Source organism: Tinamus guttatus, unplaced genomic scaffold, assembly GCF_059628265.1.
Source record: "Tinamus guttatus ecotype Peru unplaced genomic scaffold, ASM5962826v1 Tinamus_guttatus_pri_ptg000287l, whole genome shotgun sequence".
Taxonomy (NCBI): domain Eukaryota; kingdom Metazoa; phylum Chordata; class Aves; order Tinamiformes; family Tinamidae; genus Tinamus; species Tinamus guttatus.
The window spans coordinates 12,142,069-12,286,247 of NW_028288821.1; the positions used below are offsets into that span (position 1 = coordinate 12,142,069).

At 36.8% G+C, this 144,179-nt stretch overlaps 1 protein-coding gene across 1 annotated transcript; it reads right to left on the reverse strand.

The window, feature by feature from the left end:
• Positions 1 to 45,623: 45,623 nt before the first annotated feature.
• KLHL4 (kelch like family member 4) lies at positions 45,624 to 86,121 on the reverse strand. The gene is made up of 11 exons (XM_010225424.2): positions 85,323 to 86,121; positions 64,163 to 64,336; positions 63,588 to 63,724; positions 60,774 to 60,970; positions 56,450 to 56,662; positions 55,464 to 55,650; positions 52,375 to 52,599; positions 50,505 to 50,667; positions 47,881 to 48,093; positions 46,699 to 46,870; positions 45,624 to 45,732 (listed from the first exon to the last, which is right to left on the reverse strand). Exons 1-11 carry the CDS (start codon positions 85,739 to 85,741, stop codon positions 45,673 to 45,675), a joined length of 2,160 nt encoding a protein of 719 aa, XP_010223726.2. The 5' UTR covers positions 85,742 to 86,121; the 3' UTR covers positions 45,624 to 45,672.
• Positions 86,122 to 144,179: the final 58,058 nt, after the last annotated feature.

Here is a 144,179-nt window from a genome sequence, read left to right on the forward strand (position 1 = left end):
GGATTCTTCTCGTAACTGTGTTCCATATTTCATGACGTGAAAATCTCATCGTGTGAGATTTTCAACCTTTACTTCTGCACTATGAAATAAGAATAGTAAAGATGAGAGAAGATCCATCATTTTCTTCACTCTCTTGCTTAGCAGACTGACTACATGGAGCTTGCATGAGGGGAAGCTTCTCTGCTTTCAGAGAGCTTTATTCATTTGCAGCATATGCTATACTATACTCGTGTTATATAATTCCACTCTGCTTTCTGTTTGGTCTTGCTTCATTTCTAAATGAATTTAACAATGGAGGAATCTTAATATTTTTTTCCTCTTCTCCAAAGCACAAATAAGATATTTCTGAGCAAAGCACTCATTAAAGAGCAGTGACTGAGTACACTATACCACTTGTGATAAGAAATCAGAATGGTGATTCTTGCATGTTACAGGAGCCTTAATATATTGAGCTAATAAAAAAAATTCAACACATGCACAGAAGTATTTGTGAGATGATCTTCTAACACAGTTTGTTTCTGGGAGACTGATTTAATACAGCTAGAAAATCCATGTCTCCTAATGGGACATGATCAATCTTCATTGCTAAGTTATTTTTTTTTCTGTTTAATAGTATTATTTGAACTGCAGTTCTTGGTTGACAAATGGTGAAATGTGCAAGTGTTATGAAGACCAGTTTAAGAAAACCTGCATCCCCCAGCATAGGACTTCAAATTTCTGTACTCCTTACCTGATCAGTAGCTGATAATACTGAATAACCCTTGTGAAAAATGACAATGAAACTGTTCACAGAGGAAAAGGTAATGACCCAAAAGCTCTGCTGCATTTCTGCAACAAAAAGATCTTTTGCATGAGAGAAGTTGTCTGTCCCTGCAAATAGTTTTGTTGTTGGAAGCCATAACACTTGATAGTCACAGCAGAAGCAGAAAGTACAACCTTTGTGTTGCAGGGTGGTTTTGTGTTGTGTGAGTGCTTGTGTATCATTTACACATAGCTACTGTGAAGCAGGAATAGTTGATTTGGCTGTGACTTGACGATATTAACAGAAATGTTGAATATTAACACTGAAGTAATTAAAATCAGGTTTATTGATTAAGTCCTGTTGTCTGTTTAACCCTAGCTCATGTGGTTTGCATTGAGCCATGTTCAGCTCCTCGGTGTTTCCTATCGTGTGGTAAATAAGAGTTGCTTGTGCTGGGGTCTGAACCACGCGTGCTGTTAATCCAGTGTTCCTTTTGTGAAGGAATAGAACATGACCGTCTCCTTTGAAGTTTGTGCTAGCACTGGGCAAGAAACTTGTCATGAATAATTCATTTGACAGATTTTACCCCGATAACTGTTCAATTATTGATCACAGAATGAGAAACCTCCCATGTATTAATTAAATGATTTGTGAATTACTGTGAGTTTATTTTGCCTAAAGATTATGGGGATTGCTATGAATATTCAAAATGAGAAGTATGAGTTCCATAAATCATGTGGGATTGATTCATTTTCTTAATTGGAATTTTCACAATGTGGTGAAAAACAGAGTATGGCCTAAATGGCGCAATTCATGTCACCGTGTAGCTACACCATATGAATGTGTTTAATAAATGTAACTATTTGGCTTAAATGTCACTTTATACAAGTGCTCCCACTAATAACTCTCAATTTCTATGGTGCATGTAGGTAAAAATTAAAGCACAGCTGAAATAAAGATATTTTCAAATTTTCTGCAGGAAAATTACTATAAGAAATTAAATGCAAGATGTATAGAAGAGGAAGGTGATCTTATTACGCAAAATCCTTAAGCAAGTTGATCCTGTCCTCTTTTATAGCCTGTTGGGGTCATCAGCCTTTGCCTCTTATTCGGCTTCATGAATCTCGGGCAGGCGGCTGCCCCGGTGGCCTTGTCCCTTGCTGGGATGTGGCTCTGTGACACGTCTGTAGTTTCCTGTTGAGCGGCCTTGTAGAAGGCTCATAGAAACCAAGTCCTTTGTTATTGGTACAGTGTTTGATTCCGCTTTTTATTCATTTGTAGCAACCCTGGTACTGGTTACAACTACAGCTGTAGATCAACAAGCTCTGAAACGTCTGTAGTATTTGTCTCTATTAGCGTGTTCGTATGGTGGTGTTGACCTCTTCAGTACATGTTCATATCAACATATATTAGCCAGGTGTCTTCTTTTGGATAATTTTGTCTTACACGTTACAGCTGTATTTCTGCTTGTGTTTTTGGTTTTATTTTGGCTTCTTGTGGGTTGTTTTTTGTTGTTGTTTTTTTTTTAGCTCAATATTTGCCAATATATTAAAATATATATATATCTTTAGTAGTCGTGGAGCGGTGTGAATGCTGAAAAATAGGACAGAAAATCATTTTATTGAAGAGGAATGAAGCATTAACGAATCTATCTTGTCAAATGATTTTTCTTTCAGATGTCTGAGTGACTCTTTCCTCTGTTTTTCCCCATTTGTGATTTCTGTGTCTGACATAGGTGGGGTTTTTTTTGTTTTTTTGTTTGTTTGCTTTTGTTTTTGTTTCCCCCACCCCCCAATACAAATGCTTTTCAGTCTTAAGCTAGGAGCTTATCTCAAGTGTAGTGTTCAAGGGGAAGAAGGAGATAAAGACATGAACATGGAAGGAGGTGGAAGGGGGAGTCAAATGTGAGAAAGTAGTAGGTCCCTCGTGCTTACAGTAGGATTTAAACATGGACGCTCTGAACTGTGACCTGGAGCAGCCACCTCTGCACTTACAGCTCAGCAGGGTTAGGAGACTCCGGTCTGCTACTTGTTTTGGGCCTCATGAGCTGTTTCCTGGACACGTTCTGCATCCTCCTACGCTTTTGCAGACATGCTACATTTCATTAAATGTTTCGGCATAAGCAGGAACATGCATCCGAATCAATTATATAGCTGCTGTTCATTACTGAGTTTTAGTGGTCGGCTGTTCATTGCTGAATTTTAGTGATCTCTAGGTTAAAAATACAAACAAATAGGATGAAGGCCTGAGAAGTTTAAACTGGTGAAAATGCTCTTTCAGATTAGATTCTCTGTGTGCTTTCCAAGATTTTAATCAAAATTTGAAATTTCTGAATCAAAATATAAAATTCCAAATTGAATTTTAATCCCTGCACCTGAAAAAAATAGAGCCCTTTTTCAGGGCCTGCATCTGACTTTTTCCTGTTCTGAGACCAGGAAATGCATTATCCCTTCTGCACCAGCCCTGTCCTAACAGCAGAAGCCTTCTTTACTCTCTGTGCTTCTAAACATAATTGTTTTTAGGTAAGAGAATATTGTGATCGAATAAATAAAAGACCTTAGCAAAGAGGTAAACTTCAGTGAACTCAGTAAAGTCTCAGTAAACTTCAGTTGGAGATAACAAAACTCACCCGACACAACAGCTTTGAAGCGTGAATCAAAGCACTTGCAATTGGGGGGAAACTCGTTATACTCAATTAAATACTATCTATGGCAAAACACATCTCCATCAAGGTGAAACACTTCAATTCCTTATTACATGCACATTGAGTTTCCCTGTAGGCTCTGCTGTGTTTGTTGTATTGCATGATGCAGAAAAAAGGCTTTCAGAGTTGCATTTAAAAATTCAGTTCAAGGAAAAAAAATCACAAATGTCCTTGAAAAACCTGGTAATTATCCGATGTGAATGTTGTCATTGTACCAATTTGCATGGCTGTCAGACACCAGCACCATGTTTCTTCACCTTCTGATATGTGCTGAATGTTACAGCTTAGTGTAAGCATTTACATGTCCTTTTTGCCATGTTTCCCATCAAATATTTACAGCTTAAGGAAAGCAAATTGACTATAAACAAACACACATAAATAAGGCTGGTTTAAAGAATAACCTTCAGCAAATAATCCCAGAAAATGTGGCCCAGAATCTGGCAATCAATCTTAAGCAATGCTTACTGTGACAGCAGATTTAACGTGTCAAAGTACAAACACCTTTGGAAAACTAATTAGGTACCTATTAGGTACTTAGGTAGATTACTAGACCACAAGAGAATTTTGCATCTTCTTTCCTTTCTTGACCTCAGAAGATGCATGACCCGCGAAACTTTTAAAAACCTTTGGAAAAGGCAAACATGGTCAGAGAACTCTTGAGGGATAGGGGGTTCCAGATGTTGCTACTACGCACTCTCAAACGTATGCTCTACACAGTCAAGTTTTGTCTTTTCCATGTAGGATTAATTATTTAATGGCAAATAGAGTTAGCAGAAAGGTTGCAGTGCCTCTGCATGGCTTTCTCTGTCTGGTGGCATCCCAGCTCAGCTCATGAAAAAGTCAAGAACTTGTTCCTATTTTTTTTAAAAAAAAAAAAACCTTATCTGTTTCTCATCATATTTCTAAAAAAAAAATGTTTATTAGGGTTCTTATTAACAGTAGCACTGCTAACTTTTAAACTGAGATTCTCCAAGTTGCTTAATGCACAGGGTCTATAGAGGTGCTTTTCTGTTTTAAGAACCTTGATGCATTGCTGGAGATAAGTAATACACAAACTATTAATTGCTTTTGACACAAAGTGGCACAAGCACCTTTGATATATAATTGGGGAGCAATGCAGTTTAACAAGTTTTAATTTCTGGTGCAGCTGGAAGACAATAAAAAGAAAGCATGAGAACAAATTAAACGGTATATAGGTCAATCATTCTATTAGGAGTCTTCAGGGAACACATATCTAATTTACATAATTGTATTTCTGCTGCAACCAGACATACTGCTGTGCTAATACGTGTTCTTGGTGGGTCTACAAAAACACTGAAGATGGCCTTTCCTACATTAAAATATGAAAAACTAGGATTATGGGAGCAAATACATTATTAATTTCATCTAATCAAGATTTCAAGGTTAGGTTGACCCAATCTACAAAGGGCTCCCAGCAGCTCCACAGGTAGTCGCTTGTTGAATTTCTTCCCTTAAAGCAAAGATTAAGTTCTTAAATCTCCCACATATACATGCAAATAAACCAAATTGCCAACTTCCTTTTTTATTTTCATGAAGAGAGAATATTTCTCTTTGTGTGCTGCTTCTGCTGAATTTATCCATTCCTCATTTGAAAAGCTGTTATGAACTTGACCTGTTTCTTTAGGTCTCTGTAGCTGAAGTTTGTGTCATTCTACACTTTCAATTTTTACAGAGAGAGCTCCAAGACAAAGATTCTTACAAGCAAAATAGTATGTTTATATTGTAACATAAGGCTGCATCCAGACTTGATGTGGAAAACAAGTACTTCATGATGAAATACTTGTCTTGTGCTATGACCTCAGTGACAATTTAGCAAGAGGGGGAAAAAGTAGAATGCATTTCAACTTCACATTAAAAAATGGCCAAAGAAATAATATAACGACATATGCACAACGAATGAAGGTATGATCCAGCCATCTTTGCTGATTTGGGGTGGGTGGGAAGACTGCAACAAAATGAAAAACATTGCAATAATTCTAGGACTAACAAGGGAAAAAAATCATCTATTAATTTAGACACAGCAATTATTCAAAAGACAACATAAAGCATAAAAGCTAGACAGTTAATGCATTTTTGGAGGTTCATTTGAAATCATTGCCAAGACTCTGCGTTCTATGTGTTTATATTCATAAATAAGAGAAACACGTGGTGCAAATGCATTAAATAGAATATTGGTGAATGAAAATTTACTGAATCTTTTATAATCGGTACAGAAGATAATCAATGCATGATAAATCAATATTGTGGCTATCATATTCAAGAATTATGTTAGCTGTGTGTCTTTCCAATTAGAATTCTATTCTCAGATTTCCAATAACTTAAGGGTTGGGGTAATGATCAGTATTGTAGGGAACAGATCTAATATGAAATGTGATGAAAATTATTTCTTATTTGATACACTAGCAGAACTTCAGATATATTTCAGGGCGAGGCTAAGTACATTTTGTAGTGTGTTTCAAACTGATCATTTCTCTCTCTGAAAGCTAAGAGGTTTGGATGTTATTTTTCCGTATGTTGGCTAATTTCTTCACATGAAGTTGCATGGGAACATGCTGTATATCACTTGAGGGTGGGCAGGACCCTACAGAGTTCACATATTCTAGGTTAAACTGGGGGAAATGTGGATGCATGCTAGAGGAATGTGCTTCTGTTTGAATTTATAAATAGTAATCAAAACTACTTTGACTATGTTACTGAGAGTTGTTCCACTGGCCAGGCTGGTAGTGAGAGTAATGATGTTATCTTTGCTTTCTCTTCAGTAAAATTTTCTGTGTGAAAATAAAGCTAGTGTGCTGTGCTAGGGTATTGAGCAAAGTCAAATTCCACTGACTTGCAAAATAGGCTGGAATAGAAATTAGGAAACTATAGGCATGCTATTAGTGTTGCTGTGGAAAAAAAAGCATGCATGGTTAAGCAAGAAAACTAAAGTTTCAAAGTGAAAACCAAATGGTATTTCTGTACGTATCCAGAACAGCATACAATACGTACGATTTCTGCAGGACCAGAAAAACTTTCTTGAATCTTTGTGAGGGATTGAGAAAGGTATCATATAAAGAAGGTTTAGAGTCAAATCCATGGGTACTTGGGGTTATTTCTTTCTGCACATTCAGCTCTTCTGCACTGTGCTGCTTGCTAATGGAGAAACAGTCACCAGGAATGGAGAAACATCTACGCTGGCGCTTGGCTCTGGCTGTGCAGGGTGCAGTGGCAGGACATCTCTCAGTTCAGCCCCGAGTGCATGCAACGGGTTTCCTTGGGATGAAACTGAACTAGCAGCCGTGGTCCCAGGGCTTACTTTAATGCATTTTAGTATGTAGTTCACAGGGCAAGAATAGACATATTGCAGAGCAAAACCCCCCAAACTGCTCCCAGCATGGGCTTCAAGTCCTCTGCTCCAATAATTTTGCTGTTCACCAGGCAAAACCAAAGCACAAAATCTGTGGGAACTTTGTAGAATACCTTCTCAGCAGCCCAGTGCATTTCCATTACATATTTTAAAGCTGAATCTGTCCTTTTATTTTTTCACATTTCTACACAAAGTATCTTCACATCTGGTGTTTAAGCAAATGAGGTTATATGGCAAGAGCATTTTGTTTTAAGACCTCTTTGTGCTAGACAGTACATGGACAATATCCTAGAGATATTTATTATTTATTACAAGCAAAACCCTGAAGAGCTGCTTCTCTCCTTTCTTCATCCTTCCTGCTTTGTGAAGTTTTGTTACATAGTTGAAAATGTAACTCTTTTTTTCCTTTTGTGTTTATCGCTGAAGTATGGGGTGAACCATAGCAGGAGCCACCAGGCACATACTACTATTCACTTCCCTTACATCTTCTGGGCCTGTTTATAGTGTGTTCTCAAGATCTGTGTCTGCATCATTTCTGGTTCCCGCCTACCAAGCTGTGGAATTTGAATATTCAAAGTGTATGCAACATTAATTATCAATTCTACTGTTATTTTGTCCATTTCTTCTTTCACTTCTAATTAGACCATGAATTAATCTTTTTCATTTTTAATAAAACACTGAAATGCATACTGCTTCACTAACAGCTAAAATGTAAATTAAGCCTCTTCACTGCCAGCAAACTTAGGTTATTTATTGAAGTTGCATACCTGATTAGCAGTTAAAATCAAAGTAGATTCTTAATTCTAGTAAGAGGTGATACAGGGCTCCATGTATTTCTAGACCCTGAACCATTTATTTAGTTTTAACACAAAGAAAATACTCTTTAGGAGCAACCATCTGTTAACAGAATGATCAATATGGAAAGAGTTAAATAAGCAGGAGTAAATTTGTAGCAGGACAGATCAAAGTTGCTCAGCAGTAGATTTCCTGAAACAATCTATAGTGTTGCCGTAAATACCATATGCTTGATCTGCTTGACTTATGCCAACCCCCTTTCTTCCTTGTACTTTCTTTGCTTGTACAGGTGCCTTAATAGTTATGACATTTTGTCCACTAATGATTTTTTCATAACTTTTACCAATATGCAGATATCTTAAAATCTAAAATTTTGGAATTATTTTTTCATAAAGTTTTTTTTTTCAAAGAGCTTGTTTGATTTTATGGAAAAGACATTGTGTTTGAAGATAGCTATTTAATAAGGGAAGTGCCAGTTGTCACAGCTAATGTCACTGATATTTCATGTAGAAATGAATGCTATATAATTTGTGTTCTTTCCTTTGTTTCAGTTGTCTTATTTATGGAGGGTATCCACTACCTCCCAAGAATCCTTCCTTTTTTATTATATTTTTTTTAACTGGATAAAGATTCTAAGATTCTAGATCAATTCTTTCATATTTCTCCTAGTTCATTTTATTCAGTTAGCAAAAGTATATGGTCTTAATGTAACTAAGTAATAAAATCTCTAAATCTCATAAACTCTGGGCTAAACAGATTATGTAATTAGAGCCAACATCCAAAATATCTACAGTATTTTCTAAGCTCTGTCTGCCTGAAGCAAACGCTGGACAGCCTGGCCTACAAGGGGAGAGAAGGAATGCTTTCCCAGAGGCAAAGAGCATCTAATTCAGATTTAACTCTCCAAGAGTCTCCGCGGGCAGACGCGGTTGTGCCAAGCAGGTGTAACCCTGTGCTTCTTGCTCTGCTTCAGGGCTCTGTAGCCAAGGGCTAGAGGTGAAGAACTGCAGAAACACTTCACAAGGCTCCTAGGGAATGAGCAAAGCAGGGGCTGAATATTCCATACATTAATGCAAAAAAAAAAAAAAAAAAAAAAAGTGTGTGGGAAGATAGGGCCTAACCTCTTATTTAAACAGCAGTCTTCAGTTTATGAAAGCATCAGATGGCAGAGTGGAAATACTCCAAGGTGCAGAGGAGCCTCTGGATCCTGGAGGAGCTGGGCCAGGGCTGGAAAGGCCATGAGCATCACGCAGGCCAAGGGCCCTGGGGAGAGAGGGTGGGAGAGACGGCTCGGAGGGAGGCATCTCCTTCACTCCCTCTTCGTTCCTGAAGGAGCTCCATGTAGGGAGTCCAAAGCAAGAGGATATCAGTTCTTAGTTCCAGTCTTCTGTTAAATGGATAGGAATCAGCGCTCCAGGATGGCATGATTGCCATTAATCTGGGTGGACTCAAGGGTTAACTGGACAAGATGATGAAAGAAAAAACTTCTGCAGGCCACTAAGTCTGTGGGAACTGTATCCGTCCCAGTGTCTAAGCTACAAACAGCAGGGACCTGTGTTCAAATTATGTGAATGGCAAAGGTAACTAAATCCATGGCACTAAAGCTGTGTTTAATATTCCCTACACAGTGCAGTATTTTAGTGTCCACATGTGAATTCTGTCTGCGAAGTTTGTAGACTTTGAGCCACATTCCTTCTCAATAAAATCCAAATAAATCAGGAGTAGTTACGTTCAGTGCACATAAGGCAGATATGTTAGAAAACTTCACAGGGGATCTCAGATAATTTTCTCATTTTCATTTCTAAGTTGATCCTTTTCTATTATGTTCCCACACAAAAACATGACAGAAAAAGAGAAGCAGAAAGGAAACACAAGGAATGTTGCAATGTCTGAAAAAATCAGCCATTTAGCTTATGAATATCAACTGTATTCAGCTCTATTGTTTTAGGATGATCTATTTTAAGATAAATGAAAATCTGCAATTCCTTTTTTCTGGCTTCCCTAAAACATTCTGTTTTCTCCTTTTTTGTGTGTGAAATCGGATGTGGAGACGGAAAGAGGAATAGCACAGATAATATGTCACAATTCTTTGATTTATCACTGATTATTTTAAATCAATTAAAACCAATTACAGAACTTTTAGTTTTAAAGGAAGCAAGCAGGGTTAAAATTGCACTTAAAAAAAATGCTCCAGTGTTTACTTAATTATCATGATTAGTGAGATGCTTAGTAGTTCTCCCCTTTATAACTGCAACTAGTGGTAACTGTAATAAATGGTTTCCAATTAAGGACTAGCAGAACTCATGACAAGAGAAATCTCTGTCAATTTATTAAAACTAAGGCACTCTACCCTGGGTAGGACAATGTAGAACATTAAAATATTGTGTCAGGAGTACATGCTTAATTAAACCTGCACTAGTTTGGTAATTCTTCCTTTTTTTTTTCTGAATTTTGATATTTCTCGTTACTGCAAGGATAGACTTACAGTGAAATTTGAGTGTTTGAAATCTGATTCATTTTAAGACTTCAGTGATATAATTTGGTCTAAAGCAGATATTGTTTAGCTATTCTGTTTCCAGTAACATGACATCATGTAACATGGCAATAGAATCACTGCATTTAACTTTATTGCTTTGTCTTTATTATGTTTTTAATATGCACAATATGCTTTTTGTGGCTTAGGAGTAACACTAAATGTCTGGATTTGAAATCCAATACCTTGTATTTATGTGGTCAAAGCAATAATAAATTTTGTACAGATCATTATCATTATTTGAAATATTCTGCAGAGTAAAAGATTATTACTGGAATCTGTCTCTGGGAAATAATGACTATATTCTAAAACAAGGAGAGATGGATAGATGGCTGTGTTGAGTCATGGTGCTTTAAAAGGCAGTATTTTCATTAGATTAAAAATAACTGAATTTAAATTTAGATTTCTGGCTTACTGCTGATGTTGGAAAGGTTTTTGTTAATAAAAATAGACTGCAGCGATAACATGCACTAATTATGATTTATCTCTTCACTTAATCAAATTCAGAAAGATGTCTGGTGTAATTTCAGTGGTATAATCTGGGAATCTTGCTTGTGGTAGTCTTGCAGGTCCAGCTTTTCTTGATAAAATGATTTTAAATACTGTGTCTGATAGTTTGAACTGATTTATGCACCTACGTATGTTCCTTCAAAAGAACATTTAATTAAAGAAAGTTGATTATATATAACTTGCTTAGCATACACATACCTGTATTTTAAAGGAGTTTTTCTCAAGAAGTATTTCTGTTTTAAAAGCCATCACCTAGATTTCAAAATCTGAGGACTGTATTCTTGAATGTTTTAGTGAATATGAAAACTGCTGTATAACTGACTGGCTGGAGGCATGACTTTTATTTTTACTTTTTGAACTACCTATTCTACTAGTGCTGCACACGTCGTCTGTGACTTCCTAAACCCTGGCAGAGGTGGAAAGATCAGAAGGAAAGCAATTTTACCTCAGTTTCTCACAGCTAAAAACAGTAAGAAAAGCAGGACTGGAGCATCCATATTCAGAATATGTACAGATGACAACCCCATTTGTAAAGGAGAAAGTAACCCTTCTTTTTGAAGTCCGTAGTTCTGAACATGTACATATCAGGCACATATCAGGTTTCCTCCTTGGTCTCTATAAGATTGCTTTTTAAAGAATTGTGGAACAGTGCAAAATTCTGAAAAAAGATCATATAGTCCTACAAGTTCTCTAGTTTCTCTTACTTTGGTATATGGAACAGCAGCAACGGTTCAGTTAGAGTAGAATTATTTTTAAATGTTGTGCATGGGCATATACATTAGGAAAAAACAACTGTATTTGACTTTGCAATTTACTGTGAGCTGAAGTATTTCTATTGAGGAGGGGCTGTACTCCTTCTGTAGTAGCATGTGTGCTCTTGCTGCCATTTTAAGACACATATTTCCAACAACTCTTTTATTGAAATGTACTTAATTTTTTAAGTACTTGAAAATTTTTGAAGCATTTTGAAGCTATTGGTAAAAGCGCAGTCTACTCTCAGTCTCCGTTTTCCTCCCTTCTGTGATAGTTCCTGGTATTCACATTGTTCTCCAAGCTATTTGAATTGGTTGTTGCAGTGACAGGACTCTTGAGCTTTTTGTTTACATACGATTTCTACTTTTTTCTGTTGGAAAAAAGTGAGAACAGAAACATATTGGAGTACAAAATGTGTTTGAGATATACCACAGGTCAGAGTTGTTGCTTTGCATTCTTTTTCATCATTGGTAGCTGTCCTGGAGTCAGTTGTGTAGCAAGATTTAATATGTTAGGAAAATCAGTCACTGAAGATAAATATTTTCCCAGCACATTCATTCTTATACTTTTTTTCCGGAACCAGCCTGAAGCTTTTGTTTCCACGCGCAGGAGCAACAACCTCTGTTGCTTGGATAAGCTTCTCTTGACCCTTTACTCTTAAATTCTAGCCAGCTAAAAGCGTGTTCAAATACAGAGCTTCTGAGCTAAGCATTACCTTTCTGACCTAATGCCATTGCCTATGATGATTTTTTCAGTGCAGCGTGCATGCTCCTCCGTTTTTAAGGGGATTGTGGATATGCATTTGAGAGGAAATAACCGGATTAATGCCTAGTGAAATGTTCTGTAGAGAATAATCATTAAGATTGGAAAAAGCAGTGAGCAACAAGGGAAGTAGAGAGATCAAACACCATGGACAGAAGGGGAACCTAATGAAATGAAAGAAAAATACTCAGTCATCAACCTATCCTATGAGCTCTAAATTGCTAGAGAAAAACACGGATAATCACAGAAATGATAGCAGTGGGACCTTTCTGACTCACAAAGAGTCTGCCTCCAGCTTTAGCACATCATTAGCATGGCTTTTTCTCAAAGCTTCTGATTTTTCTTCCTCACTGTTGCCTTGTTTGTCAGACCCCCCACCAGCATGTGATGCGACTTCCAAACTTCAGTTTCTCTATCTTAAACCTAGAAGCGTGAACTCATCATTACAGCAAAATATAAATGAAATGCTAAGGACCTGTTACCCATGTATTTGGAGAGCGGTTTTCCCAGCTCTGAACATTTTTGGGAAGTAAATTACCTCTTCCATTCCTTACAGCTGTCACTGACCCTAAATGAGGCAACAAGCTTCTGTTCTCTTTCTCTGGACTATTTATATATGTATCACTGCATATGGGCTCTGTTTATTCTTCCTCAGCTATGCAAAGCTAATACCGCTAAAAGTTAATGAGGCCCATGCAATTATCTAGAGAAAAGACCTCTCAATAATTTCATGATCCTTCCTTAACATATCAATGTACTTCCTGGTTTTAAACATAGGTAAAGACATTTAAGTTAATCACTAATGACCAAACTCTTTGTAATAAGCAAGTAATTAATTTAAATTTGCTGAGTTTCTGTTTGGAACTTTTATCAAGAATTGCCTATGAATAGCAGAGGCAAGAGCTCCTCCAAGTGCTCAGAGAATTTCCAATCCAAAAAGCTCCTTTTGCATCTGCTATCTGAGTCTGCCTGAGCTCCAGATCCCTCTTCCTTTTACCCAGCACGCTAAGAAATCCTGCACTAGCTGCCACTACTGCCGTGATCCACCTCTCCTGCAGGGTGTCCACGGTTCAGAAAGGCACCAGGACAAATTACTTCCCTATCTACAATCTTTGTGAACTTCGAAATCTTTATTCATTAAGATTCACACAAGGATTTGTGACTTTCTCATCTCAAGCGTTTTGATTCAATAGGATCTTCTGCCTTTCCCATGCAATGAGCTTTTTATTAGTGGTTACAAAAAGAGCCCCTTTGAGGAGACTATCCCATCTTCACCCACTGTTGTTCAGCAGCAACTGGCTTCTTATGAAAGTACAAATAGGGTTAAAGCAGAATGTTACCAGAAAAATGTCAGCCTCTTTACTGAATTGAAATCATTGTGTCCTAATTCTAAGATGAATGAGTACAGCAGTAGAAACAACAGCTCTGCTGTGTCTAGGAGTAGGCATGGTGAAAAAATAGTATTCCTAGGACACAGTACAAAGTGTTAGACATATGGAACAAAAAACAAAAGCAGAAGAAGCATTTTGGCAAAGAATTCGCTCCCAACATATATCGTACTGCAACAAAGCTCATTAGTAGAAATGGGAAAAAGGGAGATGTAAGTAGAAGAATAATGTCAGATCAAGAACATTGTCTGAAAAAATGACTGTTTATAAATTTAATCGATCTTAATCCACTTTTACAATGGTCTTTTAGTTGAAATAGAGGCCTAGAAAGCCAGTTTATGCTATAGTAGAGCTTCATGAAAGGGGTTGTGCAGCATCTTTCACAAAGATTGGGTTGTTTGTCTACATGAGCAACAGCACAGCCTAACAGGAGCAGATCTGTGGAGAAACACGGTTGCTGCTAATGTCCTTAGAAGTGTTCTGGGGGTCTTTGGTCTGTGTCTCACTTGCGCTTGTTGGCTGAATACTGTAGTTAGTGGTAGAAGTGCAGCTCCCAGTTCAGGTTCCTCCGAGAAGATTTGTGATGTCGGACACGTGCAAGTGCGTCCAGTTTTGTGACTAGGAAGTTCTTTGAGGGATGATTCTGGTTAATCAGTAATTCTCTTACCTGTAGACTTTCATACATATTGCCAGTATCACAAACCTGGAAAGAATATGGTTACAATCAAAAAAATAAACATATTGAAGTATTTTAGACAAATCTATTAGAATCACTTTTATTGAAGGGAATATGAAGAAGAAATGAAAAATCATGAAGTTACAAATCCAGTCACATAATGACCCTCTTAAATTGATGTTTCTGTCTGTGATTAATTGTTGATCAAGATATTGCCATGTTTTAATTAGAAGATAAGTTAGTAAGACAATATGTCAGTAAGAATTGATTTAATAACAGAATTCTTATCTTAAATGCAGTCTTTCAAACTTTCAACTTTTCTTGTTCTAATTTGAGGATTCAAAATAACTGGAAAATGAATTATTTAGGCTAATATAGTATTTTTAGTATAATTTTTTGTATAATATAGTATAATTTTTCTCTCTTTCATTTTTTAAATGGAAAGGTGCTATCTCTATGGCGCTTCCTTTAAGCAAGGATTTGATCTTCCATGTCATCTTTTTACTTATATTTTTAATTATGTCTTTTGATAATAAATAGATATTAGGAGAAATAGACGCATTTCAGGGAATGAAAGGCAGAATCTAGTAAGGCAGTTCTGTCACAAGACATGTCCTTTCTGGAAGGGAATGCACAAGCAAAACCTTTCTTTGAGCTTATACAATATTAAGAAATCCCTGTTCTTTTCCTAAGAAAGGTAACGATTATTATGAGATTGTTCACAGACTTATAAAATTACAGTTTTCATTCTGAACAGGAATGAGAAAAGTGCATTGGGTATCTTTTAAATTCAGACCTGGCAAGAAAAATGTGCATGTTACCATGGAAAGGTGATAATTATAATGTACAACTTTTAACAATGGCTTCATAGTTTTTATAGTGTTTGTGTTCTTTTATATTTCTTTCAGATCATATTTTAACATACACTTTTCACATACAGTATCATATTATATATGTTATAGTACCAGAGTTAACACAAACGTAGTCAGTGAAATCTGTAGGTAAGAGTGTACGTGTGTGTGCAATGAACCTCCATATCCTTGTTCATTTTTTTCTTGTTAGGAGGCAACTCTTATTCAAACAGAGTTAATATAAAAATAAGAGACAATGATTGCTAGGATGTGCCAATTTGTACCTAATTTCTTCTTGATGTTGACACTACAGAATAAGCATCTGTCACTTTACAGGATACATAAAATATATTTTGATTTGAATTTTTTTTCCTTTCCCCTTTTTTTTTTTCCTTCCTGTGCCAGGTAATACCAGAAGTTTTAAGAAGCTGCCTAAGGATCTGCATAGTTTTTGAAAGAGCAACAAAGCACCTGCATTACCTTTAATAACTAATGAGTTTATTTATGGTTGACTTTAAAATAGAAAGCTTTTCTCAAGTCACTTTATGACTTCAAGCAAGCTTCTTCTCTGCCAGAAAATATCCCAACATGGGCTCTAATACTTAGGACCTCTAGCAATTAGAATCAACAGTTGCAGAAAGTTAATATCTCTTAGGTACAATAATATAATCCCTTTGCTCACTCTCAAAATCTTCATCTTTTGTGTTTGTTCTTGTTTCTTCTAAGGTTTGGTTTTCTTCCATGCCTCTGATGACTGTAATTTTCACAGAGATTAAAACTGTGATTTCAGTGGAAAGAAATAAACTATATGTGTAGCCATGTTTCTTGGACTGTTAGAAGGTGCTTTGAAGATCATAAATCAGTGTACAGAGCACACTGAAGACAGTTGGAATGATTAGTCCTGCAGCTCTCTGAATAAACAAAATCTGCGTCTTCATGACATGAATATCTTTACTTTGGTGTGAAAAAAATGTGATAGTAAGATATTAAGACTGATGCCACTGCATGTAATGTTTCGTGATGGCCACGTTCTTGACCTAATTGTTGCATGATGCTCCATGAATTTTAATGTGTTTTATTGAAAAACACAATACGTGGGGCAGTATTGTTTAGTATATTTATAAAGAGAGAGCAATGCTACAAAGTTCTTTCCACATCAGCATCCCAAGCTATAGGGCTGATGAGATCATACAGGTACTGTAATGAAGTGATAAAATTGCAATTACTTGTACTTAGCAGAAAAATTTAAGACCTGACCCTTGCTATGATGTCATCTGAACCAGCAAACATTTACAGTGGTTTGGGCAGGCAGCAAGCAGAAACACATTGCAAATTTTAATATGTTAAGGATCATTAAGTTGATTGTGTCAATTTGTTAAAGTGCCAAGTAATGATTTTACAGGTAATTAGACTTTAACAGGCAGAAACAAATTCATGTCCTTCTTGTTTTTATGATGCATGTAATGATAGATGTACTATTGCACAAGCTGTTGTTTTTAGGTAGACAACATCTCTTAATGTTCTAAAGCAAATGAAATATTACATGTCAGGAACTGATCAGTGACTGTATAAAGCACATTAGAAGCTTTTCTTCTTTTAGCTACTTTTAATCGAAGCTCATTCATCATGTCATAGAAAGATGGAAAGTCTCAGGTTATTCTTGCTGCGCGGAAAAATGGCAGTGAACCTTTAAGGTCAGGAGGACAAGACAACAGTTGCAGGTTATTACAATTGCTTTGCCATAGTCGATGCTCATGCTGCCGTAACAGATTCTGCTTGGTTTTCTTCCCAGTGTGTGAATCAGTAGTGAATATGGAGAAACACATTTCACAAGTCGGTGTGAAAGGGAGTTTGCAGTTTAACTTAGCTGCATTTTCATTGCAGCTTGTCTGCTTGCTGTTTCCTGATCTTTGTGTATCAAAAACACAACACAACACAGGTATTTTTGAAGAAGGAGCCCATGTGATTGTGGTAACAAACAGTACCTGTTTCTGCCACAATTAACACAGCTGTACAACCGAGGTGATGATTACAGTTAGCTTCTTTAATCAAACTAATAGTACATACTTGCTGGTATTAAATGAGTAAGAAGTCTACCATTTGGAGGTTCATCTGCAGCTTTTACTGGGCTCAGGAGTGTTAGCTTATAAAAATAAGTTTTCTTTACTTTTATATAATAGAGATATTTTAAAAAAAAAAAAAAGGAACCAGTAAAATTCCAATGGTCTACATGCATCCTGGTTATTATTCATACCACCTTGGGCACCTTAAAATATGATCCCAATGTAAGGTGCTTAAGAGAGGATCAGACATTTCTGCTGCTGATCCTTAAAGATTTCTTCAGTAAGCTTCAACTCAAAATAAAATAAATCCTTTAAAAGCAGACAGGGGATAGTAGTAAGTCTTATTTGTGCAACAGTTCAAACTGGGAGGTTAATTAAGATGATGCAATGAGCCTGCTTGAGCTTTTCAGCTGCATTACTATTTTTTCCTGCAGGAAAACAATATGAGGAGGGAGCGTGGACATTTTTCAGTGCTCAGAGCAAATCTGTTTTGTGTTATACTTGGCTTTTAATAGCACAGAGCTTCCTGTCAATCAGCTCTATTGTTAGTCGAATTGATTACCACTAAAACGTTGAGCTGTAGCCTGCATGGTGCTGCCTGTTGTCTGACACTTCAGAAAATAGATGTTTACTTCAGTGAATTCTTGCATGTAATTACAGTGTTGCTATTTGTGATGACAGAGTTAAAAAAGTGTCACCATTTCCATTAGAAGAGCTATTTTCAGTGATGAATAACTGAATAATAATTTATTTGTGGCCCAAAGTAAGTAGAAGTATAGTCTTGGTTGGTGCCCTTGGTTGAAGCAGCAGCTGCTCCTCCCCTCTCTTTGGGCTATGCAAAAAGTCCTAAGAGTGGCTGTTTACCTGACCCCCCAAAAAATGCTGTCCAACAGCCTTACCTGCCTGCAAAAGGAAAACTGTGAAATAGTTCTTGTGTTTTACGTCTGAAAGGATGAGCCGCTTTGATGGAACACTTCGCCTCTCGTCTCTTTGCAGGGGCCTAATGTCCTAGTGCTCTGCCCTTGAACTAGAATGAAGTGATAAGTGCTCCTTGCACCTCTTAGCCAATGCAGTCACTTTTAGAAAAGGTTCCCTCCGTGCCTATTTTAAAGTAGAATCATTATTAACATGTTTTAATGCAAACAGTGAAAAGTACTATGACTTACATAAGATAACTTGCGCATATGTGGTTATGTGAGCTGAACAGAGAGTTGTTTCCAGTCAAAGATCTAGGAATAAGGCCATGAAATAACTATTCTGTGCTGAATGTGTACTAAAAGTGAATATGTGCTAAGTAAATAAATACTTGAATAGGAATCATTAACTGCTTTGCAGCATAGAGGAATTTAGCTATTTTTTCTAGGTAAGCCAACTTTCCTTTAAAGCAACAGTTTTGTGGGCGAATAAGTACTGAATTCATAGCTTCAATTCCTTTTAACAAGGATGGATATTGAAAGTGATAGAAATAACTGAAGTTTTGATTAAAATTTTATTATAACAAATGACAGAAGTGCCCTGACTGTTCATAATTCTAAAATAGAAGCAAGTATATTACAATTTGGTTGTAAATAGAAGTTGAGAAACTGGCTGTCCTTATTACTTCAAATCTGGACTCTGTTTCTGGTCCATAAGAAAGAAATTAGATTCTCCAGATTAGATTAGATTCTAGAAAACAAATGCGTAACTTTTGCTACATGAGCTTAATTGGACTAATTCATCCACACTGTATGTTATATTTTAAAAAAGTCTAAAGAGAAGAGATCTATACTTAATTTTTATTAGGATTCCAGTATAAATAATTATCTTTAAGACTATAGCCTACAACTATGTGTTTGCAACCAAATATCAGTTAAGTGTTTTAAAATATGGGGTGTTTTACTGTTTCGAGGATATCTTTGTGTTTGTCTCCCAATTAAATTACCATTAATTCCATTTTGATCATTTTCTGCCTGGATGTCACCTGATAAAACATGAAAGTGAAGTCAATGGCATGATTAGTTATGATCATAGCAAAAGATTAAAAGTCTTTATGTAGTTTGAAGACTGTAAATGCAGTAGTTTGATCCCTGCATGGCTTCATAAATAACCAATGGGACTGCCTATAGCCATGCTCTTCATGTAGCTGTCAAGCAATATTATTTGAAGTTTACAAATATCACTAGTTTGGCGTAAGATAAAATGATTCTGCTACATTCATTGCATTGCATTGTGCCTAGTCCTGTGTTGTCATAAAATAAAATGTAATAGGTTAAGCAACGTCAGAAAGCTCCCTTGCTGAAGACGTGGGGGAGTCCTCTGAGATATTCTAAACTCAGCTGGGTATTAGTCTTTGAATTTGGATCTAACTTTAAAATTTCACCTGCTTAGAGTGAGTAGGTGGAATGCGTGACCCCTTCCAATCTATCTAATTTATTCCGTCCTGTTAAATAAAAACAAAACAATTCCCATTAAATTAGCAAACAGGTGCTAACATCCATGGGAAAGTGAATCTGTGCTCTCAATAATAAAAAGCAGGCATTTTTAGGCAAAATATTTATCATTGTGACAAAGTGGTGTGTTTTTTAAAAAGACATAAAGCAATATTAGCTTAAACGCAAGGTTATTTGTCACTGTTACGTTCCACACTGCCCAGGCACTAGAGATTTGATTTTGTGTGTATATATCTATATGTCCTATCCTCTACCCACATTAAAATTATTCATAGTTAATTCATGTTATTCAACTGTCAAATGTTTGTCTCCTTAAAACTACTGCTTTAAGTGGTTCAATTGAGTTTGTTTTTTTATCATAATCCATTCTTACTTTTAAATAAATAAATGTTTGACCATTGCTTTTGCAACTTGCCATTTCCTATACTCACAACCACCAAATGTTGATATAGGCTGTTGTGTGTTTTAACTCCTTTCTGAACACTATGAACGTGTTCAGTACAGGACTAAACACTATCCCCTGCTTGTGGTGGCCGCAGCGTCCTCTACCAGACAGCTGGAATTGGGTCAAAATCCTTCCACTCACCATCGGTAGAGTTGGGTTTACAGTAAAATAACAGAAAATACATGTTCTAATAAATTAGTGGAGTCATATGCCAGGATATGGTTTGCCTGTATGGTTAATGGCATGATTGCATGAGCCTCAATGAAAAGATGTATTAATTACTTGGTTCTTATCTCAAGGTAAATGCTTCTGCAAATTTCAACCTGAGGACAAAACCCGTAACCTTTCATAATTCAAATATAATTTCAAAATTATAGAGGAGAGAAAATAATAAAAAGAAAATTAAGTTATTCATGGGGGCAAGGGGAGCAAGGGGAAGGAGGGAAAGATCTGGTAAGTTCATGCAGAAGTCAAGATGGAGAAGGCATGGGCACAAGGATTCAGTGTGATTTGCATTACCTAGTTTAGCTGGCAGGGGAAAAGCTTCGTGCCTTTTGCAGCAGCACAGGCAGGCAACAACGTGCAAGGTGCCTGTGGTAGCATTTTGTTATCTGGGGATTTTTATTATTAATATTTTATTATTAGGTTTAGTGGTTTCGTGAATGTGTATGCAACATTTTGCTAGAATATCAAACATTCCAATATCTTCTCTTGCATATTTGACCTTTGGACTAACAATGAACCATGGCTGAATCACGAACACGCTGACTGTGCCTGGCAGGGCTGACTGACTTTCTCCTTCCATAATTTTTCCTGCTAGTTGTTACAAATCGTTGCCTGTCCTGGGAATGGCCGGGTTCCCAGCTTTCAGATCCTAATCAGTCCCTTCTCCCTGCCTCTGACAGCACCATTAAGGCAAGACATTCTTCTCGCTCAGTGTTAATGCTACCCTTTATAGGTGTTCTTTGTTTACTGAATGGAAAATATGATCTGTATTTTTATTTGACATGACACTTCAGTATGCGGTACTATTTACACTCATAACTTCAGAATTGCGTTTTTTGCACTGTCACCAACAGACCGACGCTCTTGTTGGGCATGACATTTAATTTGTAAGCAGCTGTAGGCAAGGACTCACCGTTTCCCTCTGATTTCAGAAGATAATAAAAGAGATAGAGTATATTTTGATTTTTCGTAACGTTTTTGTGGCATTATTTCTTGAATTGTTTTGACAAATTTTGACTGCTAACGATTCATCTTACTCTTTATCACATCCATGGAATAAGGTTCCTTTTTTAAAGCAAAATCCAGTCAAAGGCCAAAGGGTAGATGATTTAAGTTAAAATGAAACCTTTTATATTCTAGGGATATCAGTTAATTTATTTAAAATTTTTAATTTAAGAGATCTGCAGTTCATAGAAATCTGAAATCTGAAAAAAAAACAAATTTTTCTTCCTCCAATTTCTTCCAATTCTACTCAAGTTCAGCCTTTCCTTGTTATTTTGACAGCAAAAATGTTTGGTGAAATACATAGTATGCAAGTGGCTGATGGTGCATAGTCCCTGAGCTTTGCTTCAAGGATTTATCACTAGTGCTGAGTAAAGAGAAGAAAAGAATACACAAGGAAATCATCTGAGGAGGAGTTATGGTTGTGTATTTCAGTGCTGGAAAAGAAACGGGGGGACTGCTTCAGCGTGTTAGAACTGAACAGGAATAATGGACAGAATTCTTTGTGAAGAATTTTACCTATTGATTTTAATCTGACTATCCTTTTAGATTTTTTATGCCTTTTTTTTTCTATTTCTATGCAGATTTTTTATGCTAATAGTGGACGTCCTTTAAAAATTCAACCATTTCAAATTGTCTTCAGTTTTCACTGCCTATACAGAGAATCCCTGACTGTTCAGAAAGAAACTGTAGCTGCTCTGAAAGCACTATAATGATTTTTTCATTGTACTTCCCAAAGATAACTAGTTTCAGACTTAACAAAATTAGAAATTATCTTCTGAGTTGCCTACTGAATGTGAAATGGGCTGATGTTAAGCATTTCAGTTCACTAAAATCACCATGATTATGACTCTTATTAGCTCTCTGTCATTTTATTTAAATTAGTTGTTTGTAAAATTTAACTGAAAGAACCTCAAACTCTGTGCTCAGTAAAGAACCAAAGACCATTCTCATGAAAACGCTTGCATGCTAACAGTTTGTCTGAGACAAATTCTGTACACAAAGAATATTCTAGGGTTTGATCCTTTCTTCAGTGCAACTACAACAATCCATATTCACTGAGGAACTGACCCTAGTTCATTGGGAGTAGATTTGAATGGCCTGGTTCTCCGCTGTCTGAGACGTTTATCACCCCTTGGTTCACTCAACTCTCTTTCTAGTCCAGTGGCTTTGTAGTGAAACCACACAGAGCTTTCATGCCTGCCATGCAATGAATAGCACTAATGCTACAGCAACGGCTACACGTTTGTGTGAAATGGGTCATCTTAGGATACCTTGAAGAATTTTGACCTGGACTTTCTGCCCTGGAATACTACAAGAGAAAGCAGGTTTTCATCCTGTCCTCTACAAAACGCTGCAAGATGGATAGCTATAATAAAGTGAAATGGAGGGAGAGGGATAGACGAGAAGAAACTGAAAGGAGGTGACTGCTTAAAATCAGAGAAATGAACCAGACCAGTAACTCTGAGTACCGGTACTCAGAGCCTGAGTAGGCTTTTGAGATTGTGACTATTCAAAACTATTGAAAAGGTTTATATAAATTTCCTGCCATTTAGGTAGCTGGGAATTCCTGCCGCACAGTATTTGAGTAGAAATTTTCTGGAGTAAGCCATTCTCTGCCCATCACTTGCTAATAAAATGCACATTTGCAAATTTAAAGAATTTTCTCTAAATGTCTAAACTCTGTCCCAGGGAAAAATCTAACTAAGCATCAGATGGCAATCAAGATTGGGGAAAGTAGAGGGGTGATATTTTAAGAGACTATTTTTAATATTTAACATAATAGCTGTTCATATTGCTGGCATTGCTAAAAAAAAAAAAAAAAAGTTTTTTTGTCAGAAAAAGATGCAGAATTGTGGAGCTCTATCTATATGTTAAATGAGTAGGTCAGGGAAATTATGAAACACGAATGAAGCTTTATTCTAGTGTTTAATTGTCGCTTGAAACAACGTGTGAGTCTGCCCAGAAAGCAAGGATGTACTGACCACGAAATAATGTGCCTATTCTTTCCAAGTGAGTGAGAGCTATGGTGTAGGGGATATTAACTAACGGAATGAAGTTCCTGTGTAAGCCCAAGCACTGGAAGTCCTCCCTGGAGTCAGGGTGAGCAGTAACCCCAGAGGAAACACCGCCGCTGAGTAGCTCTCTCACTCACATAAAACCTGAGTGTCGTTTCTAACAAACATGACAAGACAGCAAAATGGCATTTCTCTGTGTAACTATTTTAATGTATTTTAAAACAGTCATCTCCTAACAAGTCACACATTCAGGGTAATTAAGCGGCAACCTTACTTAGCATCTAATATTGTAGGTCTACTGGATTAAATCCAGTTTATGGCATGTCCTTTTTTCAACAATAAGTGGAAATGTATGTGTCATATAACCATAGAAATGCAGGGCTCAGGAGAATCTGAGGAGTCTTTTAGCCTTACATTCACAGAAAATCGTCTAGATCTTGATACTTGTTTAGCCTCTTTTCCAAACATCCTGCAAATAATGCCACAGCAGACTTGCACACAGATCCTTTAAAAAAGATAAAACTGCGTCTGAAAAGCATCTTTTTCATCATCAGCTCTGGATGAACACGTTTCTGGAGGAGAATTTTGTTGCATTGTTTGAAAACAATTGCTCTTTTTCATCTCAATAATATATTAACCAAGCCATGTTAAAACTATTAAGTCAAGCATTTACTAAAAAGCCCCTAGAATTAGTTTAAAAATTGAGTAATTAGACCCATGCTGCGATGACATTACTTTTTTGATATTACTTCCGACTGATGCCCAGTCTCACTGCAGTACTTTCATTAGTTGCTCTATGTAAATTAACTGTGAAAGAATGCCGTATGCTTTCAATTATATTTTAATGAGAAAGAACAAGTTATTTTCCTTTAGTCTGTGAGAGTTAGTGGTAGATATGTAGGGCACATAAAATGGGCTTCCCAATAATTTTCATTTGTAAAAGGTTGCTTTGCAGTAATTTATGTATAAAAATGGACTGTATAAAATTTTAGGTCATTCCTTGTGAAGCTTTTCATGCGTTATACGTTATCTGTGAAAATGCAACTTTGTGGGCAGCTTGTGTAGACCTCCATGAAAACATACAGTAAATATTGTTTAATTCAGATGCAAGAAATTAGCACTAAAACACCTTAATATGAAATAAAATGTGGGTGGCATTGCACACTGGTACGAGTTTCCATCTTGCTCCATGGGGTTGTTTAAGCAGATGCAAACGGTTCTCTGGCACTCTGGCCAGAGGGGTCAAAAATGCACCAAAACTCTTGCTAGGCTCTTCCAGGCTTCCTCACTGTCACTTCCAGCCCCAGCCTCATTTCTGTTCTAACACGAGGCTTCATGAGGGCATGCAACTGCCAGCACGAGGCCCAGAAACAAAATGCTTACAGAAAAATTGTGCTATTCAGGAAACAGGGTTTAATTATTCTGGTTTTTTATACCATCCTGATTCTGATCAAGACTATTGTAATACAAGCAGAAACAGATGTAGTTTTGGTGATGATCCAGACTGCGGATGCAGTAAATGACATCTCTGTCTTGCATCAGGGAGGTATTTAGCCTAACTAGATTGGGTGAATTATTTTGCCCTAAATGCTGTTGTTTGATTCTATGTCAGATGATTATGGTCCCCTTCTATACCAAGAATTGTCTGTCTAGTCCCAAGGATTAGTCATCTCTGCACCCTCCCAGTTTGCTCTGATGAGTCAAAAAGCCACAAAGGTTGAAACCTTCTTTTCCTTTCTGATAACATCCACCAGTTACCTCCTCGGTCTTAATTGAAGATAATTCTTACCTACTCTGCAGGCTTTGGTGTCAAGGATACAGGAAAAAGTATAATTATGCCCTAAATAAAGTATTTAATGAATAATGAAAGACACTCAAGATTGAAAGGAAAACACAAAAGGTTGAGTAGCATTTTAACTAAGTCATCATTGTTAAAAAACAGAAAATAAAAATACTATTGATGAATTTTACTCTGATTAAGAAAAGGAAATGTAATGAAGAAAAAGAAAATGTAATGAATATTTATTCTGCTCAGAGTGACCAGATCTCTTAGTTGCTATTCTAAGTTGCCTTAGTTGCCTGTCTCATTTGTGAAACGCAAGAAAATGAAATCCAGAGGCACATACACCCCCTTGCAACGATCTGTATATTTATATATATATGTATATATTTAGCATTTCTGTAATGCATTGATGATGCTATTGGAAAAATCCTTGCATTGATCTTCTCATTACAGAGACTTTTGTTTTGAAAAGGTACATTTCTCATTCCCTAAAGTTATATAGAGCTAAAGCCTGCAGTTTTATTAGAATCAAAAAGTATGTGGTCAAACTTCAGGGATATGTTTACTGCCAATAGCCCCATCTAATTCCCTGTCAACACTCAGATATTTCATCAAGAAGTTTAGAGTTTTGCTTGCTCTAGCTTTAAATTACTCAAGGGATAATTTTCCTCATGGACTTTTGAGGAAAAACTCCACAGCTTAGAAAGTTTAACATATCCTTTTCATCTAACATCACTGAATACAAATCTGCAGGCTATAAACATTTCCCTGCTTGAAAAGACTTCAAAATACTTCCACTGTTTTTATTTCACTCTTTACTCATTGCTAACTTAGCAGTTTAAATCAGGTGAGTATTTTCTTTTGTGATGATCTTTCCCCCTGCCCCACAACATTTCTTGCAGTTCTTCCCAGTGGTTTTATTTTCTCGATGTGGAACTTAGTTGTTAAACACATCAGATAAATAATCATATCTATGGTTAAAGAAAAGTGACAGAGTGGCAATTCTTTGAGGGATTTGAGAGGAAATTTTCTTGATTGTTAATGAGAATATCAATGCAGACATGTTTGTTTACATTTATTCACCTAGGCAGCAGCTATTTAAATCAAGAGCCAGTTTTGGGCTTAATATTAAGAAAAACTTGCTCTTTCCATGAAAAACAATGGCTGCTGTTCTTGTTTCCTGTCACCTACTTCCTGTCCACTGACAGTCTGCAAAAAAGAATTATTTTTGTTTTCTCACCATTTCTTTGTATGTCGATCTTAGTAGATAGACCTATCAGTCTCTTGACCTGCACTACATTCTTCAAATAAGTAACAAATAGGATGATCAATGATGGTAAAAGTGAAGACCTTTTGATTCAATAGAATTACAAAGCAAATTGTGATATCAAAGAATATGAAAATTAAGTTTTAATGGAACACAATAAAGCATATCTCTCCAATCTTAGTATACCAAATGGAGATATATGGAATAAGGGGGAAAATGTAGAAAGAATCTCATACTCAGTACCAGGTAAGTAAAAAGAAAAAAAAAAAAAGAGTTATTTTATTACTGTTGTGATAAAAGGCGGTGTTGTGTATTTTACCAAATAGCTTAGTGCATTAGCTTCTGCCACCATCTAGTGGGCACTGGGTGATAGGGTTAGTCTCAGTTCAGTGTTCCACAAATTGATTCTAGAACTTCAGATTTTTTTTTAGAAATGCTGCACTACCTGCATTGTTTTGCATAGTTGAGTCTACTTTAGATGTCTACCTCTGCTTTTGCAAAATATTTATAAACTATCATTTTCCACAGGCTTAAAAGTGAAAATTTGGAGAATTGGATGAGTAAAATTTATTTCCAAATCAAGCAGATGCTATTTCAGTGGGCTCTTTGGAATCCAGCTATCAGTAGAAACTTTGGTGGAGATGTTAAAGGTTTTAATTATTGTCCTGATTTTATGCTACTGTTTTGCTGAGGCACCTGCTAACTCTGTAAAACTGGTACTGGTTCCTAAAACTGGGTACCTTGGCACGGGATCAGCATTGCCTGTCCCCATCTCAAGGTGGGTGTCGTGGTGCCAATGGGCTGTTTTATCCCACCTTCCATTTTTTTTTCAACAAATTGAAGTGGGAGAGTGCCAATATCTGTGAAAAAAATTTCAATGTCAAGTCTTTAGACAAATTTCTGTGGAATTTATAGGCACTTACTATGAAATGGCAGTTTTGGCAAGCGTTTTCCCTCACTGCCTAGGATAAATTGAATGATGCAGTGCTGAGTTCTGCAAGAGTGGACAGTGAATTAGGCAATTCACTTGCTGCTCAGTTGTGTTTCCTGAGAATTCTGAAGCCCTGGCACACACGCATGCCCTCCCCCTTAGAAGTGCTTGTGGTGTCACTTGACACCTTGTCCCTTTCCCTCAAGATGCTTCTCCAGTTGCAGATTCCCCCCACACAGAGACGGGCCTTCATCACTAGAAGGTGAAGTAGAGTGAAAGCTCTACCCAGCCTTCTGGAGAATCTCCACCAGCACGCCAGTGTGTCGCTTTAAAATGTTGGCTGGGGTAGAATAGGAACTGCTGGAGAAAATAAATAAACAAGGGTAGGCCGGGAAGCCTTTTTTACATTGATCCGGCACGAGTAGAGGATGTTCTTTCTCCGGCTGCCAGGCCTGGGGACTGATTGTCACTGCGCGAGGTATTTGTTAGGCCCTGGTAGTTACGAAGGCTCAAAGCGTTCAGCTTGAGTTTGAAACAAGTTTCCTTTTGCCTGGAAGGAGGCAACCCACTCTGCAGCACTTCTTTTAAGTTCAAGAGTAGGTTACGTTGTCACCAGAGATGTAGCTGCTCTGTCTTCAGAGGCACCCCCCCCTGCCCACCTTGAACTTAAATCAATAATTTATTAAAGGAAATGGATAGTCTTTAGTTTTCATATTGCTAAAACCAAAAACGTGTATGGGAGTCCATTTGCCAGCTTGCCTGAGTAGCTCATCCCGCTCTCAGTTCCCTCCTTTGCCCTCTGCCATGTCGATTTATACAGCGAGGGCCAAGCCCTAGCCAGTTATCATCACTGCAGCAGGCTCCCCAGAACTGTGTCTGTAGTGATAACTTCAGGTCTCCATCATTATGGACACAGCCAATTAATTCGCTGTCTATCCTTTCTCCTTGCATAACTTTACTAATGCCAAAACTAAATGTCAAGTAGGAAAATCTCCTGTTTTGTCCCTCTAGCCTAGAAACAGTTGATAAGCATAAAATCAAAGCCAAACGTTAAATCTCTGGAGATTTCACATGTGACTAATTATAATTTGGAAGCACATATGCTTTTAATTAAGCATTGTTTTTTAGTAGACAGGAAAGGCTAAGGGCTGCAGTAGTTCAGTGCCCTTAGGATATCAGGATTTCTGCTGCAGGAGTTGATCTGATGAGATATATATTTTTTAAAATTTCTTCCATGCTGTCTTTTGCAAGCTTTAGTGAGGAAGAAAGTAATGTGGTGCCAGGTGTGTGAAGGGCTGGAGGGTACTCCTGCGGTCACACACCTCACTAGCAATTTGTCCTGTGGCGAATTGTGAAGATTTGGCATGGTAATGTCCAATCCCATAGCGATTTTGAGATTTTGCAGTGTGAAATCAAACCGGTCTGATGCTGAAGCAGATTTGTAGCTGAATTGTTATTCCTTGCGCTAACCGCTGTTGCTTCGCATTTGTCACGGCATGGGGCTTGCGCATGCATCACTCTGACAGGTGCTCTTTATGGTCACGCTTCTGCAACTGGGTCGAGGAGGCTGATGGCTAATTTGTGCTCGGAAGACCAGAAAGCAGGATAATGGCAGGGAGGTGATTTTGAGGGGTTCTGTCCAACAGTTCATTGATCTAGTGGTGTGGATTATGATACGGCATTTTCACAGGCACAAAGCTGCCAGCCATGTATGGTACTTCTTGTAAGAATAGCTGCTGATTCAAGGAGTGAAAATAATGTCCTTTTTTTTTTTAATGTTCTCTCTGAGAAAATGAAACAGACTTTGTTTGCTTTTGTTTGAGGAGGGGAGGAATCACTAGGTTGAGTCTAAGCATATTTTCTGAAAAAGTCCTTAAGGTATACTGAAAAAAAAAGGCTTCATTACTATAAACTTAAGCATTCATTATAGTTGCAGCAGAATTAGGAATGTTATAGAATGTTTTGATAGAGTGCTAATGAACCTTGACAAAAAAATGCAATTAAAAGTTGATCTAGATGGGTGGGTGATCTGCATATGATTGACAGTTAGTAATAAGATAACAGTTTACTAGCAAATTTGGAATTAGATCAGCAAAAATCAATAGTACTAAAAGTTTTAAGTATGAAATTGATTAAGTAGGATCAGCCTGTGAAGGATCCTTTGGTTTAGAGGGATCAAATTAGAAGAATTAAGTCTTTCATCAAAAGATAGTTGGATCATCGGGGAGGGCAACTCTGTTGGCTCAATCTTGCAAAATTATAAGAAACAACAAAAATTTGCTTTTTACATTGCAAAAAAATGAAAGCATCTCAAAATGAGAGTTTGCAAAGGTGACGGCAATTCTGCAAACATGTACTGGTACACATACTGCCTGGTGAAGAGTCATCCTGCATTTGCTTATGTAATATCTTGGTTTGCTGTCATTTTGTCCTAATCCCAGTGGAGCCTCAGGTAATTATATCAGGCTTTCCTAAAACCTCTGCCCTCAGGTAACACAGTTATGGCATCCTGCATGAAAATTGCATGTGCCTAAAAATAGCCATTATTTATATCCTGAGCAGGAGCTTCAGCTGATCATCCTTTATGAGCATCTGGGATCTAAATGGGAGAGTCAATCAAGCCAAAATCCATGGCCTTGCTGCTTCTCACAGGCCTTGGAATTCACATAGGCTGAGAGTTAAAATGTTTGCGATAGAAGTCCCTCCTTCTCTCTTTTCAGATCATTTTACAGGCTATGAATTAAAAATGGTACAGATCAGAAGACAATCTTACATGTAGACCGATATTTTGTACAAAGTGATTAAAGCTTAAAGTGATTCTTGGAGATGGAGTTAGTAAACACTAATATTGTGGTGTTGAAAGCTCGCTGTTTTGTTATGCTTTATTGGCCTTTACTAATATTATTTTTTTTTTTCAGACTAGTTACTCCATGAGCTCTGGAGTGCCACATAATGAATTTCTAAATACATAGAGTGTGGTCAATACAGTGCTAGAAACATAGAAGAGTGTTCCATTAAGATTTTTTTTTCTTGGCTTTTATTTTGCTTCCTTTTTTCCCCTCCTGAGGAAACTATAGACAGAAGAAGTCTTCAGAGAGGCACACAGATGTAGAAGCAGATTGTTTATTGGAGTATAACTAGCATTTGTTCAGTTATTTTCATGTGCCTTCCCTCTGTTGGGACCCTCACAGTTCAAGCTTGCTCCCCAGCTCCCTTGCAACGTGTCGAAAAGTGACAGGGTGGCATTACTTAAGATGCGTGTTCCTCTGCGTCCCTTTGATACCTGTTGTCCAACTGGCCTTTGAAAATCTCCTGGAAGTGTTTTGTTTTGCTCGGTACATACTTTAAAAAAGTTGTAACCTTAGAAACCTACAAGGCACCCCTTCTACCCAGGCTTTGTGAAATTCCCCCACTGTAAGAACCACCTTGTTGCAATGCCTTGTTGTGTTTTAGAATAACTCATGCTCATCTTTATCACTTGCCAAGGTTGCAGGATAAAAATATAGATTTGTTTAAAATAGAGGTCTGCAATAATGAAACAACCCTACAAAAGATATAAAAGTCATTAATATAGTATACTTAGTACTGTTTACTTTCACATCTCATTTGGTTGGCAGTCTGCTTCCTTTAGATTAAACTTGGATTTTCTCTCATCTTTCTAATATTTAAAGTATTTGGTGCTTCCTTCTTCCTGGGAAGAGCCAAGAGGAGTCTGGAGCAAATGTTATGATTCTTCTTTTAAACCACCTTGACCTTGGATGTACCAGCCTCTCACAAAATAAGAACATTGGTCATATTGGTTAAGAAACTTGTTTTCTTTTAAGCTATATCAAGGTTAACTTAAGGATTATCTCATATTCTGTTTACAAGAAGGGGAACTAACACATCCTTTTTGAAATTCCGCAATTTTATTCATTATTTGCTCGGGGAAGCCTTAAATATTTTTGTGAAAGAGAAATGGAAAGCTTCTAAATGCCAGAAGTATCCTTCTCTGCCACCTTTGATGGCTTAAACAATTGGCCAATAAACATTAAAGAAAGTGCTGTACTGTGATCTATCTGGGACTAGAGTAACCAATCATTTTAAGTGCAAAGGAGGACTAAAAAAGAATCACTCAACATATGTCTGTATGTACTTGATGAGCCCACAGTAGTATTATGAGACTCTAAAAATACAGAGAGTATTGAGTAAATGCAAATGACTCAGAGGTACTGCATACACTTTGTACACTGAACTACCTTGGAAAGATGAAGCAAAATAGTCGAAATTCTTGTAGGTCGATAATACTCTACTTTAAATAACTGTAATTTTTTAAAAAGAACTTGTACTTACAGCACAAGATATCTGAAAGAATTCCCATGTCCTCTTGATGACATACACTTGGCTGAAGAACTAGCCAGCCACTTCCTTACTTCTTTCTTATTTCTTTCATATTTGCACAGCATGCTGGCTTAATTCAAAATCTAGCCCTGCTTTATCACCAGAATTCAACTTATGCATTTTAACGCCTTTCTTTTAAAACAATTAAGTACTACGCAGACATTACCTGTATTTTACTTCAATCCTTTCCTCAGGAAAACACATTACACTTGTTTCTTCAAAATTTTTGAAAAATTTGGATATCCCGAAATCTGAAAGTCATATGAAAAGACTCCTCCATGATTTAGTTGTGCGCATTACTGCCTGAGGTATCAGTGCTGTTACATTTAGAAGTATGGAGTATTTAGGTTTCAGTATCTATATAAACTTTTTTGTTTAATCCCTTAGAGGTCAAGTTTCATGGTTGTCATACTACTAGAAGAACTGCCTGCCTAAAGAGAAGCTTTAACCATGATTATGAAGGAAACGACGGACATTCTTGGAGGGAGGTAAGCAGAAAGAATGAGTCTCTAACAAACTCTGATCAGAAACCATCTTATTACATCTAAGATATAGAGCGTAATACATGTCAGAATAGAATAAAAATTCCTTTGACATAAAATTATACTGTCTAATGAAAACCAGCTGCAGATGGATGGAAACTTCTGAATGCTCTGTCAACCCTTTACCGTTCTGACAATAGCTGACAACAATAAATACGGAGAAAAAGTAAAGATCATTCTACCCAATTTTACACATCATTTACTGTACTTGCACTGATTCCCTTTTAAAATGGACATCTTCCAAAGTCACATGTTCTTATAAGTTACTGGAGCTGTTCAAAGAAAGCAACTTGATCAATACTGGGTCAATATTTAAATCCGTAGGGTATCTTTTTCAATATATTTTTTTTTCTTTGTGAGAATTGTTATTATTTAGTTTCACCTGTATGAGGATTTGTTACTGTTTCATAAAGGAACTTAATAAACAGGCTTTGATTTCTGTTACATAAAAAAAGATTTATTTTAGAAGAGAGCTCATGACAAGCACAGCTTACATTGTGAATGAGTGAATGAGCAAGGCAAAATAATTATTTATCATATACTAAACTGTCGTGCAGGTTTTGATTTATCTGCTAGTTCTGAGAATACTTAAGGCGTTTTCCTAAATATAACTCCAGATTTATAGTTTAGCTGATTTAATACTATTAGATGGGAAGGAAAGACAGAAGTCTGGCTTTCATAGGTCTGCCTGTTTCATGGGTGTGTGTGCAGACGATAAAGCCTTTTCTCCAGGCTGGGTAGCTGAGCTGTTATACCAACGAAGGACTCAAAGACCCTGTGTTCTATGGCATCTGCATGCATTTCATTGCTGCTAATAGACATTTTTACAAGGATAATATTGGAATCTTCTTACTTTGTCAGCTGTGTTTATTTCAGAAAAATCAAAATTGCTCAGTGGGTTGATTCACAATTTCAGGGAAAAATGGAAGTATCTTGGAACTCTGCCGGTGAATATATTTGTTTAATGTCACAAATGCCGCACCACATGTGTGATTATGGGTTCGAACATTTTAGTTATCACAGAATTGCTTGAAATTTCATGAAATTGTGTTTGAACCTCAGCTCATTTAAGGTATAATTGTATTTGGTTGAACACTGTAGCCATGCCAATTTTTTTAAGCATGCCAATATATATTTTTATGAGACTGTTGAACAGCCTTGTGATTCTGACCTGCGGATAGCTCTTCTGCCATATTTGTTTTCAAAGCCCGTGTGTCAAGTAGTTCTGTTTAGTTGTCATTATTTGTTGACGCACATAACTCCATGCAAGGAAAATCTCCGAGATATGTATGAAGTTAGAGATATCTCTCAAGTGATAGAATATTTGCTAGTGTCAAGAGACATTGGCCTGAAGCCCTACAGAATTTCTTACATTAGCAAAATTCTGCAGCCACATTTTTAGACTTCCTGAGGAATATTTTAGAAAAAAAAGTATTGATTTATCGATTACCTTCAGATTTTCATTGCGGGAGTAATCCAATGGCAGTATTCATGTGTGATAATATATCATATTCTAGTTTTTAAGTCACTTCTATACTTGGATCATAGAAGAACTTTTAGACTTGGTGAGAGAATAGAGTTTGGGTCTTCTGTCTGTCCAGATCTTCCCTCTAGAACCAATCCACCAGCTATTGACATAGACCTCCTAATGAAGCTTCTGGCAGCTCAGCCACCAACATATTTCACCACTCAGCCTTCCTTAATGCCTTGCCCAGCCCCTGTTTGTTTGTTAGTGCTTTTTTTTCCCATCCTTTTCCTCCTTTGTAGGATTTTGCAAATGAGTGCAGGCTTGTATGCTTGTTATTTTTCTTGCTTCATAAGGTTAATTCATGGTGGCTGTGTTTTTCTTTTTGAAAAACAAGGACATTTTTCATATGAAGATCTCTTCACACAAATGTGTTAATCTTAAAAAGAGAAAATATTACAAGATAACACCCTTCCAATTTTGTTCATTCTGCATTTGTAATGTCAGTTGGAATTCTGCAGCTGATTTACATTTTTAGGAAAGGAACAGCATAGCTGAATCATAGTTTTACCTTTCCTATAGAATTTAGAGAAGCTGCTTATTCAGTTTCATTAAAAGCAGAATTTTCAATGTGCTGTTCAACAGATGGACTGAAATAGAAATTTTGGAGCATAGTCATTTCTATGACTTTACAAAAATCTACCGTGAACTAGGAAAGCATTAGATAAGCAGTCAAATTTTGACTGCATTGTAATTTATGCCAATGGAAGGTCTGCATTAGCATGAGTGAGCTACTGCTAAGTGCTAAGGTCAGTTGTGCATTTCATACTTGAGCTGCAAAGGAAGAATTTTATTGCTTTCCATAGTCACGGTGCAGTGAAAAGGGTTCTTTATGATGCCACAGACAATTAATTGAGGTACATTACCTAGAAACTAAAAAGGTCACACGTGGAACCTAATTGACACCTCATAACCCCTATTACTGTTTACAAAAATGCAAATTTGTACTTTTCAGTTTCCTCTGAGTACCATAAATCTTCTCCAGCTTTGAATTATGCTTCCATTTGCTTACAATATTTACTCTTTAAAATGTTTAATTTACCTTTTTTAAAAGTGACATCATCTACACTAAAAATTATACATTATACAAATTATTCATAAAAGCTCTGTAATTATATTTCTGTGTAATATTACAGAGTAAGAAAAAATGAGCGCAGTATACAAATAGCGCAACGCTTCAGGGCCTTTAGAGCCACATGTACGAACACTCTGTTTCATGTGATTTCAGATAAAGGCAAATTTGGAAGTCCATGAGAACTTCATATGCTGAAAGATAAGCTGTAGTTTTTTTGCTCACACTGTTTAAAAGCCAAGCTGCTCTCTAGTGCATTCTGCGTTGCCGTGTAGGAGCACGTTTGATTCTTCGGAGAGGTGCGCGGCCAGGCCGGCACACAGCGCGGCCTCTGCGGCCTGCAGAGAGGCCCGCGAGGCCTCGGCTTCCTCGAGCTTGACCAAGCAACGGTGCTGAGAAACTCCCTAATCACAACTGCAAAATTCACCTTAATTTTTCTCATGTATTTTCTTCGGTGTTTTTACATATCTTAGCTTATCAAGCTTTTAATATTTGTTACCTATATTAACTAAATCTATTTCTTCCTTAGTGTTTTACACTAAATTAAAAGTTCACTGTAAAGCCACCATACACAGACAATATCTTTCCTTTTGTGAAAGGAAAAATTCCTTTTCCATTTGCCTCATCATCAATTTTTTTAGCATTAATATTGTTTCCTGCTGTTTAATCTGTTACTACTGAGACACATTACAAGCTTTTAAACTTTTAGAAAGCATCTAGTAATGGATATGCATCAGGGATATGGCATGTCTTTGTTTCCCTCATTTAGAATGCTGCTTTGAACTTATTTTGAAGCGGTCATTATTTTTTATATAATCTAAACCTCAGTTTTCCTTGTAGTCAAATGCTGCAGCTTTTTTCTTCCTTTCTGCCATCAGCCCAGCCAAGCAGTCTGTTGTTTGCGGGGTTTTCTTTTTTTCCTTTTTGAGTTCAAATTAAATTACTCATATTGTAATTCAATACCAGATTTTAAAATGGATTTTCTCTGTAAAAATAACTCTGAGCACCATTACAGATGCACTGACTAGTCTGTGGGACTTGCTGAGATATGACCTGCAGGAAGCTAAAAACAAATTTGTCTGTACTGAATACCAGGAGTGTTGTGCCTGCCACTAGACAGAGAGGGAATGCAAGGAGCTTAAATTGCAAGGAGTTTAGAAGACATCAAGTTAAATACAATATGAATTTTTCTGGGTCTGAAATTAATAGAAATGCAAACGAGTTGTTAATAATGAAAAAGAGAAACCGTTTCAATGCAGGGCATGCAACATATATTAATTTGCAAGTTTTTTAAAATAGTTTAGATAGATAGTTTTTTAGATCCTTACAGTGACCCCCTAAATAGGATTCTAGTGATATGTAAGACATAAAAAAATTACTTGTATCTGTTGTTTTTAAAAAGTTATTTTCTATTACCCTTAGGAGATTATACATCCAACACATCACGCTGTAGCTAATTCATTGTGTTCAAATGCAGTGTCTGATTTAACTGATATTGATCCCCTGAACATGCACCTGGGAAATAATAGAGGAAGATTTAAAATGGATTTTTAAGTTCTGGCTTACCCGACAGATTCCTGAAAACTTTTACCTCTACCATTTTAAAAGCAAGAGTGACTAAGTTTGTTATTTGTAATTATCAACAGATTTCTGGACACAATTGTACAAAATTCTGCATTTATATCCTCTGAGATGTTTTTCCTCAGCCAAGGGTTTGTATTGAGACTTTTCTAACAGCCCTTGTAAATCTGCCGAAGTGAAATGTTGTGCTTTGTACCATATGTTTGCAAATAAATACGCAGTATCGTGATTCTTGGTCAACTTTTTATCTTTCTTTAAAACCTCCTTCAGTGGTCAAGGTGAGATGTGCAATACTGTTGAGTTCATAGAGATTCTTGCTTGTCTATCTATTACTTGAGTGCCATATTTTGTTTGCTATTCTGAGATGATGAGTACATGCAGTAGGTGGCAAAAAAAATAGACTGCACCAGGAGGGAGAAAAAGGAAAGGATGAAGCTACATAATCCCTAAAGACATTTAAAGGTTTTTGCCTTGGGAAGAGTTCTTCTTCAAGGCTAAATAAGCCAATTACAGGACTATAAATCCTTCAAGATGGTGACAATTATCGACTCAGTTTCCAAACAGTAATCCTGAAGTAACTGTAGCCAAACTTACTTACTTTAGTCTGTAGCCCCCATAGGTCAACGCCAGTGGAACAGGCGTTGCAGCATCCTGGTGAGGGCGGCTCCGACGGGGCCGTCCCTGGAGAACCGCAAGAGCTCGGTGGTGACAGCCCAGTGAAGAAACACAGCACAAAACACAGCAGATACAAGGCAGCTAACAGGAAAAGTGTATGGAAAGCTGGATGTCAGAGAGGCTGAGATGGATGTATAAAATAAAAGAAAAATCTACCTCTTTTTTTGTCTTTTTTTTTTGACTGAGGATTGTAAAGGCCCTTGAAAATCCTCTGTTGCTGAATGAATTACAAACCTGTCAGTGTTTTATGACTATGAACTTTAATTCTACTTCTGTGTCTGTAACCAGGTGATTGAAATATGGACAAACACGTAATTTTCATGTTTAAGATATAAAATACAATGAGAAGCAACTTCCTTTTTTTTTTTTTTTTTTGTTTTCTGGGGTGAAAGAATCATTTACTTGGCAGGAAGAACACAGGAAAAAAATCTATAATGAATGCTTTGAATTCTGTCGTATCTTTGTCGCTTCTGCTTTGCCTCGCAGTCCTTTTACTTTAGTGGAACAAATCATCAAATAATATTGTATTTTATTTTATTTAAAAGATGAAACAGAGTTTGAGAGGCCCTGCAAAGTCCTTCTAATCTATTCCCTGTTTTCCTTTTTGTCCTTTTGGATTTTTGGTGGATTTTTTGTGTTTTTTTTTTTTTTCTATTGTTTAGAGTCTGTTTTGGCTTCTGACCTATTCTCCTCCATCTTTCTCATTTTTATAGAATGTTGTTAATGAAGTGTGTACAATTTAGCTTGGGAAAAACATGTCACAGTGATTTTTCTTTATTTTTAAAGTGTGTTTGATTCCATCTAGCAGCTGCAGGCCCCCTTTTTCACAAAAGAATCTGATTACTGACTATGATTTAAATGAATTTTTCTTTATATGTGAAACCGTTTTTCCCAACTGTGAATCTGACAAGCACTTGTTTTTTCTGAGTATCAGTGTAATACTTAACTCGTCTAATGATTGTGTCTTTATAACTTTTTTATTTACTATTGTTAAATATGAACAGCACAGAGTAAAAGAAACTAATGAGGTCTTTGGTAACCAATTCTTATCAGAAATGTCTTGGGCAGAATGTGGTTTTCCAATTATCATCTGTTGTTCAGTAGCTGTATACATATGCTTTTTCATCCAGAAGTACTGATTTTATCTTTATTTTAAGAAAGATGAACTTACATTTGAATGCCTGAAACTTAAGCTATTCCTGCTTGGACTGCTTACATGACAACTGGCATTTTATCTTGAACATTTTTACACGTAAGTACCGTCACAGAAATATCAAGCTAGAATTTTAAAAGGAGAAACTCAAAGGTAGGAAAGGCAAGCGATTGGCATGCAGAGCTTTGGGCAATCTGGGAGCAGGATATTTGTTTTTTAAAAGCCTCTGGGAACAGGAGAGGGGGTAGAATAGACCAGCTTCTCTTTCAGGAAATGATGGTTCCAAATTTGGAAGAAACTGGAGAAAATACTGCTTTGCAGTTGTTCAGCAGGAGACTTCTAGTGCGAGAGGGAGAAAAGATGAAACATAAGGACTTTACATCAAGCTTATGTATGTTTGTGTTTTCAAATAGGCTGTTTTCTTTAAATACACCTGTTCTACTGTAGCTATTATACTGAAAGCTATATCAGCATCATATTTTCTAGCACCTAGACACCCAAGTTTTATATTTTTGTTTCTTAATTTACATAAATATATGCCATTTATCTTGCCATGTTTTTAATGTAAGCAGATTGTATAAATATTAGTTCTGCCTTTTAAAAAGGAGCAGCTGAGGAGTTAGCAGATTGGGAAACTGCAGCACTGAGTCCTTTGAGACTTTTGAGCTAAGCAGTAAATATTTTGCTACCGTCACTCAGATTTCCTCCTATGCCCTCCTGTCTCTCCTGTTTGCATGCCAGAAATCAAGATCCTTTGGGACTTCTTTAGCTCAACAGTGATTGTGATTGAGGTTGTGTCTTGGAGGGTTTTCCCTAAAATACAGTAGTGAATGTGGCTGTGTAATAGTGGTGATCCCTAGAACAGTATTTCTGTGTTTATGGTGTGCTGCCATGCCTAGATGGAGCACAGTCAGGGATCTCTGAGCTTGGAACTATCCTGAGTTGTCAGGAAAAGGAGGACAACAATAATAGACTTGATTTAAGACTTAATGTACGTCAGACAGATTAAATGATATTATTTGTAAGTGATATTGTATTAAGGTGTATCCTCATCTTAAAAACAGTATATTATTCTTATCATCATTGAACATTTTAGATGTATTTACAGCTATCTAAAGTACATCAATATAAAGCTGATTGTAAACTGATATCTGTTTTTTGAAAACAATAACTCAAAAGCCCTCTATTTTTAGTGTTGTACTCTTAGTACCGTTTCCAGGAGTAACATCATGGAGTTCCTCAGTAGTTCAAGGTAATAGGGAGAAATAATCTGTACATTGAAAGCAAGTGTCAGCTGATTAGTTTTATAGAGAGGTGAGATGAGGCTGTTTTGAAACCCTGGAAAGTTGCATCCACTGTCTGAGATCTGTCATTCTGCCAGTTTCTTGGTTTGGAAAACTTCTCTTGGAAAAGAGAGGAATGTAGCCTGTACTCCATGTGAGGGACTGGGTTGTGTCTGGGTTAAATCAGCCTTAACCCAGGCTAATTGGCTAATTGCTATACAGTAATGGGCTGTTTGGAAATTATCAAGACAATTAGAAAATAGTGTCTTTTCGTCATCAGTCTGCCTATATCCTCTGCTTTTCTGAGGAGTCTTTGCAACTCAATAAATGACCTTTGGAATTTGTGCTCAGCAAAAGTAAAGCCAAGCAGCAGTTTCCACGTGCCAGACTCGCAGGGCGTGCACAGAGTGAGCAATACCCACCATCGCCCTGGGGATATTTATAAAAGGAAAATGCTTTGCTCTAACTTTGTAACTTGCATTCCAAAATTACTCTTAAGAGGTCAGCGGGGTGTGTGTGCGTGTGGTGCAAATGTGGAAATGGAAGACTAATAAATGCAGTGGGCTCTTGAGATTATAAAATGCGCTTGAATTTGTTCATATTTAAGGGATAAATATTGCTATAATGTAGCTTTGTATTTACTCAGTAAGAGCCAAGCTCCTCCAAAAGTTATCACATAGCACCATCTCCTGAGCAAAGCATATACTGGCAACTGTAAGTATAATTTGGATTCCTGAGCTTTAATTAATGGTCTAACTTTCACACTGACATCATAAAAAGTTAATATTTAATATGTGGCTTTTTCAGTCCTGGAATAAGAGCAAACCTCTGTCAGACTTTTTCATGAAGCAAAGGACCCGGATGGTTGGGAAAGGGTCTATATAGAATGGGTTCATGTCTTCTCTGACTGAAAAATTCATTTAAAGTGCATAATCTAAGTAAATGTACAGTGGCAAAATCTTATGTAGGAAATGAGGTTTATGGTCTTGCTCTTGACAGCAAGATCAATATGCAAGTAAATACCTCATGCGGCTGCAAACACATAATACATCTGGAAACAATATGCACAGGAAATTATAAAGTTCAGAAGACAGGTATATTTGCAGAAGAGAAAAGACATCGTTGATTTTCAAGACCAAAATTTTACTGATGCATTATTCTAATAACCCAGGTACATGCATTATATATAGTAATGTGCAGTGTTATCCTAATGTTATTCTGATAATGCTATCAGTTATATACTTTAGTCTCATAGATCTTCTGAAAAGAGAATTTTTCAGTTTTAAAGGATGACAGGCAAATTTGGAGTTCTGTGGATATTTGTGACTTTTACTAGTTTTGGTAATTAACTGAAATTATTCAAGGAAAGAGAGAGTGTCCTGCTTCCAGAAGATTGCTAAGTTTATGGAACAGAAGATAGAGCAATAATCTGGTAGTAAAACATTATAATAATTCAAGTTCAGTCCAAGAATTTGTGACTGTCAAAATGTACTGAGAATTTGGGCTATAACTTACTGTATTTTCAACACAATCTTTCTATTGTGGGACATGGAGCTGCTGGAGAGAGTCCAGCGCAGGGCTACAAGGATGATCAGGGGCCTGGAACATCTGCCCTATGAGGAGAGACTGAGGGAGCTGGGCCTGTTCAGCCTGGAGAAGAGAAGGCTGAGAGGGGACCTGAGCAGTGTCTAGAAGTACCTCAAGGGAGGCAGTGAGGAGGATGGTGCTGGTCTCTTTTCAGTGGTGGCCACCGGCAGAACTAGAGGAAACGGCTGGAAAGTGAAACACCAAAAGTTCCACAGGAACTTAAGGAAATTTTTTTTAATAGTGAGGGTGCCAGAGCACTGGAACAGGCTGCCCAGAGAGGTTGTGGAGTCTCCTTCTCTGGAGATCTTCAAACCCGCTTGGACGCAGTCCTGTGCCACGTGCTCTAGGTGACCCTGCGTGTGCAGGGGGTTGGACTGGATGATCTCTAGAGGTCCCTTCCAACCTTAAGCATTCTGTGATTCTATTCTATGATTCTGTGATTATTGGAGAGTTCTCTGAAAGTAAATTTGATTAAAACATATTTATTTTCGTGACAAAAAGGAGGAAGGAACTTGGAAGGGTCTTGCATCAGACTTCCTGCTTTGGCACACAGAGCTCACATAGAGCTTTTCTATTGCTAAGAAACAATCACAATTTCTTGGCCTATATTTAGCTGCCCAATGTATCAGATCATTCCAGGGCAGCTTTTCTTATTTGTCTTGTTCAAGTAATAACCAGAGGATATTTTTTCTTTTTAGTCTTGCATGGCTGGCTTGTGAAAATCTAGGTAACGTGAACTCAAGTGCTATCTCCTTTGTGCACTCTGTAAACATGGTTACGTGTGTGTGAGAAAACAGTGATGTTAGCTCTATTTGCCTTTGTAGAATTGCCATGGATTAAAAAAAAAAAAAAAAAAAAAAAAAAAAAAGGAAAGAGAGTAAGTCTCAGAAAGGTGGGTATGGGGACTAGAAGGTGCAGCACTGTTAAGGAGCCTGTGTGTGAGTGACACAGCAGAGTGTCTTAAAAATAGGGACTGTTTTTATGCAGCATTTCCCTGTCATCTCCCTTTGGCAAGGGATGAGGCCAGCAGAGATCTTCAGGATAAAGCGAATATAGTTTTCCTGTGGAAAAATGTGGACCTTAATCTTTGTGAGAAGAAATGGAATTGAAAGTATATATGATAGAATTCCCTCTTTCTGTGTAAGAGGAGATAGAAAACAAAAGGTGAAGCTCAAGTATCAACTGTAGGTGCTCCAAGCGTGTAAGCTCTTAGAAGTCCTCCAAGGAAGCAGTGACTGGTGTAAAAGCTGAGTTTAATCTCTTTAGGAATAACTAGTGAAATAAATGTTTCCCTCTTTTAGCATCATCCACGGAATGAACCTGGGGTCAGGTGGAAAGAAAAAAAATCATGCTATGATGTTTGTGTTAAAGGAGTTATTAATCCAACCAACGCAGTGCTGTAGAAAGGCTGGTTTTGTTCCTTCCTTAGCCAAGAAGGAAGGAACAAGGGCAGGTGGCAGAATGAGCCTAGATGCCTGGGTAGCTCTGGTGGGCTGTGGATTTCTATGGAGCTTTGATCACACCTACTGCTTGCTGGCCAAAAGGAGGAACAACCTAGGGACGAATCTGGGAGTGGAAGGGTTTGCGCCGAAATCATTTCTATAAGATATTTTTTATATGGCATCAGGGAAGTCATTTATTTTGTTTGTGCCTTTGGTAAATACAGTTTTGGCTTTTTATTTTATTTTGACATAAGCAAACCTCATGACAGAGCATCTGTAGATACATATAGAAAGTGTGTGGAAGATGTATCGGAAGTGTAATTTTCTTATAATGAAATTTAATGTTTTTAAGACTTTATTAAATTATGCAAATGATAGAAAACTCTCATTCCTAGTTTACTGATAAAACTTTTAATGAAATTATGTTTTAAATTAAGTTTTATAGATTTTTTAAATGAGGTATTATAAATACAAAGCGCACTTGCCATTAAAAGTGGGTATTTTGTAATGCAAACGGGAGGACAGGATACAAGGCAGGGGAATTCTGTCATCTCTGCAGTCCTAACCTTTGCAAGTCATACAGCTCTTAAAGGCAGGTCCTGCCTATTTACATTAAGATACTCATCCACAGGCTGTGTTCTTCACATCCACTCTTCTCTACACCCAGGTCTTTATTTTCACTCGTAACTGTGCATTAAGTGCCAGATACACCTTTCTGTTCTGTAAATCACACTCTCCTAGGTAAGGACACTTGTTGCTCTCTCTCACTTGAGATTTTCTGTTCTTTTGCCCCCACAAAAACATCTAATTCAGTGCAAAGGCTCCATGGGAAAGACACATTCGTATTGTCCCTGTCCCTCTTGCCCATCTTTCGATGTTGTCTGTGCATTTTTGCTTAATTTTTGTCGTGGGGCTTTATAAATGGATATTAGTACACTATCGGTGCTCTCCATATAATAAATGAGGTCACCCTGGTTACTGGAAGAGTGATGTGTTCTTATAGAAGAACTCCAGAAAAGCACAGTTTAGAGGCTGAAGGATAAGGAGTGGCCCCCTGTATTTATTCATACAAAAGAAGACCCGGGGTGTTGCATGAGGCACACTGAGATAGTAAGAAATCTGTGCATTGGTCCTGAAACTCGAATTTTAATGAGCGTAATTCTAGGCTGCTAAACTACTGTTTTTCTTAGGTTTAAGATTATAACCTGAAAAGAAACTATTTCAAAGAAGAAAGTTATTGTACTTACAGGCCTCTGCAGGCAGACAGCCCGGTTGCTGGGGAGCTGGGATACAGGAGCATATTTCGTGGAAAGGGGATCCCAACATGACAGTGTTGCTAGTTATTTTTTGTCTTGGAGAAAGAGGAGAGATGAGCTTGCCTAACGATTTCAGTATGGAAAGGTAATGTTTAGTTTATGTGGACTGGAAGCAATGAGAAGACTAAGACAGGATCTTGGGTGATCTTAGCATGAGATACTTCTGTGCCTCTGTGAAAAGTTATAAAATAAAATTCACAGAGTTGTTAAAACAATCTAGATTTTCTTAGCAGAGAAAGTAAAGTTTATTTGAATGTGACATGCCATATATAAACATAATTCTAGTTGCTTTTTAAATTTAAAAATGATTTTTTTCTTTTTATAAATACACTCATGAGATTTCCTCTGAAGGTGTTTGATACAATTGACAGTATATATATATATAATTAAAAATAGCATATTGCTGAATTCAGAAAATACAATATTCTATCAGGAATATTCATGAAACTTTCAAGGAATTTTCATGTGTCTGTCCTGAATTTTCTTTTACTGACATAACAATGACATACCGAAGGCTAAAGTAGACAATGATAAAATAGTGTGCTTTACAGCATACAGAATATCTTACATACATTCTTTTCCTAAAATACAGTTTCAGCATTTGAAATTATTAAAAATGAAATTAAAGCAAAACATGTTAAAACCTTCATAAAAATTGGCACACAGAAAGAAAGATCATGCATGTAGAATATTATTTAAGGATTTACTAGTGATTCTTTTCTTGCTTATTCATTTGTAGCATTCTCATAATTTCAAATAAACTATAGACATGCGTGTAGTATTGGCATACACTGCTACACAGTGCACGTGTTCTTTGCTTACCATATTTTCTACTGTACATGAGGGAAAGCTGGTAATCTTCAGCTGAGGTCCAAGACTGTCATATCAATATGATATAAAATTTTCATTTTGTTAAGTTATACTCAAGGAATGTAATTATATGAATGTCCTAAAATTTTAATGTGCAGTGATGATTCTAAGAACAGACAAGCTGGTTGAACATGTACTGACAGATGGTTAGTGGGCAAAGATGAATCCACGAATAACCTGACACTGTGATCAGCATTAAAATATCACATTTCAATGCACTGTGAAAATGACTGCAAATAATATTAGCATTGTCTTCTGAAAGAAGGAGATTTCTTTCAGTTGGCACACACTTACTAACATAAACATACCTTAACCCTACTATTTTTTAACTTGTAGAATTCAGTTGAGTATATTGCTAAAAATGGATATTCTGTCATAGCACTAACAATGTTGGAAGTTGAAGAGCAACCAAATTCTGTGCTTCTCAGATTTAATTTATTGCACAATAATTTGAAAGTCAACTGGGTGTTCCCATTTCTGAATATGGAAGTGAAGTTACTTCTGCAGCAAATATGCTGTTGTCAATATTTATTGACCAAGATTTTTCTTCTGTGCAGATCTCTGTTGGAGGTGCTTCTCTCTTGCCCATTTTCATTTACTTCAAATATAAAATCTCTTTTTACAAACATTAGTGTTACTTTTGACATAGAAAAGAGCATATGAAATCTTACACACATATCATTTTCCTACTACATTTTATAAATAACAGAAGAATTTTTGTAACAAACTTGAACCATTCAAACGTTATTGAATATCTATATTTTAGACATATTAAAATAATAATTCGCTTATGCAACATTCTCTGATTTTCACAATGCAGGAAGACTCCAGTTTTGTGCTCTGATAGCAAGAGGCTCAGAGATAAGTAGAGATGAGTATTCTCTCTACCAGCGAGCTGCTCAGATGTGTGTGGTTCACACTGCCTTCTGTGGATGGTTTTTATCTCCAACTCAGCCTTCGAGGAGCCGTAATCAAGCGTTAGTTTGACCTTGCATATAGTCATTATGGCAACTTTACTACCACAACACAGGCACCAGCCCTGCCGATATTAACAGGAACTTCCTAGGAAAAAAAAGGAAGGAAACGTTTTTAGTAGACTTGCATGGATAAGACTAGAAGAAATTACTTGCAGATGAAAAGGAAAGCAATGTGTTGATCCAAGCCTGGTAGTGCAAATACACACTGAACCAGACCTCTGCAAATAGAATTTTTGTTTTCTGGAAAAAAGACTTTTGCAGCTATTGAGAATTACAGGAACGTAGGCTAGTGCTGTTGCTCTTAGCGGTGTTATAAAAGAATTTCATATCTTGTATTCCAGAAACAGGGACTGTGCAGCTACAAAAGGATCTTGAGTTTTCTTTTGATCTTAGTGGTGATGGCCTCGGCTCCAAACCAAGCGCTTCCAGCAGATGGCATTACTAAATGTGTGAACATCATTTCATGACAGAATAGAGAAAAATGATGGGTTTTTTTCATTCAAACTAATTTAAAAAACCTATTTAAGTTATTGTGCAGTGTTACAGGTGATGGACTGCACCAGCTGCCCGTTTTATGCCTTCGTTGCTCGGTTTCCTCGAAGCCTGCCGCGGTTTCTGAAGAGCTGGATGTTGGGCTTGGAGGAGACACGGGCACTTTGCAGCCCCGAGCTCTGGGGTCCCTCACTCAGCCCTTCCCTCCTGTCACTGCACGAAGCCTCCTCTGGCCCCTCATTTGCACATCAGAGCTGCCTGCAGAAGCCTCAAAATGTGACTCCTCCGTTACAAACTGATGTGTGCAATTTGATATACTTACCCCTACATAGTCTCCCATCTTTAGTCTGAAAACCTTCTTACAGTTATTAAGTAGGACAGGCAATTTTTATAAATTGGGAACTATGGTGTTACCACATTCCAATATAACGTGTTTGTTTTGGTTCTTTTGGTTTTTTACACACACACACACGCACGCACGCACACACAAATACTTTTGCAACATAATTGTAATTGCTCTGCCCACTGTTCAGCTAGATTTCTTCTTTTATGTAATTACCTCTGTCCACTCATTATTTTGAGCATCATAGGACTCCACGGTATCCAGGTACGTGTGGCCATCATACCCTCCGACCGCGTATAGGCGGTCCCCCAGAGGGCAAATGCCCACTGCATCACGAGGTACACTTAAGGGTGCCACTGTTGTCCAGGCGTCTGTTTTGGGGTCGTATCTAATAAATAGATAAAACATTATCTAATGTTTTATGATCAAAATGTAAAAAAATTATGTGGAAAGTAGAAACACATTCTAACATTTCAAAATTAAGTAACTTATATTTCTTCTTTTCTGCTGTATTGTAGTTCTGCTTATGCCATGAACTAGTACAGATTAAATATTTTATGTAGCCACTAGAGGGATCTTCAAGCACATTTAAAATGTCCACATTTTGCTTTATGTTTATAGTCTTTGAGTTCTTTCTATCAGATTGTGCGATTGGTACATTTTTGAACATAAATCAAGACTGAGGGAATGATAGTGTGATAGCACTTGAATCTGCAAAGTTAAAGTAAATTCCAGTTTACTCCTTTTTTTCCATAAAGAGACTTTAATTTCTCTTCTGGTCAGAACCAAGGTTTTAAGTAAATTTCACTGCAAAATAACCTAAAGTATCTCATATAGTTGATAAAAGTTTTAAGACAAAATGTGTGGCAAAATGTGTGTTGATTTTACTCCCCTACCGTGTGATCAGCCAATTTCCGATATAAATTCCAATGAATTCCACTGCAGTCCTATCTTTACAGCATCTAGCTGCAAGAGCAACTTAGCCACTGTGTTATTCCCAAGCAGGATTTGAACGCTCACCCAGTTTTCCTTTCCTGTGCCCCAAAGTGTGTAAGAGTAGCCCTTGTACCAATATCCATTGGTAAGAAAATACTCAAGTACTCTTTAATTCAGGATTTAGTTTTAAAATGGTGCAAAGTGTTAAAATGACATTTTAAAATGGTCAGATCCTGAGGCTGTCCTGTAAAGGTCTGAAAGATGTCCAGTAACCTGCCAGCTCAAGTGTTGATGGCAACATGAAAAGTGCATTTAGTGTGCCTTTCTAGAAATGGAGTATGTTCCAAACTTGTAGTTTTCACTTCTTTTGCAGAACTCAATTTAAACTCTGTAAATAAATTATCCTATATTTCTTGGAATGTAAAACAAACAAACAAACAAGACACCCCCCATACCCCTTACCTTTCGACACAGTCGGAAAGTCGAGAACAGTGGTTGGAGGCAGGCGCGTCGTGACCTCCCACAGCGTATAAAAACCCGTTGTAGGTTGCAACGCCAACACCCCCTCTTCTCTTGGACATTGAAGCACAAATGCTCCACTTGTTTGTGTGCGGGTCGAAGCACTCCATGGATTTTAAGCAGGAGCTCCCGTCTCGTCCACCAACTGCATACAGCCTGGAATAGTTGCCCATGGGAAAGCAAACAGAATTTCAGTCTTTAGACTCTGTTTTTAATTATATTTTAATCTGATATTTTCTTTTAAAATTGCCATTAATAATTAATTCCCCTTATGAACCATGGAGCTTTTTTTTTCCATGAATTTTACAAAACCTGAATTCATGTTGTATTCCAAGCTATCTCGATGTCACTAGAGTGATATGTAATACAGCATGCAATAGCAGAACTATCATAGACATTCAGTGTGTCAATTTTTCATATGCCTTTCAGATCCTCGCTGTTACTTACTGCTAAGAAATTGAATTTACCTGGTGCAACTAATTACATAGCTTGGGAACAACTCATCTTTTGCAGAGTAAGAAATGGAAAACAGAGCAGAAAGAATGGTCTTGGGAGATGCCTGATTTTCTTAGAGTTTTCTGATCCCTCTGATATATAATTTGACAAGAAAATTCTATACCAGTAAGAGAGTAATGCAAGATTTCTAGCCCTGTCTTTTAATGGTTGTGGATTGGAGATAGACTTGAACTCTGCAGTTTGTTGCTTAGCCCATGCAGAGCATGAGGATTTGTTTTGTTTTCTTTTCTCACCATGCTCTTAGCTACAGTCTACTTGTTTACACAGCTTTCAGGGAGAGAGGAAATAGCTGAATATGTGAAGAGATCAGTTGGTGTTTTTTCTTTTCCACAACGTATCTAGAAACATGACAGTCATCTAAAAAAAAAATCTTTTTCCATCCTCCAAAGAAAAGAACAAATACAGCCATATTGACAGATGTTTTCATGAGACATTTAATTGTTCAAAGAGTTTTGCTTTTATTAAAATTCAAAGTATTTTCCGGTGGTGTGGAATAACTAGCAATTTTAATTTCAACAGTGCTACTATAAAAAACATGGTGTGACTTAAGGAAATGGGAAAAGTTGAAGCATTCACCTAGGGTACCCAGAGCCATAATACTACATGAAGGACATTAGTTCTCATCTTCCCTCATTGCACTAGGGCTTGCATCACATAACTAACAGAAGTGACTTCAGTCAGGTTGGAGACACCCTGGATCAGGCTGAGAACAGAGCGAGGATCAGGCTGGATTTCCTCTTTGACCAAGCCATTTTCTGCATCTAACTGGAAGGCACCAGCAGGACGCTCCCGTGAAGGTTGTGCTGAGAACATTTCCTCTGAGATACAGAGCAGAGTTGAACACACAGCTCTCCTTTCCCCTAACTTCAAACTTACTGATCAGGATCATGTGATGCTTGACTGCAGTATTCTCATTCCTCCATGAGGAATTTCTGAATCTGCAAGTATCTGTTTGTTGATGTTTTCATTACTGCACCATATCCTCCTCTTTTGTAACTCCCTGGCATTTAAGAAGTGCACGGGGAAGCCTGTGATACGGTTTCAGGCCAGATGCAGCCCTCTGCCTACAGCCATCTGTATCCTTCTCAGCTCCTACAAATTGTCACTGCCAAGAGGCTTCTGCAGAGTTAGATAAGGAGACAGCTTGGCTCAGGCCGTGACTCCTGCTAATAACCTGTGTCATTTTACCAGGCTCTTGTATTCTCTGGACTAGAAGTTCTTGCTGAACAAGGGGAACAGAATTTCATTAAGCATTAATTTATGACTTTCTTTTCTTCGTGCTGAAATGGGAACATGAAATAAGGTGTAACGCACCTCATTTTACAGGTACGACACAGATTGCGCATTAGACTTGTACATCTTTCTGTTCCCATGAAATGGCGTTGGGTGGCTTCAGTAAATTTTTAAAATCTCGTCTAGAGAACAACTCACAGTATACAATGACCACATGATCTCAGTTTATTCAAGAGGTAGATGAGGGGTAGAATAAAACTTGGAGAAGCCTGTTTATTCCATGCCTGGTTACTAAATTTCCCTTCCTTTGATTGAACATACAATATATATCTTCTGACTTTAAAAAAATATTTTTGACTGTGAACTTGTCAAGGTTGTAGATGCATGCAGAGAGTATAAAATGACAGAAGAATCACTTTATTTTTGTAGAAGTTATTTCAAATTGTGTTTCCTCAGGCATATAAGTATGCGAAGTAAATTTAGAGCACTGGTTAAAAAGAAGTTGATGAAAATCCCCATGAGCTATATTTCTTGTAAAATTCTGATATGCATGTTAGAATATTTCTGACTTGCTAAAACTTTGGAGAGATGAAATATGTTTAAAATATGGTGGCAAATTTGAAACAATTTACTGCACTCCTGCAGTAAAAGCTTTCTTTTTCTTCTTTTTGCATATGGCAACTTCTGTTTGTTTTCTTGAGATGGTTAGTAACTCTATGATTGAAAAGAATATTTTAAGAAGTGTATTGCTACCTAAGCAAACACAAGAACACAAGGAAGCAAATGAAAAGCAAGAGAGTTTTTATCTTTCCACATACTTGCTATTTAATGCTGCAACCCCTACAGTGCTTCTTGGAGTTGACATGCTAGCAACGTAATTCCACTGCCGTGCTTGGGGATCCCATCTTTCTACTGTATTAAGATAACTCCATCCGTCATGACCACCAACCGCGTACATTGGTCCTTCAAGCATTGCTACTCCTTAAAAGACAGAATTACAAATTACAGCATCTAATAATTTCCATGACTGATAAAGTATTAACTTCATGTTTTAATTCCCTCTGCACAGATAAGCAATTTCAGCTGGTATTAAAGTATCTAATAGCTGCCTTGTCATTGAGCAGAATAAACAGGCATACACAAAATACTTCATAAACAATATTTTTCTGACTAAGAATTATCTTTTGCCAAAAGATAGAGGAAAGCTGCTTTATTCCTGATGTTCTCATTTGGGGTTTTTATCTATCTCGCTTCTACTGACTGTTCTGAATCAAATTTAAGCCCATACGTGTGAATCAATGCAATTCTTTTTAAAAAAAAAGGCAAAGTTTGAGGAAGGCGATGAAAATATTTGTCCAAAGTAATTTCCTAATCCTGTGCTCTGATCTAGCTGAATCTCTGTAGCCACTCCAGCATGAAGCTTAAGATGAGTGGGTTGCTGTCCTCATTTGTAAAAGAGCCATAACATTTTAATACCTGTAAGCAGAGCACACTAGGGTAAGAGCTGACTTGTATCTGTTCCTGTGCCTCCTGTTTTGTGAGCCCTGGTGCCTACTCGCTTTGTCCATAAAGCAAAATGTTTGAATCTGGCTGCTTAAAAGTTTTCTAAATCCAGCCTCTCAGGTGTAAATAGCCAGATTTTTCCAGAAGTGCTAATTCCCCTTCAAACTCACAGTGAACCTAGTAGGAACTGTAGGTGTAAGGCAGTTGTGCAAATCAGGTTGATGCACAGAAGCCAGTCTGGGGCCTTCAAATTATGAGGTGCTTTTTGGGTAGAATTCTAACTTTGCAACCGGTAGTCTTACAGACTTAGATACGAATTATATATTTTTTAATTCTTTTCTTTTACTGCTTCTGCATTGTTTTTGGGAATTTGACAGACTATAAGGTAAAAACTCTACACTGTTCTTTTTAAATAAGACAAAGTAGTGCAAAAGGTAATAGGCCACAAACTAAGGTTCCATGTCCTTTGAGCTTGAAAATGATTTCATTTAATAGCTATTTCTATAAGCATAAAAGAAGTCAGCATTTTTCATAACAATTATACTGTATAAATCATTCAGATATTGTTTTAATACCCCTTACATGGTTCCCAAATTTAAACCTTTCCTCCTTTTTTATACTTCCAATTAGAAACTCTCAATTGCATATTATTCATCCACCATGAATAATATTGCTTATAGGGCAGATTATAGAGCCATAGACAAGAAGTTATAGCAGAACTCTGTAAAACTACTTGTAATTACATCATTAAATCTAGTGAAGATGTATTTATTCCCTTATAGCAATCTTCAGTGTCAGTTATTTTATGAACTGATTGTCAGATATGTATCAAAAAAAATCTTTTTCAAAAATCAAGCTGTTGACCAAGCTGTTCTTGTCTTCCAAACATATCTCTTTACCAGCAAATATGATTTAGAGTGGATTATTTTCTCTGTTGCTTGTATTTTGCACCTCTCTAACAGCAAAATAAGCTCTGGAAAGCTGTACTAGTTATGTGTTTATTAATAAATGCTAACTTTCTCTTGGAAAATATTTCTACAGGTACTGTTGTATGGTTTTAAATGCTTTAAGAATGTAATGTCAGCATTTATCTTATGCTTTAAGAAATTAATGTCAGGGTTTGTGTCCATCAAAATGAACCTGTACATGATACAAAGTATTTTCAAAGGTGGAAGTACCTCTTACCTAGGCCGTGTCTGTGCGTTGACATAGGCGGCATTATAGTCCAAACTTTGGTGATAGGGTTGAAACATTCAACAATATTAGAAGTTTTCAGACCATCTCTGCCTCCCACAATATAGAGTTTGTTGTCAATTACTGCAACTCCAAACTGTAGTCGTCTACCGTTCATCGTGCCAATTTGTACCCAACTATTAGTCCTAAGGTCGTATTTCTCAATAGTAGTGGTGCCTGTTAAAATACAATTATTATCAAAGCTTAAACAAAATGAGGTAGCTGTGAACTGAGCCATGTTTAGCAGTCAGTCAGTTTGCCCATTACTAAATAGGCATTACTAAACTCTGCAAGGAAATTCTGTATATAGGCTTTTATTGCTGCTTGTTGAGAAGTTGAGTTATGAAGTGACTCTAATGAGAAAGCTGCAGTAATTTCATGTATATATGATTGCCAAACACATGAGAATAAGCTGAGGGCAAGAATATGCATATTTAGATGGCTACACATTTTTTAAATTAAATCTTTTCTTTCTCTCTTTCTCTCTTTCTTTATGAATACAGTTCATCACAGTTATGTATTTAGCCATGCTTGTGCTTAAACCATTAGCACTATAAAAAATTAAACAGGTAGCAATATATCTGCCTATCTTAGGACCTGGGCTGCATAATCATGGATGCTTTGGATGTTTTCCTTTATACGCTGGAGACAGGGAGAAGGCTGAGTTGGATGCATGTGTAGGCTTGCTTCCCACAGGCAGCCTCCCTGAGGTTTATCTATGCAGAGCCCTTGCAATAGCTCTTTTCCTACTGCAGTATATAAGTATATAAGCTGTACTTTCAATTTTTTTCATGTCTCTGAGCTTTTAGTAGTGTTTTTGTATAACTATCCATATGGTTCCTGCCGTAACTCCCTGCCATTCAAAACCAGTGTTTTTCTAGGCATGGGCTCCTGTCAGTCGCTCAGCAGCAGCAATTGCTCCTGCGAGAGGTGCCTGAGCCCCGCGGGGAGGTGGCTGGTGGCAACCCCGAGGCAGGAGACAACGGCCCCGACGCGTCCAGTGCACCCTGTAGCGCGACTTCCGCTCGCGTGAAGGCACCCAGGGGAGAACAACAGAGCTCGTTCCCTGCCTGCTCCTGAACTGGGATTCAAGAATAGAGAAGTAGCTTTTTGAGTGATGCAAAAGGCAGTTAGTGAGTAAAGAATCGTCCACAGCAGCAAAACACGCATGGAATGAAACAGAAAAGAAAGGTAGCGTTTGCTCTGGAGACATTTTCCCAAGAAATAGATAAATTGCTATACTTCATACTCTTAGTGAAATAAGGACTTATGATTCCTTATTTTTGGTTTCTGATCCACATGCCTTTCTAAACGCATTGACTGGGAACAAGAATACTTGATTCACCAACAGAACAAGGAAGAAATTCTACTTTTTCTTCCCTTTCTTGTCATCTTTTATTCTGAGCAGCTGGGTTTCTTTTGCTGTTCTTTCTACGTGGTTAATCTGTTTGTTATTCTTTGCTTTGATTCCTCTCATTTATTTTATGCTAGCGTATGAGTTTTTCAAAATTCTCAGCTTCAAAAGAATTATCTCATGCACTAACTGAAGAATAGGAAAAATACGTTAAGCCATATAGTGTGCTCATACCCTGTAGGCTCTAATTTTACAGGGGCTTGGAAGTAGGTTTTTAAAGTTAATGTGCTTTAGGGACATGCACATTTTTCAAAACACTACAGCAGAAGTGATTCTTTGATCTTCGTTTGATCATTCTAACTGGAGATTTGACTTCATGTACCACCTGAGATAAGCCCAAAACCCAGCCTGAGAACTTGAGTTTTCTTTATCAGGTGAGCCCTGTAAAGCACAGGATTGCCAGCGGTGGTAGTTACTCCCTTCACAAGTCTGTTCTTCACAGCCTCATGGTTTCTTAGGCCTTATCTTCCAGCCCAGCACAGGCCCAAGGTTGAGTCAGAGATGTAGCAGGATGAGTCAGAGATGCAGCGGGACAGCAGGAAGCAGAGGAAGTGCTGTTCTTCTTAACCATCAAAAGGCAAAAGTTCAAACAATTGGCTTTTTTCCAAAGTAATAAGTAAAAGAGGCACCAAGAGGAAGCCCAGATGCTCACTGAAAGAGGCCTTTCTCTGTATAACCTTTACTAAGAAAATAAACTGGAAATTTTATTATTATTTTTATAATACTTATAGTAAACTATTTGTTCTTGGCCATTTTATATAATTTATGAAAAATTAATTTTGCTAATGAAACTACAGTAATTGCTACAGTTGAATTTGTGGAACTGCCCTGGGGATGAGACTGTGTTTTCCCTTTATATTGTTGTGGTGGTGAATGTCTGTTTTGCATTTGATTTGATTACTTAGGCAAAGAAAGGTAGCAGTTTCTCCTATTGCAAACATCAGCAACATTTTGCAAAACATGAAATGGATTAACTTCTTGGTGATTTTATGAAGAGTGAACTCATAGAGCTAAGGTGTAGTACAGTTCGACAAGTCACCAGACTTTAAAATATTTAGTTATTTGTATTGCACTAGGCTGTGGAATTGAGCTTAACATAGAAAATAGGCTAACATCTTGCTTGCTGAATAGAGTAGTGTAATTAGTAAAGTTGTTGTTTGGGTGTCTGTTTCTCTTTTTATAGGCTTATAAATTGTAAAAATGCTATCAAAAATATGTTCATAGTAAATTACTACAGAATCCAAAATATTGAAAAGTGCTTTGGGGCATTTCACTTATTTTGTTGGTCTGCATGTTGTGAAAATCAAATCATAAAAATTACTATGCTTTTATAACTTTCAACTACATGTCATGTAAGATCTTTCCAATTAAACATTATGTGAAGGATTGAGAAGCTTTAGCTAAGACTTTTTAAAGTTTATTAATGCTTTTTTTTGGTTTTATTTCCTTCTTCAAAAATGTTTCTGCCTTTTAGCGCTTGCAAAAATGGGGCACGGGATTCTGGAATCGTGTGATTGTAGAAGTGAAAGTGTCTTTAGATATTTCAAGTGTTTTTTTTTTTTTTCCTTCTGATTTGTACAGTTGAACTGAACAGGTTTCTGTAACACAATCAACTTTCCAGACTCACCTTTAGTGGCATCCATACCTCCTACAGCATAAAGTGCCCCCACTGTTGATTTTCTGGGCTTAGTTCGAGGGCTCTGCATCATGGAGCGTCTCTCTGGTAGGAGGTGGTACTTCATAGCCTCCATAAGAAGCTTCTGACATTCTAGGTCATCTGCAAACATTGGACTGTTTTCCAGGTCAGCTAGTAACTAAGAAATGAGAAATATCTTATTGATTTTTACATCTTTAAAATTTTTTAAATGCACTCTAGTAAATAAGGCATTTGTAGCTCCAAACATTTATTTTCAGTTCACTTCCTTAGTTTTTCTCTAGGTTTTATTTTAGTGCAAGTGAAACAACATAAAGGTAAGAAAAAAAGTCTTTAAAAATTATCTCTTCACTTTATCTCTTTTTCTGAAAAGAGATAGTATTGCTCTTTTTGAAATTGAATGCAAATCTCCCTTTGACATAAAAAGAAATAATACCTGATACTGGACATCTCTACTAATACCAGAATATAAAGCACGTGTTTAAAATGAAATGTGTCCAACATTTTTATACTTAACCCATAGTTATAAATGTGATGCTTCATTCATAGTACCCTAGTACAATGTTGCTCTTAGCATAAGCTTTTCAGATGAGATACACAGACCTTGTATGACACGGATATGACACTATAAAACTACTGTAAAATCGTATAACTGTCTCTGGAAAGATCTGTATCTGATGATGTATTAAAGGATATGTGATGCCAATAGTCAAAACAGGAATAATCTAGGTAATGTTGTTCTTGTCTACTTACATTGTGCCTCATACATCCTGAATTTCATGTATAATAAGCATATTTATTAGTTTACAATACGATTTTTTAAAAGCTCCCAACCAGAACATTTGTAAAGAGATATATTCTCTATTTATAGAGAATAGAGTTCTCTGTATATAGAATTCTGTATGTATAGGGTGCTTGAGGCAGTGCAGCAGTTCCCTGTTAGCCCTTCCCCTTCATACCTGGGGTGGAAGCAGAGGCAGTCGAATGTAAGAGAGTAGCATGCCCAGGTCTCGCTGCCTGTTTTGCAGGTCGTGCCTCACCCACATCATCAGCGCCTGGAAAATGGCTTCTTCATCAGGAACGTTGATGTCGTCACTAGACAGGAGCTTTGCGATTTCATTAGCAGGAAGTAAAAGAAATTCCTGGTTTTTTATTACTTCTGTGAAGTGTTCCTAGAAAGAAAAAGGTTTCAATACACTTATGATTTTCACACCTTGAAATATCATTTTCTTAGACAACATGGGCCTTTCTGCAGTTCTGTTCCATTCAAGAGGACAGAGAACAGTCATACCTATTCTAACGATTACTGTATATAATCCAACTGCCTTCTTTCATTTGTTCAAGCATAAACCTGAAAGGCTTAGTTTGTAAAGAAAAACTATTAAAGGAGAAAAAACATATTAGTGGAAAATACAAATGAGTTTCACATGGCATATCATGCAGAGCATTTCTGAGATTGTCCATCAACCTTTCTTATCTGGCGTACAGAGACAGTGTAGAGTTAGGCACCAGAAGTAGTTCACTCTTCTTCAAAAACAGTCCATGTTTTTTAATGGAAGAATTCCTTTTATTTAAACTCTTACTCATTGATGCCAAGGATTTGCATCATCAGAGAATGTCTGCAGTGCAGAGTGGGCCCATACGTGTTTCCTGGGAAACGGGTAGGAGCTGTTTGCCTGGCTGAACATACGGAACGTCGGGCTTCTGCTTAGTGCCAGATTTTGATATCTGAAGCAGCAGCAGAGTGGCTTTACCCCTAGACTCTCCTTCCAAGTGACAGCTCCTCAGCTCCTTCCCAAGCTCTCACTTTTCTGTGAGTGTGAATACCACAGGAGCCCACTAAGGGATCACATGTGGGAGTTCTTTCCTATTTTAAGGGAGGAGAGCTTTTAAGAAAATTACAAATATTTAAACTGCTCTGTCAAACATCTTTTAAGTGACAAACATGAACATTTGGATTATCCTAAAACCTCATGGGAGTCATTTTTCTCTGCCAGTACTAAGGAAAAGTGTTGCAGTGATTCAGCCTTGATGCATAACCACGGAGCACAGGAAATAACATAGTCATTTGTGTAGTCAATATTTTCAGGGTAGTGCATTCAAGAACAGATATGGAAAGTTTCAGAGGGAAAAGAGAGAAAGGAAGAAGAAAAAAAAGCATCCCTTGATTTGCAGAAATCTAAGACCTTCTGATAAGTCTAGTATCTGCAGGCAGGATTCAGGAATGAAAATGGTATGTGTTTGTGTTTTCCAAGAAATGTTTCGGGACATTTTTGTTTCAAAGTAAAATTACAACGGATTTTTGTACTTTCCCAATCTGTAAATAAAATTACTAATAAGGTGGATTAAAATCATGCTGATTAGTAAGAGAGGCTACAAGTAAAGCAGTAATGGTGAATTTATTGTTCACCATCAGAGCTTTTAAAAGGTTATTGTACACTGCCTGCTTAGTAAATGCTTGCAGCTTAGGACAATTAGCTACAATTATTTCCTGTTTTTGTGACTACTGAATGCAGAAAATGAACTATTTGTCCTTGCCTAATTCATTCAAGTTAGTGTATTTGTTGTTAATAATAGCGGCTTTCGCTTATTAATTAAGGATTGAACATTTCATATGACTGATTTACAGTCTGCCCATAAAACTTATAAAATAAAAATCTCCATTGCACACAACGATCATCATCTCAAGTAGATTTACTTGCAGATATACTGTGTCTCAGGGATTTCCCACTAGCAATTTTATCCATCAGCATGATCTTAAGACTCCAGCATAAGACAAATGCAATTTGCAGATGTAAAGTATATCCTAAGAATGTCCTAAGTGGACATTCAAATGAGCTGCATAAATTGTGTTGTGATCAGATTCCACAGTCTGAAATAAATTAGATGCAAACCCAGGAATTCTTTTGCAGTAATTATGCCAGCTATTGACTACACGTCTCCACGATGAGTAGCAGAAAATATAGCAAGGGAAATTAATTTCACTTTTCTAACAGTATCGCTAACATTATTTTTTGGCTATATTAAGGTATGCTTCCTTGCGGTAAAAATTCAAAAGGAAAGACAAATCATTAACAAAGCTGTTTTCCTGATATATTTGCAAAGATGTTTTCAGGGATGTCTGAAGTATTAATTTCCATGTACATCCCTGAAAGTGATATATTTTACGTGAAAACCAGATTGAAACAGGGCAGATGAAAACATTCTAGTAACTGATATTTGTATTGCTTGTTTTCAGCTGTCTCTTAACTTTCTGTGACTCTTTTCAAGAGTAAATATGGAAGTGATTGAAGGAGATGTTAAATTTGCTCTGTAATGTACATCCTGCTTTAATATTTTCTGACATCCAAAGAATAGGAACAGGAAAGCCAATCCACATTTAGTTACAAACACAGTTCAAGATGTTTATCAGAACAGGCTTTATCTGCATGAAAAGACACTAGGCAGGAAACTGTTGATAGATTGCATCAATGACTAAAGTAATTGAATGGGAAGGTCCCAGAGTGTTTGTTTTTATTGAATAGATGTGTTGTTTGTAGTTGATTATCTTCTAAAAATGTTTAAATGACTAGTTCATTTGTATGGTCTCTGTATTTACAATATGACTTTGTAGTTGTTCCCCTAAGGTGCACATTTTCAAGGGGTTGAGGTTGACATGAAACAAAGCAGAGTGTTTTATTTATCCTCTTCCACAGCACACGTGTGTGTATGCATTGCATTGTTATCATCTCTTATTCTCTAACGTCTTTTGAAAAATCAGTTCAGGAATTTAAAAGAATTTGCTTTAAAGATATTTCAAAGAGGTATGGATTTCCTTTTCTGTGTCTAAGTTGTCAGTAGTTGAAAATTTGGTGGACAGTTTTATGCCATGCAAGCTCCTGCTCTTTCATTGCATCATAATCACTGCATTGCATGTGAGATACAGGAGTTGGTTCCAGTGCTGAAAGTGCTCCTACTTGTGTTCAGAAAGGCTAGTTTGGTTTTAAAGGTCCAATCGGCACCTATATTGGACACATAGATATGGCTTTCATTTAAAAAACAGTCAAAATCCAGCTCTTGGGGAAGAAGGGTGGAGAATTCAAATGGCTAAGAAATCTAGGCGGAGAAGTCCCTCCATTGTTTAATGTCCATAATCCCATTATTTTATCTGTTTTGTGGAAGTCTGAACTGGGAATTTTAGAGCACGGTTAAAGCTGATGTCTGAGTGTTTGGACTGAAGCCACTGGGAGGAAAGAGACCCTGTGAGGGAGAGCTCCTGTTCCCGGCTCAGAGTGTGCGGTGTACGGAGCAGCAAGGCTGTGATGCTACGCAGAGCCTGAGCGAACCTCTGTCGTAAAGGCCTCTTGGCAGCCTCTCAAATCTAAAAGGCACCTAGGCTGCTGCTAAACATCCCTGTGTTCGTAAGAGAGGGGGGAGCACGGCCAGCGGCCTCGCCTTGCACGCGCCGCTCACGTAGGCCTCAGCGTGTGGCAGTGCCCGGGCTGTGCTGCACTGCTCGCGGCATTACGAAGCCTTTGAACTGCGTCTGACATCCTGCACCTGGATCTCCAGCCTAAAGCTGCCGTGTGTCTCCTCACAAGAGGCGTTTTTTGTATCTATTTAGCTGCAGCAATTGCTATTCTCTTTGTGTTTGAGGTTGTTATAGCATATCTTGTTGCCCTGAATATTTATCCCCTGTGCTGGTTTTGCAGCAGGCTATCTTGCTTCTCTGTTTCCCACACTCTGAATGTTCAATGCTTGCTTTCAGCCAAAGCAGGATTACGCTCAAGTCAGAGATGTGCTGCTTCTCTGTATTTCAAATCTTTTCTACATGTTCCTTATTTTGGCTGTTTCTTTTGTGCACCCTGCCTTAAAATGAAATTTAGATTTTTCTTTGTGTTGAATCAGAGCAAGAGTGAGTCCTTGATGGTTTTTTTATTACTTTAGCCAGTTAAAGGCCTTATTACATTTATTGAAAGAAATGTGTACAGATCATACTGCATATCTAAGTCGCATACTTATCCCCTTCTACAAGACAAAATTTCAAAAGAGCAAAAACTAGAACTGAATATTTGGTTTTCTAGTGTGCTTTTCTCCGCTTCCAGCATGTTAGTTTCAGTCACAGTTCTTCAGTTTCCCCTTGGATTATGAACTGGGCACATATGGCCCAGGGACAGGGATTGTGCAGATCCCAGGCATGCGGCAACCACAGCCAAGGTATCAGCGTGGGGAGCGCAGCCCAGCTCTGCTGACTCGGCTCCACCAAACATTATAATTTCAAAGCAGTTTGATTATTTATCTTACCATCGTATATGTATGTGCCACCTTCAGGAGCTCTGTGCAGCCCTGAGCATCTCCAAAAGAGCGAATCCCGAGGCAGTTGGAAGGATGGAGCTGCTTCATCAGGAAGTTACAACATACCTCAATGACCTGAGATAGCTGGAGAAGACAAGCTGCAGCTAACAAACTTTCTATAGTGTCTTCCTTTAACTCAAGAATACCTATATAGTTTGTACAGGGAAAAAAATAGGGAGAAGTTTTCAGTCGTTATCTTATTTACTCAAAATACTGAAAAAAAAAAAAGAAAATAATGTTCCTGTGCTTAAGAAATTCATTTCACTTTTTTCATGAAGGATTCTTTAAATGGATTTTTTTTAAAACAGGCTTACATGTTTGTTAGATTTTGAATATAACAATTGGAACATTTTTATTGGAACTCAAATACCAATAGATCTGATTTTACTTAGAAAAGTGAAATAAGGAGCAAGATATGATTAGGTGAAAACCTTCACAAAAATCATATATCAATTTCACAATTATATAGAAACTTCAGTAACAAAATCAAGGAAATGCCAGCTGCAAGTGAATACCAAGAAACCTGTTTTCTTCCACCCTCTCTTCTTGTACATCTAAGTTTTTAATTAAATGATTACAAGATGTGAGAACTTCATAATGTCCTTCGAGTAGACTACAAAGTGCTCATTTAATGAGATCTTCTATCTTAGTCATCTTGCGTATAGCTTAATTCTCCAGTTGATACACAGCATTAAAATGTTGTTTTGAAAAAATATATATATTTTTTTTGTAATGAACACATTTCAGAAGTTCCCTGGGTAGGAATCCAGTTGCCTCAGAAGCACTCAGTTGGTTTCCAGCTGCCTCTGTGAACAGATGATATATGCCAAACCCAACTAACAAATGGACAATTGTGATATTGAGAGATTACAGTCAAAATTATCACCAGAGTAGCACTCTAAGAGGTTTCTTGTCCAACGTTCACTCTTGCCTTGTTTCCTTGGAATATATAAACAATTCTCAAAGTTATAGCTCTTATAGCTCTTCAGGAAGTCACATTTATATTTCATTACACAGAAAACAGTAGCACCCACTTAAGGGGCTTAGTTACCATCACACAAAAACCAATGATGGAGATGGTGGGAAAATTCATATTTTTGGAGTTCAGCAGTCTTAACTCAGAATGATTTCATTTTCTTCATACCTTATATAAGCACCCTGAAAGAGTAGAAATTTCTTCAAGCAGGCTGCTTTTGACTTACGTGCAAATAATGAGTAGCCCACCATGACCCAGCTTCTTTGTGCTTCTATAATCCATTTCCTCGGGTAAAATATGCAAATTCAGTGCCATAATATCACCGTTTTATGGATGTTATGCAGCATCCCCTCATTCCTTGTGATTATGCTCTTGTTTGTACCCAAAAACATAAAAGGAGTCTATTTTGTGTGTGGGACTTCTGTTTCAAATCTGATTTTCAGATTGCATGTCTTTCTGTAGATTTATCTCTATGCAGAAAGCTAGATTTTTTAAATGTCTTAGAAAGTGAAGGAAATCTTCTATGTTTGATGTTTTTGCTAATACCAATATCGTAAATATATTGAGTCTCTGACTTTCTTTGACATTTTGTTTTTTTTTAAATCACTATAGGACATACATAGATACTTAAGATACTTCTTCCAACTCTCTGCCTCCTTATGGATTTTGTGAAAAGTTATTTCATTCAAAAGCAAGCAAGCAAGCAAGCAATGCCCTCCATGGGACATCAAATGGTCAAGGAACTAGGGAATGTTATTGGTGTTAGACATTAACTGAGCAGGTGGATCAGTTTACCTGGCAAACTTTCATAAATTCAGAAAGTTGTTGTTCTGGTTGGTTAGGAGTTGTTACATTCTGGATGAGTAATTCTCTGCCTTTGAGATGTGGGCATTTTTATTGCAGAACTACATAGTTTAGTGGAGGGGAAGGGAGTTTCTCTTTCACTTTCCTGGCTGGAGTAGCTGCCATCTGTATCGAATGACTTGCCAGATACCAGAATCTGTAGGCTTTCAGAATCTGCATAGGTTTGAATGATCTGGGTATTTTTAATTGCAATATATGCTAACGTAACAGCTATGTCCTGCAGCATTTGTGTCTTCTCATAATAGGGCAGCTCAAAGGCATTTTGGAGTTCTCTTATTTGGTCTTTTTGTCTATTGGTTCAAGCGTTAAGCCATCTAGTAAGCACAGGGGCGTATTTTGAAAATGGATGAAATCAGTGGAAAAATTTGGGGAAGTATTTTTAAAGAGAAGTAAGTAAATACTTCTAAAATGTAGTGGCACTTTCTAATCATAGAAGTTGTTCTATTCATAGGTGTGATAACATTCCTGCCACACAGCCAAACCATTACTATGGCTGTTCTTGACAGGAAGGCTCATACCCTTCTCTCTTTGATTACACAAGGTGAACAACCAGCAAAATATCTTCTTCTCTCATTAAAATTGCTAAAATAACTTTTATCTAGCTAGAGAAAGAAGATGGCCTAATAATGGATTTACATGTTTCTGTATATCTTCTACAATAAGATATTGGAGCATCAGCTATCTATTATTATCTCTTCAAAATAATGATTATTTTATCAGAACAATAGTATTTGTATTTATGCATCTTTTTTAGAGAAAGGTATACATTAAATATGCGTGATCTATGCTGATATTTATGAAATGTATGAAATGAAAGAAGTGAAAATAATAGTTTATTAGAAATAATAGAAACATTTCTAATAATAGAAAATAGGTTTTCTCTTCTTTTACAGAAGTGCTGTAGGTGAGGGAGGAGGAATTACCTGTGTATGCATAGCGCACCAAAGCCTTCAGCGCATCCGGGTCTACACCCTCCATTTTGATCTCCTCTTGTTTTGCTTCCCGCACGTCGTTAGTAAACATTGCAGCAAAATAATCAGACACTGCACTGAGAACCAGCCTTGAAATAGAAGCATTTTAGGAGGAATCTAAATTACTTCATAATCACAATAGCAAGCATGAAATTCAGTATCATTATATAATAAATTGTGTGTGTAATAGAAACACCTTCAGTATAGGACTTGAATCTTACAGTAGTGACTAATAAAGTTAACAGAGTAATCAGTATTCTCATCTTTGCTGTGCTTGTTTGTGCAGTTTTGGTCCACTGCTGTCTACAGTTTGACAGCAAGAGGATGGGCAATACCTTTGGCTCATATTTCAGTTTCTTTCTACCTGAAATAGGGAACATGAAACTCTGATCACATTATTTTAGTCTGTTAATTGATGTGCTAATTACAGTAACCATTCATTCATAACCAGACAGGACAAGCATAAATTATCACAGCATTTGGAAATTTCAGCCTTTGAAGCTTGTAAACAGGAATGGGAAATGTACCTGTGAGCGGGAATCTTTTGGTCTCCGGCGATGAGGAGAACATCACACAGCTGTTTCTGCTGCAGATAACTCTCCATCTTGCGGAACGTTTGCTCCGCGTGGTTTGTAGATTGGAAATATTCATCCGAGCCATTGGTGTTCATTCCAAGCAGTGAACTGCTCGTGGTTGATAACCTGCGAGGCGAAGAGGCTGCGTAATTACTGCAGTATTATAAATTCTGATTATGCTTGTTATATAATTTTTGTTCAAGTGAAATAACAGAAATCTTTAAAAATATCTAGCTTTTATAATCCTGGCCTTACTAAGCCTTTTTCAGTTAGTTTCTGTTTTATCTGCATGTTTTCCTTCACCAGGTGGCATGCAAGTTCTAATGTCAGTAAAGAAACAAACAAAAAATGTTATACAGAGCTGGCTTTACTGAGGTTTCTACTTCCTATCAGTGTTTTTTTTTAATCGGAAGCATCTTGTATAAAATTTTGGATGCAACATGTCTGTCGGTCTTATTTATATTTCTATTTTTCTTCATAGTTTTGGACTGTGCATTACTTTGTACATTGAACTGCATTACTAAGTAGGAATGAATTAGAAGACAGTCTAGCGAGGGCCATGTCCTTCAGACGGATTACCAAACCAAAAAGCTGATGAAATCAGTCTATTATATTGCCTTCACAAACTAAATGTGAATAATAAAGACAAACTGATATTTATTTATATTGATATTTAGTAAGGTATCCCTCCCCATTGCAAGCACATTATTGTACAACAGTGCTTTTCTAAATAGTACAGAACAATATCAGGGTTGATGTGACTTTTGTACATCTGAGATTTTCCAGACATCTTTTCTTTTTTTTTTCCCTGAAAATCTTCTGATCCCAATGAAGGTCTTTGGGTTTTTGTGCTGGATTTCCTTCAGAAGCAGAGTACAGAGCACTCCTGTGGGGCTGGCTCTGCCAGACTCCCAGGATGTGTAGGATGATTTATGGCCCGCACAGACCTCAGTTCTGCTAGCACTGAGGATCGTCAGCCCCGCAGGGAGGTGCGTGTCCTCGTCACCTGAGGAACACGAGTCCAGCTGCCTGCAGCGTCCCGGACCCTCACGCTCACTGTGCGTGTACAGCATGTGCACAGGTGTTTCTGTCGGATTATTTCAAACAGCTATTATCTAAAAATAGGTTAAGATATTCCAAAATCAGTGCAATAAAATCTCTAGCTTTCTTTGAACCTCTTTATTCAATTTTAAAGACGTTTTCTTTTTTAAAGAAATGAAGGGGCAAAGAAAGTGCACCTAGTAGCAAAGTAGTCTTTGCAATTTACAGCTTGCAAAAATTAATTTGTCTCAGTGAATTTAATGACTATATTTTTTGTTTGTTTTCCTTCAATGGTCTCCATTGAATATGGAAACTGCAAAATTGGATTATATGCTCATTAGTTTTGCATCAGCTACTTGATACGAAATTCATAGTCCGTAACATTCATATTTTGTAATTTCCCTCTTAGACTTTCTTTCACATTTTCAGAAAATGAATTTTAAAAACTTTAAAACTTGGGAATATATAGAACAATCTGTCTTGCATACCTACTTCTATAGTTTATCTTTCTGTATCCCAGATAATGTTTAATCATATAAAACTCCAAATCTGTCTACTTCCACTTTATCCTCCCACCATTGTTTTTCCTCACTTTTCTGTTACATTAATAGAAACCATAGAATATTGTGGATTATTTTTTCAAAAACATCTTGTGCCAGATCTGTTGCATCAAGTTTTAGGTATCATTAAATAGTATGTACATTTTTACATTGCACTTGATCCTGGTAGAAACCAACCAAGATGTAACTCAGTCATCCCTTTGCAAAGGCAGAGAAACAATTTCTTGAAATAAATAATTATTCTTCAAATAGCAGGAAAAAATAAGTGAACTATAGATGACAGAGGTTAAATTATATTGCAAAAAGGAGCTAGTAAAAATAATGATGAGTTTGGTGCTGAATGGCTGAAATATAATAGAGGATCTTGTGGGCTGTAGTACAAAGATAGGTAAGGAGTTGCAAAGGTACGACTTGAATATGTCCATCCTTATATATTTTTCTATGGGATATGATTTAACGTGTTCTGAACTCACATTAGTTCACTGAGTTGTACTCGAAAAGAAACAAGGATACAAGATGGAGAATTATTTCTTTCATTAATCAAACAAAATCTGAAGAATATTGAATAATAAGAGTTTCTGAAGTACATTGGTCCTGTGAAGAGCCAAGACATCGTTTTCTACTCAGTGACAAGGGAAAATCAGATCCCCAAGCTGCTCAGTGTCACCTTTATATTAGGGTTCATTCACTAGGGTGTTGAGTGAATGTTGGTATGGTCTACTAATACTGATACCCCTGGCTTGAGGACCAGATTAGGCTAGAGAGAAGAGAGAGAAATCTCTACTTCAGTGATTTCAAGGTGGCTAAAATAGGTGACCTTCATCCTAGGTGGAGAACTGAAAAGAATTTCAGAGTTATCCCACAAAAATATAGGAAAGATGGTGAAAATATAGCACCCAATTTTTAAAAGTAAAAAGAACAGCAAAATATGAAGCAAACAAACTGAAAAAATATTTGAACAAATAATCAAAAAATGTTAAGCATCTTGATGATAACAAGCAGAAAAATACCGGCCAGTATGGCTGTTCCGTACAAATCATGTCATACCATTTTTTCTTTTATGACAAGATAACATATCTTACTGAGAGAGAAAAATCAGGTGTCAGAAGTCATCTTGGCTTTCAGATGACTTCTGACACTATTTCACATGATGCTTTCAAAATCAAGCCAGAATAGTGTGTTTTAACTGAAATTGATATGAGAGAAATGAGCAGCCCATGCAGTCAAACTCAAAAATTTATCAGGGAATTGCTATCAAAGGCAGAACCTGTTTTCAAACCGTTCTGTGGAAATGAATTCTACCTCTGATGCTGCTCAATTTTTCTATTACAGAAAAAGATAGAAATTGGGTATAATTTTTATATTAATATGTAATAACAGCTTGCAAGGTTGGGGGAACAGAATTTAAATTCCAAACGCCTTCTTTGTGCTTGTTTTTACTGAATTTCATTCATATTTTTCCTTTTCAAGGAGCTACTGACCTCTGTTGAGTAATAAAATGAATAAATTCAGGATAAGAAATGATGGTCTAGGTAACAGCTAGATGTTACTAGATTACAAGGAAAAAATGGTGTTAGGAAGTAAAAGAGTTTTTATATTTTTTGGTGGGGGAATGGACATGTTCAGTTTTGCAGTTCATTCTAGGCCTGTTTTTCTTCAATTCTTAGAAATTCTGAGTCAAATAAAGATCATTTTCTTTTTTCCTTCCTTAAGTACCCTTCATTAATCAAAACAGAAATCTTCAGTAATCAGTTTATAAAGGATAAATTCACTTTTAAATAACTAAAATGTGATATAATGCAAATGCCATTTTTTATTATATTATTTTTTAAAAATCAAAATCAAATTATAAGTACTTCATTAAGTGTGCCTGTGGCCAAAAAAGAAAAATCAAGCTTGATCATAAGGAAGCTTAGAAGTATAATATTGCAAGAATACAATTTGATTTTGTTGTACTTGATAAGGCTGTTACTTATATTTTTATGGTGTCTACTTTTCTGTTGGATAAGTGTTCAATATACCTGTCTAACCTGCTTTAATACTTGTGAAATACAGTGAAGGAACAATTCAGCTATCGTCAAGTGCAGATTTCGGAGTACCTTGCCACTGAATTGGAGACTGTACCATCCACTAGCAGCAAACTAGATAACATTTAGAAATGTTAAAGACTTCACCATAGCTGAAAATCAAGTGTGCCTTATGCTACGTGCTGTCCTGGATGTGCTTTAGAAGTGACAAGGCATGAGGCAAGGCTGCAAGTTCATCAGTTCAGATTGTTTATGCAGCAATATTTACAATGCAAGTCATCAATTTTTTTTTCTCTCATTTCTTTCTGCTTATTCAAGAAAACTGCCGTGAGCTCCCACACAGGCAGAATTTCTCTTATCCAGCTGCTTGAGCTCTGACCCTCTTTCTGTTGAGCATAAGTTATAGGGTAGGACAGATGCTGTTTTCCTATGCCAAATCTTAGGACTAAAGCATCAGTTAAGGGTACCCTGCATAAACTGGCTGAGAAATAAAGAAGATATATGTTTCAGTTAGGAAGCATTGACTGTACACTGAACACAGCATAAAGTACGGATGAAGCAGATACACCTGTACTAATTGCCTGCTGATGTTATTGTGCCACTTGATTAATTGTCCCAGCCACTGCCTTATAATTTCTGCTTCAATAGCCTTCTTTATTACTTATTGTTTGTGAGTAAAACAGGTAATAATTATTTTCAATTTTGGGGGTATTGGTGAAAGAATTTTATCAGCAAATCCAAAACACTAAGGAAAATTGTACTGTACATTTATAACTCCTGGAGTAGCAAAATTAACATGCAGTGGAATAAAACAAAATGATGAAAACATGACTGAATGGAATAACCAATGGGCAGAAATATTGAAACCACTGTATGCTTGATTTTTTACAATGAATTAAGGAAAATGTAATTATGTTTCTTCTGGAAGGTTGGGAAAGGTCTGTGTGGGATGACACGTGCCATCACCACTGCCAGAGTGGGGAAGAAAAGAGCTTTAAAAAGTCAGCAAAGAGACAGCTCTTGAACAGTATAATCATTATCTCGTAGATGATGACTCTTAAATGCAAAAATGCATTTGATGAGACAAATATTCAGAGAATAAAATAAAAAACTTAAATATTCTCCGTCCTTATTTTGAAGCCTCTTTTAGAATGCTTTAGAGTGTCTATGGTATATATATACCTATATACCTATGCTCCCAGGTTTCCCTCATATAATTGCTACTGATTTGAATCATACCTGACAGAGCATTATATGTATAATGACACAAGTTAATGAAGAGACTACTAACTTTTAGCCTAAATGGAAAGTTTTAAGTGACAATTCCTTTAGAATCAGCTGCCCAGTTTTGATAATTTTTTATTGCTAGCATTAACATAAGCCTGCCACTTTTCTCAGTTGGAATTAGTTAAAATAACTTTTCCCATTTGGGAATCATAAGTACAAATGTGCATATCATTATGCACAAGAAATTTTGCACATGGTAGCCAAAATGCTGTAGGTGCTTTGAGTTTTGTATTTCCCCCCAGACATGGAGATGTACAAATGCTTGCCCTCATGATTAGAATCAGGACAAATACTGGTTAGTTTTTTATTAATGCTCCTGTAAATGAAAGGTGTTCCTTTGGCGGGCCAATTCCACTGGTAAAGCACGATTGCAGTTAACCTGCAGAGCCCGTGAGCACCAGACAGCCCTTCAGTCCAGTGTTAGTTGTGGCTGCATGGTGACTTCATGTTACAGAGGGGACTAGATGCAAACTATGATTTCTGATTTTTAAGGTGATCTGCAAACATACAGTATTGAATTTCAATCACTATCTAGATGGATGCAAACACTCTCCTTACATAAGCTGTTTTCTTTTGGAGATTGTGTATTTATTTTTCTACCAGATAAGATTAATTATAAAATTAATTTTATTTCAGGCTCATTGCAGTGCAGATTGTTCTTATTAGCATGCATACTCCCACAGTTAAGCTCTTGCCACTAAGAACACAGTTTGTTGAGAGGTTCATGCATTCCTTTATTAAAATCTCGAGTCTGCAATAGAGTTTTATACAGCTCAGTTTGATGTATGCAGATAATTAGGAAATGGGATATTCTTATATAAATTTTAAACAGTTTTTGTAGTTTCCTTCTGAGGAAAAGCAGAAAGCATGGTTTGCATGTTCTTTGGTTGCACTATAGTATTATGCAAATTGTTTTGGTTTAACTGCTCAAGACAAAATATCACTGTTAGAGAGATCATAGAATCATAGAATGCTGAAGGTTGGAAGGGACCTCTAGAGATCATCTAGTCCAACCCCCCTGCACATGCAGGGTCACCTAGAGCACGTGGCACAGGACTGCGTCCAAGCGGGTTTGGAAGATCTCCAGAGAAGGAGACTGCACAACCTCTCTGGGCAGCCTGTTCCAGTGCTCTGGCACCCTCACTATTAAAAAAAATTTCCTTAAGTTCCTGTGGAACTTTTGGTGTTTCACTTTCCAGCCATTTCCTCTAGTTCTGTCGGTGGCCACCACTGAAAAGAGGCCAGCCCCATCCTCCTCACTGCCTCCCTTGAGGTACTTCTAGACACTGCTCAGGTCCCCTCTCAGCCTTCTCTTCTCCAGCTGAACAGGCCCAACTCCCTCAGCCTCTCCTCATAGGGCAGATGTTCCAGGCCCCTGATCATCCTTGTGGCCCTGCGCTGGACTCTCTCCAGCAGCTCCACATCCCTCTTGTCCTGTGGAGCCCAGAACTGGACACAGTACTCCAAATGCGGCCTCACCAGGGCTGAGTAGAGGGGCAGGATCCCCTCCCTCGACCTGCTGGATGCTTATTCAGGAGTCAGTATTCAATGTTAGGATTTTGTTCCTGGATTTTGGGGATCAGTTTTGAAAATTACATTTTGTGCTAGACCTTTTCAGAAGCTTCAAGAGAACTTAAATGAGGAGGCAAGAGGCCTCTGATCCCCTGAAGCGAAAAGGTTGTGGTGGGAAAGCCGCGGCACAAGTCCCCAAGAGTGCCCGAAGGTTTCGGGCTGCAGCACAGCCCTCGGGAGCTAAGTCCCATTTCTGAGTTAACACCTGCAGTGTGATATTTGTAGACTGAGCTGAGAGGTTCTGAGCCAGTCGGCACCAAGTGCAAGAGTTAAAATCAGCAAATCTTTCTCCCCATGTCTAGTGACTGTGGGATTACACAGTAAGCGATGCCTGGCAGCTTTAAACTTTGTAATACAGTAGGAATTTTCCTTTTAAATAATGTCTCTCTTTCTGATTTAGATGAACATAAATATGAAACTTTACTATAAATACTATAATGGCATGATTCTATTCTTAAAGGACTTACTTTTTTCTGTAGCATGAAATGCTTCCTAAAAGCTCTAGCAATATCGAACCAGCCTACAGACCAGCTGAACATTAGTTAGTGTTTTATTATACTAGATATGTATCTATATTCAAATGATGCAGTGAGTGTCTCAGACAAATGATTTAAATTAATGCTATCTCAAGTCATCATTCAAGAACATTGTCCTCCAGTCTAATTGACATAGTATTCATTTACATTATGTAATGAAGAATAATGAGTAAGTGAAATGTTGCACATATAAAAGATGAGAGAATATACATTACCATCTTAGGATTAATCCTTCTTTTGGCCACTCCAAGTGTATTGGGAGCTACTTATCTCCAAAATTTATGTGCTTTTATAATCATAAATGTTACTTGAGTTTGTTTTCTATGCTTTATGTGAGTGTATACAAAAGCTATCACCTTACAGTTCACAGAGAAGGTTTCAAAGTAGGTATTTAAGAAGAAATTACAAGCAGCTGCTGAAAATTATCTCAGAATTAATCAGATGCGAAATCATTTCTTTGTCACTATCTCTATAACCACACAAGGTTAGTCAGCTACTACATATGGACAGGGAATTACAATTCAGAAATTGAATATTCGTCTGTAACTGCTATTCATTAATTAAAAAATACGATTAGTCTTACACTTATAGTCTTATCAATAAATGCTTTTGAACTAATTTAAGAGCTCGATTAGAAAATACCAGGTTGACTACTGAAGTAGAAGACAGCAGCAACTTCATAGAGTTTCAAGACATTAGACATGATGTTATTTTTAATGGTGATGAACATGGCCTGTAGTAATTATTTACTGTAACAGCCAAAAGCCTATCATTTCTGTAATTCAACTATTTTAATCACTAACACTCTGATTGAACCATTTCCTGCAGAACAAGAAAGTTTTTTCCTGTATAGTTCATATTGTATATCTGGCATATAATTGTATAGTTCCTTTTAGAACAAATTTATACTTTTAATTTATATCCATTTTTTTCATAAGACAAGCTAAGAAAAAAGCATAGCAAGTAATTATACATTCAAATTCACCATGTAAGACATATCATATAATGTAGTATGAGGACAATTTCCTAATCTTGATTAAGACAGACTCCAAAAGCACAAGAAGAATTCTGAGTCATTTCTACAATGCATGATCCAATTTTTGTATTATGTGATTATGTTGAGGGGAAATTGAAAGTCATTGAAGGAGGAATTCAGTGAGGCTGTTTACTTGTTGCTCAACTTTCTGGCAGCTAATGATAATATTGTTAGTTAATTAAATAGCATCTTTCTAAAGAGCAAAAAATGGAGTGATGAGAACTATCTAAAACTAATTCAAGTTGCCAAAAATGTACAAAATGCCAAAAATGTACAAAATTTAGTAATGACTAAATGCTGACCATGACCTTGTGACTCGTATATTTAGACAATGCTTTAAAAAACAAACACCAGCAAATTGCAACTTTAAAAAAAAAATATTAAGCGCATATGGCTAGTCTCATTGAGTACCCTTCAAAAGGTTCCATATTTTAGAGGTTGCAGGGAAGAGGAAGTGTTGAAGGGGTTGTGTATCTGGGTATGGTTGAAAGCACAAGAAAATGTGAACATGGAGACACTTAACAGATTTTTGCTAACATGAGAAATGAGTGCTCCCTGAACGTTTAGTGCTCTTCTCTCAAAAGCGGCTTTTTAAAGATGGCTACTTGTAATTCTTTACTGAAGATACCTCTACCATGCGTGAGTTCATAGCTTCTTCATAACATGAAAGAGAATTACCTTTGTAATCATTACAGATGGTCAAAAAGGAGGCCTAAAGAGCATCTATCACATGTATTTAACACTGTATTTCTGACAGCATTTTTGCAAAAATCTGCTGCTGCTGGTGGTGCATCTTGGCACACAGAGATAGCTCCTGTAATGAACATTTGTCTGCTTCTACCTCAGCTCACTTAGACAGAAACGGAGTAAGAAGTTTACAAAATCTAAATAAAAAGTAGTATTTCAAATCAAAGTAAAAATGCAAAGAAATTGAAAAGCACAAAATAAATTGATATGAACTATAAAAAAAAAATCTGTAGTATCGTTATGTCTGAGAATTTTTTTGTTAAAGTCTTTAATGAAATACGAGCATAAAGGTACAGAAGTGGTTCATGTGGGAATCAGAAAAGTAGCATTCTGGAACAGATTTAGTTAATCAGGAAGAAGCAGGAGATGCGCTCACACCTTCCCTCTGCTGAGAGAGATGGTGTTTTATATGGAAGGTTGTTATGTCCTGCAGTAATTATACATTGTTGTCATAGTAGCAATGCTGTTGGGGAATAAGCCGCAATCTTGTTGCATTATCCTTTTTTTATTCTTGATGCAAAGACGTGGAAGATTCAAGAACTAATGAACACTTTCACATTGAAAGCATAATTTTTAAGTCCTGTAGCTGAAAATACTGTAGGTATTAAAATCATTTGAGAAACCATTAAAACAAACAAAAAAAGTATTCTTAATTATGAATTGTAACAGCCACTAAAGGGTATTTTAGGAAAGGAAAGCACCTTCTTAATTGCTGTCAAGGCTTATACTATAATTTGAAAGGAATTGGTCCATTCAAATCAATTGCATACTGTAGCTGTATGGGTATGTAAATAAGACCACAAAAACCTCCTTACAGGGAGTCACTGGAAAGGTCTTTTATACCTATTAGCATAAAATATATGATAATTGCATTCCCATCCTGAAATAGATCCAGCTTATATTTACAGTGATATGTGAAGAAGAATGAGAGTTTATTTTAGTCATGTCATTTTTCCCCTTTTACAAAATATATAATAACAAATGAAATCTAAACTCTGCAATTTTGGTCAATACTGTCATCAAAGCCTAAAAATTTAATTGTTCTGTTTTGAATGTATGTGCACATTTTAAAGGAAATTAGATGTATGATCTAAGTGATTTGGAGTGTAAAAATATGATGGCAATAACTGAATTAGATTATTTTTACTGGTGTTTATTGAAGAATGTTAAGGCTTCATATTAGTACTTCATATTAGTCAGCTGCTAGAACTTTAAAATGGGAGTAATGACAGACAAATGCTGCCTTAGAAGAGGTAGGTGATCAGAAATTAAAAGTAACCCTTGTGCTGTATGTGCAAATTTTAAACCCCATTTGTTGGAAATCCGTGGAACAGACTTCCAGCTGACAGATTTCAGTAGGGCTCCACTTTAGAAGAAGGTCAAAGCACCAGTGTTGTGTTTCAGAAAGGAGCTTATGGAAGGGCTGCTGAGAGCAGAATCGTCTGCACAGTTATTCCCTACATTAATTGAAGGGTAGTATTGCCCAATTCGGAGAAAAATAGAGACTGTTCTGTTCAGTTTTGTTCAGTTCTTACATTTTCTTTTTTGAACCACTTTCCTTGGTGTGACTGTGCTGTTCGCTCTTTGAGGGTGGAGGGAAGCAAGATCACATCATAATACAACCCTTCAAAAGCAGAGCAATTTTATCATTCATTCAATAAAATATGTATCACCTCTCTTGCTGATGTTGCAGCATAACAACTGAATGAAGCATATGATAATATGCTAATCTTATAGAAAAGACAAATCTTTGTTTCGATTTGCTTTCTGCCTGCTGAAAATTGAATTGATCTAGATGGCTTTACACTGTTTCAGTGGAAATGTACTCACAAGATTAATCTATGCCTTTAGACCCTTCACCAGCCACAGCGCTGCTTCCTTTCTGTCAGCTTTACAAAATGCCCACAGAGAGGCTGTCAGTCTCCATCCTCCAGGGTTTCCAGGACCCGACTGGATAACTCTGCAGAACCAGGTCACAGATGACCCCGTTTGGAGCTGGAGCTGGGCTGGAGACCTTCTGAGGGTAATATACTGCCTAAGAAAGCTTCAGTTCTGGTCCTGGCTTTGTTCTTTTGTTAATTTGGGTTTAAATTCACTGTATCCTAAGTGAAACAGTATAATGAAGCTTTAATTTAAACAGCTACTAATGGGCTACATATTGAATTTCTCTGAAGAGAAAGCAGGAAGTGAGTTTTGAGCTCTGCTGTTTTAGAGGCATCTCATGCGAGCCTGAGGCTGAGCAATTATAGCTCTAAATTTCCTGTAAAAATGAATGAAGAAAACAGACAAAGGCAAAAAAATTAGTCAGAAGAACCCTATTTCTTTGTGTCCTTCTCTCATTGCCTTCATTGTGTTCTGGGTGAACAGTGGGGCTCCCGCATAGCGGCAAGGAAAACTGGCCTAGACAGCTGGTAAATCTCCCGTGACAAGATATACCAAGAGACCACATTGGCCCTGCTGCTGGGGCATTTCACCAGGTCAAGCAGCTCAGACAGAAAGTTCAAAAGTCCATTCTAGGCCACTGAACTACCACATGGAAGAAGTGTGACTTTTTTGAAAGTCATGGCATAGAAGGGAATTTCTAGCTTTGCAAGTGGTTTCCTCTAAGATGAATGAACAGCTGGACTCAGTCTTCTATGAGTGCCTTATGTCAGACTAAAAATCATTGCTCAGAACAAACATTTCCATCCTTAATGCACTTAACAAAGTACTGTGCTTTTAAATGCTTATATATGTTTGATTTAAAACAATCACGGTTCACTTTTCGCCCATCTTTTGAATTACAGTCGATGAGCCAGAAAACGAGCACAAAGTTCTCCAGTGTATTAGACAGATGGGAGAATTTTTTTCAGAAAACTGTAGTATGATGATTAAATTAAATGATGGGTTTCATTACTCCAATTAGGTTAGTTCATAGTAAGAATCAATTCCTTCCTATTCCCAGCTTAGCCTAAACTTATTTTGGTAGTTCAAAGACCTACAGATGTCTACCTTGGTGTATCTACCTTACTCTTCTGTTGTCCAGCAATACTTTAACAGCATTATGCTTCACCAATACGCAGCAGTGACATGTTTGGGTTCTGTGCTTATTAATGTTGGGTTAGTTCAATAGATATAGATTATAAATGTAATTCCAAACAGTATAACACTACGTTTTTATTTCAGTGAGTATCTTCATGATCATTAACAGCAAGTGTCATTTTGCCTTGCTCTATATTCTCTAAAAGGAATAAATAATAGCTAGGTACATTTAATAGCATATAACAGTGTGAGGACATTGTTAGGTGAGCTCAATTTTCTGGTAGCTTTTATTCTCTATTTTATTTTATTGAGGAGTGTTTAAACTAAAACCGTTCTTAAATTGTAAGTGAATCTTTCAAGCTCTCCAAGAACTCCAGCGCTCAAAACTCTGTAATATTTGAGCAAACAGAAATATTTGAGCTTTGGAAACAGAAACTTTTAATTGCAAAGCTTTTGCTTTACCACAGTGCCCATGGCAGAAACACAAAGCTTCCAGTGAAGACATGGAACCTGACTAGGGTAAAGTTGCAGCAGTTTTTTTGTCCTTTCTACATACGTGTACATGTGTGTCTCTGTTTCTTCACAGGGCAGAGCATTCTAAAGCGATGTGACATGGAGACCCAGAGCCCTCCCGCGCATCTGTGCTAGCTGGAAACTGTAAAAGAGGTTTCCCTAGCAACACAATCATATGTAATAGCTTAAAATAACTTTTCTACAACTCCTAGGATTTCTTAGTGATTTGCACATGATTTCCATTTAAATCAAGCTATATTTGTCCAGCTCCAAAAGATTCTTCATTTTCTCCAACTCTGTGAAAATGAACAGGCTTGCAAGAATGCCCCCCTTTTGACTTCTGATTTATCAGATAAATCAAAGCATAGCAAATCATGACAGTGCCTGTCCATTTTCTCTAATGTATCCCATCTATGCTGGCTGTTCAAAACATTTTATAGCAACTATACTGGTGTTTGCTTCTGCTTGTTGTAGCAGAAAACTTAGTAAAAGTGGTAAACTTTGATTTTGGGAATAATTATTGTCATAAGAAAACAAGCCATGAAACTATAAGTATACTCCATCAGTCATAACATAAAGGTGCTTTTTTTTGCATTTTAGCAGCACTTTGCAGAAAATTATAGTTGATCCATTCTTATTCTGTCCCTAGGAAGTAGATTCCTGCCCTATCTCTAATGTGGCCTATCATTAATACTCTTGCAGGAGGAGAGGCAAAAGGCACAAACAGAAACATGGGAAATTCCATGAATGCATCTTTACTGTGAGGGTGAGTGTCCACTCACCACTGGACCAGGTCCCCCGAAAGGCTGTGGAGTCTTTTTGAATATTGAAAGATATTTGAATGTGAATTGAAAAATCTTCAGAAAGATTTTTGAATATTGAAAGATATTCAAAATCTGGGCGGACATAGTCCTAGGCGAGTTGTTCTGGGTAACCCTGCTTGAGTAGGAAGGGTGGAGCAGATCATCTCTAGCCATCCCTTCCAACCCCAATTATTCTGTGATTCTGAGACATGCGTAAACTATGATACTGAGAGTCTGATTCCTCTGAATTCATATAAGGAACAAATCTGAAATAGAACCCATGGATGGTGAATTTTATCTCCTAACAAAACTAGTCATAAAGTCCTATAATTAAAAAATAAAAACATGGCTGACAGCTTGAATTTGATTAAACCAAATGTTAGTATACTGGTAAGAACTCTAGGTTCTTGTACAAACTTTTTCCAAGTATACCTAGGAAAACTGAGAAAAAGAATCACATGTCATTCATTGCTCTCTTTCGCAGTTAAGGTGTTTTATTAGTCTAAATGCAAGGTAGTTGAGAAAATGATCTAAAACGTTTCATTGCTAAATAAGGCCATCTCATGCAATGGTAGAACATAACATGAGAATACAGTATCCTATTTCTTGGCAACTTTTTAGAACTCTAGTCATTTAAATACTCTATCATGTATTGAAACCTCAAATAAAGTAATGAGTACAATGTAGGATATTGCTCTAAATATCTATAGCTTAGACTGTGAGCAGTATATACACATTTAATGAAATATCCTGACTCATAGAGAGAACTAAATGAAAGATGTTTTATGCAAAGTATTATTGTACAAGCACTAGTGTTAGGAAGAGGCAGGTGGTAAGATCCTGTTCGGTCTGTTTTATTTAGCTTTGAACTGTGTTTTCACTAATAGAGCATTCCCTGGCAAAGGGGAGGAGGGCACTTGCTGGAAGAAGATTTATTGTCAGAGCTGAGCAACAACGTTCTCCTTCCAGCAGAGCTCAGGTGGGAGCTGGAGTCCTCCAGGATGAAGGTTTGTTAGAGTTTTGCTTTCTAGATCATGTCTTATGTTTACTCCCGTAAGTTCATTTTGTGACTCTGGATAGTACCTTGCCATGATATTTGCATTCCTTTGGCCCACATGCCTACAGATATTTTAAACAAGCCATATTCTTCATCAAATCACCTGAAATGCTCATTCTCTAAATATAGTGTCTTTTTTTCTTTTTTTTTTTTCTCCTAGAAGGATGAAGGGAACTAGATGAAATTGCTATGTATTAGGCTTATTCCAGCTGGTTGACTATAACAAACATATCCTTGTATTTCTTTAAATATGAAAGACTTTAGTAATACTCCTCACTGGCCACAGTATTTTATTTAGTTCAAGTACAAACAATGGAGTCCCAAAGCAATTGTGAAAACAAACTGTCTTTTCCTTTGAAAATGCTTTCTAGCAGGAGCTTTCAAATTAAGCCCATGTCTCTTCCCTTTTTTAAAAAAAGAATGCTTGAACAATCATACAATTTCCTGTTGATTTCACAATTGCATGTGCTCAGTGTGTCTGTAAAAACAGTCTTACTGCTCTGCAGAGCACGTGTTTAATCATATCCTTTTTTTTTTGGTGGGGGAAGATATTAAGAAATTGTTTTAAAAACTGTAATAGGTCTTTAAAAAGCAATTTAACATCTGTCTGTGAGGAAAGCAAGCCACATGGAAATGAGAAGATAATTGAATTATAAAGAAAATGTTAAGAAATGGGTAGAATGCTCATAGTTTCTTAAATTAGTATAAAATGGTAGATTTTCTTCCTTGCTTGTGATAATTCATTTATGAAAGTTTTGCATGTTAAATATAAGTCTGTAAAATATTCTGTGCTTTTACAAGTCATTATTTATTTAAGTCATAAAAGACTTTAATTTCACACTTTAATTTCTTTAGTCTTTACCCTCTCAAGTTCATCACAAGATATCACAGGAGAAGACAAAGTGGTCATAAAATCTGCTGAGGATGCATTTGAGACACATGGATTCTAATTATTGTACTCGGCACTTTTGTACAAGACTACAGCACTCATTTTGTCTGAGTAGGTATTTTCAACATTGTTCATTACATTCCCCCTTCACCAAAAAAGCCCTTTACCTCCTTGCATATTATCAACTTCTATGAAAAAAAGGTAAATATTCTCTCAAATTTTAATTCTGCAGCAGATGCCACTTACTGTAACTTCCCAATGTTTCCACACTAATAAACATTGGATATCAAAGGAAAACTTTCCTGACTACTGTCACCTGTATTTTTTTCCAGCAGTTGAGAATGAATTAAAGTAAAATGCTATTAAAAGTCAGCTTAATTTCACTACTTAGGCCACATGCTCTGTGTGCATTGTTCAGTTCATAAGTAAAATCACATCTCCCTGATAGCATGGGGTGTTTGTCAACCTTTGTAGCCCAGAGTGTCATCCCTGCTCCCCAGCTGCCAACTTCTCTTCCACTCCTTTAAGATACTGAAATGCCACATGAACTGTACAAACCCTCACTTCAGAGAAGCCATCAGCTACAATATCTTAAATGACCCATTTTAAATGTCTCTAGTTTTAAACTCATTTTTTGACCTTTAGTTAAAGGCCATTTTTAGTAGACATTTGGGTTTTGCTTGTCCCTGAAGTAGTAATGAAATACATCAGCAATGCAAAGTAGACTGACATAGAATCATCTTTTTAAAATATATTGCTGAATATGAATTGAATTGTTAGAAATTTTAAAGAAAAGATCTAAGAAAGTTCTGGTTCATAGTATATAGACAGGCTGCTCTTGTGAAGAGAAAGTCTAAAATGTCTATTAATATGTAGACAAACCAATTTTGAAATGGATCTTTGCTCTTTTGATCTGTTTTCATGCATAATATGATTGTGAGATTGCAAGAGGTAGAAAAATATAAAAATGTTACTGTTTATATCATCTCATATAGATGCATTCATAATATCCTCTAGTTGGTTCTATCTCATCTAGAAATACTGAGAAAATATAGTAATTTTGGATCCAATGCAAGAGAAAGTTTTGCTTTCATATAATGTTATACGCATACTATGGATTAGGTGTAGGACTGTATCATTATACACCATTTAAAGCAAGAAATACCTTTTATGTAGTACAGGGGTATAATGAAACCTAAACACTAACTTACTATAGCACAATCTCTGGTCAGCATGTGCATGAGAAACGGAAGCTAAGGAAAACAGATTGTTGGCTTTCCTTTAAATGGTAGAATTTGCATATCAACTTTTCAGACTCTCATCTGCAAATCATGTTCTTCAAGGTGATCAGATCCTATCTGAAAATATGTTTATTGGAAGTCATTGTTAGGTCTACGGTTATGTAGTTACAGCTAATGTCACATGTATAAAAGTCCATATATGCATGCAATTCAGTGAGATCCCTGGTGTTTTTATATTATTTGATTTGCATTTTTTATATGGTGTGCATGAGGATGTAGATTTTTCCATATTTAGGAAAATATATTTAGAAATAACTAAGTGCAAAAATGTGCAGATGTCTTAGGGAACAGGGCTTCAGTAAAGGATAGGAAAGTTATAATGAATCACAAGCCAGCTAGAAGCAATGGCATCTTGTTGGTGAGAATAAACACCAAACAGAATATTCACATGGGATTTTAGTCCAAATGATATGTCAATAACCCAGCCCTCTAGTCTAGAACTGTCATGGTTTAACCAGAATGTATATAGTTCTGGCCGCAGCACTATAAGGAGACAGACATCCTGGAATGTGTCAGGAGTGTCAGGTTACAAGAAATGGAAATACAGCAGTTCTGGAACATAATATTCCTGAAAAAACAAATATATATATATATAGAACAATGGAATATTCATTTCTAAACTTTTGCCTTAGGCATCAGAATGGATCAAAATCTGATCTCCTGTTCAAGAAGGGGATGCACAGTCATGATGTACTACTCAAAATGCAGTCCTTTAATATCTGCTCTGCAGAGGATACATCACAGTCCATTCATATACCAGGTAAAATTGGAAAACTGATGCATTGTCATTCGTTTTCAGTCATTCTCGTGAATCAGTTGTAGTGCTTGGTTTGGATACACAGAAATCTAGTTCTATGATAAAATCGGTCTGACCAATTTTTGTTAGAATAATTTCTATTGAAGTAATTTGTTTTGTTTCCACCAGTGAAATTGTCCCTTTTAACTTCTGAAACTGAAGTTTTAAATTGAAACAGAAAACAGACTCACAAAAAAAGCAAAAAAAAAAAAAAAAAAAGAGCTTTATACAGATGTGCTTTTGAGTCCAGAATTTATCAACAGAAGTAATAAAGATAATATCAAGATTTCAGGGATAACTATTTTTAGGAGGTATCAGTGCTTTCTCAGTTAGTGTGTGCACAAGGGTGGATTTGTGTATTATGCACAAGAAGAAAGTTTTTTAGACCAGTAGACCAAATTGAGCAATCACATCCTCAGAATTTCCTTTGATGTCTCTGAAACCCTGCCAGATTACTTTCTTTGAAAGAAGTGAGGCTGACTTTCAGGCATTTTGGTCCCCCTGATGGAGGAGATTAAACCTGAACACATTCCAGATAAGGCAGACAGGATAGGAGATGATCACCAACAGGCTACCAAAAGTCACAGTTTATTTACTGTGTATTCTTTCAGAGATCACTTAAGCTCCTATTACCTTAATCAAACCTAAAATCTTTGCACATTTTTGCTTTTTATTTGCATGGGCATTTTCTGCAGGGTTTAGCTGTATGATTAGCCCAGTAACACAATAATGTTCTACAGTGGGAAATAGCGGGCAAATAAATAAAAGACCTTAGCACCTATTCTGTATTTTGCTGTTTCTCTATTTTTCACCAGAGATCAGGTCCTAATCATCATTCAGACAGTAGGCCGATACCAACTGATATTTCTTGAGTATGTTCCCCTAGGAACTATTGATAAGAAGATCCCCAAACATTTTGGGAGACCTTTCAATATATACGATTTTTGGAGAATTTAGAAATCCTTAAGGAAATTTCAGAGATTGATGAATTCTGTTCTTAGGAATTGAGGCTTTTTTCTTTTCTTTTCTTTTGCATAGCCCATTTTGCACTGTAGATTTCTGTTAAATAAGATCCACAGAAATCCAAGGACCTCCACTGCATACTTTTACATGTCATATGATTGCCGTGCTTTTCATACTGACACAGTTTTACTTAATCTTGTGCCAATAAGCAATCTTTCTTTATGCACCCTGCAGGTATTGCTTGGTCTCATGTTAATTGGCTACTACTAGTAAAATTAATGACTTTTGAGCACTTAAGCTTTCATTTACTTTGTCAGGTGTCATGGGATATCCAGGAATAAGCCTGTTTGTCAGAATTAAAACAAGAAATGCCTGAAATATGCTTATATGCAGACCTGAGTTGATAGCTTATATGCAGATGAGAGTCCATTTATATATCCTTTTTACTAATCGAAAGGATTGCTTTAAGTCTTGCCTTTATTATTTCAGATATTGGAGTTATTTCACTTATTCTAGTAGCAATAAGATTTAAAAAAGCAGAATCAATTGAATTTATTCATAATAGCATAGCCATAATGAAACACTTTTTTGAAATTTCCTCCTTAATAAATAACCTTTATTTCATCAAAACTCAGTGTGCTCTGTTTGCATTCCTGAAAGCCTAACTTCCAGCTTACTTTTAAAAAAATAATAATAATAAAAAAAAGGCATCTGAAGAAAGTATGAAAACTGGTGTCTTGTTTCCAAAGCTTTCTGGTAGGAAGCACTAGGCTGCTAAAAGAAATTGCTTTTCATTAACTGTAAAGCCTTGGCTTTAATAGTGTAGAAAGATGGTGTTAGGCCATGCTGCAAATGCCAGGTTTTTCAGAGGTGCTAATCACTTGCTGACTCCATTGACTGAAACCAGTTGTGACTCCCTGGAACTTTCAAAGAAGGCCCAGAGCCAGGCTGATTTAGAAAGACAGTTCAAATGTGCAAGAGGAGGTGTCTTCCTGAGCCAGCAACCTTTATTGATTAAGTAAGGTATTTCTCTCTTTGTTTGCCATGACTAAAGCATGACCAATATTGTGTTCCTATCCAAACATGTTAATTATTGTGTGGCCTGCATTGGATGCTGTAGCAGCGGGGAGAATTATGATTTGCTTAGAACTTAAGTATTATATGTATTTGAGATCTTGGAGTTCAGCTAGGATTTTCTTTAATGGTCTATTTTATTTGCTTGATATAAGATCTTTTTTTGTAGTGTACCTCATAGTGATTCCCTCTTTTTAGTGAATTCCTTACAAATTTAACCTTTTATGATGTGTTATGATAGGCTTTAACATAGAATATGCTTAACAAACTTCTGATAACTTTACAAAAATGCATTTACTTGTATGTAGTAACTTTCTGAGGTATATAATTGCAGAACTTTTCTAAAAAGCTGCAACCTTAAAGTTCTTCTTCTGAAGTGTTTAATTTGAATGAATAAAAAAGCAAACAAGTTCATGAGATATTAGTAGAAAGTTCTCTCCATCTAAAATAAGATCTGATAGTTTTCTCCATCTATGGACTATCAGATCTTTTTTTGGAAGGCAACACCTTAATACCTTGTAAAGCGAATGCATTATGCTCTTTTCTTCTTTTATTTTTATTTTTACATAATATAGATACAGTGATATTTTGTTGATTTAGTGTTTGTTAATCTTCCTCACATTCAATTGGCTTTCTTCCTGACGTGCACATACAGCTACCAATTTATATTTTTGGGTGATCTGTATTGTCATTTAAAATAAGATATACTAGAGTGTGTTTATGTTACTCATTATAAACTAGAACAGTAGCAAACATACCAAACCATCAAATTCTTACTTCATAATTTTATTTTGTAATGAGTTTATGTAGTATACATTGACTACTGGAACTTTGCGGAATGATATTTTTGGAATGCCTTTTCTGCTCTTCAGACCGCAGATGTTCCCTATACCAGATGCACAACTTGAAGAATAACAACTGCTAAAAATACACAAACTGTCAGCTTTGTTTTACAGAGAGAAACTAACTTCAAGTAAGATAAATCTGTATTTAAGTACGATGTAAATATCTTGAGTTATTCCCAGACAGATAATAATCCCATCATATGGTGCAAATAATCGCATTACAAATGCATAATTTGAGTCCAAGGTGGGATAAATGTGAAGTAAAATAGTTATCATATAAACTAGTAGTATTGACATCAATTTTGAAAAGAAAAAACAAAACAATTATAAGGCATATTTAATCAAATGCCTTGTACTGATATTTTTGCTCTCTGTGTTAAGATTTTAAAAAATAGCTCATATTTTGTGGTTATACCTTTGAGATCTCACAGCTGTAATACTTTTTGCAAGGTCAGATAATAGAATATTTGTCTCCTAGTAGGTTAAGCAGACTATAAAAATTAATATGATTTCAAATAACCCTTAGAAAAATCAAGCAAGGGTGCTCCCTTTTTACCTATCTCAAAGTTAATTATGTTTGTCAAGAAGACAGTAAGAAAAGGCAGTGGGAAATCTGGCAGCCTGCTGGCAACCACCCAGACTCAGCAACTCCAGCAGTTCCCATTTGTCCAAGTTGTTCCCATTGATAACATCAGAATGAGGACACTGTTTCAGAGGACTCACTTTGTCACTGTTGTTATGCGTAATAAATCAAGTCAACAAATTAACGTGCTGTAGACTGTAACAGAATTTGACCAACGGATTTGACTTTTAGAGAATAGCTCCAAAATGATCTATGTCAAGCAAAGGTATCAAAAGGTCATGACATGTTCCTTTTATTTTTCATTTTTACTGTAAACATATTTTGATTCACGTCAGTGTGGATGTGCACATATATAAAGTGAGTTTAATGCAGGAAGGAATTCTAGGTAAAAACAGAGGTGAGTTTAGGGGATAACTTGAATAGAAGTATCGTTTTCCAAGTGCAAACTTTAAAGCTCCTACCTCTCTGTAGATTCATCTGAATTTTCCTCTGTGATCATCTGCAACTCCTGTGTGGTTTTTGAATCTTCTTTAACACAGTTTTCCTCTGTGCCAGTTTTGGGAATATCCTCATTTGCTCGAAGCTGCTCTATGAGGTTTTGGTGATGCCAGGACTGGAGAGCTCGGTGGTGCACTGGGGTAGGACCTGGCACAGGGGCCAGTATGTTGTGGTGGACGGGGCTGCTGTTTTTCTTCAGCCCATTCCTGTCCCGAGAGTGGTTCTTCAACCTGTTCTGAACGGGTGTCCCTCTGTGCTCATATCCTTCCTGCTGATGGCAGCCTCCGGTGCCGGCGGAGCCTTGCGAGGGGTGGCTGAACCACCTCCAGCGGAGCCTCAGGATCTGCTTCACGTCAAACTCTTTCTTTCCAGATACTGACATTTTTTTCAGAGAAAAGAGGAGAGAGAAGAAAAAAAAAAAAAAAAGGAAAAGAAAGCCGGAGACAAAAGCCTATCCTTTCAGGAAGGAAATGGATTCTTTGTTATCTCTTGTGTTTCAACTCCTCTTCTTAAGAAAAGACAACAAAAGAACAAATACCGGTAGCTCGTTGCTCTCTCCTGATTAATACACTGCAAGCTCTTCAAGCCGATGCTAAGCTGCTGCTAGCTGCATAGGTGGGAATCCATACTGACAGGATGATGAGGTCAGACCTTAAACAAGTAAATCAGCTTAGCACAGGAAAGCAGCAACCATAACATTACCCAGCTGCTGGGCTTACACGCACGCAGCACTATAGCACCGCGCTCATATATAACCTTGCCTCACATGATCCGGAGGGATCTTGAGCTGCAGCTTAAAATGCAGGAAGGCACCCAGCAATAAAGTGATAGGCTTGCTATCTTGGGAGGTTTTCCGTGCAGCCTGCTAATAAGCAGTTCTTCGTTCAACACGAGATTGAAGTGCGTTCTTCTGTGCTGTTCTCATGCAGATTTTTGGTAACGATTCACCAGGAAGCCATCCTGCCGTTCGCGTGTTTCCTTAAGAGCTTTGCATTTGTTTATCTTGCTCTGTAAAATTCCTACAAATGGCCTCAGTGTGGTAGTACTTACCTAAAGGAAAGAGGCAGCATTTGAATATGCTGTGCAGAACAAGTGTGTGTTTTCCCACCTACAGATAGAATTTTTGATACAATCACAGGGCTATGAGAACAGGGGGAGAGAGCTTGCAAAAAACAGAGGAGATGTGCTCCCTGAATGACTGTATCTGTGGAAAACACAGTGTTTCCTGGCTAAGTGCCTGTGTAAACACCCTTTGCCATCCTGCTCTTAAATTCTCACGATCCATGAAAAGAGCGTGATTTCAAATAATAATACACTTTTTTGCTAGTGTGCAGTGCAACATGTTTTCAGCGAATGTAAAGATTTGTTCTCATCTATTCATTAATATACAGAGCTGTGAACTGTTCACTGTGTGTTTCAAAATAATGTACACAATGTCTTGACATTGTCTTGAGGATTATTTGAAAGCTATAACCAACACATCTTCATTGCTACATTGAATATTGATGCTGAGTTAGTACAATAAAATGTACATGAGCATGGGATTTTGGTGGCACGGCAGCTGCCCAGGACATCTAGGAGAAGTGGAAATTTAGTTGCAAATAAGACTTCTGGCTGTAGGAGCCTGCTTCCCTACGTGAGAGGATAAACTGATTGTGGGAGCTAAAATGTGAGCCCTGGCAAGCCTCGCTGCAGCACTTTGGTATCGTTGTCCCAGTAAGTGGCACAGCACTCCATTTCTTAGTAATCCACTAGGACAAACTGTGTATTATTATGTATGAATATATTTGAAACATATATATAGGTATCTCAGGATCTCTTTATTATAGTCTTCACTTTTCTTACAATCCTATGCATGTTATTTACTGGAGATTGAAATGAAAGAAGGATTTCTGTGTATGAGACTATTAGTGCTGTTAATATATTCTTAAAATACTCAATTTTCACTGTTATAAGAAAGGACAGAAATCAGAAAATGTGTTCAACTTCCAAGGATGTGTATATTAAAAAAGATTTTACCAAATTTATGGAGAGAAAACGGAGAAATGAAAATGCTGATTATTGGATAAGAGACAATTATATCTCTCCAGAACTTAGTCTAAGATCTTTTCTCACTTTAATGATGAATTTTTGGATGCATGTGAAAATTTCCAGAAACAAAAATGCTTCTGGACATAATACATACACAAAAGTGTATTTTTCTTGCACTGCGGCTATTTAATGTTTCTTTGCTTTTGAAGAGGATGTTCCTCTATTTGCTTTCATAAAAGTAATGGGACTTAGTGGTATCTATATTTAGTCCTCAGCTCATGGCAATCCAAGACCTATTTTAAGAGCAAGATGTCTATATATATATACACCAAGTTAATATAATAATTTATGATAAAATCCTATAGAGGTGGTCAGAGAGCATGGTTTCTCACTACTCTCTTAAATCTTAATCAGGTCACTGCACGATCCCAGCAGCTCTGTCAGTTCCGCTTAGCAGGAGCTCTGATATATTTAACCCAGAGTTTTTCACTATTTCACAAAGCTTCTGCTAGTGTTTCCTTTCCTTAAATCCCTTCTGCAGTAGGTTTATTTATACTTCAAGTTATCATTAAAAGTATTCTCCTTGAATTTAACGTGACAGCATAGAGAAAGTCCTTCTGTGTGTGAATTACTCGGTTTCCTTAGCACTTAATACTTTACATTTGCCCACACGCGTGCTATCTAGCTAAAATTCAAGTAGCAAGAATGGACATTTTCTGAGCAGACTGTCTGTTTAAAAATTCAACTTGAGGTATGGAATATGTCTCAAGTCGGAGTAAGTATGATGTTCGAACACCATGTTGCCATTGTGGCTAAAATTTCTAAATGATTTACTAAGAGCAAGTCTGATAAGGTTCATGATTTAAAACTTCATGTCTGAAATTACTAAAAGCGGCTATAAACATGGCACAAGTTTACAACGCAGCTACTTCCAATCATTTATATCTATCTGCTGGTCATTATCAGTGTGAATGGAACAGGAATCTTACATTTTAGCAGATGAATTGATTATAAAAAATACTTTCTTTTTTACACAAAAATTGAGAAAATTTATTTCCTTTAAAGTTGGGTACAATTTGAGAAGAAAAGGCTTGGGGGGAATGTAATTGCTGCATTCAGGTACATTGGGGTATCTAACTGCAGCGCGCACTGAGCAGAGCCAGACTCTACTCGGACATCCCTAGGACTAGCACAAGAGGCAACAGGAGCATGTTGAGTAGGGGAAATTCCAGGTAGATAGATATAAGAAAACACTTTTTACAGTGAAGTTGGTCAAACAAGTGAGAAGAGATTGCCAAGAGAGGCTGGACTTTGCTTTGAGCAGAGGCCCCTTCCAACCTCGGCTACTCTGTGGTTCTGTGATGTGAAGGGAGCTGTAAATGTTTATTTAGGGACTGCAGAGGGGCCATGTAAAACTAAGGCTGTGGTCAGGTATGAGGTAACCCACCCAAGCCCTTCAAGTGGGAAGGAGAAGCACAGTATAACTGCCTGCGGTCGTGACGGATTTCTGGCTGTTTGATATTTCTATTCCTCCCATAGGCAGCTTGGTGGTAGCTTGGGAGAAAATACATATTCTGTGGAAAACCTGCATTTATTTCAGCAGAGGGTAAGATTTTGAGGAAGGCTTTTGCTCAGACTAGGAAAACGTACTAAATATGATGGTAGACTAGGAAGCTAGGAATCTTTTGAAAAGGTTTCTATAAAAAAGCTACACTTTCAGGTAAATTGACAGATACCTACTATTAATAAGCATGTAAATAGGTGCTAGTAATACTTTTAAGATTAAAACTTTAAATACATAATAGGGCACTTGAATTAGCAAAGAGGAAATTGAGAATTTTCTTTTTTCACAAAACATGTTTTAAGCAATTTTCCAATGCTACTTTGGGAAACACCAATTTCTGTGTTGAAGTATGGCTGCCTCTCATGCCTATCTGCCATGAAGATGGCTACCTTAAAGAAAGGACTGTTTGCTAATGGACTTTGAAATGGCAGTGTTCTCTAATTAATGCAGTAGTAATTGTTTGGAGAATTTGAGCAAATGCAGTGTATTCATGCAGTTGTATAAGGTTTATCCTCCTCTAAAAAGAGACATAGCAAATGATTTCTTATTCTTTCTCTGTTGGCCTTGAGGCGACAGTGCAGTGCCTGTATGAAAAGCCTGTTAGAAAAATTGATCTCTGTTCCCACAAGCCTGGCAAAGAATAATAAAAAGGAATAGTCTAACTTTCTTGCAGAATAAGTCAAGAAAGAAACCACCTGCAGACTCTAAAACCAAGAGTACTGCAAGGACTAGATAACTACCAAAAGCTAATGAAGTCGTTCTTTGTTGAAGATGAGGCAGGCTAGGAATTTTTTTTTTTTTTTTTTAATTCAAAGGCAAAAAATCAGTGATATTTTTGGAGCAGAGGCCTTCAGTGTTAATTTCACTAAGGCAAATAGGGGAAATCTGCATATGCTGAATGAGACGTTTTGTTTTCAATGGAAAAATGAGCACTGAGAGTAATCGAATGATGCATAGATATGCTTTGACTTCTGATAGAATCGTAATAGGATGACATTTGAAATGAGAGAAATTACTGAGTGATGAAAATTTAATATTGTAAAAAGCCATTGAATAACAAAAGAACTATAAGATATTCAGAGGACAAACTGAAAGGATTTGAGTGTGGCATAGTGCAATATATATTAACTTTTTCTCGCTATTTTTTTTCCTCTAGACATGTATCCAATACCAACAACTGCCCCGGTATCAAATATATTTTTAAATGGATATTTAAAAATGTAGGTATTTCTAATCTAGACATTCACAGATTCATGTGTAACTAAAGAAATTGCCAGTGACCAAAGCACCAAAAACATTTTAAATAATGTTTAAAAGCAAACAAAAGCATACTGCATTCTATGCAACAGAAAAATATCTGCATGGGTAGCAACTTTGTAACAGTGATTTAATATCCTTTTAAGTTAAAATGCAGGACAAGGGAAAGGGTCATAAATAACACACAGCTACCTTAATAAGTCTGAATACCTGAAAAAGACAAAACTGATTCAAGGTACAAATAAATTCTGATATGGCAGGGGATAAGAATAACAAGCATGTGCTTTTACCATCTGTTTCGTGGGGAATGCATGTCCTTTGTACTCCAAATCTAGGTGTGCAGAAAGGTCTTCTAATCATTAAACTTGATTTTAAAAAGGCTAACAACACTAAGATGAAAGAAGCAAGCAAAACACGAAGTTAAGAATATGTTTTTCGATATGCTTGATGGCATTACGCCTTTTAAAAATTCAAGTTACCTACGAGTTGTTATCAATAGGGTGATACCAACACTCTGCAGTGTTTGCAATAGGGAAAAACATCACTCTGACATCTGCATAAGTACAGATCTTCAATATGTAAATGGTTGGGTATGAAAGAGCTGTAAGTTATCTACCCAAACAGCATAACCTACGGGGTTTTCGGTGTCTATTCAGCCTGTGTATTTATATTGCATGTGAGACCAGATAAAGAGAACAGGCTGAATATTTTCATTATACTGTTTTGAAAACAATACTTCAAGAGAACACCTGTAATCTATCATGTGTGCACAAGATACTCCAGGAAACATCTGCATAGTGCAGTAACAGCATTAACAGGAGTCAAAGTTATCCTTGCTGACTTTGTGTAGTGCAAAGGAACGTGAGGGAAAAATAGATATATTTAAAACCTGCAGGATGCTTTTGATACTTGCTGTTAAAGGAGGCAGTAGAGATGAACCACATATGCAAAAGTGCTCACACATTTAAATATAATTGTTTCCTTAAATACCTGGAAACTATTCTACAGACTGCAACCCACCTACTAAGCTTTATACCAAAATTAGGAGAAATCACATATTTCCACAAGACGCAAGGAAAAAGAATGCAATTAAATGAACCTGGCATAAGTCTAAGGAAGATCTTTCTAAACAGGAACAAGAACACCATTATCACCAACAGTACTGCATAATAAAAGCTTGCACCGAATCTGAAAGTGTGTGGGGAAAATATGAAACGTGACTAAATCCAGCATGTTGTTACATAGTGCAGTGGCTTACCCAGAACAATTTAAGCAATGAGAATGTTGAATTCAGCCTTTTGTTATGTTAGTGGTTCTGGCATGTGTAACTGTTCAATCTGTTGCCCCATCTTTCTCAGTCTATCACAGGGTCTGCTGTTCGTTCTCATGGAGCGTTTTACCAGATGAGAGCGAGGACATAGCTGCCCATATTCTGAATAATAGAAAAGGTTGACAAAGGGTTAGGGTCAGGGTTTCCAAAGTTACTACTTATTCTATTTGCCTAATTTGACACATCAGAGAATCACAGATGCAAAGCATTTTCCAAAATACAATTAAGTCGTATTGCATTGAATAAGCATCCTCGTCCCTTTGGATAATGATGACATCTTGTATTTTCATTTTTTTAAGTCTGTATGTTTAGTGTATTTTTTTCCTTTTAAATCAACCATATATTTAAATAAATTATTTTACTTATATCTGTTGAAGGCAAAAATAAACTAGACCTATATGTGACTTATAAAGGAAAAAACTAATCAAAAAATAAAGAAATATTTTCTATGCAAAATTAAAATGATTGAATACAGAGTTAATAGCCAGAATTATTATGTTTGTAATAGAAAAGTCTTAAAATGGCTTTCAAAAATAGTTTTTCAAGAGGAGTCTTCAGGGGAGAATGTTATTTTATAGACAGTTTCCTGCTGCCAATATACATAGTCATTTACCAACTCGTAACACAACCGACATCAGCCATTAGAATGCACTGCTGCTAATCAATGGGAAACTTGGATATAAAGATAATATGTATCATTTAAGGCTTTAAGATCAACAAGATATTAATCAGTCTGTCACTTTATAGATAGCCAATGTAAATAATATAGATTAAAGCTAATATTCACAATATTAACCCATTCTAAAGTGATATGCTCCCTGTTCTTTTTGGTCAGAAGGTCCAGTAAAGCTATTTTACATTATTTAAACACAATCTGTTTTATGTGTGCAAAAAATAAAATAAAAAATCACATCGTTACCATATCACTACTATAAATCCCTTCCTTCACAAAAAGTGTCAAGCAAGAGCTTTATTCATTTGAATCTCCTGCTCCTAAGCTTGTCTAAGCTCTTAAGGTAGCTTGAATAAGATGCCATTGCCTCTGAGGACTTTTGTGAAACAAACTAACAAACAAAAAAATCGCCCTCTCTACCTCTTAGTCATTAATAAGAGCCCATCAAGTCAAATATAAGGACATAATTCAAACAAATTTCACTGTAATGTGCCATTTCTTTGTATCTTTGTAATGAGAGAACAGGTGGCTTTTGTTTTCAATGCAACTTGCTTGTTTTATACCTTGTTTTCTGGAAACTAGACAAAGTACTTGGAAAAAAATGTTTTAGAAACACAGGAAATATCGCTTTTCCCCTATTAACTCTGAGTTCCACACACCTACTGTAAATAAGTGGAAAGATGAATTATAACATATCAACTGTCGAGATGGAAAGGCACTGTGTTTTTTGTTCTTATTTTTTGTATTTTGGTGGGTTTTGTGCATGTTTGGGTTTTTTGTCTTTTTTGATTTGAGGTTAGTTTGCTTTTTGAAGTGTTCTAAGAATTTAAGTACTCCAGAACAAATATTTTGCATTCCTCCCTCACTAGCTTCTCTAAGACTACTTTCCATAAAGTTTGAAATGAGACAAGACTTTCTGCTATAAGAAAACAGCCTTAAACAGGTCAGTAGGAAATGCATGCATGTGTGAATGAATTTATGGTAATCCCATATTGCAGTAACCTTGAGCACTGGTTAGGCAGCTGTAATCAAAATACAGTTTGTCTTCATTAACCGTGGTGGAAATTGAAGTGTTTCAGAGGAATCTGTGCAGATTCAGCATATTTACATTCTATTTAATTTTAAATAAGTACAACATAAATCTTCATTTCTCTCTTGCGATCCACTTCCTCAAAATAATTGTAATTTGACCTCCAATAGTATTCTGCCTTTTGATTGAATTAGGTATTAAATTGGCTGGACTATCACGCAGCACATTCTTCAGAGTGACAGGGTACTGGGTGGTTAATATATTTTAGAGGGACTAATTCACAAAGGATAGCTGTGGCAGAAGAGGGAAAGTGACAAAAAAGGATAACACATTTTAATGGTAATTTGAAGTTGAGTACAAAAGTGTTGGATTTTTTTGTTTGTTTTTTAGGATTTGCCAGGAACAGTGTTTTACAATTTCTTTACTGAGTTGCATTATCTAACATGCTAACGGTAATTAGACCTGTTAGATGTAGCTAAATACTAAGGAAGTAATGCAAGCAGTTATTGCAACTTTCATGAATATATCTTCATATAGAAAATACTTGAATTTTCCTCTTCACTGGAACATGTGAACATAGCAACATGTATTTATCCAACTATTACCATCACTGGATATGGAGTATGGAAAGAATCTGGCATACTCGCAGAAAAACGCAGTATTTAGATTTGACACTTGTCAGTATTGGTCTTTATCACATGCCATCTCAAAGTCTTGACAGAATAAGGACTTATGCCCAAGGTCAGGCTTCTCTGGTAATTTTCGAATGTGAATTTTGTTCAGGATCTCTTAAAAAGTAATAAATGCTGTCTTTCATTTCAAGAGAAGGAGGCCCTTCGGGCAGTTGTGTTGCAATGCAGTACACAATGGAATGATTCCTAGATGTATTAATTTTAAAGTCACAAAGAACTTCTGAGGCTTAGGAAAGGTGCTGCGTATATTACTAACCAAATGGTTTAGAAAGTGTGGCTGTGCATCTCCTCCTATGCATTGACAACAGAGGCTCTTACACCCTAATCATGGACAAACCACCTGCCCTAAGGCAGGCGTTTGAGCGGTTTGAGACAATCATTTGGAGTCTTGCTTCTTAAGGTCTTATCTAACTTCCAGTTCACGTATTGATTAGATCACAGATACACTCAGGTTCACACAAGCCAGCATACGGTGTCAAGTGTGGAAACAGGCCAGCATGTAAGCCATCTGGCTCACCTTTAGAATTATACTGAAGTATGCATTTTTTTTTACTGGTAAGGGAAATAAGTTTGAGGCTGTTAGTGTTGGTTTTTACAGTATAATGATTCATCGACCTTTCTTACTACCTTCAGTTTTCCTCCCAGTTGTCATCAATTTTCCTATGATTTTCCATAGCCCATTGATCTATCCTTTGCGAGGCCCTAGGAGCATGTGCAAGGCACATAATACGTTTTAAAAATCATACAGTTCCAAGCATCACTGTCACAGCTCATCTGAAAGGGTGCTTTAAGCCAGCATAATTGTCAGAAAACTATACAACAGCATCCTATGAGCAGACATCCCTTTGGCCATGTCACCTGTAAAAACGCAGACGAGCTCAATTTTTACCTTGACAAAAAGCCATGCAGAATCACATCATAATCGTATTGCCATTCAGCTTGGCTCTAGCTGTTGTCAGCTGCCCAGCAGCCCTGAGGCTGCTCTTTTACTTGCTGATGCTAGCCCAGAATATAAAAACATATAAACATGGCTTTAACCCACCTAAATGCTAACTTCCTCATACAAAAGAAAAAAGATTCTGTCACTTCTGTAATTTTTAGAAGGGACAAGCTCAGCAACTATATCTAGGGTGTAGTGAAAAGCTTTAGTAAATATATTCATGCTTTCTGGGGAAAACAGCTATGTCGTATATGAGAAATTACATTAAAATATAGAATTTTTTATCTTCACCTATATTAATAATCAAACAATTATCTAAACAACCTATTTGTCAAATTTGTGAGGGAACACACTGCAAAATCACCAGGGAAAGAGCAACATGAAACTCCCAGAAAGCAGAGATTCTTGAGTAGAACATATGGGCAAAATTTATGAACAGAAGATTCCAAAAGGAGATCAATATAAACAGCTGAAAGAGAACCAGAACATACCTGACAATACATTAAATCTGACTTTTTAGCATATAAGTTGATTGAAAAATGCAGTTACAGAGTAGGAGAGGTATAAAATTGAAGTAGTACATCTTGTTTTAAGGTAGGTTATGATGACCTAAATTCTTTCAGGACTTCTGCAATAGTTCTTCCCCCGCTTGATGCAGTCCAAGTGGGGGAAGAAATCAGGGAGACAACTACCAGGATCAGATAACGAGGTAATTAACACCTGAACAGGGCTATGTGTGAGGAGTCAGGTTGAGCTGGGGCACATCTCTCACACTGACACAGTCAGGCTTGCAGACCTCTAACTTCTGTAGTAACAAGTGCATGTGGCAGAAAAAGCATTAATAAGATATACAACCTTCTTGTAAATAAAAAATATTTTACTTTCTAAAGGAAACAATGTAGAAATCCTAAAAATCTTTCTTGTGATTCAAATCATTATTTATATAGGAGAGTGTTTAAATCACACTTTTTGCTAACATGAAAGAGTCTAAGAAGCTTTAATAAAAAGGCAAATATTACTATGCCTGGTGCTTGGTATCAGTGCAAGAATTACTGTCTGCAATGACCTGGAGAACTAGACTTGCCTTTTCGTCTACCTTTAAAGCACAGAGTTTTCTGGTATAAGTATCCTATTTTTGTCAATGTTTTGATTAGTAGTGTACAGATGTTATTTTATATAATTGTTGATATTTCCAGTTGTGACTTTCTAGTTTTTTTGATATGTTCTTAACACATTAGTATGAAGTATTAAATGTCCAAGAAAACAGTTTTAATTCTTCCTTTCTTATTTTGGCTAGAATAGCAAAATTAATCCATTGAAGGAAAAGCAGATTGGGGATTTAATAAAGAGATAGATTAAAAGATTGTCTTCTAGAATTTTTTTTCACATCTATGTGAATGGAGCGATATTTCATTGTGTGAGGGGAAGCGTTGGTGGTAGTTTACTCGATACTGTATGAAGTTCCTGGAAACCGGATCCATAGAGCAGTGCGGCTGCCCCAGTTTTACTCTTCACATTTTGGCAGTGTGAAGGCTGGAATTTCGATCAGGAGATTAAGCCTGGTGACAAGAAACCAGAGGAAGCGGAGCTGGGAATGGGGCAGCCCGCTCCCCCAGGGTCCCGCGCGGACAGGCTCGTCCTTCAGGCAAAAGGAGACCTCTCTGGGGCCACCACCATGTGCTGCGCAGACCTGAGCAGGGTGTCGGATCTAGAGACCTGCATTGTTTCCCCATGGAAACTGGCCACTGGCCTGAGGGGCTGCCGTGGAGACTGCCAGGCCTCTGCAGTGGGAAGGCACTGGGAAAAAGGATTGGAAAGGACCCATGGCTGGTGGACATATCTACTGTCTCCCTTGATGCTTTTTTGTCCATTGTAGAGACCCTGAGGGCCCATGGAGACCTGGGGGGGCTGGCACAAAAGGTTGTGGAGCTCCCGGGTTTCAGCGAGAAGAGGAGCCTGGCCAGGAGCTGCTGCTGTTTTGGTTTGTTTTTTGTTTTCCCATGGACAAAGAAAGCACAGCTGTTGGAGCACAAAGCCAGACGGGAGGAAGGGAGCATTTCCAGCCTGCTGTGTCCGAGCTGTCCTTGTTTGGCGAGGCCTGGTCCCAGGCGGATTTCACCCCCACCAGCACCAGGCACTGGAAGCCATTGGCACTTCTTGTTCTCCCAGTGGGCAGCACGGAGAAGGAAACAGAAGTGATGCTGTTGGAGACCTTAGGTCAGCCCAGGTACCTGACATGGCGCTCGCACCTCATGGGACTCCCAGACAGCCGAGGAAGCTGCTGGCATCTCCCAGGGGTGGGTGCCTTGTGGCAGCCCCATCAAACCTCCCGGTCCTCACCCGAGGCGAGAGCCTCGTCCCCTCCTGCGGAATGATCCCTGTGTGCCCGGCGTCTGCGCGTGTTATCAGCATGTGCCTAACTTGCTCAGGCTCAGCATGCACGTGGGTTGGCAAGAGTGAGGTCTAAACTGCAGAACCACATCCTCATTTATGACCAAAAAAAAAGGACCTTTTTTCAAAGTACGGTATTTAATATATATAGTTAGAAAAAAAATATATATCCACTGACTAGGTGCTAAAAAGAATTCATATACAATATAAGTGTTATATTGACAGCTGACTATATCGGTCATGAGAGAAATGCTCAATTTCACTTCTGTTGTGGGGTCCAACGGATTTTGCTTCACTTTTGAAGGGCTGTGAATAAAACTGCCAGCACTTCTATTCATCTATTAATTTTTAAGTGAACTTTATCCTTGAACTTCCCTCTAAGGGTTCAAATTTATTGTCATGAAGTAGTTGTTAATGATAAAACACATTTGCAGATGTGCAGACTTAGAATTATAGGAAGTATGAAGAAGACCCTTGTGTAAAGACTAGCACAACAGAGAACCAGGGAAGTTTGTTATTTAAGTATTTAAAAGACTTAAATAAAGGAGACTGTCTGCTTTAGAAAGGTATATGAAATAGTATGCATTTCTGCTTTACTACTTTAAAAATATTTTGTGAGGAAATCTGATTTTTCTGCCTGAATCAGCAATGTCTGTTGTGCTTCATGACTTCTGTCCCTGTTACATTGCTTTTGCAGCAGTTAGATATCAATGATCTGAAACTCTAGGAGAAAGGTAGCTGTATATGCTGCTATGTGAAATTGGGAAAAGCAACTTCCTCATACTTCCTAAGATTTCACAGTTGATAAAGTGACTAAATTGAAGATATTTGTGGCCCATTACATAACATGGAGAAGCAATCTAGTGATACAGACCCGTCAGGTTTCAAAGAGTGAATTGGTAGCAATCGAAGTGTTGGGATCTGTATATTTGGACAGTATGGGGAGCTGCTCTGAATGAAGGAGTGCATGTTTCTTGTTACCACATTCATTTTGATTTCATTTTTGATTGTCTCTTCTTTTTGGAGAACAAAAACTTCCTCTTTTTCTTACCACAACTAGGACACAGCACTGCTCTGTGCTGCAACTAGGGCAAAGCGCCTAGGTTGGCACTTCATACGCAGCAAGAAAAAGCCTGAGGTTGTGTGTGTACGAGTTGAGGACTGCTTATGTTACTAAGCGTTACTAAATGTAGCATTTAAATATAAATAAAATATACATATAGTACAGGAAAAAAAAATGGTCACATGTATATTTGCATTTTAATTATTTCAGAATTTAATGTTAGAACTTGGTCAATACAGTTCTTATAGAATATGCACACCTTAGGTAAATGGCATACACTTCCAAGAATTTCATAGATGAGCATGATTTATGCCAAACAATTGGTGGAAACCAGTAGCTGTGGTCAAACAGCTGGAGTAATAGAGCAATGGCACTGAAATTAAGCAGCAGAGAAAGGACTGCATTTATCTAATAGACTTCCTCTGAGGGGAAAATGGTTCTATGTTGCATGTTTGCTTTTTTCGGTAAGTTTTTGAGGGTTTTTTGGTTTTTTGAAGAGACCTTGGTTTGAGATCAGCTTTTAAACTTGAGCTCCAAATGTGGCAGCAATGTTGTCATGGAAACCCCATTACCTAACACCGTGTTACTGAACCTCCTGCCAGTTCCTCACAGTTGAATGCTGAAGGCAGCCTTAGACGTTATTGCATGTTCTGTCCCGGAACAGTTGAGCAGACCTTTCCACGTATAGACTGTGACTTGTGAATACGAAGAGCTTTTCTGGAAGGGGAAAAAAAAGTTTTCCCCTTGCAGAGGTCAGTCAATGTGCTGTATCTCAGTGGTGAATTTTTGTCGTCTCAGTTAAATGTGTTTTGCAGGGAGAAGAGGTGACTCGCAGACATTTTGAGTTAGAATGGTGATGATGCTGTCTGCTTTAGAATATCCTTCATATTATGTTGCCATCTTTCTCTTGCATTGAAAGTGGTGTTCTGAATGAGCTTGTGTAGATGCTGGCCTTAATCCAGTCAAGATTGGAATCCCTGCTGTGACATCACTGACCTCATAGCAGTTGCTGCAGAGCGTCCGTTCACGTTCAAGGGAGGCTCCAGAGCATGCAGGCTAACGTACAGCCTGCGTTTCCAAGCCTCTCTTTGATTTAATACCAACACCTTATTTCCCAAATTTGAATAAATGGCAAATTCCATTTGTTCAGCATTGAGAATTAACAGTAGAAGCAATTCCACAGTATTATGACACTAGTCCAGATTTTGGGATAACCATCCTGTTAGCCAGCTGTTTTCCCGGCAGGAGAGGCAGGTTGCAGCAGATCAGCCTCAGCACAGTCCCCTTCTCTCTCCTGTGGTGCCCTGCCAGCACAGAAGTTGCCCTTCAAGCATCGTGACATGTATGTGGTTTAGGAGTTGCAAGTTGGCCACCCTTTACTACTGCTGCTGAGTTCAGTTTGTAAAATCTGAATATATATATATATATATATATATAATTCTATGTGTCGTCTTATAAGCAAGCAGAAAGCTGTTCATCAAAAGATTTAAAATATTAGTGAATTGTGTGACTTTTCTTATTCTCAGGATTTTGAATTTCAATGACTTTTTTTTTTTAATATGTTTGCTATTGCTTTAGAAATATTTGTAGATATTTTGGAATCCTGCTTGACTATAGCCTTGTGCATGAAGCAGTTGTTAGCCTAAATACCCCACTATGTATTTCTTATCTGTGTATGACTACCTCCTAAACCGTTTATTTGATTCAAAATACTTATATTCTGATACACTTGGTAAAACATACACATAAAAGAAAGCCTAGCTAGAAATGCATGTCAGAACTCAAAGCTGACAATTTCATTCAAACTATAGATGACTGATATGATTTGCCACAAGATTCCAGTAACACAGTAACAGTAAATGAGTAACACAGTAACAGTAAATGAGTTTTTTTTTCGGGGGGGGGGCAGGGGGAATGTTTTTAGGGTATGACTTTATTGTTCTACATTAAAGGAGCCTAAGTATTGGTGATTTTTTTTCCATGCATTAAATTAGCTGTGTGGGTGAGCTGTGTATGGAGGGGTAGCTTTTATCTTTGGAGGCTAGTAAAAGATTATGGTTTATTGCTGGGATAAAGCTCTTTTATAAGTTTAAGTAAAGTGGAAGAGACAGCAAATCTGTGGATTACAGCTAGGTTTTTGGTGTGCTGACTAATGCTGTTTTCAAGAAATCAAAACCATATCATGACTTTTGATATGAAGGTACTGCAGTAGTAGGACATATAGGAAGTTTCACTTCACGTTTTTAGTCAAATAAATCAGTTTCCCTGAATTTGATTTTCAATGTACTTCTGTTGTTTAGAAGCTAAAAATCTTAGGTATGTGCTCATACCAAAACTGGGAGTATTAGCTATTATAATACTGTATCTATGGTAATATATACTATATATATATACACCACTATAATATATAATATATACTACTATATCTATGACATATACTACTTTATCTATGATAATATTACGGTAACATGTTACTGTCAGATCTTGAATCTTCTCAGGATTTATTTGGAATCCAGATGCATGGATCTATACTTCTCCCACAGAGCAGGTGGGGACCTAAGGGAGAGTGTGAACCCTTGCTAAGCTTGTTCCTCTAAACAGAGAGGTCTTTTGTATTAGTGGGAGTGATTATGTAGAATAATACATGGAAGAAAGCTGGACTTACTGTCTCCATGTACAAGTCTGCCAAATTCAGCAGCTGTCATAATAAATTGAATGCACAAATAGCTTGTGTGATCCCTATTATATTCCACTATTTTATCTTTCAAGAATTCCTATTTAAGAGTCTATAGCTGTTTCGACATCTCCCAACCTAAGCCCAGCACACAACTTGTGGTGTTTTGTCTGAGATTTTTCAGTGTGAAAGGAAAGGACAAGCATGGACGAAGAGCAGAGCTCTGTCTGTGCTGGGGATGTGCACAGCTCTCCGATGCTGCTGTGTCCTCCACGCAGGGGCTCCTGTTTTCATGTAGCCATGAAAGGAGGGTTGAGTTACTGTGTGCTCTGGACAGAGTGTGAGAGCTCTGGAAAACCAGGACTGCTCTAACTCCTATCTTGGCATGTAGATAGTTTGGTGGCTACGACCAAATCATGAGTATATTTAGCGACTTGTGTAATAAATATTTCTTCCATGTTTTTCTAGTAAATTCACATGGGTGCACTGCTCCAAAGAGCAAGTGCTCTGTATTTAATTCAGCAGGGAATTTTGCCTTCTCACATCCTCCAGAATGGAATTAAAATTTTAAATATATACATTTAAGAAATATATTTTATTTCAACACGTCACTCAGTATTCCTTGCCTGTTAACCATGAAATACTTTCCAAGTCCTATCAACTAGATTAAAAAAAAAAAAAAAAGATAGCCTTTAGCATCCAAAAAAACTATTTCAGTTTTGTTTTTGCAAGCCATGTAAAATGAGTAACATCCATTTTCAGGAACTACATTTATCCTCACGGGCAGGTAGGGGTATTATTAATACCTGTTAATCTGTTCATGACAGATCCATTGCTCTGTTAATTTAGATTTCACTAAATGACATGGTTGAAAGTGCTAATTGTCTGTTGCATAATGTGTATTTCCACAGTAAGGAAACTGTTTGCACTAACTTACTATGGTTTGGATCTGGTAGGCACCTGACTGCGATCTCAACTAAAGTTAGCTAAATGAATTTAACACTCATATCTGGAATGTCTTCCTCTTACATAGTGCAGAAAATTAGATGATACCAAAGCCCAGATCTTAAAACAAACTGGTTATACAAAAATCTGGAGGCTGACGATACGTGTAGAGTGTTGCCAAGGCATTGGTCATGTCATGCTTACATAGTTTGAAAATCTGAGTGGGAAGAATGTATTTAAATTTGGTAAATAGAAATAATTCCCCAGCTGAGTTTGCATGAAGCTGTTTTTGGTATATCCAGCATATTGCCTAGTTATCTGTCTTTTTCCACGGTAACAGTGAAGTTGCTAAGCTTAGTAACTGATCTTGTTAGCCATGTAGGATACGTCTCCTATAAATTTGCTTTTTTAATGGTTAAGCTAATTGAGATACCACTACATATATTTCCTAGGGCTGGATACTTCGGAACTCTCTAAATATGTTTTTAGACATATATGTTGCCCATATAATTGTATATAACAATTATAATTATGTCTGAAATTTAGTCGTCAGTGCATGAACAGGACGTTCCAGGTTTGGACTGAACCAAAAATCTTTCCATAACTGGGTTTGAATAGAAAAATAAGACATGCCATGTGCTAGGAAAAAGACATATAGTTTACTGGGGTGTTTGTCAGGGCTTGCTAAATGTGCTCCTCTTCTTAAAACATGCAGAATATATATATTTTAAATGTGAGTGCATTTGTGTGTGAGTTCATTATAACATTTGCATAATGTATAACAACAGCTGTGGAGGGATTTGAACATTGGTGTTCAGCTATATGAAATGTTCCATATTATTTCTTTGTAGTTTTTTCATAAATCTAAATTATTTCCCAGGCTTCTCATACCTGAAGGTACTTAATTAATAGATCTAACTCTGTTCGAACTGAGTAATTTAAAGAAAAAATTTGCTCAAAAGATGCAAATTAAAGTTAGCTTTGGAATCTGATTATTTTCTACATTTGCACCAGCAATCAGTGTTGTTATAACATTGATTCAGGGCTGCTGTCTAGTTTTAAAAATTCTAATTTTATTTTGGAAATGAAGTTGATCAGTTGAGAAGGTCAAGCTGTGTGGGTGCTCATCACATGCCAGCACTGCTTGTCAAAACAGTCCCGATCGAAAACTAAGCAGTTGAAAAGCAAGTGACTGTTTGAGCTGCCTTTCAGAAATTTTCTTCATAATCCAAGACGAGACAAGAAGAAACTGAAAAACACATGTCTGCACATTGGGATGCAGGTTTTTCCTTGCGTATGACTTGATAGAAGTGATTGTGTAAATGTATTTTTAAAAAGTCTTATTCCGTACTAAAACAGAATTGGACAAACAAATAGAAGGCAAACAGCTGAATCTTTTCCTCCATGAACTTTTTACATAGAACTACTGGTTCTTATTCTTTTGGGTACACTCTCCGTTCGTGGAGATATACTCATTTATTTCACAAATTGATAGAGTATTTAATCTTTGTTATGTTTAACTATGGTGTTTAAAGTAATAACTATGGCTTTATTTTTTTAAGATTTCTGAAGCTGTGCACTGTGGAAACAGCATGCTGAGTGAAAAAGCAAACATCTAACTGCAATTCCAATTTTATTTTAGAGTCCATTTAGTGAACATTACTTTTTGTTCTATCTATGCTTTCTGCGAAGTGGGCGGTTCTTTGGAAGGAGTTAGCCTGATTTCAGATGAATTCTCTTCCTGTTGAACAGTACTGGGATTGCAGATGGCATCTTTTGTATAGATGGAGCACTGCCTAACAGCGTTTTACCAGATGAGCTCTTCCCCTGCAATGAAGACATCGTGTAAAATGTTAGACTGCTTTCGCATGTATTTATTTATTACCATTTTATTAGTCACCAGCTTCAGTGAAATACTTCTCAACATCTTTGAGTTTTTTGCCCTTTTGAGTAATACGAAAGGGTCTTAGGCATCTTGAACATCCGTGTAAATTTTATGGATTGCCTGAAGTTCAAGGGAGATGTTTAGACTCCCCAGGAGGCCTGAGAAACTGAAGTGGCTGTTGTGAAGCAAGGACTAAAAGATTCGTCTCATGTTTCACATCTCTGCAAGGAAGGGGCATTCTCCACTAGTGAAAACAGTTGTTTTTCTTCATTTATTTTAATAAGGAAAGCATATGTTTCTTTCCAGAAATCTTTTCAGTAAGGCCTGTGCCATGTATACAGTGGCAGCATCACATCTTCAAGAGCATGCACATATGACTATTTTTAAATGCAGGCTATTGTGTTTTCAAATGAAGCAGGAGAGGTTCTTAGAAGTTCTGAAGTCTTCCTGGAGATCAGGCCAACACACAGACTGATAACAGAATAGTTGTATTTTGACAGAGTTTGAGCAACAATTTTTACTTATGAGCTGAACATTTAAAGGCTTAATATTTTGTGATTTAATATTCTACTTAACTACATATTTTTTCACATACTGTTTATCTAGCTAACATAACTGCATGTTTATGCTCTGTGTTTAACAAAACAATTTATTTCATTGTGCAAAAGGTAGTATTAAAACATTTGTAACAAACTGAGCTATAGAATAGTTTTGCTGAGTGAGTTCTTTTTTTTTCGCTCCTACAAAATCTTAATTAGTCACGAACAGAATATAGAACATTATCATGAGAAGTTCTAACTTGATCTTCAAACTATGTGAAATATTGAAGGGCTGAAGGAAAACTTTCCAAAAAAATAGAGATGTGAAATGCGTAACTATGTGAGAATGGATAACAAGGTGTTTTAGGGTGAAAACATTTCCAAATCTAAATGTGTGCATATGAAAACATGTTAGCAAGACTGCATTACCTCTTTGGGTATGACTGAGAAAGCTGTTTCTATTTAATTAGTTAGGAAAATTGTGACATTGTCATGGTCACATATTCGCCTTTGAATAACAAGATAAATCAGGGAATTGCATTGAATACTAGAGCTGCTGTTGAAGAAAAAGGGAAGAATAAACATGAAATGGTTTCACTTATTTTAAGAAATTGCCTTTTCCTCTTTCTTTTGATAATGTATGTATTTTTACTATTTCTTATATCATTTTTACTATTTGCTTTCTTCTGGGACTGGTTGACTTCAATGTATGTGGCTTCATGGCCACATACAAAATTGCTTGTGAAGTTGGTAAAGTCTGTTAAATAAGCTGTCAAAAGGTGCAGTTTCTTACCTTAGAGCTTAGTAAGAAAGACAATTTTATACAATTTAAAATTAAAGTCTTTCAGTGTCACCTTGCTGGACAGCCCGGAGATAGATTGAATATCGTTACTCTTCATTATGATGCCTCTGTAGGCAATTCAATTTCAATAATATATGGAGAAAGAAACATCACAGTCTTAACAAAACTGTCATGATAAAAGCGAGCTTTTTCTTCAGGTCCATGTTTAAAATTAAAATGAGAAGATTATAAATGGGGTTCCTAGTGTTATAGAAGGATTTAAATAGAGAAATTTTCAGATACCCTTCTTTGTGATAGAGAATCCTGAGTTTTAGGTAGAGAAAATAACACTTTGAGTTAGAACCTCATGCACTTCAGAGCAAGTACTTGACCTACTATTTTTGCATTTCTATGAAGAGCTGTCCTCTGAACACTGACTAAAGGTAACTTCTTGATCAGAATTTCATGTTAACTCAATTAAATGGTAATCTGTATGTCTTCCATATACACTAATAGAGTGAGAACTTGCTGAAAAATTAAAATACTTAAAATTGAAATTAAATTAAAATCAAAAAAAAATGCTGGCTGTACTTGGAAGAAACAGGTCTTATAATTCAGTAGTAGTATCTTTAAAAAGTTAGCAGCTCTGACTCTTTTTTTTTCTCCTTATAAATTAAGCTACTATAGCCTAGTCCTGTTTTGATTAAAATCAAGACAGAGACTGTGCATCAGGTTGTCCTGATTTCTTCTTTAAGCATAGCTTGCTGGGCAAAGATAATGTGAGATGATTTTTAGATATATTTCTGTATTAATACTTGCTGTGATTGCAGGAAAAAAAAATGTAATTGAATACTAGCAAAAAGCATCCAAATCAGCATCAATTAGAACAGTGATGGTGGCTACAGTTGTAATTAAAAGAAGTGGTTTTTTGCGTGAGATGGAGTTAGCCTGTAGGACTCTTGCCAAAGGATGTTAGGGATGCCAGAAGTTAAACATGGGTTAAAGAGAGATTGGACAAGTTCCTGGAAGGAGAGCATCATTGAGGATTACTAAAACACAAGGAATCATGTGTAGCTCTGAGGAAATGCAAGGCAAACTCAGCTTTGTGCTTGTTCTGCTTTTACACTTCATCCTAGTATCTTCTTTCCCTCACTGAGAGCTGATAACTTTGGCCTGATCCTGTGTGACTCTCCTAATGTTCTAATAATGTGACAGATGGAATAGGCTTGAATAGAATATGAAGTGAAAAGCATTCTAGCCAAAAACAAGATGAAAATAGTATAAGAATGGCACTAGAAGAGAATTTCTCACAATTCTGTCTAATTTCAGATTGAAATTTATGGAGTGAAAAGAAAAACTCGAGGCAAATTTTACTGTGCAGAGCTGTTGGTTTAAAAAACAAAACATCTGCTGAATTCTTGTACAGAAAAAGGAACTTTCAGTTCTTCCCAGATCCCTGTAAGCCACATACACTGTATAAATGCATACTCAGTGAAAAAAAAAAAAAGTAATTGGGTCAGTCATAAAGATCTAAGCGCAAGCTGGATAATACATACTAAAGCAAAGAATGTGTCATATTTAAATTAGGAGGAAAAAAAAAAAAGCAAAGGAAGTATTAAGAGGTTATTTCTTTTTCAAATCTTATGGTCTTCCAGTTCACAAATGCTCTTTAAAAATCATTTTCTAGTTATATTGACAGCTCTAAGCAACAAAACCAAATGAAATATACAAATAATTTCAAGTACTAATGCAATTTTTCTATTATTATTTTTAAGATTTGCAGCTGATTCCACAGATTAATAATGTAAGCACAATTAATGCATCAGCTGGTAGAAAATTAACTACAGTTAATAGCCATCGTTGTTTTGCTTGTTGCTCATCTCCCAAGGAAGACAGGGTTTTTTTAGGGATGTCTTGAACTGGAACTTTAGGCATCTAGAGTTCCATATGGAGCACTTTCCTGGCCGTAACATGGAAGTTGGGTGTTTTCTGATGTTAGAGATTACTGTGCTGTTGTAGACAAATTACCTCTAGGAAATGTAGTAACTGAATAGTCCTGGGCTATGAGCTGGTTCTCCTAAAGGTCGTTTAGCAATGTTTGTCATAGTATGTGACAGTAGTGGTGACAGGGGGATCTTACAGGAAGAAGTATGCCACTAGCCCAATGTGTTTCAAAGAAAATGACCAGAGATGGATATTCAGATTTCAAATATATAAAACAAGGATGGGGGTGGGGGAGAAATACATCTCTGTATCTATTTGTTTGTATTTGCAATAATACTACGAGGAAAATGTTACTATTTTTTTATTACAGTGACAGATATAGTATTTTAGGTGCAATAATTTCAACAAAATATTTTTTAGATGCATGTAAATGACTTTATCCTTGTGTATAAGCACAATTTAAGTTCTTCAAAACATAAAAAATCGCCTGCTAGATGTTAATGCTTACTTAAAATAATACACGTACTTTCAAAGTAAATACAAAAGATCGTCTTAAGCTTGCAAAATCATTAGTTTTATAAGTAAAATAAAGATTGATGCTTTTAGGAAAACAAATTCAAGATTTTTTTTTTCTACATTATCAGTTACATTACGGAAATTATACATCTCTGACAAGAAAGAAATAGCAATCGCTTCTAACACTTTTTAAGTTAACCATTCTAAGTACAAATGAGTGTAAAGCTACATATGGGTGATGAGTTGTAGATAAGTTGTTGCCAGCTATGTATTTTATTTTAGCACATACATTTTGAAAACTACAACTATGTGACAACAAAAATGATATTTGTTAAATGGCAAAGTAAGTCTTCCTGGTCTGTCTTTGTTTCTTTGAATTGCCCGTAAATTTAATCACTTATGAAAAGGTTCTAGCTAGGTACTGAGAGGAAAAAAATGGAGGAAGTATAAAATTGTTCAAAACAAGCTGTCAGGAAACTGTTGTACAACCTTCTGGAGAGAGACTAAGCTTGTGTAACAATCACTTAAAAAAGAAAAGAAAAAAGAAAGGAAACCCACAAAGGTCTACTGAAGTGTGCTTGGCTTTCAGAAATAGGCCAGGGCTGGCAGAGGCACAGAAACACCGACAACTTACAGAAATGGAGGAGCACATTTAAGGAAAGAGATGATCTCCTAGGATGAGGTTTTAAAAGTATGTGTATCATAGAATCACAGAATGCTGAAAGTTGGCAGGAACCTCTAGAGATCATCTAGTCCAACCCCCTGCACACACAGGGTCACCTAGAGCACGGGGCACAGGACTGCGTCCAAGCGGGTTTGGAAGATCTCCAGAGAAGGAGACTCCACAACCTCTCTGGGCAGCAGTGTAGCCACTGGAGCAGCGGAAGGGCTGCGCTCCTCAGCTCAGGTCCGTGCCAGGCTGCCCGGGGCGTTTTGTGGTGCGTCGTGAGGAGGGTGCTGCAGAACAGGGCCCGTCAGCGCCGGGCGGTTCTGGGGTTGCGAACGAGATGAGGAGAACCGCAGGCCCGCGTTGTAAACGTTTCCAAGAATGCTCCCATTTCCTCTGTCTGCATCTCCTTTCACAAAGATGCTAAAATACCTTGTTTTCAAGTAGTAAGAGCTCTAAGCTGGATCCTTTGCCATTACAATGCAATAACAACCCTACTGGTCCCTCAGATAAACAAAACAGATGAAAGAAATATAATTATTTCTTCTCTGGGAAATGCTGCTTCGAACGAAATATATTTAAAGGAAGCCTCACTGAGATGTGTTTAAGGGGCGAGAAAAGTTTATAGAATTCTTAAATGACTGAGTTATTTCAAAGTGTTATTTCAAAGTAGACCTTTGTTTGATTCCTTTTGCAGACTAATTATTGCAGATTCTTTTAGCACTTCACTCACCAGCAGAATAATGTTCATTTTACTGCGTCAGGAACTGGATGTTTTCAAATGAAGCTGCAGAATTCCTAAGTAAAGCTTGTCTCAGTTCAGATAGTTTTGACGAAACTGAAGGAATTCCTAAGTACACAACACACTAAGTGATCTGCTTGCTTTAAGGTACCGAACTTTTCCCCTTTTTGTTTTGGTGCATATTTTTAAAAATGATTTATAGCACAAGGTTATTTGCGGTGAACTTCATCATGTTTGAGAGAAGGGGCCATGTTGCCTCAGCAATTGCACACAGGATGAAAGCGAGGAAGTGTTGGTGGAATATCTATTCCTCTAACAGCGGTACCGGTATTATGTGGTAAGGGGAAGTGAGAAGGATGCAGGTTTTTCCATCTCATTGACCTTGTTCAGTGACCCTGATCTAGATTATGTTATACAAATCACCATGCACTTGGGTCTGGTTTTAGATATAATCTGACATACAGACATTGATGGAGCTGATTTGCCCTTCTGGCTATTTACAATTCAGGCTGTGGGGTAAACTGGGGGTCTGTTCTGTCTGAAAATCCAGGTATGCGGTGAGGGAGGGAGAGCCTCCTCCAAGGGATGTTCTTATTTCAGTTTATCTTCAGTTTATGGAACAAAACTGACACTGTTTTTATTATGTGACAAGATAATTATCTATCACATAGTAAGCAGGTTTTTATGTAAAGATTTCCCATTTTGTTAAGAGAATTTTTTTTCTGAGCCAAATATTGAAATGTCTTGTGTACTTTGAACTCTGGATTTTTAAATTGTACTGAAGACTTTAATTATACTTGTACTGAAGAAAAAAATTAAACTCTATTTCATCTTTTTATGAAGACTTACTTGGTCTAAATAATTTTTGAATATATCTGCTTAGCTCATAGTTGCTCCAGGGTAATACAGAGTTGAATATTTAATGGCAAAGTAGGTACTGCCAAACTGTGCAAAGCAGGTATTTCACAGTTTGATCCAACATTTAAAAGTTGTGTGATAGCAGGACAATATAGCACCAACTAGTAGTTTTATAATATTTTAGATATATGATTATGGGGCAACTATGAAGTATATTTAATGAGTTAGTTTTATTTAGCACTAATATAGGATAGCAACATATCGTAGAAGGAAATTAATTGGGAATTTCATAATATATGTATATCACATTTGTATATTTTATATGCAGATTATTTTAGTCTTCCCTATAGTAGCTTCTCTATAGTTACTTCCCTAGTAACTTTGTTTCTTGTTCTATAAAATGGACATCTGTGTATTCAATTCCATTTCGCATCCTGTCATCAATGTGTATTTTGACCTTTTATATTTGTGGAGAGTATATTTAACTCCATATTGGTGTAAATCAAATAACATATGTCTCATCACCTTTCAGAACAGTGTTAAGGAACCTAGTGTCAGCAGGCAGTGTGCATGTGGGAAATGATTGATTTCCCAAGAGTTATACATGAGTTACTCGGTTCTTTTTTTCTTTCCTCATACCTCAGAGTATGCTTATACAAATGCATAAGTGTTATTAGATGTGGTAAGTGTTTGCAGCAAGTGGTACTGGAGATACTATATCGCCTTGTTTTGTGCGGGGTGTTGTTAATTTTATTATTGTATGTTACTTTTTCTCAGTAAAGCTCTAGGTGTGGATAAAGGTGACATGTTCTTGTCACAGTCTGAAATTGTACAGATTTAGACAAAATGAATAGAACTCTTGCTAAATTTTCAACCTGATAGCAAAAAATACCCTTTTTCAGGAGTTCGTATATCTAGCAGTAATTGACAGTAGGGCTAACAAACACTTTAAAAATAAAGTACCAGACTGGTAGTTCTTAACTAAGGTTTGGAGTCGATTTTATCTGTGTGATAAGGAAGAGGTGGAGGATTACAGACTTCATTCCCTGGTGCTACCAAACTTATTCCCCAAAGCTGATCCAAAGCTCTATTGCATAAGAGCTTCAGGCAAGAACAGTGTGTTATATTGACACTGGCAGCAAGGCGGTGGTTATTTTTATGTGAACAACTCTACTTGAGAAACTTATCTGAATCCAGGATCTCACTTTACACAGGCATTTGAATAGTTAGCCGTCATCGCTGCCTACATAATGTTAAGATACCCAGTGGATTAAAAAAAGACAGAATTATCCAAACACACATATACGAATGTCATCTTGAAGGTAATGGGTTATTCTGCTCATGTATCTTCTCCTTCTGTCTCTCTCTTGTCTTCCCTTCCCTTTTACCACTTTTAATCCCACTCCCCCTAAGTCTTTTGAGTTATCTATTAAAAGAAAAGTTCAGTGTATAGACTATTTCAGCATTGTTTTAATCTACTGATCTGGCATCACGTAATTCCACACTCTAGAGCGCTTTCTGAAGTACTCCTTGCGCTGCTCTCCAAGCACGTCTTGACTCATCCTGCTCTACGCGGCAGCAAACCGTGCTGTGCTCTGCGTTCCGGTTTCCTTCCAAAGAACGGATGGGAAGTAAGCCAGAACCCCCGTACTCCAGAGGTTCCTCCAGTGTGCTCAAGGGGCAGGTTCAGCATGGCAGGGCTTTTAACAGTGCCCCCTTTTACCCACTTGTGAGCTCCAGCCAGGACATGCATCCGGGACCCAGGACTTGCCCAGAGCTCCGCATGGAGTGTTTGCTTCCTGTACATTTGCTTCCTGATGCATGCGGAGAAAATGGCTCTTATGACTCAGGGAATGCTTGTTTTATGTTGTTTTCCTTCCTTCCAAGTAAAATTGCTTCTACAAGCTATCATTTGTAAATAAGAGAAAAAAAATCAAAAAGTTCTTCTGGCGCAGGCTCCTTTCCAAAGAAAAGATGCCCAATTATGAGGAGGATGTCTAAATTCTAAACCTTCCCCTAATGTTTGCACTGCTACCTATAGGATAGAGGTGAATCTTGATAATGTTTAGTATCAGAGGCTAAAAAAATCTTTTTTTTTTTTTTCTTCTTGTCTTGACATTTTCTTTCATGGATCAATATTACAAGTTGACTGCCTTCAGTGTTTGAAAATAATGGCTCTTCATCATAAAAGATAACGTCAAGTGAGAGGAGGTCTTCAGGGACCCCGCTTGATATCTGTTTGAGATATCCAGAGAGGAACCAGATCAGCATGTTGTATGATCAGATATTCATACGGTTAATACTCAGTTTATAGTGAACTGAACTGCTGCTGATACTGAACTGCTATGGATAATGACACAACATTTGTAAGAAAAACTGAACTAATGCAGGCTTTGTTGAGACTGCCTAGGACTGCTGCAGGTTCCACATGGAGCATGTACCTGCCCACTGTGAATGCCAGTAAGGAACTCTCAGCAGGAGCAGGAAAGATCCTGAAGGATTAGATAGCCCTCTTAGTGAAAGACAGGAAAGCGATGGCAGGAACGCGTTTAGGAGGCTGCTTGATATGGAGAGGCCCTTCACAGTTCTCCCAACATTGCCAAATAAAGCAAATAAAGAAATAAAATAGCCACTGAGATCATCTTACTTCTGATGTAATTGCATCTCCCAACTATTTTCCATCATTTCTTTGACATTTTTTCTTTTGACAATGCCTGGTTTAAATTGCTTTTGCTCTTACGTGTGCTACTCCTTGGTTCTGTGGCTTTGTCACTGTCTTAGTCACATTTTTCTGCGGCAGCCACAGACATTTTAGCATTTTGGATTTATCAACATTTACAAATGGGATACTTTTAATTTGCTTTTTGGGGAGACACTTTTATGAAGACCCACTTCCTCTGTTTATGTACAATAAATGAGGGCCTGTTCCGCCAATGTTTTAAGCATTTAGGCATGGGCGTTTGCCCTCTAGTACAATCTTTCTTGATGAAGTCATTTATTTATGTTACAAATTAAGGAAATGGTGAGGAAGACTCAATACTGTAATTTTACTGTAGTTTAAGCTACAAAGTAGTGTGAGAGAAAAGATATTAACAGGGAATAATAAAGAAGGGAGAGCAGGTATAGAACGACAAGCTCCCAGCAGAGTGCAAGATTGCAATCCCACTGGTTATCTTGTATTGCTTCTTCCTCTGTTGCTTTTTTTCTTTGTTTCTTTTGTTTTTTTTTTTTTTTTGTATTTTTGATAGCAGACATTGTAGGATATATTCACTTTGCTTAGCTTTAGGAGCCACTTGAGTGCAATTCGGAGTTCTGAGCCTAATATAATTGGTCTAAATCACCCTGTGGAGGAGCCTCATTTTTCTATGTAGAGTTATGTTCCTGTTATTGGTATCTGGAGCTAGGCAATGTGAATATTCCATGTAATGAACCCCTCTCTTTTTTTCCCCCACAGTGATAAGCCAGAGAAACATCTGTCAAACTGAAAGCATTAATGAAATTCTAGTCTTATTTTGTTGAATAAGAAGTCAAAGATACTGGAGTCTGAGAGAGTGTGTAAATCTAATTGCAGACACTATGATTTCTAATAATCATTTTCACTTCTGAGAAAACATTTTTGAATCAAAGCAGAGAACCAAAAAACATCTGGCAGACAGATTTTTTTATTCATTCAACTAACAGTGTTGTAATTAAGCTATCAATAGATAAAGGTTCATAACTATACTTTAAAAGTTTCTATTTGCTCATCTGGGCACCTATTCTATCTTATTACCTGTAATTTAAGTTGTTAATGATGATGAATTTCTTTGGAACTTGACCATAAGCGAGGTATTTTAAAATACGAAATTGTAACTAAGGCATCATATTTAATGCCAGTATAATCAAGTATTTCAAGGTTAAAAATGTTCCAAGCAGAATCTTTTCCTCTACCCACATGCAGATATAGTGCTCTCTGTGAGGAGTGCATGTTTCCTCCTGTGTATACCTGCCACCAAAAGGACTGCTCCACCCCTTGTCCTACCTGCAGCAGGCTCACAAGTGACACCCGTTGCAGAGGGCTCCTCTCGCCTCCTGAGAGGCTCCTACAAGGTTCTGACCGAATCCCTGGTGTTTCTCTGCGCTCTGCAACAAAGCAGCACGTCAACTGTTGCAGCATTTCTAAGACGTTTTGTTTCCTTGATAAATTTTCCTATGAGTTTGAGCCCAAAGGCTCAATCAATAAACATGCAAATGATAAATCAGAATTAAGCTTTGTAGCCTACCTTTAAGAAGTTTGAACTGGAAGTAGCCAACTTACAGATAATGGCACGATGCTGGAAAAAGGTCCTGAGTTGTGGGAGGCTTTAAAATAAAAGAATTGCTAACACACAAGCATGTTTTCTCACATCTCAGTGACAGGTTATTTCAGAGAACTCTCTAGCCCATTTCCTATTTCCTTTGCCCTTGGTCTGCTGCGTAGTATTTGCATTTTTCCCTAAAGCAGCATTATCTTCCTATCTGGACGGAAATTTCTGAGAAATGTTTTCCGTTGAACTTCCTTCAGCACCTACATTAAACAACGCCTTTGCCAAGGATCATTTCCTGAGGTCTTTGCTTTCTACCATCAACATGTAGCCTCAAGATTCTGTCATGCCTGTGGCTGCCACTGCTTTTGTCATGCAGAGTTGCAGGAAATTTTCAATATAGAATATGATTATTTCAAGAATTGTCCTAAAAATTGTTACCTACCTATTCAGAGACAGATAAGGTGAAAGGGGGAGGTATTGTAGCTTAAAAAAAAAAGAAAAAGAAAAAGAAAAAAAAAAAAAAAACCTATTTCAGAAATAAGAGCTGTAATAAATAAAGGTCCTTAGAGAATGAGGTAAACTTCTGTGGAAGGCTTTGAAGTTTCAGGACCTCCTTAGATGAAGTAGTACTGGCAGGCTGCAAGCATGAAGTAAAAGAGATCTTGTAGCACAGGTTGTGAACATGTCCTGCATTCAGTTCCTGGGGGAGTTTTTTGTGCAGGAAATATTCACCATTTAACTAATTTTATAATACTAAACTAAAAATCAGTGGCAATTTTGGCTCTAACAACAGAAGAGCTTAAATTGGAAAATGTTAAAATGGGATGCCATCAGAAGCAAAATTCTACTTATTTTTGTTGAGTGTTTTCAGTTTGGTTGACAACATATTCCAAGAAAATATGGTAAAATTTACTGAACTAGTTTTGACTTTGTAAGTTCTACTTAATTTGTGTAACTTTTAGCACTAGCATCATGAGGAATTTACTCTCTCAGAATATGATGATACTTTTCATAACTATTGACTTAAAGGCTGAACTAGTGGTGTGCCAGGTAAATAAAAATTTACTTTTCAGAGACAGAGAAATGTAGCAGAGCTTTGGATTTCGTTCCTGCTTTTTGTTTAAAAAAAAAATGTACCTAACCAAAATAAAACAATAAAACTTGGGGCACCAGATAGCTGAGTTTGAATTATCATTATTAGACAAACAGGTGGACTAAAAAAGCTTATTTGAACTTTTGTTTTTCCTAAAATCGCATCCAAAAGCCTAGAGAGATCAGTCGTCTTTCTTTCCTTTTTGTCTTTTAAAACTAATGCGCAGCCCGAGAAACTGCTAGAAATCAACACGGCTGGCTACGTTGTCTGTCTTATTAAACACATCCTTCATCTTTCTTTTTTTAAATGTAAAGAATATATATATATATATATATATATATAATATATATTAAGAGGGGAGCCAACAGTGATCACGAAGAATTTTAAAAAATGTAAATATTGTGCGTGTGTGTGTATATATAAATAAAATAAGGAGGGGAAAAGATCTGTCGGGATTAGTATGTGACAGTTGTGAGGAGGGGTCAGTATAAAGTGACCAGAGTACTACAGCGTTACGGAACTACTGTGTTGGGCTCCATTGGCTTCCTGTAGATAAGTGTGTGGTCTGGCCATGTATGGAGGGGCTCTGGCTTCCTGAGTGTGTCCCTGCTGTGGGCTTGGTTTGTGAGAACATCAGCCCTGGTGGCTCCTAGTACTGGTCCTGGGGTCAGTGGTCATTACTCTCACTGCATCTGAATCAGGTGAAAGTGTGCCCCAAAACAGCTGGCAGAAATAGCCTGAGATAAATTAGCGATAAAACGTACCTGATCTCAGAATTCATAGTAATTAAGATGAAAAGTGTAGGCCAGATTTTGCCATCATCACATTATACAGTAATTTATCCAAGCTTATTTAAGGCTTGTAAGCTAAAAATACCCTTTGAGGAGGAAGATTAAGCATACAGTATAATAAGTATTTTAGGTTGGGGCATTGATAGGCAATTATTATCGCAGCAGAACAGAGAAAACATTAAGGTGGCTTCTAGTCAAGTTGAACAACTTTCATTTATTTTATAAAATAACATATTCAATGACATGCTACCACTTGCAGTCTGCTGTATCATTTTTTCTTTAGGCTCATTGTTCTCTGTGCTTCATACTGTTTTTATTCCTACAACATTTAAAATTTATTCCATGTGTACATTTCCATGGCAGCTAACAATTCATTAGAGTTCTAGTTTAAAAATAAAATTTGCAAGTGAGCAATATTCATATTAGAATGAACTTTGAAGTAAAATATATGTTAAAGTAATTGGTACAAAACAGTGTAGCAAATGTTGCTTTCTAAGATGATACACAAAAATTACTTTAAATTTGTCTTGAAAACATACTTTATGAATAACATTAAGGTAGATCTTGAATATGCATAAAATTCACTGCAAAGTCCTACCTTGAAAAGGTTTATATATATATACATACTATATATAATATATATATGTTATACCTTCAGACTAACACCTTTTCTTTTCCTGATTTTCTGTCCTGCTGACAACTCTTCTGACAGTTTGGCTCCAGATGAGTGCTCATCTTGCTCTTAGATATGTTGGATATAGTAGTAAATCTTTTTGAAAATTTCATCATTCTTGCCTACAGAGAAAATGCCAAGTACATCCCTTTAAACCCAGTCTAGGGTTATGTTTTGTACTTAAATTACAATAGTAGAATTACATCCTATAGAAGGTATTTTGGGTATTATACTGACACACATTCTCCACAACTCTTGTGGTAACTGCTTGCACAGTGAGCAGCGTGCAGGGAGGCTGCACGAGAGCCGACAGGGCCGCCTGGTCCCAGAGCGCACGGAGACCCCAGGAGGCCGCACGACGGCCCGTAGGACGCCCGGTCCCAGTGCGTACAGAGGCCCCGAGAGCTGCACAAAAGCCCGTGGGGCCTCCCCAGCCCAGGGCGCACGGCAGTCCCGCGAGGCTGTGTGAAAGCCTGTTGTCAGCCCTAGACCATTTGCCATGGAGGCCCGAAGAGGCTGCACGAAACCCATAGGACCCCCCGGCCCTGTGTGCACAGAGGCCCTTGGAAGCTGCGCAAAAGCCCTCGGGCCCTCCCAGCCATGTGCACGCTGATGCCCTGAAAGGCCACACAAAATCCCGTATGGGTCCCCCAGCCCAGCGCGCCCGGAGGCCCCGGGAAGCTGCACGAAAGCCAATAGGGCCCCCCCAGTTCCAGCGCGCCCAGAGGCCCTGGGAGGACGCGTAAAAGCCCATAGGGCTTCCCTGTCCCAGTGCAGGTGGAGGCCCTTTGAGGCCACACGAAAGGCTGTAGGGACCCCCTGCCCACTGCACACAGAGGCCCAGAGAGGTTGCACAAAATCCCATAGGGCCCCCTGTCCCATGCGCACAGAGGCCCTGGGATTGAAAAGGGCTTGAAAACCCCTAGGACCTCCCCAACACACGGAGGTCTGGGGAGGCCACACCTGAGCCCCAGGACCCCTGCTGTATTACCTGCTGGATACCAGTTGCACTTTTCGAATACCAAGTATTATTTTTAAATCTTACCAAATTACCTTGAAAGATTCTGTAATCAATTCTATATACCCATATAAGCATGCTGTACTTACTGCATGTAAGCATGCATGTACTTACTGTATTTTCTATTCAAGTCTTGAAAGATATTGATTTTTGTTTGTTTTATATGCTTCAAAAACAAATGAGAAATGTCATTTTTGAATATCAAGGCTATATACCCATTGTTTTATTGATCTTAAATTAAGTGAATGGCATGTAAGCCACTAGTTGAAATTGAGGAAAACTTACTGCTGTTTAAATTATGTGCTTTTTTTTCAAGAAATACCATTGAAAATAACTTCAATTTGAATACTATCATTTTTTTTCTCTCTAAAGTGTTTTGAGCGTGAAACATACATTAACTTTAAAAAAAAAATTATTGCATGCAATTCCTTCATATATTTTAGGCCCTCATCAGTGTCACTGTTGTCTGCCATTGTCTCTCCACTTACTCTGTATTGCCTGTGGAATGCAGTATCCCTAGCCATACCAGCAAGAGCTTTACTGAGTAGACTGGAAAAATTACTTTGTTTCTTGATTCTGTCCTCAAGTTTGAAAACTCTGTTTATCCATCTTGCAACAATAGGTTTACTATGTATTACACAATCTATATAAAAGGAGTTGGAATTGAATTTTAAATAGATGTTTTATGTTATGAGATTATACTTTTTTTTAAATTTTATATTTGCTGGAAATACTATATTAGGCATGTATATATAGGCGTGCCCTGTGTGTAAATATGTGGTACGTGGTAGGACTGAGCTCTTGAACTTTTAGCATGAGAAAGGAAGCCACCTGCTGATGAGAGAGAGAAAATAACATTCCTCCTGTGCATATATGTATTGTGTAAATGCTTTATAGCAGAAAAAGCTTTATAGTACAGACAACTTGGAGGAAGAAATTCCCAATCATTTGAAAGCTATCTTGTTAGTAAATGAGATCTGTCGTTTATTTTCCTTGGCGTAGGGCAGGACATCACTGCAAAGATCAAATGTTGAGCAATCAAGTGTGGTCAGACACACTTTTCTGTTGTTTCTCTACTAGTTTTGCTGACTATATGCTTTTGGCATAGAAAATTCAGGTCATCTATTGAGACTTTTAAACTTAAATACAAGTTGTTTTGCTCTTCTCTTTCAGTACACAGTGATTAAAAACTCACCCTGTTTCAAGTTAGTAGAATGGAATCACATTGTCATGTGTCTCTTTTCAGTGTGATATTTATCACACACCCGAAAAATAAACACCAACCCGAAAAACACACTTACCCAGAAAATAAACACTACATTATTTACCCGAAAAATAAAAAAACTTGTGTGTGTATTTGTAGGTAAAACTGGATTACATTTCTTTCTGCCTGGAAAAGGAGCACCCAGAAAAGTATGAGGAATCTGAAAATCAAAAATAAAAATAGCTGGTGAATAGAGAAAAGCAAACAAATGTTTTTAGTCTTTGAATGGAATCCCTTGTTGAAACACTAGATGAAAATTATGTCATGAAAAAAGATCTAATACTGTCCTGTCTTAAAATAACTATCTACAAACTGTTTTGTTATTTCCCATGAAGCTATTCTAATACATTTATAAACTCATCCATCATCTTGTCGTACTTAATTAAAATATTTCCCCAATTGATTTATTAACTCTAGGTAAATTTTTACATATTCAGCAAAATTGACCAAGTAATGCAAATAAAATAATTGCTTTATGTTGACGATGCATAGCAAGGCTGTGCTTGTGTAAGAATACTCTGGGCATGAAGACTTTAAAGGGACTTTGTATGAAAAAAAGAGAATTCAAGTAGTTAAGGGAATGAGTAAGAGCTGACAGTGAAAGATAAGAAGCTTCAGGGCTGAAGGGGAAGGAGGTTAGGTTTTTGTAGACAAAATGCTCAGTGAAAGTGTTAGGGTTGTGTGCAAGTGGCTTTTTTCTTTTATTGGTATTATTAATGTTGTTAGACTCAGGAAAACAGGTCTTTATATATCCTCATTAACAAACAGAATCCAAGATAAATCTGCTATTTCCTGTCTAATCACACACACACAAAAAAGTTGCTAGACTGTGGATTATGTCTATTAATTAGAAAGGCATATCCTTAAAGGTAAGGATTTTGCTGATTGCCGGCTACCTTTTATATGTAAATAACCTAATTCATGAAACACTGATAGCAATTACCAAACAAAATGCTTTTCCCCAAAGCCATTTTCTTCTATCGAGCTCATCACTGAGTGTCATTAGTACATATCAAAGAAAGAGAATATGGTTAAATTTGTAGTGGATGGAAGTTGATTTAATTTGCAGTCCCGATGCAGTACAGTAATGTGATTGTGGCTTGCATTGTAAGTACTTTTTACATGTAATAACCAATTTTGAGCATTGTCACTGAGAATATCTACAATAAGCTATCTTTCCCAAGTCTGAATTAGAATTTCACAGTGGACAAACTTTTTTTTTTTTTTTTTTTTTTTTTTTTTTTTTTTTAGAGTAAATGTTCCCTGAAGCATAGGCTTAGCACTGGTTTTGAAGTTTTTTGAGTTTATGAATAGATAGAAATGGTATTCTGGGCATTCACAGAAACTATCAATAAAAACAGAAACAGACAGTCGTAAAATAATGACTTCCCATGCAGTGTCAAATTAATTGCTTATACACTTGATTGGTGAGCAGCCTTAGCAACTCTCAGAAAAGATATATTCCTTAATAAGATTTCTCCTCAAATTACAGACACATTTATTTTGCAACATGGGGGGACAGGCTGCCCAAGTAACACGTAGTCGAATGGGATTCTTAAGCGTTAAATATTAGACAGTGAAACAACTACAGATTTTTTTGAGATACATTAACACAGAAAATTCATGATGCTTTATGCACATAGGAAACATGCTCTGTTTCTTACTTCATAAATACCCATATTCTTTATGTGTTCTTACTAAAGACTCTGAGGCTACTTGCTTAACTTGGAATTATGCGACCACTTGAGCAAGGGCTGGGGAGGGATTCAAGGTTTTAATTTTTAACTTAGGGGGTCCCCCTGCTGGATTATTTGATAACTCATTGCACAGGGATTTGGGGAGTTAGGTTTCTTGTCAAATATAAATGCACTATTAGCAATATAGCATCTTTCCATAATGATGCAAATAAATATTCATTACATAGTTTATGCAGCTGTCTTCCCAGTATTTTAGAAATTAGTTTACAAAGAAAAAGATGCTTTTGCTTTTTCTAATTATATTTTCATGATTAATGATATATGATGTCTAATGTCTACAATGTCTGAAGAAAATGAGAAAACGATGGTGTTTTTTAAGTAATGGATTTTTCTGCCTTTTCTTTTGTGAAAGCATATATATGAGACCTGTTGTAAATATAAATATTTTTCATAAGAGCTATTTTCTGATTATATTTCTGATTAAATTTCATATCATAAATATGTAAAAGGAACGAAAACATAGCACTTCTCAGCTCTTCACTGGCCTATGATTTCAATGAGGAGAGGTGCTTCTGAAGTTGGTTTTAAACCTAACCATCAAAAAAATATAGTAGGCATTTAGGGTAAACACTAATTGCTACTGATAGACTATAATTTTCTTCTTGATTGAGGGGGAAAAAATATTTAGGAAACAAACTTACTACTTTGCCTCAGAGCTTCCACCAGGAAAGCGCAGATCTCTGTTTCAAGTATTCAGTTCCTGCCGTTTGAGGCTTATGTAAATGTCAGCATCAAGTTGTCTGTTCCCATATTTGCCAGAATGGTAGGAATGTATTGGAAAGAAGCTGCAATAAATTGTATAGCAGAAACAGAATGGCTGTTCTGTTAAATCTCCTAGAAGTTCACATGCAGAGCTGGATCATGAAAACTGCTTTATGCTCGTTAAAATGTGTCTTTCAGATGTTTTGCAGTTCAGGTGATGCAGGGAGATTCCTCAGCACTGTTTGGTTATACTGGGTAGCACTGCCCTTACAGGGTAAACCTTGACTGAACATTACCTAAAAGTAATGGGAATTTAGGTATCAGGTATGTCCTGATACCTGATGTGCTCCTCAATACAGATGCATTATCTCAGAGACTTTTTTTGTTTATGTTTTTCCTTGTGTGTGTGTGTTTACTCTTTCTTTTTAATTTTAAAAATGTAAGAAAACTTTATGCAAAAGTACAGTTCATTACAAAATACACCATGATCTCCTGTGAGGAAGTGAGCAGCCGACAGACAGGGTTTACTGTGATTGAGAGGAAACGTTTATCAGTGGGAGGGAGGAGCAGGTTTGTAGTCAGTCTCAGCAGAAGGGGAATTATAGTGGAATAGCTCCCAAAGCAGGGGCATTTGAGCAAGAAAACCAGCCTGGACTTTCTCGGAGCAGTATGGACTTGTTGTTTGTCCGTTTCACAGCCTGGGTTGAAGGTGGTATGGATACTTTGGATCACAATTTTATAAGCCATTAATAACAGTGAATTTGGGGGCGATGGAAGTTTTTATTTTACTTTTGTGTTGCGTTTGATATATCTGAAAAGTAGAGCTGGGAGGTACTGGTGTGCTTGGGGTTTGATTCCTCTGGTTTCTGGGGGGGACACATTCAAAACTCTAAAAGGTTCGCTAAATAAATAGTGTGGTAAGTTTATGGAAAGCATTTGGCAAGGTCAGCCGGTGTTTCAGTTGTTATCGAATTAGAAAGATGTTTCTGTGGAGCCTTATGGCTGAGAATTGGCATGAGGCTGCAGTATTGGTACGGATAGAAATGCCTTGATGTCAGATACACTGATGTGGAATAACTGAACCAGTTCAAATGGACTGATATGTCCTCTAGGAGAATCAATTTAGTGTGCCTTTCTCTTCATATTTCCATATGCCTCTTGATACCATTCAGCACGGTAAAAAAAAATGCAGGTTTTCTAAGAATTACTCCTCAGTTGTTGATGAAATACACTTGCAAATCTTTTAAACTCTTTCTATTCTTGTCCATCTTACGTGAAACCACTAGAGGGTGCTAAAATATTTTCAAATTTTCCCTTGTGGCCCTTGCGGGTTTTTTTTTTACTTTTTTAAAAAAGGTGATTGTACAATATTCTGATTTGTACAGTACTCTGCTTGGATTTTCCTTTTTTTTTTTTTTTTTTTTTTTCCTGCTTTTGTGTATAGGAAACTGTGTAAATTTTGTGTAGATCTGGTATTTTGAAAGATCTGAATTGGGTCTTGTTCCTGTGAGTGCCTAAGGCTATTTCTGTATTTCCATGACTGTTTGAGTTGCACAAACTTGTGCTTTCCTTGCCAAAGCTGTGGGGCCGTGGTTCAGGGTTAAATATAAATGCACCCAGGATTGCAGCTCATACTGGCTTATTCCTACGGGAAACCTGCAGGATGTCAGAGATTCCCACAGCATCACATCACCTCCTCGCTCCTCCCTGTCCAAAGGGAGCAGTTGCTCAGGGGTGGTTTGTTTGTGGTCAGAGGTGGTTTGTGGTTTGCTGTGAAATTGGGTCTCATCCAGAAAGAGAATCTGTCCTTCTTTGCTGTGGGTGTGCTGAACCCTTCACCTTCCCGCTGCTGTCACTAACCTGTCACCACCCTGCTGTCAACATCCCATCTCTTGGTGTGCTGGCACTCTCCATTTTTATTAGACCTCAGTGAACCTGCCACTAATGAAGGATGTGAAATTGGCTTTTGACTAATACATCCCTTTCTGTATTTGGGGAGAATAATTTTTTCAGCCTCACAGGACAGGGACATAGGGGTGGATAACATCATTTCAAGAGACAAGGATGGACAGTAATTATAATACATACCTGTAATGGTTTGGAGTAATTTATTGAAATAGATCATCTTTGGATGTGTCAAGGGCAAAGACAGTGCTTGATTTTATGCGATTTGATTGAAAAGAAAAAACTCTTAACCATTTTTCTGGGATGTAACAGATGAGGTCATTCAAATGGCTTGTTTTGCCATAGAAGTAAAAAATCCTGTCTCAGCCTAAAAACTGGTGTTCAGCTAGAATGTTCACCTATCTCTCTTTTTTGAAGTGGAAATACTGGGTCAGACAGTTTTTTTTATTGTTTGATCCTTACTATAGACTGGAACCGAGTGTAATTTTGTTGTTTCCACTGCAGTCTGTGTATTTGTCTTGGTGAAACTGTCTACTATCTCCTGCAATCTCAGCTTTTCACATCCCAATTTCTATTGATGGTATTAAACATAACTCAAGGTGCCAGTCTTTATTCCTTAAATTCTTGACCCTTTATAGAGTAGGGAGAGCGGTATGCTGGTCATGACTTGATCTGCCAAAGACCATATATACCCTATATACTCTCTTTCCCACTCCCTTCTCTTCTGCAGTGTATATACTACACCCACAGCCACCCACAAGGGGGTCCCTTTCAAATATGTTGCATTTGTGCATCAGCAAAGCCAGAGTGGACAGTAGCGTTGTGCTGGGTGCTCCATGTTTCAGTGTACTGGTTGCATGTACTAAGCCCAATTAATATATCTCAGAGCGGGAGACATTTAAATTGACATCAACAGGAACTTCTAAAAATCTAGATTGCACCAGCTTTAGATTTCTATATATCTTCATATTGATTTTCATTAAGTGCCAGAGGATTGACTGGGGTGTTTATGTTTACATATCAATTTGCAATAATAGCCAAAAATATTGAACAATTATCCTGATGCCTGGGATTAATGTCCCACTCTTAGCTGTTGTACACACAGGAATACTGCTCATAAAGAGCTTTATAAAAATAAACGCTAATAATACTGTAAGATGAAGGTGGGGAATAAGTGCATGAATGTCAATGTAGCTTCTATTGTTTCTTGATTCTATACCTATTATTAAATTAATATGTAATGGATATGAACTTTTATTGAGATGAATATGTCCTGTGGAAAAAAATGTGGCTCTACATATAATAGGCTAGTATTTTTAAATTACTGCAAACTTTATAGTACATGAATTTATGTATAGATAATATTCAAGGTATATTGATATGGTTTACTTTTCTAAGTATTTAAAGATATTTTAGTGACAATGTTGTTTCCCCTAATCATTGAATGTTAATATTTTGGTCAGCCTTCTATTTATCTCTTTCAGTAACTTAAAGTAAAATTCAATAATAATGTAATTAAATAAGGGATATGTTACAGACTGTGTGGTACTAGCGTTTTGCTTATGCACCGGTTGCAAAAAATACAGAAATATAACATAATAGGTGGTTTTAATTTCAATAATTACAAGTTGCAAAGTACTATTTAGTACTTGATTTTTTTTTTCTTTTTGGATCTCCTGTGTCTACATTTAATACCAGTTTTTCCAGTAGGAGAGCATGTGTCTAGCTCTACAAATACTTAATTTCTTAAATTCTGTGTAGTGCTGTTCAGTGTACGATGTATTTTGGATGCTATAATAAGTTTACTTTAAAGCAGTCTTGGATGAGAATTGTAATCATGAAAAAGACCTCATGCCTAGGAAAAAGCATTCTAGCATATACCACACTTGGCATGCCTTTCTGCACATGGGTAGAAATCCTTCCTGTTTCTTGGGTGTAATATCGCCCTATCAGCAGTTTTGCTAACTAGGGTCAGAAGTAAGGAATGCTTTTATTGTAAATTAAGTTACCCTTCTTTAACCTCTAGCACTCAGAAATAGTTGTTTGACTTTGCCTTTTTGTTTGTTGACTGACCAAATTCTCTTTTAAATCAATGACTTCTGAATTATTTTGCAAAGCTTTTTTGACTGCTTTATCTCCCATTTCATTTCCTTTAATATCTACAGACTCTGGAATCCATACAAAAATGACATTGTTGCTGTGACATATTACCTTATTATAGACATCAATAATTTCCAAAGCTATTCCTACTCTAGTGATTGAAATTTCTAGGATGATATCAATGGCACTTAAAAGATCTGGAAAAGTGACAGATTGTAAAGGTTGTACTTTAGCAATCTAATTCAGCGCCATCAAGATAGCAAATAACTCAGCACTATAACCAAATAACTAATCTAGCTGACTTCATCAACTCAGATTCACACATGCTATATTGCTGAATCTGGTCCCACTACCATCTCTAGAAAGAAAATGGAGAAGCAAAAGACACAGGGACTAATCACACATAAATGATTGCAATGAATTTTTTAGCCTGTTAAGGGTTTTGCAAAGGAAAGATGGAACACTTACTTAATAAATAAATAAAAAGGCATTAAACTCAAAGGTTTGGATGCTTAATTGTGCTAACATAATGTCCTTATATCACCAGCTCTCAGAAGAGCTCTTAGAGGTTGGGCTGCATAGTATTTTTACAATGTCCATTTATTTCAGTTAGGTTAAAAGTACCGTAGGAACAGCTACTTTACATTAATCAGAAATTAAAGCTTTAGGTGCAGTTAGAAGTGATTCATCATACTTTATTGACCATTTCATATTCTGTGGTCTTATGTAGTAATTGGTAAGGATTCAAGCAATTACTTAGCTTAGACAAGCAAATTTGAATAGTCTTTAACCTTTTTTTTTCCTCTCCTCTTTATTAATCACAGCATACCAAGTTAAATGCAAGTAGTGTGGCTGTTTTTTCCACAGTCATTCTAAATCAAACCAAATCAGTCTGTCATCTTTTCCCATTTTGTTCACACCAGTCTGTTAATCTCTGAACTACTGACAAGGAAATCGCATCCTCCTGAATTTAAAAAACACAGCTGCTGTCTTCACTGACCCTGCAATTTTTTATTTAGTTATTTTTTCAATCCGTTAAGTATCTGATCTTACACTGTATGAGGGTCCTTGTTTATACTACAAGAATCTTCTCGTTATGGTTGCTTCTTATGTACTAGACTCTTTTATCCATCTTTCCTTGCGGAGTGTCTTGCTAGCTCCAGGTTCCTCATCTGTTCTATGCAGAAGAATTCTATATTCCAACAAGGAAAATGTCTTAACGCTTTTATGACATGATCTATAAACCCCCTACCCAATACCCATACTACTGCAAAGCAGGTCTTCATTACACCTGCTTAGGAATTTTTTGATGAATCATTCGCAGCTATTCTTTAGTAGCCAACCACTATTCAAGGAATAATAGAGTGTCATGATCCGCAGCATCAAGACAAATATTATAAAGATCATTTTGCAGGACTAAGTATTTGACATATACATACAAGCTAGAATTGTAGGTCACAGCAAGTTAGAAACCTCTTAATGTACTCCTAATTCTTTACTCTCTCACTGTTCAATTACAAAACGGAATTTGATGACCATAAGATAAGTCATTATTCAGTCATTCCTCTAAATATTTAAATTCTGTAGTAAATGTCATTTTTTCCTTATTATTAGAGATAGCGAGGTAATGAATTATCAGTGACTTGAAAGAATTCATAGATAATTTAAATTGCCCACTTCTGTGAATACCTGACCTGAAAATTACCCTGTACTTATGCCAAAGTTGGACCAGGCAATGTAGGAAAAATGTCTGTGTTGTGTGTTCTTCAGTTCTGACATTTCATTATGTTGTCACACTATGATATATACATTGAAATAAGCAGCAGTTTAAAGCAATACTTAACTGTATATCATGTTCCATATTAATCCCTCCCTTATAATTTAAAAGACGATCATTAGGAGATGTGGGAGCATTACGATTTGTAGGAATGTTAATTTTCAGAGGGAAATTTCTTCATTTATATGATGCTTCATTACTCATCAAGCCTGCACATTCGCTTAACTGCTGTCATCCAAGTGTGATCATTTTATTCTTAGAGAAGGCATATTTTAGCAAACTTTTGCTCTCTTTGACAAAGGATATACTGTAGAAGTAGGAAACTTATAGTAATTTTGGCATGTGTGTTAAACTGTTTTAAAACAATATCATAGGTAATATTGTACCTTTTTAAACAAGATATTATAGTTTTTCTGTGTCTATAAATACAACACATAAAAAGTCCTTATTACAGAATGCTTTATTAACATCAAAAGACAGTCTTATGACATGATCTATGGTTGATTGATTTGCCTGAAAGCCACTTTAATACTGAGGAAGAAGATTATTCATCTCCAGAAAGAATGACAGCCAACAATAAATCATTTCCTCCATCTTCTTACACAGCAATGAAGTTAAGGCTATCAGATGATAAGAACCTAAATCAAAGCATGATCCCTTTTTTTTTTTAGAACAGGAAAAGTATAAGATCACTTTTGTATATTTTGAACCTCTCAATGCTGCAAACATAATCCCTATAGAAATGATGACTTGTATGGAAATAATTTAAACATAGATGGTACAAAGCCTTTTCTAATTTTCATTTTGGATTTCTTTTCATCTTATATTGAAGATAATTACAATTTTGTTACTATTTAATATGTATACTTATCAAATTAACCCAATTAAGGACTCTTTTTTTGTTGTGTTTTTTTTTATTATAATACTAAGGTTGAAACTGTGGTTTTGCGTAGGTATTTTAGAGCTCTTGCAGTGTGATCCTGTAGTCAAGATATTTATGAAAGGTTTTTATTTACTTTGTGCTTATGTTGCTTTTAAATTTTCAAATCTTTTTTTTTTCTTCCATTTCTGTATGAATAAAATTTAGTTGTGATATGCCACTGACCGGCCGAGGCAGGAAAGGTGTAGCAGCAGTGAGTTATCCAAGATCGTCAAATATTAGGGGTAGCTCAGCAGACTGTCCTCCCTGTACTCAGGAGGAAGTCTCAGTTGTTCAAGTGTGAGTGGAATCACGAGTTTCGGAAACATTCAGGATTTTTAAAATTTGTATGTGAAATCTATTTTGAAAATGTTGATATCTGGTTGGCCATGGCAGTCCGTAAGGAAACAGTAAGAGAAGATTCAAGAGCCGTGTGCTGTCACTATATCATGAGCATCCCCTAGGTAAATCTGTTTGTGTTCCATGAGGACTTGGGGGATTGCAAATACTGTTATTCACAGTATAGCCATGTTCATCTTTCAAAAGCATACTAAGAGTGGTTTACAGTTATTCTTTTTTCCTAGTTTATTAAGTAAATTAAAATTTCCTACTACTTTCTCGTAGATGTAATGGTCTGCTCGTTTTAGCAGAAGAATGGAAGCCCTCCAGCAGACCTGAAGATCAAGCTGCTTCAGGATGCTCTGCTGTATGACCTTTCTACAAGAAGCTGTTGGCGCATTCGAGGATTTGTCAGTGCTACTAAGTACGAGTTTATACTACATCACTACAGCTTTCTCTCTGTAGTTTTTTAACTTTCTTCAAGATCTGGAGTAAAAATGGAGGAGAGAACTGGAAGATAGAAATTCATCCAAACAGGAAATTGGCCAAGGCAGTCTGCTAGGTACCAAGAGCAAAGTTGAGTTTACAGGCAATGGCCTGTAATGTGAGAGATGTCCTTAGCTAGAAGGAGATCCGAGAGGGAATCTTGACAGAATAATCTACAAATCGCAGATTTCTTGGTAATGCTGTAGGGTTATTACTTTGTGGGATTGTTTTGTTTTTAATCCCCACTGGTTTTAGCAGTCTGAAAGTCTCATTGAGGTTTTGATTTTTCTTGCTTGAATGTTGTAAAGCCACTTAGCATTGTCTTATCAAGTGCAACTAATTAACATCAAAGGGATATTGTTATTCATTATCGTTCTATGATCAGTCATGTATACCGTATATGCTGAATTGGCTCTTTTGAATCTCATTCAGTATGCTTACATCAAATGCCTTATAGATTGCCTTCTTCATTTGCACAGTACTACACAAGTTAATATGCATATGCATTTAAGTGGAAAATTACCTCTTCCTGAAGAACCATCAGACCTGTCTACTGGCGTTTTATAGAGGGGAAAAAAAAAAAAATATATATATATATACACACACACACACACACACACACACACACAAATATTTCACTGCTAACAGGTCAAGTCTGCCCATGCTCCCTTTTCCACCCCCCTCACTCCTTCTTTTGACCTACTGTATTCTGTGATCAAAACAAAACTTGCAAATTTCTGCTTGATTTAATTTAGTCTCATAGGGTTCCAGCTTCAATATTGTCAATATTGTTTTTGGAGAAGCCCCAGATAGACAAAGGGCTGCCTACATACGCCGGCCATTTCCTACTAGCCCTTAAGTGAGCCATCAGAAACACTCTGCTTTGCAATCACTCTACTTCTTTCATTTTGTCTCTGTAGAATATGCTTTCCATTTCCTGAAGAGGGAAGAAAATTTTGTCAGCTTTATGGAAAAAGTCATGTACCTGAAACTGAACCCTGCAACAGTGTATGTCTTTTTAGTGTGTCTTTTTTTGTCAGTATCTCGAAACAGAGTTCAAAACATTTAGAGAGATTTCCAATTCTCCTAGATCAGAAAAGAATATAAATTGTGCAGAAGTCCAAATGTGCTAATTTTTAGGTCAACGTAATTTTATCTTGGCAATAGTTCTCCTACTGTTTCACATATATGTATGTCTCAGGTTGTGAACATATACAGCTGCTAACTTTAGTTGTGGAATTAGAGTAGTTTAGTTGTACATTGTGTTCTTCACCAGGGATGTACTGCAACCCAACCCGGAGTTAGGGGGTTTTCAAGTACTGCTTAGGGAGTTATGATTTTTTTTTTTTCTGGGGACATCTAACTCCAATTATATTCAAAACACAGTCCTAGAAAGACTTATTAAAAATCAGATAATAGAGGGAATTAAAGGCTAGTAGGCTTATTGTTTCTCCTGAAACATATTACATATTTATTCAGTTTTTTTTCTGAACGGAGAAAAGCATTATTCTAAAGCAATCCTTTCTCTAACACGTATTGACAAGTATTATTTGTGGCTCAGATGCCACTGAAACACTTGTTTATCTGCATGCAACTCCTTCTCTTCTAGTTCTTGTCACTGAACCAACCTGAAGTTCCCAATTTTTCTCTTCTCCTTGTTTATCATAGCAAATATCACAGGAGAGTAAGGTTTCCTTAACATTCGCATAAAACGATATTCGAGTATTCCCACTTGAGAAGAAGGCTACATCACTGCTATTTCATTACCTCTACCTATGTTCCTGTTGGCAGCCGATATGCTAAAAGGCCCAACTGATTTTAACTTCCATGGGTTGAAAGCACTAACAATTTTGGACTGGAGGAAAGTTGTGGCTGTTTGTATCATTCAGTCTCACCCCCTAAACATACTCACGTGTCCTCTCTATCGAGTGAAAGTGACTTCTTCTCATTAACCTTTTTCAATAGAAGGCAAATATTAATGAGAAATGTTCAATCTTCTATCAACAGTATTTTCCTAGCTTTAAGAAAACAACAATAAAAATGCAAATGTTACTATTCACATGTTCTAGAAAATTTTGTTGTAGGATGGATATGCAAAAAATAACATTTAGGCCCTTTTTCATGAGGTATTGAAGTGCAGTTTAGCGTTTAGTTTAAATCTACTATGTCTATTTTTTTAAATCATCTTACATTGACTACGTTACATTTTGCTAAACTGTAGTGTCTCTGATGAAAAGCACTTTGGCATAAGCTCAGAATTAGTGCCAAGTTATGGTTAATATTCAACTTGTGTAAAAAGAGCATGAAGGTTGAATGATTGCTTGTATTTGTATCAATGAAGTTACATACAGGTCTGTAGGTCACTTCTGAGACACAGCTGTATTTCTGTAATTCCTTTGTAGGACTTGAGGAAATGCCCGAACATAAGGATCACAGTAGCTATTGCAATTTTTAATGTTTTGCATTACTTCTGGATCATTATACCTTTAAATGTTCCCTCTTGAAGGAATATGTAAAGGTCAGGATGTAAAACAGATATGTTTCCCTAAAGAGGCATAAAGGTCGACGCGACGTTAGGAGCACACAAAGAACAAGCATGTGTGTTCCCAGCTGAATGTTTAGCTACTTTCAGCTATACTGAACAGTTTGCACCAATTTAGATGATAAAAATGAGTTGCATGCTTATCTGACAGTAAATGGGAAGAACTACTGCGACTGCAGATGTGCACTTAGTACTGAAGGAATCGAACTTTGCTCCTCAAATCACATAAAGTTTAGTTTTATTGAACTTTTGGTAGTAAAACTTGAAGGGTTTCTGAGGAACTCAGCAGACAATAGCTCCTATTCGGAAATCTGTACGTGTAGGCTAACTTTGAAAGGACTGAATTGCTACTCGGATACCTAAACAAAATGGCATCATTGTTAAGGCTTTTTCAATTGGATGAGGGTATTTCTTAAAAGGCCATGTATAATTAAAATTACTTGTTTTCCGTGGCTGGGGACAAACTATAATTTAGTTCTGGATTTTCTCCTATTCTCTTTCAGGACTTATTCTTGCTGCAATGTACAGCTAGACATTATAAGCCTTATGGGGACTTGTGCATTAAAAACCCTTTTGAATGGTAATTGTGACTGTCTTCCCATTATTCAGGCCATGTAAATAGTAGTAGCAAATGGAGATCAAGATGTCAAAAGAGGAAAAACAATTATGCTCTCTTCATTCAGTCCAAGTTTTAGCTAATTTTTCATGATTTAAGCATTAAGGCTTGTCAGAATCTGCATTTAATTTTTAATCAGTTTATAAGAAAGACCTGACACATGAAACAAGCCTCTGTGTGTCGTACTCTCATGTAATTATCTACCCTGTTGTGTCATACAAACCTTTCCACAAATAAAATGAAAATAATAATGGATCACAAAAAATCGTGTGCCAGCTCTGTAATTGCAAGCATCTCTGTGCTCAGAGTGAATATAGTGTCTGTACAAGAGGTACTGCTTTTGTAGATGAATATAGAAGTGGAGCAGTTCTCTTAACATTTCAATCATCATAAAATCCTATATTAAATATGGTATCCTGCTTAGTTTTTCTTTGTTTTGATGTAAATTTGGAATAAGTCATCTCGTATTTTGCATGGACTGAAAAATGTAATTTGACATTTTTTAAATTAAAACCGTCATGGTATTTAAAGATGAACTTAAGCTCTACTAATTTTATTAAACTGCAGGCTGCCAATGAGTTATAAAGTCTAATTAATCATTTTGTCAGCTTTGCCTTCTGAAGCTAGTCAATATAAATTTGAATAAATAGGAAGCTGTTGACCCAGGAACCTCTGGATGTTCTGAATAAAGATGTGCCAGTTGTACAATACTCTAGCAACTACCTCTTTTGACTGCAGGTAGTTTACACAAATACTCTGGGGAATTAATCAGTGTTAATATACACACATGGTGGTAAAGTCTTAATTTAAATTATTTACTTGTGGAAATAAGGGAATATTGCTAGTAATTTCTTATGTGTTACAATATCAAGCTAGAGGTAGCAATTTTGAGGATAAAGAAAACTTTTTAGTCAAAGTTTGTAGCTGACACTGCAGTGTGACATGTCACATCAGGTTGCATCAATAGAGCCATGTTATGTAAAAGTAATGAAATGTGACTGATAGAACCCAAGATACTGTAACATACTGTAACATAATGTGTCAGCATTTCTTTAATGGAGCCTTTCAGGAATGCTTTTTGGTAAGATACCTTAAAAAATCAGTTACAGAAAGTGATGAGGAGATATAAGATATCTGCACCCAGTTTCTGCAAGGAACATGTGAAATAACCTAAATAAAAATGATTTCCAGTAATTTAATGGGAAGTATATATGATCTGTGGGGTTATAGTAACAAAATATATGCATCATCCTAAAGAGTTCTAACTGTATTTTATAAAGTTAATTTCCTCATCATGCAGAGGAATAAAATTTTCCCTGTGTTTGACAGGGTTATCATGCCCTTGTTACTGTAGGTTCTGCCCACCTGGTTGGGAGAAAAAAATAGTATTTCTGTTACATACACTAATGATCTGTGAAACTTCATTTTATTAAAAAAGAATCCATATTCCTAGAAACCAAATGATTATTTACTTTTCTAGAGGTCACATTTCATCTATTTCTTAATATCTCACTAAGTTTTTGAAGCAGAAAACAGAACAGCATTGTGTGAAGGATGTGACATATAAAACACCATTGCCACCGACATCCTTCTTCTGAGGATGAAAGACAGTGAACTGTTTGTCTTGAGCAGATTAACAGGGAAGGTTGTTTTTGTTTGTCTGACTGGTCAAGGACAATTTACAGTTCAGTTACTCTGAAGGAAAGACTTGTTGATTTGAGAGCACTCCTATTATAGCTCCAGGTAGAAGATGATAGATTCAGCCGTCACTGTGATAAACTGCAGCCTGTATGCTTGCAATACACAAAATAAATAAAACACTAGTAGATCTGTTTGGTTCAGCTACTTAACAGCAAGTGCTGACATGTAGGTGCAGACTTCTTTAGAGAAGGTACTGAAGATTTAAATACTCCCTTTGGTCCAAATATATCTCGGGCTTTGTGAGAATATTTAATGCTTGCTAGAAAAAAACATCTGTAAGAATGAACTTGAGTTCCACTAGGTTTAGAAAGAACTTTAAATTTCATACAAAGTGCTCTTAAACTTATTGAATTTGTTGAGTACTTTTTTTGCTCTGTTCTCTCTTTCAATTGCAAAGTTCAGATTTTCTGAAAATCTGGTTCATCTGCCTGTGGAAGACAGTTCCCTGTAGAATATGTCTCTTTGGACACACACTGTGATGAAAAGTCCACAAAGTTCCTTGGAGGTTTAATTGATCAATTAGTTCAGTTGCTTATAATATGGTTGGGTATTATCCCCAATAGTCATTATCACTGCATTAGAGCAATCTTGTGAATTCTCAAGTTGCCTATTATTTCTTTTAAGATATATTCTATACATACAGCTACTCCTCAGTGATATTTGCTGATGGGAATTGTTATTATGCCACTGAGATTTAACTGAGAGGAGCTTTCTACTGTACAGTGTTAATTTTGATTATTTTTCCCTTGATGACTACAAAGGCAATAAACCACTGCTAAAAGTAACAATTTAACCATATTCTAGTCACTCATACCATTCTATGAATGTACATATTAAAATATACACACCCAAGAGCAACTATTAGAATGGTAGAAATAAAAATAATCAATTAAAAATGTTGATCCTCAAGGTTCTTGCAGCTCTATCTCCTTTTTCTCATCTACAGTTCATTCATTTGCCTTCTGTCCGGTCTCATTATGAGTATCCAGTTCTGCTTTCCTTTCCCAAAGCTCCCTAAGGGATTTGATTTGCCATCCAGTAAGATTTGCACCAGAAATATGGCTAAAATTCATAATCAGATCTGTTTAACTCTTCAATCAATTCAGCATACTGTGGCTGTCTGAATGGGGCCTTTGACATATTTGAAACATGCAATTCTACATGAAATAGATAAAAATTATGCAGAAGTCACCTCTTTTGCAGTCTAGATGGGAGCAGAAAATGAACACACAGTTTTACCTTGGCCTTGCAGGTAATGCTGTTAAAGCAAATACAGCAGAATGACATTGTATGGTTGATAAAATAAGGAAGTATTGCTGTTTCTCCATAGCATTCTGTGCTTAATACTAGTGTTTTATTGGTGGTCATAAAACTCTTTTTTTCTTATTTGTAGGAACAGTAATCATTTGGGGGAAACGGAAGGAAGGGATGGCACTGCAAGTAAAACAAGTTTGACAGTAAAGTATAAAACCATTATTGCTGACTTCTTTTAAAGAAGCACTTATATATCGAAAAATCATTTAAAAGTACTGAATCTATGTAATAGAAATCAAAATGTTGAATCAGATATTAATATTATCTTTAATGTTAACTTGTAATATTAATATTTTCATTACCAGTGGAATTTCAGTACAGATGTGCTTGGCTCTGGGAGGCAGAATGGCGACAATGGCTCTGGCTTCTGCAGAGGTTGTCAAAGTCATGTATTTAGTGGTTTATAAGAAAAGAAATGGGGATCTGGCAGTGGCGTTTTATCAGCTAATTGTTGCTCTTTCAAATTAAAACTGTATATGTGGATATCACTTAGGAATTTTTAGTACACTTAATCCTTCTTGGCCTTTCTTCCTTTTTTCAATAAGAGTTTCACATAGGTCTATTCTAGTTGCACAGGTCAGTCCTCTTTAATACACTTTAGAGCTGATTTTATTTCTTCCTAAATCTGATTAAGTGAATTCTTGATTGAGTTTTGTTTATCTGTGCTCACAGTAAGCTTAATTAATCACTCATGTGTTTTTTTTTTTTTTTACAATAAAACGGCATAGTAATTATTAAGAATTCCAGTGAAAGGGGAGGGAAAAACACAGGAACATAAAATGTATGTAACATATATTAAATTCTGTAGGAAAACAACTCAAGACTCTCAATAGATGTTTGTAGCTGAAGGTGTTATGCCCAGAGAGATCTACAGAGAAACAGTCACAGTTACTTTGTATGATGTGAAAGGAAATAGTGCTTTAAGCTTGCAGCCAGCTGATTAATTTATCATACCTTCTATTTTGTTGTTGTTGTTTTATTTTTTTGTTAAGAGTAATACAAGAGCAGAATATCTGAGAGTACAAAATAGGCTGATCCTTGTCCGTTTGCTCACCGGTGGGGATTGAATGCTCCCGGGCTTTCCAGAGCCTTGGTCTCTCTTGCAAGCACTGCATTTCCCCAGTTGGAGGACACACTAACATGAGACCTGTAAGCAAAGCAGGACTTTTTTATTGATGGTTTTGAAAGCTGTTTGGTCAGCATTTTTTTTCCCCTCAGTGAAAGCATAAGCAGAGGAATTCTGGACTAAAATACATAGTTCATACATTCAGCATTGCCTCTCAGATATGCTTAATAATTTTTCGATTAGTATGTAGAGCTTTAAAAACAGGCTTAAAGCATGGAAATAGGGAATATGTTTGAAGTAACTCAGTAGGAGTAGCAAAGGACTAGGGTTCTCACTTTCTTAGTAGTTCAGCTGCCAAACACCAGTTTCAGTGTCTGATTCCTAAAACAAATGTTTTGAGCAGACTTGGATGGTATCTCTTCCAAAATGTGCAAGGCAGATTTTTCTTGTGCCTAATTCAAAAGTTATCTGAAAATCTGGTGGTGCAGATACCATTTTAAATGGTGGAATTTATGTTGGAGAGCTTCTTTAAGTGTCACTCAATAATAGATTTGTCTGTAGCTGGTGACAGCCTCGCAGGTCTGTTGTAGTTCAGCTGATGTTTAGAGAATTGTCATTCCACAAGGCGCGTCTGAGACATTTTGGTTGCCACTCTAAAAGCAAAAACTGTAGAAATGATGTGATTTGAGAGTAGGATGCTTTGCCAACACTGACGTGATTTTAATAGAGTTAACTAAAAATGCAAGCATGCTGTTCCAATTGCACAAAGTGATTGTAAATGTGTAAGCAGTTCGGGTTGTCTATAATTTATTGCCTGTGATTAGAGGAAACAAACAAGTCCATCTCTGCACTCAAGGAAATTAGGGAATCAATTTCATGGAAGGAACAATAACACACCTACAGAAAGCCTCTACCCTAATACAGAAATAGTCACATCTACAAAGTTGTGCAGGTTAAGCAAAAAAAGTTTCTTGTTTTTTTGTGGTGTGATTTTTCATTTTGCACCACAGGCTTTTAGAGTTATTAAATGTCTAGGTTTTAAAATGTATGTCATCAACCAAAGCAGTAGAGCAGCAGCCAAACTCTGTTTTTTAAGATGCAAGCATCACTCTTGCTGATTCCACTATGAACTTTTCGTATAGATCCAAAAGAAACGTTTCACCCTGCAGGGCTCTAATGTATAAGGCAGACTATCCATTGACATTCTAAAGGTTTCAAGATAATCTTAATGCACGGAGTCACTCAAATACAGAGCTAAAAAGCTCTTGAGGTGCCTCCTGTTCTATACCACTGCCTGGTGGTTGAAGCAGCCACACCGGCGTGATTCCTGAGTAGGCCAAATTAAATAAGGCTGTGCCATTATGCAAGATAACATATATTCCCAAGCCTCAAGCACCAACAGCCGTGGTGGAATCAGCAGACAAGAAAGCAAAATTAAATATGAGGAAAACAGTTTCAGGAGTTTTTTTGTTGCTAGTACCAAAATGTGTGCCAAGATTATATTTACAGATAGTTTCAATTCTTGCACAGTAGCAATAACTGGGCTTTTAATAACTATTACATTGCATCAGTTGATGAAGCACTGGTCTTTTCTGAAGGCAAATAGTGCTACCTACAAATTGGTAAGGAAAAGTTGTGTGCCATAATTATGATGGTGGTCTTCCAAGAGAAGTCATGATTTTATGCCTAACTTACAAGTTCTTGATCATTCAAATTTACATATATTGATACGTGTCAATACGTGTTCATATTTTTTTAAGCTCTACTTCACTTCCTCACAAATGAGGACTAGATAACACTAGGAAACTTTTCCTCTTAATAAATCCGTATGTTTGTTTGTTTGTTTCCTTTGTTTTGTTCTTGCTGACAGTGACAGCCCAACCACGTTTATGGATAATTGCCCTTTGGAAATTTTTACATTTGAAATTATGTTTTATCTCCACTAGGGAGCAGCAGATGACATAAAAACATAATACTACCTGTGTCTGCAATCCAACTGAAAGTTACAACATTGAGGTTGGATGAAAATTTCTTTTATTCAGTGAAGAGGCAGGTTTCAAGCGAGTTCCCCCTCAATTTCTGTGTGTTGAAACAGTTGTGATTTTCTGAAAACCTTGCAGTAGTCTTATTTCTTTTTGTTTTTTTTTTTTTCTATGTTGTCTTTAATTCCCCATCATATATGGTTGCTTTAAGTGGACAAATGAGGGTGGGTTTTTTCATCTTCAAGCTAGCATGGTTAATGATGCTAGATCCTTTAATTTCTCTCAGCTGGAGACTTGGTGTGCTTACTGTCTGAAAACTAAAAATATAGTAAAAAAGAATCTTCACTGTAAAAGCATTTTGACTTAAAGAACATATCCAGTGATTGTGAATATGGAATTACAAACAAAGTGAAAGATAAGTGTCTTATCTCCCTAATCATGTCTGCACCATCAAGAAGAATATGAAGATTCATTAGAGAGTGTGTTGAAAACTAATATATCAGACTTTGGAGTTCTGGTTTGGTAAAAGCCTAAATGTGTGCGGATAACATATGGAGAGTATGTACCTGAAGAAAAACCACAAGTATCTGGGAGGGCAGAAAGTTTCTGAGTTTCTTCTGGACTATCACGCTCAAACTTAGGATAAAATAAACCTTTACTCTTTGTGGCTGGCAGCTCTTAAACTATGGAGTCATGTTCCCATAAAAGTGATGGATGCTCTTTTTTTGTAGCCAGTTAAGACTGGACAGAGAAAAGTCCTATATATACTGCAGCAAGTCTTGCAGTGATAGTAAGAGAGAGGCAAAATCACAGTATTTCTTGGCCTGATCCTTCTGTCTTCTGTCACTTAACTGGAATATATAAATGAGACATACTAAAAAATGGGAAATTAATTTCTGGCTTGTAAGAAAATTATGTGTGAGTTTATTTTGATTTGAGTTGGTCTTTTCGGTTTGGTGCTCTTAGCAGGTTGTGGAATACTTGACAGGACACTTGGAGCAGTCCCGGTGTGTGGAGTGCAGGACACTGTGTCACGAGTGGCAGCGACAGGGACAGTGGCACCCGAAACACTGTAGGGCAGCAGTCTGGAGAAACAGCAGAATAAGGTGACATGTGACTTAAAAAACCCACTATATGTTCTTTCCCTATGTGGTGATTGTGCTTTTGAGTTTCCTCGTATTTCTGAATAATGTCGTTATTAGTGGTATGCTTTGAAACACAGGCTTACTCTCAGTCTTTAGGAGGCTTTTTCAGTTGAGGAAACCATCATTTTATAGAAATAACAATAGCATGACTATAAAACCAGTATTTGCTTGTGCATTTACATGTGCAATAGATAGTACTTGATTGCTAAAATATACCCCTAAAATGTAAGTACCTTCCCACAAAAAATAGAAAGTTAGTTTTGTTTTTCTTTTTTTAAATGAAGACTTTTTTTGGAAGTTGGTCCTTTGTAGACTGGAAAAATAAATTGTGGATGGCATGTTTTGAACATCACCACTTCAAAGGTGATGTGTCTAGTCCATGAGGCAGCACTGATAGCATATTTGTCCTGTGTCTCTGGTACATTAAGCAGCCAGCCCTAAGGCAATTGAAAGGCCTGTTAGAGTCTAGCCCACCTAACCTTATTTCTGCTTCTTTGTGTCTGTCATATATCCAAGAACTTCAGATTTCTTAAATGTTTCCAAAGAAATTCAATGCCTTCTCCTTTTATGCTCTTTTTCTTCTAGCTTTTGCTTAACTACTCTGAATTAACTAGACTCACCATTGCTGGTACATGGCAAGAGTGCATGCATGCCTGTACTTATTTTGTCTCCGAGTGATGCGCTGCCTACCAAACTGAAACTAGGGAAATAGTGAATGTGCAGCCAGTTCTTCAAGGTGTGGAGAAAAGGAATCATTCGGAAAGGGAAAAACGTGGAGGCGACCAGCTGGAGTCCCCTGGGAAATTGTCAGCTGCATAGAGACTTATCTAGGATCACCTGAGCATTTCATCCCTTAGTAGCACAGGTCCTTCTAGATCCAGTCTTCATAACTGTGTACTTTTTTTTTTTTCCTGAAGAGCTGTATGAATCATATGTGAATCTACAGGTGTTAACCTCATAGATGTCTGCTCTGTGATTAAACCTTCTGCAGAGCACGCTTCCTCGTTTGGCTTCCTCCAGCCTAGAGTTTGTGTGTGATGTGTATGTGCTGCACAGTTACTGCTTCATGTGTTGTAACAGTTTATTTACCCCGTATTAGGCTGTAAGGGGGAATTCTGTAGAAAGAAGTGTTGTGGATAGAAAAATAAGAAAGGAGGAATTCTAAAAAGTATTATCATTTTTTCCTTTCTTCCACCAAAAGGAAAAATACTCAGATTTATCAGTTTTCATGTGCCATGCATGAAAGTGATTGGCATAATTGACATTCACACTTGTTTTGATAGACAGTGAATAGATAGATAGTGAATTCAACTTTTTATCACTAGCCATCTGTATCTGAAAGCAAGAGCATTAGGAGCATGGCAAATAACTCTGTTTTGTGATAGTTATAATTCAATACATATAATTCTACACAAAATACCTGGAAAGTGACCAGTTGTCACTGGTGGAGTTTTTTGTTGTCTTAGCATTGCACTGAATATAAACTATTGAATCCTTTAAAATTATTTAGGGAGTTGGAAGGCTTAAGGTTTTTGTGTGTGTTTCATTCAGTTGATTGTGTTATAATTAGATCTCTGGCATCAAGTTGCACATAAACCAAAAATAAGCAAGATCAATCATAAGATCATGATATTGAGTGAAAGAACTAAAGTATGCTGAGTTTCTAATATATGGAAAAAAATACTACTTCAGCTGCTCTGTTAAGACACAATTCTGAAGGCGTTGGAATTTTACACTGACACAGAGACACAGATTTTATAAAATATAATATGTTTTCTTCCTTGCAAATCCAACATGTAATCATCAGAACTTTATTTTTTTGCACAAATTTACACATTTGTCAGTGCCTTTAAGTAGTGCTAATAATTGGGCTGATAACTCTGAAGAGCAGTAAAATCAGTCTGTGTTCTCAGATACATCTTCCTAAACCACAGTAATTGAACAAAGCCTGTTAGATTGTATTCTAAAGCTAGAATTTTGCCCAGCACTTCTAGCAAAAGTATTTCTGCATAATCCTTTTTAGGTAGTTTCTGGTTTTTTGAAGTGTAGTAAATGGTTTTATAGAAAGTTTTGATAACACACACCACTGTCCTTGAGAATTTGAATGGATTTTTCATCACTCTTGGGTAGTAATCAGTTTCCCTACTACTGTTCTCTGTTTTTCCAGATTATTTAGTGTCAGCAGACTTCCACTCTCATGATTTGCTTTCCTTAGAGCAATGTATTTCTAGTAGTAGTTCTATTAAAGCTAGTACAGCTTGCATATTTTATCAGCATTCTTTTCATCATTTGTTTTCTTTGCATTCACTTTAAGCCTGTCTGTTTAAAAATAATGCAGCAATTTAATGGTCAGTCTTACTTTTTTTAACCACTGCATGGGAATGTCTGTTTGAACACGGGAGCAGGATTGCACCCTTGTTTGGAATGGTTGAATCATGGGTGAGTGAACAAAGCTCGTTTTGAACATATCTCATTTTATCCAAGGTTGTTTCCTTTTTAAAAAAAAAAAGAAGTCTGAAAAAATATTATGATACACACAGAGCGCCTAAGCCCCGTTTCTAGTTTGCACCATGCTATTTGCTACTATTGTTTTATAGTTTAATAAGCAGAAGGTAACAACTTTAAATGGAAGGGTTTGTATACCTGTTTTTAGAAGAACTTGGTGCTTTACTTTGTGTTATTTCCATTTAGAGACCTGAGTGACCTGCATTCAGTGTGCTATGATCATGCTCCGAGTACTTCTATGGACTCAATATTTTCATACACATAATGAACATCTGGTGACAAGACGCTCAGTGCAAAAACAACAAAAAAGAAAGGGGAGAAAGAAGAGGAGAAGGAAAAGCAAAAGGCAGTAAAACCTTTGTATGCCTGCTACTTTTATGGCTTAAAATATTTTTCCTTCAATCAGTGCATCTAGGGAAACTTGTTTTGATGTAACAATCAATTTTTAACAAGGAAAAAGTCTGAACTCATAAATATTGTATGTATTAATTGTGAAGCTTAATGGAACATTTTGTGTTTCTGAACAACTACTTTACATAATTAAAATCTCCTTTGATCTGTGAGTAAATGATTTAATCTTAATGCTCATTAGGCTAAATGGGTCTTCTCTTCAATTGTATCAAGATGGCACAGAAAATTCTCAGACCTTTAGAAAACATTTGTTTAGTTGTTAGGCAAACATAGAAACCTATTTGTGAACAAGTATCTTTTATCTCTGCGAAGGTATCTGAGTCTAAAACTAATTCAGATTAAAGCTTTTTGGCTTTTATCTGACTTTTTTTTTTCCTTCAAGAGCTGTTCACTGAAATAAGGGGTTTTGAGGGGGAGGTGTCAGTTTATGTACATTAATTACTTTGGTACAAAAACAATATAGTCTGTGGGGAGAGAAAAGAAAAAAGCAGAACCATAACCAACTGAAATATGAATCTGTGTAACTATGGATCGCTTTAAGGAAACCAGTATCATCTTGCAGAAAATCTTGCTTGGAAATCTTTCCTGATGATGCAAAGCCCAGTAGCACCTGGGAAATATGTGACAAGATTTTGATTTTTTTTTATTATACATATAACTGTATATAAAACCGCAGTACTGTTTATTGAGAAAAGATTATCATCTGTAAATGTTCAAGACGAGTTTCTTTTTTTTCAGTTATTCCTAGTTTTTCTCCCTTAATTGCTATGAAAGTACTTAATCAATGTAAGATTCTGTAAACCTAGTGTGTAACTTAATAGACAAAGTTCATAAGCTTGTCTAATAAGAGAAATAGGAAACCTGTATATGACATGCCAATGCAAAGATGGAAAGGTTGCTATTTAGACAACAGGGCCATAAGATTAATTTAAAAGAAAAAATTCTAAACAAATTATTATTTGGAAAATAATCTTTTGTTATCCCATCTGTATTTTTAAAGCCACTTTTCATTCCCACAGGGACTTTTTTCCTTAAGAAAGGTAAGAATTTTAATTAGCTCAGGTGGTGCAATAAGCACAAACATCTGTGGCCCTTTATTGAAGCCCAGTGCTGTTCACAGTCCCCTTTCTCGCTCCAGAACAAAACAGCACAAAAACACCCCCGTGCGCCTTGGTTAGAGCTGAATTGGCTGGTGGGGATAGCCACAGTTACCCAGTATCCGACCAGTTGGTCCATGCTGGATGTCTAAAAACAATGCAAGAGCAAGACAAGCACAGAGAGGCTCCAGCCTTTTCCCCCGGCTCCGCACAAGACACTTCTAGCAGTCTGCAGTTTAGGGACATCAGGAGCCAGGAGGTTATATCCACATTTGATTTCTGTTGAAGCTGCTGTCTTCTGGAAGACATGTACATACTGCGTGTGAAGAGTGTATTTCATCCTAACTACTTTTATATCTCTGTAATAACACAATTTAAATTTATGAAAACAAGTATTTGTTTCATACTCTTGGGCAGTTTTGCCCAACAGTAATTCAGCTTTTTACACTGAAAATTCAGAACTATTATTACATCTTCCAATGAGTATTAATTCACTGAATGTCTCTTATTTTGTATTCATATAGTGTATTTACTACAACTGAGTCTGTATACAACTAAAATACCCTTAAAAAGTTTCACTTGTGTGATTAATGAAAGGTGTTTGTGGGTTTTTTGGGTTTCAACACAGAAATTATCCCTTTTATACTAGGTTGAATGTAAAGCAAGCAGTTTTTTTGCCTGCTGAGCGTCAGGAATTTACCTAGCAAAGAGCCAACATCCAAGAAGCCATATCTGTGTCCTCCAAAGGACGTCTCTGTGTAAACAGAGTATGCAATGTAGGTTTGACATGGTTTGGCTTGGCATTAGCA

What these genes read in the sequence shown, in the direction of transcription:
- KLHL4 (XM_010225424.2), bottom strand. Translation starts at nt 85,741, where the DNA reads ATGTCAGTATCTGGAAAGAAAGAGTTTGACGTGAAGCAGATCCTGAGG. An exon ending in TGGCACATACATATACGATG is followed by an intron (nt 56,663 to 60,773) that starts GTAAGATAAATA and finishes TTTTCTTTCTAG; the next exon opens with GAACACTTCACAGAAGTAAT. An exon ending in AAAATAATGAGTGGACAGAG is followed by an intron (nt 45,733 to 46,698) that starts GTAATTACATAA and finishes TTTTTTTCCTAG; the next exon opens with GAAGTTCCTGTTAATATCGG.